At 34.8% G+C, this 144,179-nt stretch overlaps 3 protein-coding genes across 6 annotated transcripts; 2 read left to right on the top strand and 1 right to left on the bottom strand.

Moving 5' to 3' along the window:
- Positions 1 to 34,332: 34,332 nt before the first annotated feature.
- On the top strand, positions 34,333 to 107,886 carry LOC131157124 (alpha,alpha-trehalose-phosphate synthase [UDP-forming] 1). 2 transcript variants are annotated; one of them, XM_058111034.1, is made up of 19 exons: positions 34,333 to 34,550; positions 34,680 to 34,913; positions 41,525 to 41,918; positions 42,129 to 42,226; positions 42,385 to 42,773; positions 52,725 to 52,839; positions 52,974 to 53,075; positions 63,640 to 63,790; positions 67,263 to 67,351; positions 71,519 to 71,567; positions 82,724 to 82,824; positions 84,089 to 84,276; positions 93,082 to 93,199; positions 97,372 to 97,551; positions 97,627 to 97,746; positions 97,824 to 97,911; positions 98,012 to 98,142; positions 98,245 to 98,343; positions 107,222 to 107,886. In XM_058111034.1, the coding sequence occupies exons 2-19, from the start codon at positions 34,911 to 34,913 to the stop codon at positions 107,639 to 107,641; spliced, it is 2,835 nt and encodes a 944-aa protein (XP_057967017.1). In that variant the 5' UTR covers positions 34,333 to 34,550; positions 34,680 to 34,910; the 3' UTR covers positions 107,642 to 107,886. The 2 variants fall into 2 exon arrangements, with proteins under 2 accessions (XP_057967017.1, XP_057967009.1); XM_058111026.1 differs by having other exon boundaries at positions 34,333 to 34,913.
- A 4,512-nt stretch (positions 107,887 to 112,398) lies between these two features.
- Positions 112,399 to 115,965, bottom strand: LOC131157107 (trifunctional UDP-glucose 4,6-dehydratase/UDP-4-keto-6-deoxy-D-glucose 3,5-epimerase/UDP-4-keto-L-rhamnose-reductase RHM1). 3 transcript variants are annotated; one of them, XM_058111014.1, is made up of 4 exons: positions 115,715 to 115,898; positions 115,475 to 115,513; positions 113,281 to 114,868; positions 112,399 to 113,164 (listed from the first exon to the last, which is right to left on the bottom strand). In XM_058111014.1, the coding sequence occupies exons 3-4, from the start codon at positions 114,853 to 114,855 to the stop codon at positions 112,712 to 112,714; spliced, it is 2,028 nt and encodes a 675-aa protein (XP_057966997.1). In that variant the 5' UTR covers positions 114,856 to 114,868; positions 115,475 to 115,513; positions 115,715 to 115,898; the 3' UTR covers positions 112,399 to 112,711. The 3 variants fall into 3 exon arrangements, with proteins under 3 accessions (XP_057966997.1, XP_057966991.1, XP_057966983.1); XM_058111008.1 differs by having other exon boundaries at positions 115,623 to 115,872; XM_058111000.1 differs by lacking the exon at positions 115,475 to 115,513 and having other exon boundaries at positions 115,715 to 115,965.
- Positions 115,966 to 116,318: 353 nt separating this feature from the next.
- Positions 116,319 to 125,878, top strand: LOC131148857 (uncharacterized). The gene is made up of 3 exons (XM_058098796.1): positions 116,319 to 116,322; positions 118,087 to 118,811; positions 125,566 to 125,878. The coding sequence occupies exons 1-3, from the start codon at positions 116,319 to 116,321 to the stop codon at positions 125,752 to 125,754; spliced, it is 918 nt and encodes a 305-aa protein (XP_057954779.1). The 3' UTR covers positions 125,755 to 125,878.
- The last annotated feature ends 18,301 nt before the right edge of the window (positions 125,879 to 144,179 follow it).

Below are 144,179 nucleotides of genomic sequence, written 5' to 3'. Positions count from 1 at the left end.
AAATGCATGCTTGTGGTTGAGGCAACAACATGCATACATGCAGGCTAAACCCTAGCTCTAGCTCTAGCTAGCAGGATATATAGAGGAATTGATTATCCAATATCCATCCATACACTTTCTCCCCAAATCCCAAAAGATATATTTCAAAGATATTCAATTTCTACCCAGTATAAGTATATATCAAAGACCCTTTTGAATTTTTGATAAAGTACAAATTATCAAAATAACCTTTTCAGATTATAATCTCATTCATAAAAACAACCCATGTTCGCTTACCCTGCATATGAAAGTATGGTTTCCCAATTCTCGATTGAATTTAAGTCGGCGCCTCTCCTAGGGTTTCCTCATCTGAGAACACTGGGGAAGAGGGTGGCTGCTTCTAGGCAAACCTCCTGACTGGTTTTGTACCCCTGCCTCGATCCACACAAATTTAAATTCAAAACCTTAAATCTATACTTTCAAATACTATCTTATTTTTTTTAACAAATTAGTGTACCATACATATAAAATTATAAATTTCAGAATTTGCATTTTGATTCGTGGGGATGCTAATCATATAAATTGTATTTAGTTACTCTTATTTTTTAAAATTTATATAAACTTAAACTCAAACGTCATCGAAATCAATGCAGCAAGACACTGACTTAGAAATCTTTTTTTGTAATTATTTAAAATTTAAGCAATACAAAATTAAGGGTTTAAAAAGACAAAATTAATATTATTTTACACCCAAATCCAAATTGAAAAGAATTCAGAGGATACAATGATGAATGGATGGATGGTGTTGTTGGTAGGGTGTATGGTGGTCCACTAATTAGGGTTCTTTAATTTCTTTTGACTCCCTATTGCGACACATGGCATCAAATCTCCGTCCCTCTCTATCCCATCATCACCCCACACAATCATTCTCAGATTTGACTCCATGCATGCAGCATATCCTATATTAATCATTCTTAATCAAGGAAAACACCCTTTCTTAATTATTTAATTCTTAGTTCTTAGCTAGGTTAAGAATTTAGAAATCAGTACTTAATCAAATCAAGATTCATGAATCTAAGACAAGTTGGTTCCCCGAGGCTTAAACATTGTTTTTAAATTTCTACAAGGACTAGGACAGAGGAGGATATGTTAGGATACTTGGTAGGGATGGATAGGGTTCCTTATTTATTTTATTTTATTTTTAAAAAAATTTCAACCCAAAATCCTAATTGGTTTGCTCAAACTTTGATAAGTTATCTATGAAAAATTATGTGAGTTTATAACTTAAAGTGATTACTATTTTCATACCATTATATTTTTAGTTTCTATCAACAAGTTGAGAAAATGTTAAAAAGTGTAAGACATAGAATTGAAAATTTTCTAGATTTCATTTTTTTATTCACACACATATATAAGGGATCCAGCATTGAACGGATTAGAAATGAAATTTACATCGGACTCTATTTTCTAATCGGATCTTAACTTTACTTAGTAATCAATAGGGTAAATCTAAGTAGTCAAAGTTAAATTCTTTAAAATCCCATTAAATATTTGTATCTTTTAGAACCATTTAAAAATATAATGTGATAATATAATAGAATTATATGTATACATGCATCTTGAGCTATTTAGAAAATATGATGCTTTTTAGTTTATAGCCCAATAATGGGTTTTAGATTTTATTTTATTTTTTCATAATCAGGGGACTCCATGTTGAGGTTTGTCCCACATTGGTTGTGGAAGGGGTTTGGTGGTCATATATTAAGTGTGAGGGAAAGTCTCACCCCATGAGCTAACTTTTGGGGTTGAGAAGACCCAAAACCACCCAACACTGGTATCAGAGCCCATGGTTTCTCCTTGGGATCCTGGGCATGTGGTGTTGTCAATTTGGTGAGCCCAATTCGTGCGGAGTTTGGAGCCCGATCCCAATTCGTGAGGAGTTTGGAGCCTAATGTGTGAGGGGGGAGATTGTTGGGGTTTGTTCCACATCGATTGTGAAAAGGGCTTGGTGGTCAGTTATTAAGTGTGAGAGAAATGCTCACCCCATAAACTAGCTTTTGGGGTTGAGAATGTCCAATACCACTCAACACTCCAACCACTATCGCGTCACTTTGGACACCATAGTGCGATACCAAATTCTGGGGGTGAAAGTCGTCTGCCCATTGACGCACCCCTAATAATTCACCAGGGTAAACTCTCAAGTAGGAATAAAATGGGTGACCTTGGTATTACCAAAGTCACGAATGGGTTTTAGATGTAATCTCTATGGAAAATGAATTCTATTAGTTAACTTTTGGAACTGTAGTGGTACAAGTTTTAAACCCAAAGTTTAGGCCTACCGAGTATAAAATAGGATTTTACCTCTATATGTTGGGGTAGCTCAAGTCCACATTTTCTCCATATCCTATATTCAAGACAACAAATTAACTTAAAGAAGGAATTTATTTTAGATCGCCAATTTTAACACCCAGCTTACTTATAGTTTTTGAACCCTCATCGCATATTTATTGTGAAAATTTTTTTTCATAAATCCTAAAAAATTTTAAAATTAAAACTAAAAATTGGCAGTATGTTTGATTAATATTTTTAAAATTAAAATAAGTTGAAAATTCATTGAAAATCATATTTATTTTTGTCCTTAAATATGATAATAGTTGAGAAATATAATTAAGATAATAAAACATAAAATATTACAAAACTTAACAATCTTACGGTAAAAGGAAATCAATTATAATTATTTTATTTAATTATTATATTTCTTAAAACTCACTTTAAGTGTTGGAAAGGCATGACAATTGAAAAATGCTAAAATTAGTTTTTGAATAAATTTTATTATATTTTTTAATATTTTCATTATATTTTAAAATTTTCAGTAATTTTATTTCAAATTGAACTATTTTTTAATATAAACTAAATAATTTAATAATATTAAAGTATTATATCATAATGCCTCTAACGATTAGACAACCTTGAATCTCTGCATGCATTTGAAACAAAGATGGGATAAATAATTACTCTTCGATTTGTTGTTGCGTAGAAAGACTTGAGTCACTCGAGAGAGTCATCCGAAGATCGAATATTATACTGATAGATCAACACAAATATTAAAAATTATAATTTTTTTTAAAAAAAATTAATAATAAAAAAATAAATTAATAATATAAACAAAGAAAATATCATAATTTACGCTTCTAAATCAAATGGGAAAATCCATTATTAAGAAAAAGAAATTCTGCCAATCAGGAAAGCCTGAGCCTGGCTGGAATGGAAGCATGAGGCTGGCATTTCACAAGACTGTAGTTCGCATTTTTTCTTTACTTTTCTTTTCTTTCGGTTTGTTCTTGCCGTTCTTTTATCGCTTACGCAGAATGAAACATACCCAAGGCCCTTGGGGTTTGAGGGACAGACACGTAGGGACAGGGGAGCCCCTAGCTTTGAAGGGCTAGTTTAATTTAGGTGACGTCCAACTCATCCCCCTCTCCTTCCCAAAAGTCATCATGCCCTTTGTGACTTTGTCCTCTCCCCTAACTTTGTGCCACCTCAACACTCACTCCAGTCCTCACTAGTCACTATCTTGTCCTTAACAAAAATTTTTGTTATGCAAGCCCTGATGAGAGGTGTTGATTCGTGATTCGTTCGTTTAAATTAATTTTGAATTTGATGTAAGTTGATCTGTTGATAAATAAGTCAATCTGAACTTTACCCATTTAATAAATAAATTAAATAAATTCAGACTAATGTGCATATAATGAATCAATAACGTAAGATCTATACTCTTTTTATCACGAACTTGATGTCACAAATTGATAACTCATAAATCTGAACACTTTATAATCCCCAAATTCGTTTTATTAAATAATACATACACCAATTAAGTTTTAATTAAATATCTATGACAATTGGTTAATAATTGTGAGGAATTGTATTAATATCCAATAATTTAACAATTATTTTTTTGAAAACGACTTATGTAAAAGAGAAAAATTGAATTAAAAAAAATGTCGGTAATCTCTGCTTTGACTAACTTGGCCGCTCGCACGTGCGGGCCTAATTTCTATCACAAAAATGTTATATAATATATGTGTTTTGGAAGTGGATGGATCTTTGCTTTATGCTTTTGGTTAAAGTAGTATAGAGTAATCAACTAGACATCATCATGTCATTATTTACTCGTGAATATGACAATGATTTCATCATACACCACCATACCCCGTGATCTTATTTTTTATTTTTATTTTTATTTTTTGAAATTCTATCTAGTCATTGTTTATTTGTATGCAGTCAGGAGTGACAAAACGGGTTAATAGATCGAGTTCGGACTGGTCATAAACAGATCGGAATTAAACAGATTCGGGTTTGGGTTGACCCATTTATTAACGGATGATTATTATGTAAATTCAAACCCACCCATTTAAAAAATATAATTTATTTATTTTAAAAAATTTAAACATTTCATATAAAATAACATATATTTTTTTTTTAAAAAAATTCCTTCATTTTATTTTTAAATGGGTCAGGTCACCTGACCCAAACTACCTAACCCGTTTAATAAATGGGTCGGGTTTAGGTTGACTCGTTTATAAACGGGTGAGTTTGTATTAAACTCGAATCTAATTTATATGGGCAAGTCACGGGTCACCCGTCAAGATTTAACTCGTTTTGCCACCCCTATATATGCAGTATTTGGAAGTATTGTTTTTGTATTTGAATTTAAATTTGGGATAATTTAAAAGGAATTAATATAAAATTATATTATATTTTAAAAAAAATTAAATAAATTTAAATTAAATCTTGAAACCTATGTTCTCAAATACTAGTTGGAGGAAATTAAATTATGAGAAATTGGAAGTGAAGGAATATATTGAATGGATTGATTGGGGTTTTATGTTGAAGAATATATTAGAGTCCCCACCAATTTTAATTGGTCACTTAATTATTATATTTGAATTCTAACCTATAGAAAAGGTTAGGTATTTGTTTTCGGTTTTGGGTTAGGTTGAGAAGAAAGATCTTGCTTAGGTAAGGCATTATTTGATTGGTGCACAAAAATGGGATTGAATTCATCTTTATAATTTTACAAACTCGTTATATAATTTTTCATTCTATTTATTCTCATTCTATTTCATTCTAGTGAAACATTTAAAACGCTCATTTCATGAACAATATTAATTTGCTTGCATATTATCACTTAACATTCGTTGTATAGTTCATGAAACAACTATATTCCAATCTATTTAATTGTTTGTGTCATCTTTATGTCCTTCAAATAAAAAATGTAATAAATGAAATACTCGACAACATAGATACATGATTGAGTAATTTCAGCAAAAAAAATGATAAATGAAAGACTCGACAACATAGATACATAATAATGATAAATGAAAGACTCGACAACATAGATACATGATTGAGTAATTTCAGCAAAAAATGATAAATCAAATATTCGACAACATAGATACATGATAATGATAAATGAAAGACTCGACAACATAGATACATAATTGAGTAATTTCAGCAAAAAATAATAAATGAAAGACTCGACAACATAGATACATGATTGAGTAATTTCAGCACAAAATGAAGACTTGACAACACAAACATTCCTAAAAGGGGAGAATGGTCGGCTTAGATAGGAAACAAGTCAGAAAGATTAAATGCAATAAATGGTAGAATCCATATGATCCAATAATTTAAAGGAAAATAAAAGAAGTAATGTTAGCATCCACACATTGATTAATTAGGCAAGGGTGATCAATTAGGGCAATGTTATTATAATCTCTAGAATTGGTTTCAAAGTTGACTTTGTGTGGATATACATAACTCTATGACAAGCTGGAGAAGTGTCTTTGACACACATTTCAACCTACAGCTAATAGACTTCAACTTGGCCTCAATAGTCCCCCTCTCCTAACTCTATTGTCTTAAACTCATTCTTGAGACTCTCTCCTTCTTCTTCTTTCCTTTCTAATATGAGTCTTTACATCTCCTCCCTTTCTTCCTCTTTCTACGGTTTCTATTTTTCTAAGACTCCATACTTATAATAACCTTTATCATGTAAGGCACCCCTTGTTAGACAAGGCATCTACCATATTTCTCTAAAGGGACATGCATAACATTCCAATTCTACCTCTCTATATTGTTCGTATTCACTACAACTTGCATTGTTATCATTTAAGATTTTTTCTTCAATTGCCAAATCATCATCCCATCTCAAAAGGCATTTGAAAAATAATGAAAATTTTTTTGGCATGTGTGGTGGGACCAACTATGTCGCTAGTTACTAGAGGAACTAGAAAGGGTGTCAATGTTGAGCACCACTTTCAAAGGCAGCAACAACTCATAGAAGTTAATGATTGTGGCAACATCCTAAAGGAGAGTTCAAATGGCGAGAAATAATAATAATAATAATAATAAAAGTTCGATGGAGTCGCGTTACTAAGTTGTTATTTACCTAGGTGATTGTTACTCATTGATTGGTCTTACTAATTTTAAGGCCAAGAAACTAGTAGTCTCGGTCTACATTTACTAAAGTTGGGATCGAGAATTTAATTTTACGAGAGAAAGGTACTAACATTTCCTACACACTCTCTACGAACGGTACCTAATAAATTATGAATTATTCCTAAATTGAATATAATGGTCTTTAATTAACTCTTTTTAAAAAATATATAAATTTTAAAATTTTAAAAAAAATGTAAAATAAGGTGCGATTTAAGAATGTCTAATAAGACCTCCAAATGAGGGGATCTTATTAGATTAAAAAAAAAAATTTCTCAGAACTAATATAGGTGAGGTCTGAAATACCTTTTTACCCTTTGTTTAATCAATAGGACGCATATGCATAAAGATAGAATATATACAAATAATCAAACAAATTCATCGACTTTGAGTAAAAAGAATCTTTAAAACATTCCCAAGTTTTAAATTTTTTTAAAATAAATTTTCTAAAAATTTTCCAACTATTATGAAAAGTGTGAATGTCACCACAACTTCCACCCCTTCGTTTTTCACCCCAACAAATGCTTAACTATCCTTATTGCCCTATAAAATGGCACTCTCACCTTTACTTTTGGAACACACATACATTGTATGCTTTCATGTAAGTAGATATATAGTAAGGATAAAAGAAGATGAGAGATAAAGAAAAAGAGATATTTTGTATAAGGGATAAAGAGAGAGGAGATATTTTGTATAAGGTCGGTTCCAAATCATCTTATAATTCCTTCCAAGACAGTAAAGTTTTTTATCCCATCCGCCCATGGAGTAGGCATATCCGAACCACGTAAAATTTTTGTCTCATCTCTATTTATTTTATTGCATATTTTATAACACGTTATCAACACAAAACTCTAACCAACTTAGATATTTTTTTTATTCCTATTTAATTTATTTATTTCTTGTAACTTTTAATCCACAAAAGCTTAATATTTTCCAGAAAACAATATATCTTTTAAAATTTAAAGAGTACCAATCTTCAAAAGATATTGTAAGATAGTCCTCCTCAAGAGGCTATATATTTAGATCTCCTGAAGAGATAGCCCTCTTGAAGAGGCAATATATTTAAATATCTCGTTTAATTTTTCGAAGAGATAGACCTCCTAAAAAGACTATATATCTAATTTCCAAAAGAGATAGTAAATATTTACATCCTCAAGAGAGTATATTTTTAACCTCCCGAAGAGATGTTAAATTCGACCTCCTAAAGAGGTGAAACGTTTATTCTCGAGATGAGGTAGTACATTTAAACTCTAAAAGAGGTGGTAAATTATTACCCAATTTAATATTGTAAATTTGAATCATACTCCTGAAGAGTACAAATTGAAAAAAATAATATAATGTTCATTAAAAAACATATTTAAGCATCCCGGAAGGATGAAAATAATATAATTATCTCAGTTTTATTTCAATTTTTATATTTTATTTTCTAAATTGCCTTACTGTTGTTAATTTATTCAGATGTCGAACCTAAGCAAAGTTGAATTTGTTCTATTGATATCAAAGATAACAATTATTTATCATGGATTCTTGATGTTGATATCCATCTAAATGTAATGAACTTGAGAAATACTATTTTAGATGGAAATACCGCATCCCTAAAAGATTGCGCAAAAGCTATTATCTTCTTCTGTCATCATTTAGATGAAGAATTAAAGATTGAATACCTCACTGTTAAAGACCCACTTATCCTATGAAAAAATTTAAAGGATAGATTTGACCACCAAAAAACTGTAGTTTTACCAAAAGCTTGATATGAATGGTTACACCTGAGATTGCATGACTTTAAAACAGTCATCGAATACAACTTAGCTCTACATAAGAGTAGCTCGAAACTAAAATTATGTAATAAAAATATTACTGATAAAGACATGTTAGAAAAAAACTTTTACTACTTTCCATCCTACTATTGTGCTCCTGCAACAGCAATACAAGGAGAGGAATTTTACTAAATTTTCAAAACTTATATCATGTCTTCTTATCGTTGAGCAAAATAACGAGCTTTTGATGAAAAATTACTAAACTTGTCCAACTGGTTCGACCCCATTCCCTGAAACGAATATGAATACATCTCGTGATCGAAGACGAGACCTCAAGCATGGTCGTGGCCATGGTTGAAATACACTAGCATCAACGTGAGGCTACAATCCCCCCAGAAGAGGGATGACCCCTAGTAGCGGGTTAATGATCAAAATTAGCAACTCATACAGCATGAAACTGAATGTTACAAATTCGGAGTTATATGTCATTGGTCGCGTACCTGTCATACGCCCAAACACTAGGTAGATCTATACCAAGCCTCTATAAAAAAAAAAAAAAAAAAGGAAAAGAGTAAAGAAGTTGAAACAAATTTTGCTAATAATGTTGTTCCAATAGATCTTAATGTTGGACCATCCAACTTTGTTTATCTTGATGTTGTTGATTTTCTTGTAAATCAAGATCAAAACAATGGTGCAATATTTTAAGATATAAAGTAAACAATATTGTATTTTGATTTTAATAAATAATCTATTGTATTTATTATTATTATGATCAATTATGATAATGAGTTTTTAAAATATGTGTTGTAATGTGAATTATCTTAAAGCTTTGATCAATTCTAAGATGTCTCTGGAAGAAATTTGTTTAGTTGACAATGCTACATTAACACACTCAATTCTTCGAGATAGGAAATATTTTCATTGCTTGAATATATCTTCAACAAATGTTAATACAATATCTGGTTCTACAAATTTGATTGAAGACTCCGAAAGAACTAATATAAAGTTTCCCAATGTTACTTTATTACAAATTGTTGAAACTTTATATTCCAGCAGATCCAGAAGAAATCTGTTAAGTTTTAAATATTTAAGACTCAATGGATATCACATTGAAATAACAAATGAAGACAGTAAAGAATTCCTTTATATTACTTCTATTGTTTCTAGGAAGAAACAAATTTTAGAGAAACTGCCAACTTTATATTTTGGATTGTATTATACAAAGATTAAAACAGTTGAATCATATAATGTCTTGCATTAGAAGTGCAATGATCCAAAGTTATTTACACTATGGCATGATCGTCTTGGACATCCTAGAAATGTAATGATGCAAAGAATCTTTAAGAATTCACGTGGTCATCCACTAAAGAACCAAAAATTTTTTTTTATCAAATGATTTCATGTGTACTATTTGCTCTCAAGGGAAATTAATCGTCAAATCATCTGTTTCAAAAGTAAGTTTTGAATCTCTCAGTTTCTTACAAAGAATTCATGGTGATTTATGTGAACCAGTCCATCCACCATCTGGACCATTTAGATATTTTATGGTCTTAATTGATGCATCTACTAGATGGTCACATGTTTCTCTACTTTTTACTCATAATATTGCATTCACTAGACTTCTATCTCAACTGATTAGATTACGAGCTCATTTTACTGATTATCCAATTAAATTAATTCGTTTGGATAATGCTGGTGAATTTACAACCCAAACTTTTAATAACTATTGCATGTCACTTGGAATAGATGTTGAACATCCCATTGCTCATACTCATACACAAAATAGTTTAACTGAATCTTTTATTGAGAGACTTCAACTCATTGCTAGACCTATGATTATGAGAACCAAATCACCTTTATCTGTTTGGGGAAATGTTATTCTTCATGTTGCACGTTTAGTTCGTATAAGGCCAATTTCTTACATTAATCTTTCACTCATGCAATTAGTTTCTGGGCAACAACCTGATATTCCTTATTTAAGAACTTTTGGTTGTGCAATTTATGTTCCTATTGCCCCTCCTCAAAGAACTAAAATGGTTCCTCAACGTAAACTTGGTATCTATGTTGTTTTGATTTCCCTTATATTATTAGATATCTTGAACCTTTAATATGTGATTTTTTAAAGTACGGTTTCAAGATTGTCATTTTTATGAAGCAGTATTCTCTACACTAAGGGGAGCAAAATTAGTGCCTCAAGCACAACATGAAATCACATGGAATGCCATGAGTTTATCTTATCTAGATTCTCGCACAATCAAAGTAAACTTGAAGTTTAAAAAATTATACATTTACAAGGGGTTGCAAATCAATTACCAGATTCTTTTATTGATAGCATGGCCATATTAAAATCTCATATACTTGCTGCAAATATTCCAGCACGTATTGATATTCCTGAAGGACAACAGCCGACTAATGAACCTAAACCGCAATTTAAGTGTGGAAGACCTATTGGTGCAAAAGATAAAACTCCCATAAGGAGAAAATTGAAATTTGTAAACACTCCAGAAGAGGTTATAAAGGTGGATAATTCATTTGACGTTCACAAACTCGTTTCTCCTGAAAATGAAATCCTTATTATGGAACCTCCTAAAGAGGAATCTCTTGAAGAGAAAACTCCTGAAGAGACATCCCTTGAAAATGGACACATACTTGGAAATAATAATGAGATCTCAATTCATTACTGTTGGAATTGGTGTATTCCCAAGAGGAGGGGTCAATTCATTAAAAAAATATACTTGTGATTCGTCCCGAGATAGTGAAGTTTTTTATCTCATCCGCCCATGGAGTAGGCAAAGCCGAACCACGTAAAATTTTTGTCTCATCTCTATTTATTTTTCTGCATATTTTATAACACCAACATTTTTCTACAATTCCCTGAGATTTTTAAAAACTTTTCTTTATTTATAGTATTTTTATTTTTCTATTTTTTTTTCTTCTTATGAGTCAAAATAATTCAAATAATTTTTATTTATTTTTTAAAATTTTTAAATATTTTTATGATTACTTTTTAATTTTATATATTTTTTAATTTTAAAAAAATTAATTAAAAATAAATTTTTAAATAAATAAATAAACTGGCAGTTCGAACGGGTCAAATCGGTTTAACTAGTCTGAACCGGGTTAATGAGTCAACTCAAGTTGACTCGGGTCAAACCAGTTTGATCTGGTTGGGACAAAGGTGGTTGCCCATGTGTCAGCTAATAGTGGGGACATGTGGTTGATTTTGGGAATTTGCCATGGATTGCTGGCATGGCAACTATTCGGTTGTCTAGAGAAAACATAGATTGGACGGCCAGAATTGCTCCACATCACTTCCCAAACTCGCAATCTTGAGCGTGCCACGTGTCATCATCCGCTCGGTGAGATGTGTCCCACTAATACATATAAAAACTAATCTTTCCTCTCTCTTTTTTTTCTCCGCTTTTGTTCTCTCTCCTTCTTTCTTTTCTCTCTCTCTCTCTCTCTCTCGCATGAATCCCTCTCTTTGTCTCTTACTCTTTTTTTCTCTCCTCCCCTTTCTCTCAAATAAATCTCACTCTTTGTCTCTTTCTTTTTTGATCTCTCTAACTCTCGCACGAATTTGTATCTCTATCTCTATTTCTTTTTTGCTTTCTCTCTTTTGATCTTTGTAACTCTCTTCTTAATTTTCTTCTTTTGCAAGCCTCGATTCAAAAACAAGAGCATAGAGTAATAGATCCAAACCCATAAAGATGAGTACCCACTCCTTTTCTTTTTTTCTTTTTATGTAAAATACAACTTTGAGATGATTGCCTAGTATGAGGGATTTTTTATAATTGTAACATTGATGCTACAAATATCACCTAGATATTTTGCTAGCTCTACATTTGACCCCAATTACGGTCTAACAAAAAAGATTTGAGATAGCTAAAAATGTAAAAGTTTGATTGTAATATGATAGAAAATGGTTATAATGAGCTTTCCTATGTGGCATTGCTCTAAATATTCTATTGGAGCAAACTATATTTAAGCCAACATTCAAGAGGATATGTATCCTCATGACCTTTGTTTTTTTTTTTTTTTTTCTTTTTTGGTTTTTAAAACAAGAGGGCAATTTTGAACAATCTGAATATTTTTAGGCTTTGCTTAATCATATTTTAGGTGCATGCATTGATGATTAGTTAGTGGTAACTATAAAAGAAGGAATGAGATTTACCAATTTGAATTTTATTAAAAGCAAACAAAAATTTGGAGTAATAGAATGGGATGTGAAGTATAATATATATATATATATATATATATATATATATATATATATATTTTTAGTAACGCCGGGTGTCCTTCATCGGCATCTACTAGAGCAAGCCCTGGGATGCACCACAACGAAGACTAATCTCACGCCCCATAGTTCCCACCCCAAGGTCCTGTAGGAAGGTAAACTAGGATTTGCTCAGTGAAGCAGGAATCGAACCCGGGATGCCTACCTGGGTCACAGGCACGTCCAGGTCCGCCCTTGCCACCTGAGCCAGCACTCGGGGGTAATGTGAAGTATAATATTGACCTTATCACTAGGTGCTCATCGTAGGTCAATTGCAAGTGCTTCAAGTAATCTTGTGCTTTAAGAATTCTTTTTCAATAATCAAATAAAACAACTATTTATTCTATTTGAGCAAACATTTTGCATGCTCAAGGATTAGTTTACTCTGACTTCGCAAAAACATTGATACTAGTTGTATGTGATGGACTTTCATCTTCCGTCTCTTAAAAAAAGTTAGAAAATTCCTGAAGTCACAACAATAGTTTGTCCCTTATGCTTTATTTTTGGGAGAAAGTGTATAGGTTATAAAACTAATGCTTCAAATCATAGAGTTGACTTCATAATTTATAGGTGATGAAGTTGCGACTTTTTTTGTGTTACACTTAATGATCTGTTAAAATCCGTGTCTATGTTTTCAACCCATTAAATATTTCATATTAGATTTAGTTTTTTCAAAGATTTTTTAGCAACTTGGATTTATTTTTTCCAGCGATAAGTATTGTTCACGCTAATGATATTTTTAATAACTTGAATTGATCTTTTCTTGCAATACATACATTGTATTGGCCTACAATTTTATTTATGTTTCTAGTTGATTAGCAAGAATACTGTATACTCTTTGATTCCTTAAAAAACATAGGAAATTAATGAAAGCTAAATTTTTGGGCTAAAACTAATGGCATGTATTTATCCATATGAAAGAATCCACCAGCCAAGCACCTATAAATGAAGTCTCACCAATTTGGACTTGGATTCACATGGGAGTGTAAAGTTTATTGGAAGCCTTTTTACTATAAAAAATAGAAAAATAACATGTTATACATCTTTTATGTTATGAATATAATGTTGTTGCATCTTTTTTTTAGGAAAAAAATCATTCTTGCCTTGGAAATGGTATAGGATCCAACATAATTTTTTTTTCTTTTGAGAATCAAGTAACCTATATATATAGGAGTGCTCCTCTTTAACGCTTTGGAGAAGCATTAATTGTAAAATTATTCTTTAATTAACACAAAAAGATTATACTATTAAATTTATGACTTTTTTTATGACGTTAAATGTTAAAGATTTGCTACTATAACGAATTGTCAAATGAAGGCAAAAGTTCCAACAATAAAGTTCATGCTACCAGAAGTTATTTATTGTGACATAAAGAAAACGACATTGTCTCAATACTTTTTAACAAAATCTACAAATGTTATTGTAACTTATAAGGTCTTCTTTTGTCGTGAACTGTGATGACGTTGGCAATAATGTTCGTACATATATTAATTTGATGTTTTGAAAAAAAGCATTCGATATATTTAATGCTTACAATAATATGAAAAATTGATGACATCAAGGTAGACACCAAAGTTTTCAATGATTTGATTTTAATATTTTGGCAATATCTTCCAAATTAAACTTTTTGTTTTCTTAATAGTGGCATGAGCGAGACATGCGGTAGATATGTAAAGGAAATATGAGTCATGAATAGTTAGTTAAGTCCAAATTTGTTGTAGTATGTGGCTCATATTGAGTGGAACACATGTACAGAGAAAACATGCTCACGAAAATAAGGAAGTTGGTCTGAAGAAAATCATCAACAATTTGCGCAATGAGTCGATGGTTACATCAAGGGTTTCAGGTAGAAGCCAAGTCAGGAAGAAAACCATTGACGGTTTTGCATATTCAATCGACAGTTACATCGATGGTTTCAAACAAAAGCTAATTTAGAAGGAAACCGTTGACGGTTTGATGAAACCATCGATAATTTTGTTCGGCGCTGTTTTTGAAATTTGAATTTGGAAGATCAATAGGTTGGGGATACTGACGCAAATCCTCCAAGGATTGATACATGCGTATTTAGGGAACTTTCTAATCCATCTGTACGTGTAGGGTTAGCATAAATACAATAAACCTGGTTTTGATAGATAGTGAATTTCGGTCGTTGCTTGCTCTTGTGGACATAGGCATTTTGCCGAACCATGTTACTTCTTGTGTCGTGTGTTTATTGCTCTTATTATCTGTGTGATTGTGTTTCATTAGTCGCTATTTTGCATGATCACAATTCTGCACACATTAATTTCCACAATAAATTGGTGTTAGAGCTATTGGTAGTTACAATGATTGAGATTTTTTCTGCAAAGTTCGATATTTTCAAGTTCAACAGATCGAGAAATTTCGGACTATGGTGGAGGAGGGTTAAGGATTTGTTAATATAATAGGGTATGGTGAAGGCGTTATACGAAAGGTAGCCGAAAGGCATGGATGACATTAGTTGGAAGGAATTGGAAGCGAAGGTTGTGGCGACTATCAAGCTTTTTCTAATTGATAATGTGATGTATCATGTCATGGATGAGGAATCACCGATGGCAGTTTGGCTAAAACTAGAAACTCGGTATATGTCAAAGTCGTTGATGAACAAGTTTATCTTAAGAAAAAACTATATGAGCTTAAGATGTCAGAGGGTTTGGATCTGGACTAACATATCAACGTGTTCAACGATCATCAGTTGATGTGAATTTCGAAGATGAAGACAAGGCGTTGATGTTGTTGAATTCCCTACAACGTCTCTTATATATGAAAATTTGGTTACAACTCTAATGTGAGGAAAGGAAACTCTCAAATTGGAGGAGATCACAAGTGCTTTTTAGGTTTTCATCAGAGGAAGAAAGCCAACGATGAGAATCTACAAGGTAAAGGACTTGTGGTGAAGGGCAACCAGGAACGTGGGAGAAGCAAGTTCCGGAGCGGGCTGAGTAATAATAAATCTTGGTCAAATTTCAAGAAGAGGAAAGACATACAGTGTTTTAAGTGCGGGAAAAAGCGATATATAAAACTAGATTGTCGAGAGAAAAAGGAAAGGAATGCAAAAAATAAAGAAGGTTCATCAAAATATGTGAATGTAGTGGAATAAAGAGGCTCGGAGAGCGATGATGGTGATATATTTTCGGTTTCATCCGGTCCAGATCGTCTCAAAAATTCTTGGATCCTGGATTCGGCGTGCTCCAATCACATGACACACAACAAAGATTGGTTTGACACTTACAGGTTAGTAAATTCTGGTTCGATTCTGATGAGAAATGATGTTTCATGCAAAATTGTTGGAATAGGAAATATCAGAATTAAAATGTTTGGTGTTGTCGTTAGAACATTGTGTGATGTTAGGCGTATTCCAAAGTTAAGGAAGAATCTGATTTCATTGGACACTTTAGATTATAATGGGTTTAATTACAACTCTGCAAGTGGAGTACTGAAGGTGCTTAAAGGTGTATTAACCATGATGAAGGGGCAGAAATTATCAAGAAATATCTATACACTGCTAGGTACCACAATTGTAGGTGGAGCTGCAGCTGTAGAGTCTGAGTCAGATAGTACTATCTTGTGGCATATGTGGTTAGGGCATATGGGTGAGTGTGGGATGATGAAGCTTTATAAGAGAAATCATTTGAAGGGTGTCAAAACATGCAAGCTGAATTTCTACATGTATTGTGTGCTTGAGAAATAAAATAGGGAGCAATTCAAGACATCCATACACAAGATGGAGGGAATTCTTGATTATATTCATTCAGATGTTTAAGGGCCAGTAAGGGTAACATCACGGGGAGGACATATGTATTTCATGAGTTTTATTGATGATTAGTCACGAAAGATCAGGGTATACTTCACGCGGCACAAGTTAGAGACGTTTGCCAAATTCAAGTTGTGGAAAGCTGAAGTGGGAAACTAGATCAGGAGGAAGATCAAATGCCTCAAGTCTGACAATAGTACTGAGTACACAAATTCAAAGTTCATGGAGTTGTATAAGCAACATGGCATTAGGAGACACTTCACAGTATGCAAGATACTACAATAGAATGGTGTGGTGGAAAGGATGAATAGAACAATAGCTAAAAGAGCTTGGTGTCTCAGGTTGAATACAGGGCTTGCAAAAAACTTCTAGGCAGAGGTAGTGAATATGGTGTGTTTCTTGATTAAAAAATCACCAAGGGCAGCTCTAGATGGGAAAGTAGCAGAGGATGTGTGGACAGGAAGCGCAGTAGACTACTATGGTTTGAGAGTATTTGGATGTCTTACCTATGTGCATGTTTCTAATGAGGAGAGATCGAAACTTGATGCAAAGTCTAGACAATTTGTCTTTTTGGGGTATTAGAAAGGGGTGAAAGGGTTGAAGCTATGGGATTCGAAGGCAAACAAGGTGGTGATCAGTATAAATGTGAATTTTGATGAAAAAGTCATGTTGTAACGTACTCACGAAGAAGAGAAACAAGTGATAAAAAAATTGCAACAACAATAAGCATATGGTGCAGGTGGAGTTAGAGACTCAAGGTAGATGTGACAATATTGAGAATGCAGGGAGTTCTAGCTCAGGAGACTAGTAACATCAAATTATAGCTATAGACAAGTCCAGACGCACTATCAAGCCACCCCCAGGTATGAATTTGATGATCTGGTTTCTTATGCACTCATTACTAGTAGCGAGGATCCTACTACTTTTCAAGAGGTGGTGCACAACTAAGAAAAAGTACATAGATGGGTGCTATGGTGGAGGAGATGGAGTCTTTGCATAAGAACCAAATATGGGAGTTGGTGGAGCTTCCAAAGGGGAAGAGAGCGATAGGATGCAAATGGGTGTATAGGAAGAAAGAAGCAGTATCAGAAAAATAAGAAGAAAAATTAAAGGCTCATCTAGTAACAAAGGGTTACCCATAGAGGAAAGGGGATGATTATGATGAGATCTTTTCCCTTGTGGTCAGACACACTTCCATTAGGGCAGTGTTGGGATTGGTGGCTCATTTCAATTTGCATTCGAAGCACATGGATGTAAAGACAACGTTTCTTCATGATGATTTGGAGGAGCTAATTTACATGGTACAACCATGAGGGTTTAATCAGCTTGGATAGGAACACTTGGTCTGTAAATTGCGGAAACTACTTTAAGGGCTGAAGCAATCTCCGAGGCAGTGGTACAAGCGATTTGACTCTTACATAATCTGGATTGGCTACAGGAGATGTGAGTATGATTGTTGTGTTTATGTGAAGATCCTTGATGATGGTTCACTTATTTTTCTGCTGCTTTATGTGGATGACATGTTGATTGTTAAGAAGAGTATGAGTGAGGTCAAGAGTTTGAAAACCTTGTTGGGAAAAAAAATTAACATAAAGGATTTGTGTGTATCTAGGAAGATTCTTGGGATGGAGATTCGCAGGGATAGAGGTTCTAAGAGATCACGGTTATCTCAGTAGCTATGTTGAGAGGATGTTCGAGAGGTTCAACATGGATAATGCAAAACCAGTAAGCACACTATTGGAAAATCATTTTAGATTGTCTACCGCCTAGTGCCCGAAGATAGATAATGACATTTATGACATGTCAAAGGTCCTATATGCTAGTGCAGTGGGGTGTTTGATGTATGCTATTGTTTGTACAAGACCGGATCTGACACAAGTTGTCAGTGTGGTGAGCAAGTTTCCTTCAAATTTGGGACGACGACATTGAGATGCAATCAAGTGGATATTCAGATACTGGATGGGTACTATTGACTATGACATCATGTTTGGCAGACAACATGGTGATCCTTCAGTTATGGGAGATGTGGATGCAGACTATGCAGGGGATTTGGATAAAAGGAGGTCTACCATATAATATGTATTCACCCTTGTGGGAAGGCCCATATTTTGGAGGTCTATGGTTCAATATTTAGTTGCACTATCTATTACTGAATCAGAGTATATAGTTGTGGCTGAGGCTGTCAAGTAAGCTCTGTGGCTTACAAGATTGGTCAAGTAGTTGGGTATTCTTCAAGGTGGAGTTTAGTTGCATTATGATAGTCAGAGTACCATTTATTTGGCGAAGAATTAGGTGTATCATGCGAGGACCAAGCACATAGATGTGAGATTTTACAGGATCAATAAATTGGTTTCTTCTAGTGAGTACCTAATTCTTGATAAAGTTCACACTTCTGAGAATGTAGCAAATATGTTGACAAAACCTATTGCCACGGATGAGTTCAAGCATTGCTTGGACTTTATTAACGTCTCCAGATGTTAGATGGGAGGCGTCCCAACCTATTATCTCAAGTGGAGCTATGAGTTATATTTTCATTTTATCCTAAGGGGTGAATATTCACCAAGGTAAATATTATTGTAGTATGTGACTCATATCAAGTGGAACACATATACAGAGGAAGCATGCTAACGAAAACAAGGAAGCGGGTCTGAAGAAAACCGTCGACGGTTTGCATAGTGAGTTGATTGTTACATCCACGGATTTAGGCAGAAGCCAAGTTAGGAAGAAAACCATCGACAATTTTGCATAGTCCATCGATAATTACATTGATGGTTTCAGATAGAAGTTAATTTAGAAGGAAACCGTTGACGGTATTGTTTGGTGCTTTTTTGAATTTTGAATTAGCTAGATCAATAGGTTGGGGATACGGAGGAAAATCCTCCTGGGATTGATACAGGGGTATTTAGGGAAGTTTCTAATCCCTTAGTACATGTAGGGTTAGCATAAATACAATGTTGTAACCCTCGTTTTGATAGATAGTGAATTTCATCCGCCATTTGCTCCTGTGGACGTAGACATTCTGTCGAACCACGTTAATTCTTGTGTCATGTGTTTATTACTCTTATTATCTATATGATTGTGCTTTCTGTATTGTTCATCATTAGTTGCTACATTGCACAATCACGGTTCCGCACGCATTAATTTGCACAACAAAATTTTTGTTGACATGAATTATAAGAGTTAAGTGACAATTGCAAAAATGTTGTATTAACCTCTTTTTTTTTTCTTTATAATAACATATGATTTTTAGCATATATATTATATATACCAATATTTATGTATTTATTTATTTATTTAATCCTTTTCATTGCTAAAGAGAATAAGGATCATTTATAATCACTTGTCAATAAATGCTTAACTGGAATTTTTTTTTTGTTAAATTCAATAAGTATTGAAATCGTAAACAATATTTAACTATACCAAAAAAATAAGTACTAATTATAAGTATTTTTAAAATAATTAGTATTTAGTTATCCAAATTTGTAATAAATAATGCATTTTTAATTATACTAACACATATTTCATCAATAAATAAATCAAAGTATAGTATCTTACATGCATAAAAATAAATAGAATAAATTATACTAGAATAAAATTAATTCAAATGTTCATTTTTTATAAATTCAGTTATAATAATATGGCATTGATTTGATAAAAAAAAAAATATGAATTATATAAAAACTGTTAAAATTAATTTTTTTTTCTTACAATTTGATAATTTTTTAAAATAATATTTTTAAAAAATGGGATATAAAATTATATGTTTAAGTATAAAAATTATACATTTATTACACTAAATTTTTTAAATTTTTTCAAAATAATAAATATATAGAATATGAATCAAAAAAGTAAATTGTATAAAATAAAAAATAACATCTAAAATACTTCTATAACATAAAAATCTTATAATATAATAAACCATTTATCTAAAAATTTAACTATATCAATTGACTATATCTAATAACTATATATAATAATAAAATATAAATAAATTAAGGTTTTGCCAAAATTAATTAAACTTCGCTAGCTAAAATTATGAGTTTTCCATCATGTGATACCAATAAGACTTACAAAAAATGTCATAAACCATTCCAAGTTATTTACACAAACCCACTTCAATTTTTTTTTTTTAGGCAATTTATATGACAATTACCCTTTTAACCTGTCAACAACTTGTCATACAATAGCTTTAAAATTTGTAGATGAATTATGCATGTTTAAAATTATCATTGAGCATGGTCACTATCGTAAAATTGACATTTTACTAACTGTAAAAATTTAAATGAGTGAGTAGTTTTTGTACTTCAAATGTATAAATTTTTTAGTAGTTAAATATAAATCAAATAAATATTATAACCCGTGCATCGCACCATGCAGTGTAAAATAAATTTAGAAACAAAAGAATATTTCTTTCTTCATTTTTTTGTTTAGGGCAGTGGCTGTGCAGAGGGAATAGGGATCATAGTAAGATTCACGGATCAAACGCAATCTCTTGGTAGAGAACAAGAGAGAGAGAGAGAGAGAGAGAGAGAGAGAGAGAGAGAGAGAGAAGAAGAAGAAGAGAAAAAAAAGACACCATGGGAGAAGCTTTTTGCATGAGAGAGAGAGAGAGAGAAGAAAAAAAGACACCATGGGAGAAGCTTTTTGCATAGTAATTTTGTATTCCTTCTTTTAAAATGGATTGGAATCCCAAGCCTTTGCAAGTTGGTCTTGAAAAAGTGAAAAGGCAAGCTTTTTGCAAAGGAGAGGAGAAGGGAATCCTAGCTACTGCGTTACAACTTTGTATGGAACAATCCAGAAAAAAAAAAATTTAAGTAGATTGCAGATATATTCTAGTACTTGTCCAAAAATTATTGTGTTAAGTTGTTTAATAGAGCCATTTTATTGGACAATTATCCAAATTTTTAATTTTTTGTGACTCTGCATGGCACAATTTGATTAGTTTAAATAGATATCGTCATGAGTTTGAGAACACCGAAAAGTTTAAATTTTGATTTGGTTACTTATAATTTGTGGTGTTAGAAAGTTTAGAGATACACGAAGAAGGGTATGTAGTTCAACCATAATTCGAAATCTCTTCCCAATAATAAAATCTAAAACCTTTAATGTGAAAGTTCTAAACTTTTGCTATTAAGATGTCTTGCAAAAATTTATTATTAAGTTTTCTTTACTGAGTATAAATTAATTAGCGGCCAGCTTCGACACTTGATGCTCTTTATTGTTGAAGACATGTGGGTGCGTTTTCAGTTTTAATTTATGCATGTGTCATCTTTATCAGTGTAGGGGTTCTAAACATACTTTCGATTTTTTACGAGGATAAAATAAAAATTGAGTTTAGATCATTATAATAGTACAATAGTTTTGAAACTAAATTGTTTTGGAATTTCCAACCTATTGAGCATTAGAACCAACTAAGGTCAGATAAAACCAAATAGCTAGGTTGGCCTATCAAATGGGGACATGCCAATTGTAAGCAACTAGTCCGTTTCTTTAAATGAAAGAGAATAACTATTTTCTCAATTTTTGTAAGATCATAATTGACTATGCTAGTTGTGTCCAAGATTGAGCTTGTAGGAGGATACAAGGCAAGCATAAAGGTGAGAGAATTCTCTTATGTCCATGTTTGCAAGGGATGGACTATTTATAACTCATGCTTATTCTACTTTAATCTCATCTCGACTTGGGCATTAGAAATTCAATGTTAGAGCATGCTTTGGCTAGTTTTGTTTACAAGGTACATCTAAATGCTTATAAAAGAACTTAGAGACAATAAATCAAAGAATTGAGTCACTCAATTTTTGCAACATAAACTAGTGTTACCTCTGTAAAACTTTTGAATAAGTCATAGCTACTTTGCAAAACAATATGCCAATCAGGTGAAGGGGCTCCTTACAACGTAAGAGCAGTTAAATTATATGACATTGCAAAATCAAGTCACCTAACCACATGCATAGGTCAACATCCAAAAATTTAAGCCTTTAGCAAACATTAATTAGCATAACCCAAATTCGTCAAACCTTGCGTAGTAGAGGATCTGAGTCTACTAATTGGATGGCAATTCTATCACTCATTAAGATTTAAGCCACGTTGTGGTTTATTTCCCAAGCAACTAAGTCTATTACTTGGAAGGAAATTCTACCACTCCTTATGATTCAAGCCACATACGATATATTCGTCAAGCAACACATGGGATATAAGCATGTAAATGAGTAATGAGATGCTGCCCATTTTTCATGGGGTTGAGTAGAATGAGTGGCATGCTCTGAATGCAACATCATACTGGTCATTTTGTAAATGACAAGGATGCATATGATCATTTTACATGGGGGGAAAAAACTAGAAGAAATAGGATGGAAGTGGAAAACACAACTTAATTGCAAAAATAGGATGAAAACATTAGCTCAGGTATTCTTGATGAGCCCCCATGCACGAAAGATGTTTATAATAATCATAAATCAATAATTATGACAACAAACCAAAAATCCGATACACCATATATGTTAATGTGTATTAGGCTTTGGGCTGAAGCTTACTTGTACTACACTCTTATTACTTGTACTGCACTTGTATTGCTTGTACTACACTCTTATTACTTGTACTGCACTCCTATGTAAAGAGGTACCAATGTATACTCTTAGATATAAGAAATACAATAATACTTGTTCAATATTTCTAACATGGTATTAGAGTCATTGCTCTGACCTTTACTTAGCAGTCTTGTTTTCTTCGTGTTGCTCTTTCCCTATCACGCTTCCGCCACCATCAAGGAACCACACCACAAACCACTGCATCCTCTGTCACCGCTATGTTCATCACTCCAATCAAGCTTCTACAGGTACCATCAAGATCGTCGTTCGCCGATCTACTCACAGGTGGAAACCAGGACATTATCAGAGCTCACATGCGCCGCCGCTGTGTTTTGCTTCAGAGTCCACATACCTCACGCACAAATCGCCTGCTACCTACATGCAATCCACGCGCTTGTTTCATCCTGCCACTTCAGACCTAGATGACGTCATCACGCCACGTTAGCCTGCCACGTCAGCACGCCATGTCAGCACTATAGACCGTTGATCATTGACTTTTCTAGGGTTGAGTTTTTCAAGCCAGTTTCTTCTTACCTTGTTCTTCACGTAGATTTCATTTTTGCAATATATTTTTGCATATTGTGTCTCTAAATGGATAAAAAGGACATTTTTCTTCTTCGCCCCATCAATACTACATTGGAGGGGATTAGGAATTATTTATCTTGGTCTCAAGCTATGCACAGTTTTATTAAGGGTCACATGCTTTGGAAATATTGTGCTAGTGCAATCACTATTCCTATCAAGGGGGTAGCTGAAGAAGCTACTGCATTCACTGCTCGCATAGTTGAATGGTATAGTCATAACCATATGATCCTTACTTGGCTCTGAAACACTTCCATTCCTTCCATCTCCAATCTGTTGGGCAACTTTGATGTTGCAAAATTTGCATGGGATATGTTGGCCAAACAATATTACACTTCTCATGGATCCATGAAATATCAATTAGTGGTTGAGTTGCATCAACTCCAGAAAAAACCAGGGCAATCTATCAATGACTACTATGATCAACTTCACTTCCTTTGGGACCAAATTGACCTTTCTGATCCAACTTGGGCATGCTCAAAAGATGCTCAACAATATGTTGCTATTCGAGATTAATTCCGTCGCTATGAGTTCTTGATGTCAATTGACAAAGCCTATGATACCATTCGAGGTCAACTTCTTAATCGCAGTCCTCCTCCCTCTCTTGATACTGCTGTAAATGAGTTGGTTGGAGAAGAAGCTTGTCTTGCAACCCTTCAAGCCCAAAATATGCTGAATGTTCTGGTTATTGCTCCTTCTACTCCCACAGAGCAACCTTCGCAATCAGGGTTTGATGCCTCTAGCTCTGGCAATCGTCGCAAGCAGTCTAACAAAAAGTTCTGCAACTATTGCAAGCATCTTAAACACACTATTGAGACTTGTTACCATCGCAACAAATCTACTACAGTTGTTGCCAATTCTGAGTCTACTTCGCCAATGCCTTTCGTCTCTATTGAGTCTCAGTCTTCTGGATCCTCTATCCACCTCTCCTTAACTGAACTACAGGTCATAATAACTCAAGTTATTCGTATAACTGGTAATGCATCTCTTTCCACTGCTCACTCAGTCTTACTTGGTAAGTCTCAATCTTGGCTCTTTGATTTTGCCTATTACAACCACATGACACCTCACTCATCCTTATTTTCTAAACTTGATCCTGCACCACACCCTCAAAATATTCATATAGCTGATGGTTCTACTTTACATGGCAATAGTCTAGGGTCTATTTTGACCTCCAACATTTTAGTTTCTAGGGTCTTCCATGTACCTGACTTATCCTATAATTTATTATCTGTGGGACAATTAGCTGAACTAGGTTATTGCCTTACCTTTGACTATTCTGGATGTATTGTGCAGGATCCAAGGACGGGGCAGGAGCTTGGGACCGGTCCTAGAGTTGGGCGCGTGTTTCCCGTGGACAACCTTCATCTTCCACATGTTGCTCCTATTTCTATTGCTACTGTAGCTGCTACGGTTTCTTCTTTACCTTCTCTTGCACTTTGGCATTCTCATCTTGGTCATGCACCCTCTTCTCGGGTACAACAATTAGCTTCTAGGGGTCTGTTAGGTTCTGTGTTCAAAGACCATTTTGATTGTACTTCATGCCAGTTAGGGAAACAACCAGATTTACCTTTCAATAGTAGTGAATATGTCACTACTAGCATTTTTGAGTTAATTCATTCTGATGTTTGGGACCATTCTCCTGTTACTAGTATTGGTGGATTTCGATATTTTGTTATCTTTATTGATGATTATTCTCGTTATAGTTGAATTTTTCACTTGAAATCTCATTTTGAATTACTACCAATCTATAGTAACTTTGAAAAAATGATTGAAACACAATTTTCCAAGCGTATCAAGATTTTTCGATCTGATAATGCTCTTAAATATATTCAATATACTTTTCAAGTCATTTTGTATTCCTATGACACTGTACATCACCTAACTTGTCCAGGTACCTCTCAGCAAAATGGTAAAGCTGAACGAAAACTTCGTCATTTTCTGGACACTGATCGTGCTCTCCTTCTCTTTGCCAAAGTTCTTGTTCCTTTTTGGGGTGAAGCTGCTCTTCATGCTGTTTATACTATCAATCACATTCCCAGTCCTATCATCCAAAATCAAACTCCATATGAGCATCTTTTTGGGTCACCTCCAGACTATCATCACCTTCACTCCTTCGATTCTACTTGTTTTGTTTTTATTCAGCCACATGAGCACAACAAACTTGAGCCTCAATCTAGACTTTGTTGTTTCCTTGGTTATGACGAAACTCAAAAGGGGTATCGGTGCTATGATCCTGTTTCTCATCATCTTCGTGTCTCTCGTAATGTTGTCTTTTGGGAACATCGATCCTTTGTTGAGCTTTCTCACTTTCGTTCTTCCCTGTTTACCTCCTCTGTGTTAGAAATCTTTCCAGATGAGTCACCTATTTCCTCTATAGATTCTTATGATCCTCCTATAAACTTCTCTGTCCAACCACCAGATACTTATGATTTCCTTCCCAATTCACCCTTTCATGAATATGTGGAAGATGAACAAGTCGGCAATGGGCTACCTAATCGTGAGCTTGGGTCTCTTGCTCCTGCTCCACCTGAAGATCTTGTAGAAGACATTCCACCATGTCACTCAGCTCAGTTAAGATCCATTCCTACTCACTTACTTGACTATCATTGTTACACTGCCCTTGCTACACTGCACGAGCCTCACACATATCGTAAGGCCTCCACTAACCCTTTATGGTAGATTGCAATGAAAGAGGAACTTAATGCATTATTCTAATAGAAACTTAGTTGGCAGCCTTTTTTATCCCACTGTCACTAGTCCATACATATCCTATGCTGTTCACCAGGTGAGCCAGTATCTGATTGCTCCACGTTTGACTCACTATGCTGCTATTCTGCGCATTTTTCCATATCTAAAGAGCACTTTCTTCCATGGTCTTTTCTACTCTGGTGAGTCTCCACTTGTTCTTCGTACATTCTCTAACGCTAATTAGGCAGGAGATCCCACTGATCGCAAGTCCACTACTAGTTATTGTTTTCTTCTTGACACTTCTTTAATTTCTTTGCAAAGTAAGAAACAAACCCTTGTGGCCTGCTCTAGTATTGAAGCAAAATATTGTGCCCTTACTGATATCACATCTGAGCTCCTTGGCTACGATGGCTTCTCAAGGACTTAGGTTTGTCTACATCCTCTACTACTCCTCTTTATTGTGACAATCAAAGTGTCATTCACATTGCTCACAATGATGTCTTCTATGAACGGACTACACACATGGAGATTTATTGTCATTTTATCTGTTATCATCTTGTCCATGGTGCTCTCAAGCTCTTCTCAATTTCTTCTAAAGATCAGTTTGCAGATATCTTCACCAAGTCACATCCTAAGAGATGTCATCGTGTTTGGTTGACAACCTTAAGTTGCTCTCCCACCCACCTTGAGTTTGAGGGGGTCTATTAACGTGTATTGGGATTTCGGTTGAAGCCCAACCCTTATTTACTTGTACTACACTCTTATTACTTATACTACACTTGTACTGCTTGTACTATACTCTTATTACTTGTACTACACTCCTATTTACATGTACATCATTCCGTGCCTCCTATATAAATAGGCACACATGTATACTCTTAGATACAAGAAATACAATAATACTTGTTTAGTATTTCTAATAATATAAAAGTGGACCTAGCTAGGGGAGAAAGCTTAGTCTTCTAACAAAAAAAGGTGGGGGTGAACAAGCATGGATAGAAAATGCTAGGTTATCTAATTAGATTAGGTGTTTTCTCTTTTAAATATCAATATAAATAATGCGTCATATCCATACATAATGATGCACTAAGCATCACAACAATGAATCACCCCCCATATGCATGAAGCAAATACTCATGGATGTTAATGATAGTTCTAGTGATGATTTTTTTATTGTACTAGATTGAAAAAGCTTAATGAAGACCATCCCAAAACTTATAAGAACTTCACTTACAAGGTTTATAGGGTCTATATTAAAGCCCAACTATATTTCCAATAATCATAGGTTTAAGTCCAAGGTGAATCATTGGTATGGTAAATATTTTCTTGTTAGGAAAGGAATCTCAACATACATCATGTTAGAAAGACCTAGTTAATTTGAACCAGATGAGGGTTGTCGCTTCTACCTATCTGCTACTAATGAAGTCTGTTGGCCTAAACAGGGCTTATGACTCTTGATTTTTATGATAACAAAGTAAGATTATTTAATCTTCTTGAAAGTTGTGATTTTTCAGATATTGAAACAAAAGCATACTTCATGGAGACAACAACTTCAATTCTGAAAGCTTAAGAGACCAACATGGAAAGACTCAAAAATCAAGATCAACATGGAAAGACTCAAAGATCACAAGAACATTGAAAGCTTATATCAACTCAATTGATCAATATTGAATATTCAGGAACTCAAAGCAACAACTTGATGAAGTTTTTCAAAGAGTTCAAAAGAAATGAAGAGAATCTAATAGGACACACTTTGTAAGTACTTCAAGTGTATCTCATATATGAAATTTCATTTTGAAGCTCATTAGGAATGAAGAGACCTAGACACCTTATTTTAAAAACCTTGGAACATATTTTTCAAAGAGACAAATTAACATTCCAAGAATAGATAAGAAAATAGAGAGACAATAATCATATTTCAAAACTAAGGATTTTTAGTTGACAGTCGCTTGACTGGACATGGTCAGTAGGCTGCCACTTTAAAGGCTTTTAAAATATATAGACAGAAGGTCGTGAGGCTACTGTCTGGGTCTTGACAGGCGCCTGACGGTGTAAAATGAGAAGCCTGACAAGGTTTCATTAGGTTACTGTCACCCTTCTACCCATTTTTTAAAATAGGGAATTTCAGTGACAGGCGCCTAACCCCAAGGTGACAGGCGACTGCCACCCTACTGCTTGTGTATTTTATCTGTGTAATTCATGGACATGCGATTGACTAGAAGCCCTCAGGCTACTGCCACGCGGTAGAACTTAAAATTTATAACAAACATATTTTTGAAAAATCAATTACTTGGATCTCAAACTTGTTCAAAACTTAGAAACAAGTCCAAGTAAACTTGGGGATCAAGTTAAATACTTTTCTAACTCTATAAATACACCCAAGATCAATTAATTCAATAACCAAGAATCAAATTCAACATTCAATCTCTCTCAATTGTTCTCAAACTCTCAAGGGCACTTTCACTCTCATCTTGCACGAAATGTGCTGAGGTTTTTCTGATTCTAAATTACCAATCTTGTGCTACAATTCTGAATTCTTTCATCTATTGAAATAACGATTCGGTGATACAATCCTTGAGCTTTAATCTGAATTTCATATTTGATTTACTTTGAAGTATATAACTCTGAATTTGTACTAATTTGCTCTTTAAAAGAGTGTTCTTGTTCGCAGCTATCATTTTGTATTCTTGTATTGTTTTTGACGATTCCAAGATTGTTGGATCATTGGCTAAGCGTGGGGGATTGCTTAGAAAGGTGCTGCTCTAGCCTAATTGAAGGAGTGACTGAGTGAGAGGATATTACTTGGAGAGGTGGGCTCTAGCCTACTGAAGGAGTGTGTAACAGTGTTGTTTCGCCCGACAAAGGAACTTATTTAGTGGAATCCTTTGGTGGTTTGCCAAAAGCGAGGACGTAGGTTGGGGATAAGCCGAACCTCGTAAAAACTGTGCTCTTACTCTCTCTTTCCCTTGCTCTTTATTTTCAACACATATAAACTGCGTGGATGATTTAATTTCTTAATCATATATATTACGTAAATTTGGAAATTAAGTAAACTTAAAGTTTAATTTTGATTTGGAATTGCAGAAACTGAAAGGGAGTTTGTTAGTTGATCAATACTTTGTGAAAACCTCAAAAGACGTTGATTGGTTAACACCCAAAGATAAATTAATTAAGAGTTTATTAGAATTCTGAATTTTGGGAAGAGTGTAGATGTTTTGTTGAATATTAAATTGAGAAATAAATTTCACAAATACAGGAGTTGATTCAAACTTTTATTCACTACAGGGTTGCAAACAAATTAAACATCTTGAATTCTTGAAAAAGTTAAAAGAATTGCATAGCATATTTTGATTGAATATTTTGTGGATTTGATTGATTGGTTTTAAAGTTTGGTTGATTGATTGTTTAATTATGTTGTGGATTGTATAAAAAGAAATAAGTTTTTGTGTGATTGTTAAATCAAACAAAGAAGTCAAGAATTAATTAAAAAGATTTAAAAGAAAAATTTTAATAACCCAATTCATCCCCCCTCTTGGGATTACACCTTAGTTTTCATTTATAAGGAATGGGATAGGAAGCACACAGAGAGTAACCTGATAGTGTTTATGGAATAATGATGATGAATAAGACCAAGGCAAATTGGTGATTGACAATTTAGATGCCCCAAAGGAAAAGCCAACTTAGACCTATTCTTAACCTTGCACTAGTTTTAAAAGGGTTAATGAACGTTAAGAAGTCCTTTTCTCAGTCCTTACTCCCACTTCAAAGGGCATGCATAAAAATGTCTAAATATTAGATTGAAAGAGAAAAAAAACATTTTCTTATTCTATACTGATCCAAAATGGTTAAAGGTCCTTTAGAAGACCTATTTTTAAGCCTTCTCTCATTTTAAAAAGGAATTCAAAAAAATTACTTTTGTATAACAATATAGACAGAGGGTTTGGTGAAGGCCTATTGTCACTCCAACTTGGGAAAAAGAACTTTGAGGACATATATCTATTCGTAGAGCCTGTTTTCAGATAGAGAGCATCCTTATGAGGAAATAGGCCAAGCTGTAGATTGATATAAAAGTAAGTAAAAGTCAATTGACATGCACAACATTATACTTGCCCTATCATAAGTAAAAAAGGAATTAGAGAAATTCTACTCTCAAACCTTGCTTTCACTTAGAAGGCATTTTATTAGTCATAGATCAACAAATTAACAAAGGCCTCGTTTAGGCTATTCAAGTCCCCTACCATAAGATAAGGGATCTCGAGAGTAGTGGAGGGACCTTTGTGCTTTCTTAGACTTACTTAACTACGAGGGACTCGCTTTGGGCTTCTAGGATTGGAGGAATCTTAGATGTGTGGGTCTTCACAACAATTCCATCATATGTAGGGGCGATCCTAGGGAATAGAAAGGGAGTAAAAGAAGAAGATTACTTTGACATGATTATAGAAAGAAACAAATATGAAAAACTCCTAATGGAGAAATACTCAAATTAAATACTTGGTGGATGAAAATTATATCTTTATAAACCTATTTAGGGCATGCTGAACCCAAAGGAGGGAAGGACAAAAAGACACACCTTAGCCACCATTTTTGGGAGGGGGGGGGGGGATCAAAATATAGGGAAGAGGGCAATAGTGAGGGCAAGCAGTTGTAGAGGAGGAACTTTGAAAGTAAAAGTGAAAGTGAAAAAGAGAAAGGGAAAGATAAAGAGAAAGTCATGTTAATGAAGAAGGGAAAAATTGGAGGAGAAAAACTATAAGAATAACACATTAAACTCTTTAAATTCATTTTTCTTAGAAAAAGTAAACAAAATGTTTCAATACATGCCACCAAGTAATCCTCCATGTGTCACACTAGCTAGCAACGTCAAATAATGATGCAACACTTCAAAAAGCATACAGGGGGATGACACATGCATGTGCACAATGATTTGGTTGCTCCTCAATAAATTGTAAGATGTTTGGCCTAAAATATGGAAGAAAAATGAGAAAGAGAAAGGATTTACATAAAGGAGACATGACTAGAAACTCGAAGGATTATGCGACTTTACAATGAGGAGGAATATATGATTGGACACCTAGAGGATCATAAGGCCTAGGGAGATTCCACTCCCTCAAGGCCTTGGCCTAAGACTCAAAAGAAAATGAAGAGTATAAAAAACTTCACAATAAACTAAAATATTGTGGACATCATCAAACACCTGAAGAACAATAGGCGTCCAAAGTAACTCCACTAGCTCCTTTAGGCTACACAAAAAGTTCGTATCAAAGAGTAGGGCATCATGTGACGTGGTATATTTAAATTGCGCCACGTAAATTTAAGGAGAAGCCCATTTGGAACCTAAAACATGACACTATGACCAACCACCCATGCTAGAAAACCCACTTCTAGCAGGCAAGATCCACTTCACCCGATCACTCCAAAAGTCCAAATGTATGATATGATAAAAGAAGTCACCAATTACTTTTGCACCTACCTCTATGAAAAAAGAAAAAACTTTTCCTTTTATCTTCATTCTTAACCGTTCTTTTAGCTCCTTATACTTTTTCATAACTTAAACTCAAATCAACATATCCCCTTTATTTATTTACAATACACACCATATGTATTGTAGTCGCACCAATAACAAATCACATTAACATAACTATTTTTAAAATAAATTATGTGCCACAATTACATGTGAACATGGATTTTTTAAAAGGAAAAAAATCTTGAAAGCCTATTTATTTATTTATTTTTAAGAAGTTGAAGCATCATGTGAAGCAATTAAAGGAAAAGATAGAAGGGAATGTTAAGGTGCAATGAACAATAAAAATTTAAGGGTGGAAAGGAGGACGCTGGGCCCCAAACAGAGCCCAACAGAATAATAATCCTGCAAAAATGCTAAAAATGAAATCCGCAGGCCGTCAGAACTCGGAATAAGCAACGGGAAATCATTCAGTGCGGGCGACCACACCATGCTCCTAAGGTGATTACCAACCTTCCCTCCAATTAAAAAATAAATAAATAAATAAATGTCTTTTGTGGGATCCACATATGCATCCATTGTGAGCTAACAGCTGGTTGGAGGATTGTTTTCAGTCTCTGTTTTATTTTTTATTTTTTTCTCTGTCCCTTTTGTTTTAAAATTATTATAAATATTTAATAAAAATAAGAATTTTACTTAATGTATAATTTAATAAATACAAATTATATCAATGCCACTAATTACCACAACTTTTTAAAATTTCTGTATATACATACTGTCCATTTTAATTATTATTCATGACTGTCAAAAGCTCATGCATTAAGCATTCTAGTGACTTGATTAAAAGCAAAGAAGGCAGTTTCCAATTGACATTTTTTTTATCATTATTCTTAAAATACTTTTATTCGTCAAGTTTAATTTTTTTTTTTTTTTTTTAAATCATCAGCTAATAGGTATTAGTAAATTTTATATCTTGAAAAGTATGTAGCTCGAAACTCTATCAATATCTTAAATTTTAGGATTTTAGATAACAAATGTACTGTGTTCCCACAAGAAGATATTAGAGACAAGGTCAGACCACCACATGTACCGTTGGTACTATTTCTTTTTTTGGATACACAGGGTGTCCTAGGCTTACGCGTTAGACTAATCTCACACCTACGCCAGCCATGCCCTCAACCAACACGTAGGAGGTGTACCGTTGGTACTATTGTTCCGTGTATGTTTGGTTTTCTTTAATTTGAGAAATATTTGGTACTACTGTCTTTTTAATTGCTATTTGTTAGATGTTACTAGCTAGGACAATGACATAGTACCTTATCGCAAAATGTAAGGGCTTGTTCATGAGGTTTGGAAAATCGTTTTTATTTTTCAATTTTAATTTTTTAATTTTTTTAAAAAAATAGTTTTTATTTTTATAACATTTGTATGAAATAAATAGACAACAATATATACTTTTGATACTAGCTATTTTCTTTTTATTCCCATTTCTAATTTTTCAAATAATTAAATAGTGCCACCTTGTATTTCAATTTTTTAAATTTGTGTAAGAAAGTTAGAAAAAATCTTATTATTATTATTATTATTATTATTAAAGATTTATAACTCTCACTTTACATATGGGAGCATAGAATTTCATTATTAGACTTTAATTTGTGCATAAAAATTTTTCTAAATCCGCACAAGTTCAAATTTGTGTCTCAATATCCATAACTCTAGATTTGAAAAGTTAGAAATCAAGTTTTTGTGATTATTTTAAAATCTAAAAATAAAAAATAAAAGTCATTTTGCACGTTTAAACAAAACTCTTTGTTTTCTACTTTTTAAAATGAATCTTAGAAATTAATAAATAAATAAATAAAATTTTATAATTCTTTGAAAAACTAAAAATTTGAAAATAAAAAAAAATATGTTCCACAACTAAGTGACACTGAAATTTGCGATGAACTATTTTTTAAATTATATTTTTAATTTCAAGAAGAATAAAATGTCTCCTAAACAAGCCTAAAATGAGTTGTGGAATTCAAATTGTATTGTATTGCCACCATTAATTAGTATGTACTTAATCAACTAATGACTTAGTCAATTAGATAATTAAATTGTGTGACATAAACTCGTCACAAAATTAAAATTAAATGGTCCTTCATTTATTGAATTCCTCATTGTAATTTTTAATTGAACAATCAAGCTACAAATTTAGGGAATTCATTAATTATTTTTAATTTTAAGAAACTTTAATTTTTAGTATTGATTTGACACAAAATTGAAGAACAAACTGGCATTTTTTTTTTTTTTTTCCCTTGTAATGTTAATAATTTTTTTAAATAAAGGAGTGATGACATATATAGAAGCTGGGGGACCCCTGGAGGAGCGGACCCCACGAAAATGGTGGGTACCCAAAACCCCAAACCCCGAACCCATGGATTAGGGCTGTACACGATACACCCCCCTTCCCCTTTATTTTTATTTTTGTCCTCTCTCTCTCTCCATCCCCTTCCCTTCTCATCAAGGGCTGTATACCCTTCAAAAGGACACATGCATGCACATACATACATACATATATATATATATATATGTATGTATGTATGTATGTATGTGTGTGTGTGTATGTGTGTGGATGCATCATGTATGTATGTGGGTGATGGGTGTGAACAAATTAACGAGGGGGGAAGAGGGGCGTGGTTGAGGCCAGTAGTGCAGTGCTAATTATTGCATGGGATCAAAGCTAAGCTAAGCTTTGATTTCCTCTAGCTATCTTCTCTATTTGATCCTCTGTATTCTACTATATATATATATATATAGTAGCCGGCCGGCCACTACTGCCACATACTTTTAATTTCTAGCCGGCGTTTATTATCATTACGATTCCACCTCCCACTCCCTCCTTGTCCATTTATTCATCATCACCCGCATCAATCATCATATCCTCCCTCCGTTCACATTTTTGGTACAGCCCTCTCATCCATATAAATACATCTGCGGTAGCCGCTGCGGATCCTGCTTGTTCTTCTTCTGATTCTTTCTCCGTCTCTCTCTCTGTCTGTCTTTGTCTGATCTCTCTCATATTGATCTACAGAAAAGGCAAAAGGGCAGGGGCGGGTGGAGGCCAGCGGGGCTGGGTTTCTGTGCCTGCGCTTTTCTTCTTCGTTGGGCGGCTGCACAGAGATCGTCCAAGTAATAGTGAATATTAATAGTGGTGGAGGCTAGCCAGGTAGCCCACTTGCCCTCTCCATCACTGATATCTCCGTCTCCATCATCGACCGCCTGCCGCTGCTCAAATATTTCCGACCACCAGTACTCTCCAATAATGGTAAGCATTCCATATTATCCTCTCTCTCTCTCTCTCTCTCTCTCTCACACACACACACACACACACACAATTAAAAGACACATGCATACACATATAATAGCATTTTAATTAATGCCAACAAATTAACATGCATGCACATGTATGAACGGTGCTGTCTGGCTGTCTTCATCACCATAAGCATATATCTTTTCCCCTCACATTCTGCTGTCTCGATCATGATCCATCTGTGTCAAGATTAATGCTTAAATTTGCTATATAATTAATTCCATCTATTTACATATATATAGAGAGAGAATGAATTGGATTGTGCAGAATTCCATACGTATATAGCTAGATTGATATGAATTAATTAATGAATTCACTAATTTAATTATATTTTTTAGCGGTTTCCAATATCCTGAATTATTATTCAAGGATGTCATGAATTTATTATATATTAGTAATATAAAAATGAATTAATTAATGGTCAATTTCATTACATTTAATTATTTAAATTCAAACTAATTATTGAAGATATTGAACACACACTACTACCATACAAAAAGTCGCCATAATAACTAAAAATCAACAACATAAACACACTCACTGTACCCACATGTCTTGCTTCGATTCCGCACCAAAAAATAAAGAAAAGAATTCTAAAAATCATGCCGAACAGTCCTATAAAAAAAAAAAAAATCGAATCAGCTAGACACAATTTTTTAACTCCATAAACTATTTTTATATATATATATATATAATGGAACAATTCAATTTACACACGAGGTGGGTAGCTTCAACATATTTTGCGAACCAGAATAGTAATTAATTAAAGGGAAACCATGGGTGACCCACTTTGAAGAAATGTATATATAGATAGCTTAATTAATTAATGTTTGGGGGATTCGGTCTATGTGCTGTCATATACAGATAAATTAGGCCACACCAGCATTTCCCCTTTTCTCCTTTTCTCATGTCTGCTCTAGCCTACTTTGACTCGCACCTTTTGTCTGTAGAAGAAAATTACATGTAATTAATTAGTTCATTTTTGACCAAATATGTGTTTAAAATGTTTCAGTTGATTAATTTTTGTGAGGCCTTGAATTTGTATATTAATTACATGCATTTCGTGCTAAATCCCTTTTGCTAGGTCGGGTATAAATGATTTTTTATTTTTTTATCAATTGAAAAGTTTATTAAGTTAAAACTATACAATGTGAGATTGTAAGGTATCTAATCGATTTAGTTAGCTTCTCAAACTTCATCTTTCTTCTAAAATTAATTGTTTTAAATATATAAGTGTGTGTAATCTTTTTTTTTACAATATATTTAAAGCATGAGTGTGTGTTTTGACTAAATTAATTATCTTTAACATAATTAAATTTCTAAAGAAATATATTTAAGCTTTAATTTGTACTAAAAATGACTACTTAATTGATAGGCTGATTAATTCATCAATGATTTTGAAATAATATTGTGTTTGGACATACTATTGGCACTACAAAAAATCAGGTTATTAGTGACGAATTTATAAGTATTAGTAATGATTTTAAATTAGTTGCTATATCTACCGTTACTACTAACTATTAGTGACAAATTTTAAATTCGTTACTAATAATACAATATTAGTGACAGATTATAACCGTCACTAAAACCCTTATACTATCACTATAAATTTCTACATCAGTTGTGGAAGAAGCTAGTGGTAAGTTATTAAGTATGAGGGAAAGTCTCATTCATTGAGTTAGATTTTAGGGTTGAGAAGACCTTAGACCACCCAACAATATTCCCCTCACACATCGGGATCTCTCTTCGGCAAGGCATCGAGGTCTCCCTTGGCACGACATATATACAAGGGAGAATGTTAAATCAAGGCTTTGATACCAGTGTTTGGTGGTTTAAAGTCTTCTTAACCCCAAAAGTTAGTTTAAAGGGCGAGACTTTTCCTCACACTTAATAATTAACCACCAGCCCCTTCCACAATCGATATGGGATAACCCAACACACACACACACACACACACACACACACATGAATTTGGCCTATAGTTGAGTGTTCAAGTTTGGAGCATATGTTGTTTCCAAAATTAACTTTTAATCTCTATTTTATGCAATTTATTTGTAACATTAATTACTTTGAGATTTTGAATAAGATGACGTAATTTGATGACTCGTTATAACTTGCAGCTTCCATTGATCAGTTAAAGATTTGTTGTGTTTTTCAATAAAGAAAGTAATCAATCTTTAAATGTAATATGAATTTTACAAAATTAATTAGCTTGTCTCAAATGAAGTCTAAATGAATTTCTATTTATTGCGAGAATACCTAATTTAGGTTATCCTTTGCTTAGCCCAAAGGATCCAAGAAAATTTAGGCATCGGGCGCCTATTAGTGTGCCTTAATCTTGAAGTTAATAACTTAAATGCAATAAATCAACACTTTCTTCATGCATGCAAACGCCTTCGTGACAACATAGTCTATTTAACTTCCTTGTTCACAGACAAAGTGGATTCGAAACTTATGTAGAAATCATCACCAAATTAAATATTGTGTCCCAACGGCAAATTATGCTCTAAGAAGGGTAAGTTGTGTTGGTTTCTAAGGATTCAAGGCACTTCATATGACAATAATATATAGAAGGTAAATGCTAAGTATTTTGTTTAGCTTCGGGTGGGCCAAAGCCCATTAGGTTTTGGGTTGTAGATATCCATTAATTGACAATTTTAATATAAGATGGAACTAAAAATTTGTCGAAATTAGATGTATTTACAATAAAGTGTAAAGATAACTGACGTATATAATAAGTTTCCCTAAATGATCCAACTTTGACCTAATTGACAATCCTAACAAACCACTTGACCTTATATAAACACATCGTTGAATATGAGGGAACTACGCCGTTGTATTTTATTTCGCTTCCTACATTATTGAATTTCCCTCTAACTAATTAAGCATTAGAGAGAGGTCTGCTATAGGCAACTTGAGGCCTCTTAAGTTATTTTTCTTGATGATGGCTAGCATACATGGTGTAATCATGAGAGCACATATGATTTGTTCGAAAAAAAATTATGAATATGATTAGATTTACTTGTAGTTATAGGATAATTTTTAGGTAGTAAACCTTTAATACAAAGTCTCTTTTTTGATTTAATGATAATATTATCATGATTATTTTTTTGAGGATCTTTTAGCAAAAACTTTCCTCATTTTTATCGGGAATTGTAAAGAAAAGACTTTACAGATATCTTTATCAAAGTAATATTCGCTCTTTAGAATTTTTGTCGGAATAATGTCTCCCAAGATTTGAAAAACCCATTAAAATTATACTTCACCCATGTGTTTGAATTGACAAATTACCTATAAATAAAAAAAATATATATTTAAATAACCAAATCACTATTCCAAATCAACTAATCCCAAAACACCCATCTTTTAATTAGGTTCACCTAGCAGCAAAGTAATTCCCAAAACCCTATTTCGTTTTTCAACACAAGAAAATCTAAACTGCATAGGCAAATTAAGCTTGGGGAGGGGGGGGGGGGTCTCATGCATGTGTCTTAATTTCCTCCTAAACCCTAAACTTTAATAAGACGAGATTCATTCATATACACATTATATGTATGTGTTTGGGATATTTAGATAGTGTGGGGGGCAGATTCACGCCAGCATTGCAATGATTTAGTAAACAGTGATTGAAGCCAACCGGCTCAGAACAGCCATGATTGGCTGCAGCTCCACCAAATGGACAACTTGCAATATACCTGCAGACCCCTTCTTTATCTCTTTAGAGAGAGAGAGAAAGAGAGAGGCCTCTCAGAGTCTCAGGAATTAAGGATGGTCTGTGTTGGAGTCAGACTAGTCAGTAACCTTTTCTGTGCCTCCCCACCTCTCTCTCTCTCTCTCTCTCTTTCCATATCCACCACAAAAATGAGATGCTAATATATATATATATATATATATATATATATATATATATATATATATGAGGTTTGAGTTGCATGTGTAATAATTAACGAGGCTTCTCTGGGCATGCACACCATAATTGGTAAGGGGATAAAGAGATGTCCCTTAGTCAATCTCCTCTCTTTTTTTTTATTTTTATTGAAAGATATTTTTATTGAGAAGTTCATGTCTTATTTTTATTTCTAGTAGTACATTAGCAAACTAATTAAAAAAAATAAAAATAGTGAATAGCTCGAGTATTTGATGATATTCTTGGAATAAATTTGCATGCAGTTCTTTTTTTTCCCGTTTTAATTTCTCATTTGATTTGCCGTTCTTATATAATTACTACACGAGATCATTAATTGTTGTTTAACATTTTGTTTGAACTAAAATATTGTTTGAAGATGGTTGTGAAGTTTTATCTTTTGTTCAAGTAATTGTAATTTTATAAAATATTCATGTTTTTACAGTTAAAACGTTAAAGAAGAAAAAAATTATCCGAGACATTGTTAAATTTCTTAAAACATAATAGGGCTGATATATTAACTTTTGATAGGTTATAAAAATACAAGTAAAGGTTTTTTTTTTTCAAAACCTAGCCATTGTTATGATATTGTAGAGTTCGAGATCAAACCCACTAGATCAAGAATTTTTAAGTTAATTATTATTGCAAAATAATTGAGTAATAATATTTAATACATAGAAAATTTAGCCATCAATGGTTAGTTCTTGTATGACTTTTTGTAATAGGAGGTCTTAAATTTGATTTTACACGAAAATTAATACTTGACTTATCATGAGAGAAACGTGGAATTGATCTCAACCTCTTTAAATTTTTATATGTCGCTTACAATGTATAATTTGGATTTTAAATTCGTATAAATGTAGATAAAATGTAATATAAAATTATACTAAATTTGTTCAAAATCATATAAATGTAAATCAAAGGTCAAAAAATTCGGTACTCTTAAACACAATTGTATTTTTAGACTTTTAAATACAAAATGCAAATTAAATAAAATTACATTCATCATGTTCTCTCACTTAACATTTGATGCACAAAAATAAATAAATAAAATATATTATCTTATTTTTAAAAGTAATATTTTTATTTCCCAACCTTTCCTTTTACGTGTGTGTGTGTGTGTGTGACTGTTTTCTTAATATTAGACATGTGATAAATTAGTTCATTAATATAAAAAAAAGAATTCATTTTCAGTAAATGTATAATTAAGAAAATAAACAGATGGGGACACGTGGAAGGAGAGATGCAATATAATTTTTCCAAACCAAGCCCATTACTAAATTCCTAGAATTAAACAAAACCTTTTTGCATTTTCATTTTTTTACCTCAAAAAATAAAAATAGAACTTGAAAATGTTTCAATTCATTTAACACTCTAATCCTCAGGAGTCCCCGCGAGTTAACTGCGGCAACAACTACAAATCCAGTGCGCTTGGGTCTCCTCTGGCTCTGTGAGGGCTGGTGTGTCTTCTCTTCTGAAATTAAACAGCGGGGGGAAAATCAACCCTCGCTGGTTGAGAAGTTGCCGACACCAGAAACACCAGGAACCACCCCTTCTGCGTCATTAAATCCTAATCTCACTCCACAAACACTTAAACATCACCATATTTAGTTCCTAAGATTACGGGGATACTAAGGTATTGCGTAGGCAATGGTTGTCGAATTCTGTAAGCTGCCTTTTGATGGTACTTGGCTACTTGCATGGCCGAAGGCCTTCTGTACCCTATAAAGCTTACACGGGGATGCTGTTGCTCCCCACTCTCCCTTTATTCCCCTTCCCCTGTCTCCGATTTCACTCCATCTTCCCCAACTCCCACCTTTCTCGCTTGCTTTCTCGGCTTTTAGGTTCTTCCCCAACTCCGTGGCCACGTTTTAATCGAAACCCATCTCAGGAAATCGCATTTTGGATCAAGAATTTAGGTGAGACCATGTGGGTGGCGTTTTTTTTTGACATTTTTCTTGTACGGGTCTCTGTTTTTTTTTGGTTTTATTTGGTTGTTTTTTTATTTATAAATATTATCTTGTTTTCAGAAATTTGTGCTAGTTTTTGTGTTTTTGAAGATGATGGAACTACTAAATTGTGCCTTAATAAGGTTCTTAGCTTGGCTTGCTGAAACTTTCTGGATACTCGTTCGTGCAATGTGTTTGCTGTTTGTTTCATCTGGGTCGTCTGCTTTTCAGATTTCTAGACTGAAAAAAACCGCAGGCTTGGTTTTGTTTTGGTTCAGACACGCCTGGGTTATGTATTTTTCAGATTTCATTCGATTCGTGTTCTTTCTTTGGTTTGCATTTCTGGGGATTGTGGTGCTTTTTTATTTTTAGGATTGTGCATTTGGGTTTTGTAAAGGTTTGGTTTTGGTGTCCTAGGCTCAAATAGCAATGACTTCGTGGTAGACCCCAGTTTCTTGCCTTATAATATTCTGTGGATCCCATTCTCTCTGTTATCCTTTTCTCTCTGCTCTTCTGTCAAGCTTTCCCTTTGTACTGCATTCAGTGTATGGAGATTTTTTCCCGCTGCAGTAGAAATGTTAATTAACTCCCTAAATAAAATCATATTGTTATTTTTGGGGCTTGGTTGGGTTGGGGATTGCTTAATATGATTTGAACACAATGTAGGACAATTGTCCTGAAAAATTCTGAAGCTCATAAATTTCTTATTGAAGGTTGGGTTGCAGACTGAGCGCATGCCTGGGAACAACTATAACGGTAGTTCTGCCATCCCCACAAGTCGACTAGAAAGACTTTTGAGAGATAGAGAGCTGAGGAGAAACAGTAAGGTTGCTCATCCAAGTGAAGTGACTGATAATAACAGGGGGAGTGAGCTCTTTGAGCAAGAACTGCATTTAAGAGAAGTTGGTAACTCAAGGGTTTCCCATGTGGCGGAAGGGGATGTGGCAGCAAGGGCTTGTGGTGAGCGATGTGAACGATCAGATGGCAAGCTTTTCAGGCAACGGCTGCTGGTGGTGGCTAACCGGCTTCCTGTCTCTGCTGTTAGGAGAGGCGAGGAGTCATGGTCATTGGAGATTAGTGCTGGGGGTTTAGTCAGTGCTCTTCTTGGTAAGTGGTGGCTCGACCCTTGTCTGTTAATGTGTTTCTCCATTTCATATGCCTTGCCATTTCAATTGGACTTCTTGTCTACTTGTTTTATTTGTTTACGGTGTTCTGTCTTTTCTATGGGGTAATTTTATTTTCGTATTTCTGCCTTTTGCATTTATTATAGTTACCAGCAAAGAGGAAAACGGCTTAATTTTGATACTTGTTTCACAGGTGTGAATGACTTTGAGGCTAGATGGATTGGATGGGCTGGTGTGAATGTGCCAGATGAGCCTGGCCAGAGGGCACTGACTAAAGCTTTGGCTGAAAATGTATGATTGATTTGATAAACATTTATCTTTGAACTTGTTAATTATATGTTGCTGATTGCAGGCTTCCAGCTCCTTGACATTCATACGTTAAATCTATGATTTATCTCATAAGCTCTGCTTTTGAACTTCTTAATCGTGCTGTAGTTTTTTCATTGCAGAGGTGTATCCCAGTATTCCTTGATGAGGACGTTGTTCATCAGTATTATAATGGATACTGCAACAATATCTTATGGCCTCTTTTCCATTATCTTGGACTTCCACAAGAAGATCGCCTGGCCACAACTCGCAGTTTTCAGTCTCAGTTTGCTGCTTATAAGAGGGCAAACCAGATGTTTGCTGATGTGGTAAACAAGCATTATCAAGATGGAGATGTTGTTTGGTGCCATGATTACCATCTCATGTTTCTTCCGAAATGCCTCAAGGAATACAACAAAAAAATGAAAGTTGGCTGGTTTCTTCACACCCCATTTCCTTCTTCTGAAATCCATAGGACATTGCCATCTCGATCAGAGCTGCTGCGTTCGGTTCTTTGTGCTGATTTAGTTGGGTGAGTTATTTATTCCCCGTCTCAATATTTTTTGACTGTCCTCCTATTTTAACTTGTGTACTGAAAGTATCATTAAAATTACGGGAACTCAGTTTTTCTATTCAATCTTTCTGAAATTTGAAACTATTGGCTATAATCCATCACAAGAAACTGTCTACCATTGGTTCCATATAATCTGATTAGAAGCTTTCATTCACAACTAATTAAATTATCAACCATTAGAATGGAAAATCTGAGAAACTTTCTATCGGTTTACAGTAAGGCAAACTGGCAGAGTGCTAATTTTATCCTGTTGCACCATGTACACTGCCTAATACACACACACACACACACGCACATTTTCTGGCTATTCATCTTTAAGTAGCACATAGTGATGTCCAGTATTAATGATTGGCGTTGCACCAATAATGTATGGCACTCTAACTTTACTGGATGTTAAAATCCTATTAATTTTCAATAATTTTTTGCCAATGCAGATTTAGCTACGCATATTCTGTACTGGTTTACTCTTGTTTTTTATATAGTTATATGGTCTGTGGAGTTCCCTTGATCAGAATATTGTGGTTTTGGCTTCTAAGTAACTGCTTAAGATTTTTTGGGGAAGTTTTTCGTTCTATATGCTGGTTGATTAGAACTTTGCTAGATTCTGATCAAGGGTATGTTAATATCTTTGTACATGCACTTTACATTTACAATCTTGGCCTTATGAAGAGACTTCAAAGCTCTGTGGGACAGAACCATTGCCTCTTTTCTTGTTAGTTAATCTCTGGATGTAGAGTTGACAAGATTAACTTCCTGTTTGTTTTTGTTCATGTCTGATCAACCTAATTATTTTGGTTTTGACTGAGCTATAACATCTATATACCGTATTTAAACTGAGTTAGTTGACTAGCTCGACATGTGGTGGGTCCAAATGAGGGTCTGGGCAGGTTTGGGTTGACCAGTTCGGTTGGGCAGGTTGGTCTCCTGGGTGTTTGGATCAGACAGGGTGAGGATCCAGGTTTGGATTGATTGGTTTGGTTGAGCAGGTTGGTCTTTCTGATTGTTATGCCTCTCCTCCTCTCCCTTAATTTGTTTCCTTTCCTCCAATCTGGGGTTCATATTAGTTTCAAAATATTGAAGAGGACACCATGCTATCAACTATGTTTTTATAACTTTTTGGCCTAAAATGGTCCACTGCGGAGTGTTGTGCTCCTTCTGGTATTGTATAAAGACGGATAGTGTATGTATACTTATTTGGGGCATATGAGTTTTGGTGAGTGGTTGACACTTCAGTCTAAAAGCTCAAGTTTCACTTAATCTGAGTCATGCTCATGTTCTATGTTTAACATTATATATATGCTATATGTTTTTTTGTATCTTTATTCTTGATCTTGATCTTTGAGATATAATGAGGTTATGATCAGACGTAAGAAATGTTTGGCTGTTTTTAAAACTCGACTTCTATTCCATTAGTTGAGCATTTATTGTAAACCTAAAAATATGACAGAGCTGGCCAATGTAAGACAGCATTTGGTTTGTTGCATCTTACAACATTCTTGAGAGTGTGATGTTCATAGCGTCCGATTCCCATGTTTGTCTTGAGGTTAGAACCTGATGTCACAAGAATCTCACATTCCTTGCGAAGGAAGGATTCCTACAAAACGTGGGAATCCCGCTCCCGTGTGTTTCTTATTGGACTTAATTGCCCCCACTATTTTGGCTGGTTTGGCATTAATACCCCCATATTTTAGTATTATTACACGTCATCATCATATTTAGAATAATAAATTATTGTAATAACAAAAATAGAAATCAAGAAAAAATAAAATTAATATTATTATGCCATAATAATATAACATAATAGTTGAAATTTTGAAACCATGTTGGCTTCCATTATTTTGGTTAATTTTATTATTATGTGTTTACTTTTTTTTTTTTTTAAATCTATGGTTTGAATTTTCAGGACATGGATTTAATTTGTACCAATGATTAGTAGTTTGTGTTGAAAATATGATTATTCATAATTTCATATATTGTTAAAGTCATGTTTATAAGGGTAATCTTTTTGAAGTGCATTCCCATGTTGGACCAAATGTGCATCTTTTGTACTTTCCAGGGAATCTTATAATGCTGTTAATATGAACCAAATAAAAATATTCCCTTGAAGCTGGACTTGACATTCCTAGCCATTCCTAGGAATGTCATTCCATGGGAATGTTTTTGATTTTGTGAACCAAAATGCCCCCAAGATAACTCTTTGTTGATATGCCATGGTGGAAAAAAGAAAATTCTCCTATTGATTCTTTATCCATGTGGTAAGTGGTGTTATGGAACTCAAGAAGAGGACAAAGCTAATTGAACTACAGAGAGTACTTGTGGTGATGCTACTATGTCGATTTGTAATGATGGCCTTGAATAGTGTTGTCCTGGGAACGATTTGAGTTTGAGTAATCACCTATCTATCAACATCAGATTGTTAATGGTGATTAGACATTTTGTAGATTTTCGTTAGCATGGTTTTAGAGAAACTATTGATGTGGATTGAATTAATTTATTCCGATCCAGGTGCTTGTTAGAGAACCTAGGGAAGTTCTTTGGTGGATCTTAGAAAATAAGGGGGTATGTGATAGATATACTGAGGTCATTAAGGATATGTATGATAGAGTAGTGATTAGCGTTAGGACTGTAGGATGGGGGATCTAGAGATTTTCAAATCACAATAGGTGTGCATCAAGATTCTACTTTGAGTCCTTATCGTTTTACTTATAGTGATTGATGAACTTACTAGGAATACCCAAAATTAGATCCCTTGGTGTATGTTGTTTGTAGATGATATCGTGTTGGTTGATGATAATGGGAGCGGAGTGGAATCTAAGTTAGGAACTTTGCTGAGCCACATTATAGTATAAAGGGTTTAGGATAAGTAGGAATAAGACAAAATATATGATATGTAATTTCAGTAATGTAAGGAGTAGCAGCAGAGAGAAGATTAAACTTGATAATCAAGAGATTAATAGCACTAATAGATTTAGGTATCTTGGCTCTATTATGTAAGCGGAAGGAGAAATTGAAGAAGATGTAGTACATAGAATTAAAACAGGTTGGGTAAAATGGAGGAGTATGTTAGATGTGTTGTGTGATTGTAGAATACCGTTAAAATTAAAAGGAATATTTTATAAGACGGCTATAAGTCCGGCTATGCTTTATGATTCAGAATGTTGGAGAACTAAGAAACAACATGCACAAAAAGTAAAAGTTGCTGCAACGTGAATGTTAAGGTGGATGAGTGGTATAAAATTAGAATGTAAAGTAAGAAACGAGCATATATGTAATAATTTAGGCATAACATCGGTTCAAAACAAGATAAAGGGGGGCAGTGCAGGCCTAGTAGAGCACCTGTGAGGATGAGTGAATTAGTTATTGTTTTTGGCATGAAAAGGGGTAGGGGGAGGCCTAAAATAGCTTGGAATGAGGTAGTGATGAAGGATTTAATAGCCCTTAATCTAATGGAGGAAAACACTCTCTATTGGGTGAATTGGCGGAAAATGATTCATATAGCCAACCCCACCTAGTGGGACTTGAGGCTTGTTGTTGTTGTAGTCTAGGTGTTTGCTGGCTTGTTATCTATTAGTTTAAGCTTTTTAAATAATTGGTCATCTAACATGGTTTTAGAGCTTACCCTAGTGATGGGTTCTCTACATGGGTTAATCATAACAAAATAAAAAATTTCTCAAATATAAGAATTAATATTTCTTGATTTCTTATGTGTGATGCCAATGACATTGATATTTGTATACATTTAACCAACATTTCAACAAGTATGTGCCTGATGGGGGTATACTATCAAAGAAAGAGTAATAAATTTTGAGCTTGCTCAAAATTTATTGCTATATTTTTATGTTTCTGCACAAGTAGATTGCATATATTGAACTGTGTTTTTCTCATATACTTCATTTTCCCCAAAGTAGAAAGCAGCAAGTTGGATTTGTTGCTTCGATTGTGTCCGTGTTTCCTACAATCACACTACACACCAATTCAAACTTCACGCCCTATTTTGTGTAGCTTAGGGAACTATTATTTTCCCTTTTTTGATTAGTAACATAGGCAACTATCTTCTAAGGGGTTGTTTGGTTTGCGGCTTCTTTCAAAATTTCTCGAAGTGTGATGCCCATGGCATTTTATTTCTTTGTTTGTTTGAGCATGGGAATTGGACACAAAACATGAGCATCCCATTCTCCCCCTCCCCTTCCCATGCGAGTCCTACTTTTATTCTAGTGGGTTGGATAACAATGCCCTCATAATATAGCATTATCAGACTCTATTATTATGCATAAAACAGTATATTGTTGATAAATAATATTATTATTGTGTCATAATACTATAATATAAAAAAAAAAAAGGGCAGCCTGGTGCACAAAGCTCCTGCTTATTCGGGGTCCGAGGAAGGATAATGGTTAAATATTAGACACCATATTGCCATCAACTATTTTGGTTAATTGATTATTTAAGTGTTTAATTGATTATTTAAGTGTTCAACATTTTTAAATTTATGATTGTTGAAAATTTTAGGTCATGGATTTAATTAAGTACGCATTCTTAGAAGACTAGTTAATATGTGACTTGAATTGCATGTTATTACATAACTAATATTAAGTAAAATACTTTTATAATTTTTAATAAAGTAAAAAGTAAATAATATATTATCATAATTTAGTTTAGAAATATTAAAGTATGAATATTCAAAGCTATTTATAAAAAAATTATACTTTGTCTGTAAAATATAAAAATATAAACATAGATATTAGATACTATTATGACATCATTTAGATACAAGGAGAAATAAAATGGTAAAAATATATGATATCATCTGATAAGAATGCTTTAATGAAAATTATGCAAAGTATTAGATTTTAGTATTTGCATATTTGAGAAATATCCCATTATTATTATTTTTTTATTTTGCATAAAATTCTAATATATGACTTCCACTAATGAAAATAGTAATAAATTTATTGTGATTTCCTACCTAAAATTTTTATAAATATTATTTTGTTTACTTAATGATCAATTAAGGAGTATTTAAATTTCAAATAAATTTAGAATTTATTATTTGGGATACTTCTAGGTCTATAATTTTAATTCTAAAATGTTTTTTTCAAAATTTATATTATAAGTAATTTATTTTTCAAAAGTTATATTATTAGTTATCTAAATAATGTAAGACACTTCACAATAATTTTAGAATATGTTAGATGAATTTACCTATTTTATTTGGAGATATACCTATGTTATTTAGTATTTATATTACTATTATATTTATTTTATTTTTAATAAATTTATTTTTAGGTCAAATATTAATTTATTTATAATAAAAAATTTTAAATGTAAATTTATCTAATTTTCCTGAATTTAATTTTGTTTTATAAATTATGAATACTTTGTCTTAATTTTAAAAGAAAATATATTTTTTATCCACAACATAATTTATACAATTTGTAATTTTATATAGGATGTTTATATACACCGCTAGTTTATTTTATTTTTTTAACCAAATAAAGTTTCTATTTTCAGGTTTAAACATTTAATTTATCCAAAATATATTTTATAAATATATTTTATCTAATTTTGATTGAATATACTTTATTTTAGAAATATTTTGCCTTACCTTTAAAATATAAGGATATTTTAAATAAAAAATTTATCCTATTTGTACTTTACTAATTTATAATATAGATATTGATATTATCGTATTGATATGTATGTATACTGTTAGTTTATTTTATTTTTTAACAAAATATAAGTTTTTCTTCTATCTTCAAACAATAACTTATAGAAATTTTAAATAATTTTATCTAATTTTATCAACCATCTGTGGTGCTCAAAAGCTTGGCACACAATCACTCAATGCACTTGTTAAAAAAAAAAGTACATTTTACATGTACAAATTTTAATAGCATGAGAAGATATTGTGATAATTAAATATTTTTACTTTTGGTTTACAATATTTCTATAGCTGTGAATTTTTTTTTTTCTTTTTTTCCTATTTCTCCAATCAGGCTTTAAAATTTTTTTAAAAATATATATATATATATATATATAAGATGATACACAATGTCATTGTGCGACTTGTATAATTTGCTAATACTAAAACTGTATTTGATTAGTGTGGGTATGTCCTATTTGAATGTCATTGTGCAACTTGTATAATTTGCAAACAGTTATCATGATATATTTAAATATAAAGAATGTGTATACATGTAGTGAATAAGTTTTAATTCATTTAGTAAATTTATTAATTATAATAGTTGCAAGTGAGTTTTATATTGTAAACTAACAAAGTTAAAACGTATTTACTAAGTGTTGATGCTCACATTTTCTTTCTTTTAATAATTTGCTCAATTTATATATCTGCATATGGTTAAAAAAAATATTTCTTTAGGAATGTTAGTGTTACTTTTAAAAGATTAAGATACTTTTGCCCACAATAATAATTAAACAATCCGTACTTCTAGAGATCTTATTTTTAAAAGACAAGGATAATTTTGTTGACAAAATGATTTATATTGTTTATAGTTTTATATATAATATAGGTTTTTGTGCTGAAAATATAATTATTCTTCATATATTGGTTACACACATGTCAAGGGTACAATAGTCATCTACTTAAAATCCCACGTTGAACCAAACATTAACATAAGAATCAATTGTGCATTCTTTGAAATCTTACAATGTAAACCAAACAAAAATATTCCCTCTAGGTGGGTTCCTACGTTTTATGGGAATATTTGGATGTCACAAATCAAATGGTCCCTAGTGTTCGAATTTGTAGTTTTTTATGTTTCTATAGTCTCTCTAAATTTGTTTGTTGCCAATCAAACCTGAATTTTGAGTTGAATCTGTGTGGCCAATGGCCATGGTTCTGTATATGGGTAAACAGATATAGCAAAAAGCCAAATCTAATTTGTGATGGGTTTGTTTTCTATCTTAGTCTATACTCGATTACTAACTTCTGGGGTTCTTTGATATGCCGTTTTAAGCTTCATATGGAAATAGATTATGTAGCTCCATTTGAAATTTCCTAAGCAGTGTTGGTCCAATAAGAAGAGGGGAGGGGGGTAGAACAATGTTGTCAGCAGCTTAAGTGTAGTTGCTAGTGGTATACTCAACAGCTCATAAATCACATGCTTTTTCACTCCACAAAGAATGTGAGACTGGTGCTGCTACTAGTTATTTTTTGGATAAGGAATTTATTAAGAAAGATGGAAAGGTACAAGAGCTAGAAGACATGATGTCCAACAAGTATGAAGAAATAAACTACAATAGAGCTGTCTCCCCAATCTCTTTTGAGTTGGGCTATTACTTATTAAGGTGTTCCATTGGTGGTAAGCCTAGTGCTTTGAGACCCAGTTCTTTGAGAGAGTTTTTGGTGGTTGAATGGGTGAAAAGGAGCTTTTTTCACCTTTTTTTTTTTTGGGTGGGGGGGGGGGGGGGGGGGGAGACGGTGGGGCGCTTTAATGTTCTATTATTCATGCTCATCTTTCTTCTGTCCCTGTATTACTTGTCCCTTTTTTAATATCCTTGTGAGTGTGGCTCAGAGATTAGAGAAATTGGTGAGGGGCTTTGTGTGATCATGATGAGGGACTTTCCGTGGCCAAGAGTAGGTGACTGTGAACTGTGCGATAGAAATATGATAGGTGATTGTGAGTAGGTCCATAAGGGATGGAGATTTGGGTTTAGGTAATTTGTGTCCAAAAACATTTTCTTGGTGCGAAAGTGGTTATGGCATTTCAATTTAGAACCTCTCTTTTTTTGGTGCATCTGTTGATTTGGACTTATGGGAGGGATGCTAAAGTTAGGATTATTTTCACTAAGTCCGTTGAAAGTTTTGTCTCAGATTTATCACTTTGTTTTTCCCCTCATGTTTGGTATAGAATTAGTAATGGGGAGAGAATCCACCTTTGAGGCGACCGTTGGATTGGTGAGGCTCCTTTGGCTATTATGTATTGTCATCTCCTTTGTTATCTTCTTTTCACGATAACCCCTATTTCCGCTTTCTTCCTATTGCAAAAGATTGGATATTATTGGGTTTCTCATTATGTGAGGAATCGAGAGACCAACGAGCTTTCCCCTTTGATTAATGTGCTTCATTCTTTTTGGTTCCAGTCAGGGAGTGACAAAAGAGTTGGGAGTTTAGACTCTTCTTGTAAATCTTTCTATTCTCATATGACTCATGATCCTAATGCTATTCCTTTTTCCCTTTACTTTTTCATTTTGGTCAGGCAGAGTTCCTTTAAAGATTCAACCATTTATGTGGACAGTGATCGTGGAAAAATTAATACTAATGACCTGCTTTTGAAATGAAGACTAGACAACTCTTTGTTGCTTGGTGTGTGCGTCCTTTGTTTTCAGAGTGGAGAGACATGTTTGCATTTGTTCTTATGCTATCATTTCTCTTGGACCCTCTGGAGTAAATTTTTTGGTATTTTTTGAGAGAATTGGGTGTACCCTTCCTCTTTGGAGGTCTTTTATGCTACGATATTTAGTGGGTTTGGGATTGGGAAGGAGAGAGGCTTTGTGGTGGTGCTCAATTATGTCTATCTTTTGGTGTATTTAGATGGAGGGAAATGCCAGAATTTTTAAGAACATGGGCTACTTATCTTAACTTGCTTTGGATTATAGTGATGTTTCTTGCATCGTTGTGGGTTTGAGGGAATGGCTTCTTTCGGCATTTGCCCATGCCAGATTTACAGAGGGATTGGAGTGCTTTGCTCCAGTAGAGCTGTTTTGCAATTATTGTCTTTTGGTTTTTGGTCTTGATCTTTTTCTTATATTTTGGGAGGATATTGTATTCTCCCTGTAGTATTTTTTTTTTCCTTTTTTTACTGTATCTTTCTTCTCTCTAATAAATTTATTTGTTTATTAGAAAAAAAAAAAAAAACACTTCTTGAACAAACACTTGAACCTAACCAGAACGCAAGCAGAACAATACAGTTGGCCCCGATCTCCTGTACAGCTGTTTCGTATTTGTGATTGATTCAAGATAAAACACTGTAGGGATTCAGACTACAACTCCAAACGAATTCAATCAGTGGAAGAGTTGCAGAAAAAAAGCTTTGGATTGTTTCATATTTGAATTAGATGAAAACTTGATGGTGAAGTCCTAGCCCACAATAACTCCAAATTGACAGCCCTAGACAGTTAGAATTCCTAAATTTTTTGAAGGATTTTGGTTTCCCAGGATAGGAGCACCTATCTGTGTCGTTGATGCAACTAGCTGAAAAGCTGAAGACTGAAGTTATGAGGAAAACATGAGGTAATCAATATGGTTGCCTTGTAAATATGTGCAGTAGACAAAATGACCTTAAGACAGCAATGCCCTTTGACTTGCACTTTTCAACACTTTTGCTTTGTCCTGCTATGATTTATTGTTGACGGATTTGGGGATTCTAAATTGTTAGATTACCACGTTACCTAAAAGCTTAAGCTGTTAGGTTGTGAGCCAACAATGTATATCAAGGCTTAATACTCCCCCACACGTGCAGCTCGACAGCACGTGGAGAGATAAACAAACAATAAACAACATTTATTATAGGGAATAAGGTAATTCTTAACAAACTAACAACAAATGCAGGCAACAAGACTAGAACCCAGGACCTCCTGTCAACCTGCTTTGATACCATGTTGGATTACAACTTTACCTAAATGCTTAAGCTGTTAGGTTGTGGGCCAACAATGTACGTTAAGCCCTAGCATAAATTATCAAATGTTCGTTGAAATTCTGTTATTATAATGATTCTTATTATTATGCAGTTATTATACGCAGTTCTTGCACTGATCTTTGTATTACTATTAGTAATTTCTGACTCTATTTTCTTGCTTCTCGTATCTTGTTTCTGCAATTGTTCCATCTTGCTAAAATTGCCACTTCTGAAACTTGTGAACGGCAATAATTTTCTTTTTGTTTGCCAGTTTCCATACATATGATTATGCAAGGCATTTTGTTAGTGCTTGTACTCGTATTCTTGGGCTTGAGGGTACTCCTGAAGGTGTAGAAGACCAAGGGAGGCTGACTCGTGTGGCTGCAGTATGTACAATTCCAACTATCCATTTGATCTTTTGTCTGCATATTAAGTGTTGACCATGTTAAGCATTGCAGTACTGTACTAATTCAAACTTTTATGGTTATTTTATCTTTTTTTTAATATGCTTGAACTTCAGTTTCCTATTGGGATAGATTCAGAAAGGTTCATTCGAGCACTTGATGCTCCTGAAGTTCAGCGTCACATTAAAGAATTAAAGGAAAGATTTGCTGACCGGAAGGTATCTGGCATCGCCTTTTCTATGAGATGTTCCATTTTATGAAATTGTCAGGGCTGCATTTAATCGTATGAGTTGGGGCATTGGAAAAGCAATGGAAATTCTGAGGCAATTTCATATTTATAGTTTGTCTTTTCTCTGTTCATCCTAGTGGATTTTGATTTGAAGTTAAATTCCAACAAACCCCAGGGCTGCAAATGAGTTTTGCCACTTGTGGCTCAGTACGGGCTCGCTTATGCTTGTATATTAAGGTTAATGAGCCAAGCTTGATCTTATTTATAAAGCTTGTTTATTATATCTAAATAAATAAATAAAAAAATCAACCACACAAGCTCGAGCTAGATTAAGCTCATCTTGCTGAGGTTTTCTGGCTATCTTGCTTGTATGCTTGTGCATAAGCTTATATAGGAGCTTATTGGCAGGCTAATACATTAGCCTGTATGAGCTCATTTATATGTTTATCAATAGCTTAAATTAGCTGTTCTTGGGTGAGAGAAACTTACCCACTCTGTCTCTCACTCTTATATTTACATGAAAGAGAACTGTTAGACTGCCACTTCACCTAAAAGGTTAAGCTGTTAGATTGCGGGCCAACAATGTATATCAAGCTTTAACACTCCCCCGTACGTGCAGCCTGACAACACATGGAGAGATCAACAAATGGTAGATAACATCCATTATAAGGAATACAGTAATTTTTAAACCCCACACAATAAATGCAGGCAAGAAGACTAAAACCCAGGAGCTCCTGGTAACCAGCTCTAATACCATGTTAGATTACCTCATCAACTAGAAGCTTAAGCTGTTAGGTTGTTGGCCAACAATGTATATCAAGCTTTAACAAGAACTACCCCTTAAAGCCCAAACACTTCCTGGTAGTATTCTCCAGAAACTGGACTGTGAATATCAAAATAGTCCAAATGCCCAAACCTGTCACATGAAAACTCAACACTGCCTGCAACTAATGCCTTAGTAAATAAATCTACAAGCTGCATCTTAGATGAGGAGAATACAAATTCTCCACTCATGTGAAGAGACGGAAGAGAAAAAAAAAAAAGAGGGAGGTGGATAAAGCAACATTCCCCAATCAAAGATCTTTCCAAAAACAAATCCGAGAACCCTTTCCCTCCACAAACTCTGAGAGATAGATCTCCAGGGACTCTCCAAAGAACATCTAAAACTAACATTGGTATCCACCCTTTCTCACTCAACCCGAACTTGCTTCTAATGATTCTATGCCAAAGGGAAGAATCCTCTAGGGAAAAATGCCAAAGCCATTAGCTAAGAGAGCAGTGTTTCTAGGCATCAACTTTCCAAGACCCAACCAATCCTCCAATTTAAACCCGCACACCACATCCCAACTCACCAAATGCCCCCTATGACGACTCCAGCCTACAAGAAATCTCTCATAATTTTTTCAGTCTTACTAGCAATTCCCACAGGACTTTTGCTGCTCTGATGCTGACTGAACATGCTCCAACACTGATGATCTTAAACACACTACTCTTGCAATTATTCTCTTCTTCAACTTCTTTGTTCCCACAATTCGCTCCTCCATCAATGCGCTGGCAACTCCAAAGGAGATTTTCCTTGAACGACTTTGCTCCACAAAATCTTCCCCTTTTTTTTTTGCCTCTTTTATATCAACCCTCTTGCTTAGAATCAATCAATACAATTCTCCCTGCCAAATCCTGTAGCCCTTCCACAAAGCGTCTCAAATTACCTCCTTTCAACCCTTCGGGAACAAAAATCAAACATTTCTGGACTCCTAACTCGAGAAATCTGCCAAGCCAGGTTGGCATTATTGCCACTACACAATCGAAGCGTCCAAATCTCTTTCTTTCAATAAATCTACTCAACTGAGACTAGACTGAAGTCACATTCTGCAAATCCATTGTATTGCTGACATAATCCATCAATTTATTTTCTCGTTCCTCTCAATCAAGACCACAAAATCTCCTACCCTCAACCTATCTGTTCTCAAATAGAAAGATTTACCTCCGATTTTGTACCAATTGCTGGAGATTCTTCTCAATCATGGCTTTCCAACAATTTTATGGTCGATGAAAAGAGGGAGGGAGGAGGGGGGAGGGGGGGGGGGAGCCTTTCTATTCTTAATTTACCTTTGATTTTATACTAATTGTTGGAGATTCTTCTCCATCATGGCTATTGAACAATTTCATGGTCGATGAAAAGAGAGGGAGGGAGGGAATTTCTCTATTCTTAAATAGAAGGATTATCTACGATTTGTACTAGTCGCTATAGATTCTTCTCCATTATGGCTGTTGAACAATTTCATGGTTGGTGAAGAGAGAGAGAGAGAGAGATTTACTGCTCCTATCACCTTAACTATAATAGTGGACCCTTAGCAATGGTAACTTGAAGTAGATTTTAAGGATCTTAGAGGGCAGGATAAAAGTTGGGTACACCTGTCATATGGTCAGTAGCAACTGATAACCCAAGGATTAGTGGGAGAGGTAGCAGATGACATACAGATTGTTCGATTACCTTTGTGAGAAAAATACGCAATTTGATTAGATGCTTGTTGAGATGATTGATGCTGCAGAAATCTTGTATACTCCTCCTCTGAGATAGTTATAATACATGGTTCACTCAAACAAGTGATGAACGAGAGAAACATACTTTTGGGATTTGAGGACTCCATCCCAACACTCACAAACTTAGACTAATGATAACAAGATTAGTAGCTGGAAGTTTGGAACAATCAGAACATCCACGAACAAGGTGACCCATCATGAATGAGTCATAGATCAACCTGCACAACCATAGCACCAAGAAGCTTAGACATAGCCTGAAGAAACTGACACACAGCAGTGGAACAATTGGAGCAACCATGGGCAAGGTGACCCACCGCGTAGGAGTGACGACTAAATCAGCATAAGGCTTCCACAGCACCAAAAAGCTTACACACAGCCCCTAGAAACCAACACAGAGCTCTAACATACCAAACAACCATTTACAGAGTTCTTTGAGTGAACAATAAAAAAATGTTGAATTTTTTGAACAAAATACATGATGAACAACTTGGTATTATGATGTAAGGAGGTATTTTGAACGTTTTGGAGCATATGGAAGCAGAAATATGCTTAAAACGCTCTAATGAGCCAGAAAGTGGAGTCAGAGCTGCCAGCTTCCGGCCCTGCTTGGTGATGCGTGGGACACTCTAGCTGTGAAATTTCACAGGGCAGCAGATTGTCAGGTTCTGAGAGTGGCTATGCGGTTATTTTTGTTTAATATAAAGTGTTTCTTTGAGTTTCTGAGAGGACAGAAGCATCCAGGATTTTTCTGGTGACTACAGTATTTTTCGGCAGCTCCTGAACTTTGCCTCTGGTCTTTGGTGGTGCGGATTATCCTTCTACAGCAGCCGGTTTGAGGTTTAGGGTTTGGTTTTTGTTTGAGGTTTAGAGTTTAGTTTTGACATGATAAATTAAGGAATGAATATAATCGCAGTAAGTTAGGTGTAGCTCCTATAGAGGATAAGATAAGGGAGGGACGACTCAGATGGTATGGACACTTGCAACGTAGGCCACATAGTGCACCAGTGAGGAAGAGTGAGGTAGTTACTGTGGAGGGTAGTAGAAGGGGTAGGTGTAGACCTAAAATAACTTGGGAGGAGATAGTGAGGATTTAATATCCTTGAATCTGTCAAAAGAAATGGTCCATTATCGCATAAATTGGCGGAAAATGATTCCTATAGCCGACCCCACCTAGTGGGACTTAAGGCTTGGTTTTGTTGTTGTTGTTGTATAATAAAAGAGAGTATATAAGATGGCGAAAAAAGAAGGTACAATGTGCGGGGACAAGGAGTCTGCCAAAAAAACAGGACAAAAGAAAAAAAATTTAAAATAAAAACAAAAAAACCGAAGATCACACCATGAAACTAGATAAAATTAACCCAGAAAACCCTTTTTTAGACCCTTTCCATCACAATTTACCGAACCCTTCAAACTTGCTAATTCTCTTTGACCCTTCAATTTAGGACTTTTGCCACCATCCAAGCGAACCTTATTTCCTTCAATATCACTCAACTTTAAATTTGCTTATCCAAAAGATCTCGGGCTTCTAAATCATTGGGAATTTTTTCAACAGAAGTAGGCATTATTCCATCCATATACTATGAATTATTGACTAAACCATCATTTTCAAAAATACACTCCCTCCAAACCTTCCAACAGGGCTGTTGGGGGGTAAATCTATGAGCAACAATCACACACAAGCAAAATAAACAACCCAAAAATGGAACACCTGATTTACGTGGTTTGGTCCAATCGACCTACGTCCACGAAGTACACACCAATTCACTATAACCAGGAGAATTACAAGGAGGAGGAGGAGGCTATTGCCCTCAACTCTAAGTCTCGTTCTCTTTCTCTCTCTCTCTCTCTCACACACAACACACTCTCTGCCTCACACACTACGCATGCAGCTTCTGCACACCTCACAACTCTGCACTTCCCTCTGTTATGCACACACCACACCACACCACACCACACCACACCACACAATGCGCCGATTACACACACATACACATCACATGTATTTATTCATGGATGGGGGGTAAAAGTCAAGCAGAGGGGGCTGAATTTTCGGCCATGGTAGGCAAGGTAGGTGGAGGGCTGCCAGTCTCCATTTAGTGCATAGGTCTCCATTAGCTGCTGGGTGGTGCGGCTACCTACTTTACGAGCCACACCCTAACAATCTCCACCTTGGCGAGTATCAACTCCCAAGTCCGCAGCTCCACCTTGATACGAACTCGATTGAGGCAAATCTTCATAGCTTGGTTCAAATGTCTAAACCATGCAAAGAGCACCACCTTCTCCATTGGCAAACCAAACTCGTCTGTCCATTCTTGACAATGTGCAGCTGTCATCATCCAAGGTCAAACCATCAACCACTGTGGTTCCCATCAAATGATACAGCCCACGAGACTTCTTCCCAGTAAAAACTATTGAGTCACGTTGAGCACCTTCATAGCTCCACCTGCGATAAAGATTTGACAACCCTTAGAATCCAACTGACTAAGGGAGATCAAATTTCTTCGCATCTTTGGAACGATGTTTACACCATCCAAAATATGGACCGCTCCAACAGGCATCTTCTGCTTCACAGATCCAATCCCTCTGACATTGCATGAAGACCCATCACTGAGTGATACCGTACTGCGAACTTCTTTGAAAGAATGGAAAAATTCTTTTTTAAAACAAACATGAACTGAACTCTCAGAGTCCAAAACCCATCCATCATTGTTTGGACTGCTATGAGCATTCATATTTGTTCTCATCAATTTTCGGCACTCACTCTTCATATGGCTGTACTTCTTGCAGTATCGACACCGCACATTATTTTGATTGTTTTGTTGATGCATGCTGCTTGCCATTGCAAGGACCTCATCATTATCATGCCATGTGGCATGCTCCGATACATTGACACCATCCTGTCATGAACTGAACTCTCAGAGTCCAAAACCCATCCATCATTGTTTGGACTGCTATGAGCATTCATGTTTGTTCTCATCAATTTTTGGCACTCACTCTTCATATGGCTGTACTTCTTGCAGTATCGACACCGCACATTATTTTGATTGTTTTGTCGATGCATGCTGCTTGCCATTACAAGGACCTCATCATTATCATGCCATGTGGCATGCTCCGATACATTGACACCATCTCGTGTCTTCTTTTCTTCTTCATATCGTTTTCGATCTTCACAGTCCCTTTGGAAGTGACCCTTTTTATCACACCAATAGCATACAACCTCGCTCGTATCTCGTCTTCTTGATTTTGAATGCCATTGTTTATCTCTGAGCTTTCGATCTTTGCTTCTTCCTTGTCTCTCACTATTAGCCACCAAAGTCTGATCATGAGAAGTCAAAACCGGCCTTTTTAGTGTCTCTGAATCTTGAAGTGATGCCATCACATCGTCCAACTTCATGGTATCCTTCCCCACGAGCAATGCAGTTACCAGACCATCAAATGAAGCTGGTAGAGACGACAAAAGTAGAAGTGCCTTATCTTCTTCATCAATTTTCATGCCAAGGCTCAATAACTAGGTCAAAATCTTGTTGAAATCATTTGTGTGATAAAAAAACTACTTCCTTCATTCATTCGGAGTTAATAAAGTTTCTTCTTTAGAAACAACTTATCAGTAAGGGACTTCGACATATACCTCTGCTCCAATTTCTTCCAGAGCTCCATCGGCGAGGTTTCGTTTGACACAAAATATTTGACTTCATTTGCTAGACACAATCGGTTTGTGCTAACCGTCTTCATCTCCAAATTGGTCCAAACATCATCTTTGATATCATCTGGCTTCTTCCCGATCAACAGCTTGATCAAGCGTTGTTGAACCAAAATATCCTTCACTGTGCTCTACCACAAGCTGAAGTTGTTCTGCTCATCAAACTTCTGCACCTCAAATTTTAAAATGCCACCACCTACCATTCTGCTCCAAATCTCACAAAATGGACACCGCCAATGGCTTCAGAACAACTGAAAACCTTAGAAATGGTTCAATTCGTTCGAAAAACCGACCTGAAATGGTTCCGCAAGCCTGGTCAAACTTTTGGTCAAAACAAACTCCAGTTAACTCTCCGTTAAACTTAACGGAATATTCCCTTCATTAACAAAATATACCTGACGCCATTAACGATCACCGACGTCAGTACTTGACACGGAGTGCTGACGTGGCATTGTGGGGCTCACCGTGGGTCTCGCTACTGACGTGGTAGCTGACGTTAGTCGTCCTCTTCCTTCAGACGCTCTCCGGGCGTTTGTTGGCGCGTGGGAGCGCATGAGGCCTCCTACTGGCGCTTGAGGGCGCGTCATCTAAATGTCGGTGGCGCGTGCGGCGTCTTTTGAGCTTTGTTTGAGCTCCTATTTCCACTATTGGCTTCGTGTGAACGAGAGGAACACAATGGTGGCCTCAAACTCGGTTTTGAGGTACTCGACAGAGGCTCCAATTTGGCAATTTTGCTCCGATCTGGCGATTTTGCTCCAACCTTGCTCTGATACCAATTGCTGGGGGTGGACCTATGAGCAACAATCACATACGAGCAAAATAAACAACCCAAAAATGGAACACCGGATTTACGTGGTTCGGTCCAATCGACCTACGTCCACAAAGCACACACCAATTCACTATAACCGGGAGAATTACAAGGAGGAGGAGGAGGCTACTACCCTCAAGTCTAACTCTCTCTCTCTCTCTCTCTTTCTCACAACACACTCTTTGCCTCACACTACGCACGCAGCTTCTGCACACCTCACAACTCTGCACTTCCCTCTGTTATGCACACACCACATCACACAACACAATGCGCCGATTACACACACATACACATCACATGTATTTATACATGGATGGGGGGTAAAAGTCAAGCAGGGGGGGCTGAATTTTCAGCCATGGTAGGCAAGGTAGGTGGAGGGCTGCCAGTCTCCATTTACTGCAGGTCTCCATTAGTTGTTGGGTGGTGTGGCTGCCTACTCTACGAGCCACACCCTAACAAGGGCAGGATTAACATAAGATAAATTCCCTACTTCGTTGCAATAATCATAAGCATACCCATATTGTTTCTGAATCCCATCCAACAATAACCCCACCACAGTCAAATTCACTCAAATCTTCACTTTCTGAATCCGAAATATCCCCCCATTTTCTTAACCTCCTTTTCTTTCCTTTTCGTATTGTTGCACCCAACCTTCTTTGTAAGAGAGTCTTCCACTATGCTAAATTCTCATCTAGAGTCTCTCCTTAAAAGCTTTGTCCACCTTACACCAAAATTTTCTCTCTTCTCATCAAATACCTTCCTTTTCTTGGCGCTCATATGAACTAACTTCCGGTGTGCATACACCTTACTACTCTCAAATCTATCAAGATTCAGGCACAAGATACCATCAATCTCCCCCATAATTGCTCCTGGATTTTACATCTTACCTCCCTATTTTCTAAACACGCGTCCGGCTTTGTTACATTTTTAATCTCAATAGTCTAATTTTAGCTTAGAACTGTCAGTAGTCTGGGTATGTACCAGAGTTTGATCATCCCGACTTGAAGTTTGGAGTGATGGACTCTAAAAGGTGAATTTTAACCTCCTTCCTATTGCTCGTTTCCTAAGCTCTAAGGACTGAAATCTGGTCCTTCACATTGTTGAACCCTGGCTCTGACTTGTCTGATTCCGGCTATCCCTATCCAGCATCATGACCTTCGCCATTTACCTTCAGAATAGAACCCAAGGAATGAGAACCTGCCCTAGACTCTTCATTAGAGTCCAATTTGGATAAACCTAAGTCTCGGGCTTGCTCAAGTAAATGGCGCAATTTATATAAAAAAGAAATACCCTTCTTATCAATAAGTCAGGCCAGGTCCAAAACAAGAATCATGCCTTGCGGCCCATATCTCTTTGCTTCCTCCCCCCCTGAATGCAGCCCTAGAAGCCTCTGAAACAAACGACTCCTCTGTCGGAACCCTAGCTACCTTCTCAGGTAATTCTGATTGGTTGACAAAGATTGCAGCCTTTGGAGGTTGCTGACTGTTTGACAACTGGTTTTCTATGGTTAGTTCCAGCAGATTAACGACATTTGCTGCTGATTTTGGAAGCTCAACCTTGTTCATCTGAACTGCACTGCCACACCTACAACACCTGTCCTCCTAAACGGCTTCCATAACTTGATCTTTAGAGAAAGCTTGACCATGAGCAATGATGATCTCCCCTCGTCCTTATGCAGATGCAGATTGAAGGATTTCCTTCGATCTGAATCCCTTGGCTCATCAAAACCTAATCCAATCTTCATAGCAGCAAATGCACAAGGGGGAGGGAGGAGTAGTATCACAAGGGGGAAAGTGTGGCGGGGGAGGGAGAGAGACAAATAGGGCCATCAATTGCATACAGGCATCAGTGTCGGAACACTGCTGGGACAGTGTCGGAGCAATGCCGGCAAGAGCATGCGAAAGAGGGTTCCATTAGGTTCAAAAAATTAATCGCCATTCCATTCTTATTCCCATGTTTAGCATGAGACTTACTAACTTAGGGTTTAGGTAGGATCTTGCTTTGATACCACATTGAATAATTGGGTAGAATGGAAGACCTAACACAATGATAGGTCTCTCCTTTGTTAATAATATATGTCAAGTACATCCAATAATCATAATACCCTCACTAACGCTCGCTAATTAACACAACACTAACACACTAATAATGATAAATAGCTAAAATAACCATTAACAGTTATATAAAATAGAATTTTATGAAAGAGAAAAAAATGGTACATGAAGGACAAATTCCTCCGGCCCAACAAATTAGCTACAAGATTAGAAGAAGAAATTGGTGGTACAAAGCTAATGAAGCCAAATTATCCTGTCTCACTACAATTAGTTAGAGATGCCCCTAAGGAAGCCATGCATAGAGCACTAAAGTGATGCACAAAAAGCAATCTTACTTCAAAGTTCAAACCGACATAAGTGAAGTAACAATGCCTTTGAAGATTCTAGCATTCCTTTCAAACTATGTGCACAAATAATTGCAAAAACCATATACCTCCAAAGAGCTTTTATCTCCCTCCTATGAGGTCTTGAGTTCTAGTTTTGTTTTCTCTGGTTATTGTATTGTTCACAAAAAGTATCTTATTCCCTATAATGATTGTTATTCATTGTCGCTTCTCTTCACATGCGTCTAGACCGCCCCTGTGAGTTTTAAGGCTTGATATACGTTGTTAAACCAGAACTTAAACAGCTTAAACTTTTTGTTAACGAGGTCATTTAATATAACATATTCTTTTTTCTTTTCTCTTTTTGGTGGAATGTTCTCGTTATTGAGCACTTGCATTTCTATGCAGAGTGACTGAATGGTCTTTTTCTCAACAAGGTCTTAAATTTCGATTTCGAGTAAAATTTTAGGGCTACAACATTATGGAAATTTTCATGTCGATGTCAATGTCGATTTTGATATAAGGTGCAATAATGTAATATAATAATCATATTTAGTACATACAATTAATATACATTAAATTCATAAAGTAATTTAATATTCTTTATTTTATACAGATATAGAAAATTTGAACATAAATAGTCAAATAAAATGTTCTATCTAATATCTAAGTTTAATTTTCATAGAATTTCAAAAGTTTGAATGCGATAATTCATATCCTTGCTGTATTAATCTTTGTTTCAACTGTCAAAAGAAAAAAAAAAAAAAAAAGATTAATTAAGAGTGAAATTTTAGTTCGGTTTTGAATCTCATATTTTAAATTAAAGGAAAATTTGTTTTGTTTTAAGTTTTGACAAATTTTGCTAAAATTTAGAGATTTTGATGAATTTCAAATGATTAGTAGAAATTTCAATGAAAATTTTGTAAGACAGAAATCAACTACCATGTCAATTTCTAAGGTGGTGGAAACTGGAAATTTCAACAATTTCATGGAAATTTAGGACCATGGTTCTCATCATCCTTTGCTTTGTTAAGTTGATATGTCAAACAATTGACTTCATCCATAATAAATATATAATGACTTTACTTTGATTTATTTTGCTTATTATTATTTTCACTTGACAGGTAATGCTAGGTGTTGATCGTCTTGATATGATTAAAGGGATTCCCCAAAAAATACTTGCATTTGAAAAATTTCTTGAGGAGAACCCAAATTGGCGCGACAAAGTAGTTTTGCTGCAAATTGCTGTCCCAACAAGAACAGATGTTCCCGAGTGTATGTCTTTCTTAACATCCTTTCTTGACTTTTAAATTGTTGCCTATTTTGTTGATGTGTCTTTCGTTTTGTTATTGTTGAATAAGTTATTTGTTGTTTTGGTAATTGTTGAATAATTGGGTAAAATGGGAGGCCTTACATCAATGATAGATCTCTTCCTCTATTTATAATATATGTTAAGTACAATTCTAATGACCATAATACCCTTACTAACTCACACTTATTAACATAACAACACATAAATATAATGGTAAATGACTAAATAATCACTAACACTCCCCCTCAAGTTGGAGCATATATATTATATGCTCCTAGCTTGTTACAAATGAATTTCACATGAGCACCTCCCAAGGCTTTAGCGAATAAATCAGCAAGCTGAAACTCAGACTTCACATAAGTGGTTGTAATGAGCTTCTATACAAGTTTCTCTTGAATAAAGTGGCAGTCAACTTCAATGTGCTTTGCCTGCTCATGGAAGACTCGGTTGGAGGCTATATGAATAGCAACTCGATTATCACACATTAACTCCATGGGTTGAGAATGTGGAAAACCTAATTCTTTTATCATGTTCTTCAATAAAACAAGTTCACATGTAGTGTACGCCATAGCCCTATACTTTGACTTAGCACTTGACCTGGGCACCACAATTCATTTCCAAGACACCAAATTACCACCGACAAAGATGCAGTAGCTAGTTGTGGATCTTCGGTCAGAATGTGATCCAGCCCAATTTACTTTTGTATATCCTTGAATATGAGTGTGACCTCGATCCTGATATAAGAGGCCTCTCCCTGGTGCACCTTTGAGATATCTGAAAATGTGAATTACTGTATCCTACTGACTTGTTCTTGGGGGGATTGAGAATCTGACTCACAACACTTGTTGCGAAGGATATATCTAGTCAAATGACTGTAAGATAATTCAATTTTCCAAAAAGTCTTCTGTACCGTTTTCATAAGAAGACCACCTTTCTGATTGGAAATCTGATAAGCAGTTGGGCCTGCCCTTTTGGTTGGCCTAGCTGCGTATCACCCAACTGAATTTTCTCCTCCCTAGACTGGCCCAATATAGAATACAAATTCTGCTATTGAGCCTTCTTAACCACCTGCCCCATCAGGGTGCTAAGTTATGAAATGGGGCTCTAGAGTACTACTTGATGTGGTCTTCAAAGAATTCAAGTGTCTAAAGCTATCTATCAAGAGTTAAATGGCGGCTTCCTTTGCATATTATTGTAGTCAAACCATGCCATTCCGAAACAATTGCCATCTGCAGTACAGTTCTGATGTGCACCTCATTTGTACACTAGTAATATTTTTTTGAAAAACAAAAAATTATATTAAAGGAAAAAAGGAGTACAACAAGAAAGTTAAAAAAAAAAAAAAAATTTGGAGAACAAGATATCGTCCCAATACCAAAGGGGAGCAGCTAAACAAAAAGAAAGTAATTATGGGACAATTCTAACAGAGTAGTGCCAACCAATTCTGATGCAATTCTTCAAAAGAAAAATGACAAATGAATCCATTTGTCTAGCACCAAAGAGATGCAAGGAATGGCAGTCCACTCTAGAGCATGCTACTGGAAGTGGCTATGAAAACTCTATAAACCAAATGTTAGCTAGAACATCACAATGCTACAAGGCCTTCCTCCCTTTGCTTTTGCCAAAACCTGTAAACATAATAGTATGAAACTCTGTAAAGAGGAGCGGCACACCCAATTTTCACCAAAAATCCCAAATTTATTACTTAGAAGAGTCCAAGTGAAGGGACAATATAGAAAAACGAGTGAGAGCAGTTTTACCCACTCATAAAGCAGAGGACACAAACATCAGGCGACTAGTCTTAGGTATTTGCTTCTAAAGCAAATCATTAGTATTGATTTTCTCAAGGTTCTAAGTCAAAGAACAGGCCTTGATCTTTGAAGGAGCTTTAGATTTCCAAAATAAAGAATAAATGGCAAAAGGACAAACATAAGGGTCATGTATCAAATGAGAAAAGAAAAAATAGCCCAAGAATTTAATAGAATCTAAACCCCAAACACTTTTTTTTCACTCCTCAACCTGGACACAAAAAAAATCAAGCACAATAGTCCAAGAAGCAAGCTCATTAGTTTCTCACTTATGAAGATTCCTCCCAAAATGAAAATCACATGAATGGCTGTCCTCTTGCATAATGAGGAAGGCAGAAATAGAAGACTTGTGAAAAGTAGATAATTGATAAAGATGAGGGAATCCAGGAGCCAAAGGCATAGTCCCAATCCAATGACCCTTTGAAGTGAAAAAAGCTCATTTCCATCCATCCAACCTCCTAGCAGTTCTTACGAAGACTAGATCCCAAAAAGAGTGGGCAGTTGGATTGCCCTTTGAAGTGACAACTAAGTAGCTAATAGGACAAATTAGATCACCACACCCTCCTAGCCTAGAAAAATAACTCGAAACTATCCCTATGCCTACAATCACTGCACTGTTCTCAGAGAAATTAATTTTTAACCCCAACAATTGTGACGTGGGAAACTAATTTTATTTTAAAATATTTTATTGAGCAATATTTTGTGATTCTAGGGTATTAGTTTTCAGGAAAGTAAAATAATTATAATAATTTTATTTTTATTATATTATTTTTTAACGTGTATTATTCTGCAATTTTATTATTTTTATCATATTATTTGATTTAAAGATGAAAATGAGCATTTTTTAATTTAAATTTTTTTAGTTTTATAAATATTAACCAAACAGGTTGCTGGTTTTTGGTTTTTAGTTTTTGTTTCTCATTTTTGGTTTTGGTTTTTGGTTTTCCTTTCTATAGTTTTTGACAGTGACACCAAATGACCCCTAAGCTATTGGGTTGTGGACCAATAATTATATCAAGATTTAACATAATATATGTATTTATTTTAGGTGTCTAACAGTCCAGGATGTAGGTAAGCAAATGATGTTGGTGAAATGCTTACTTAAGCATTGGTGGCGCTAAATTTTCAAATTTCTTGAATTTAGAAATTTGTAAAGACCATTGAGGGTCAGTGGAAAGAGTGCTTACAGTGTCTTGCTGTGCAAGCATTAACTTATAGCACTGCATGCAATGATCTAACCAGTGAAGGTTTATGATATTTAAAAAGAAGTAGCTTGCTGGTACCTTTTGCCCAAAGAAATTTCAACTTTTGGCCAGAAAGAAATTTCTGAAACTGAGGAGTAACACATTGTACTTTTTGTCTTGAAATGATTAAATATCTATTGTAGACAGCCTTTTCCATATGATTTCATTTTGTCATGGATAACAGCTTCTGCATCAAAGCCTAAATATTTTTCTGCATCCATTTCATAGCAACCATGAATTTCAGCAAGTTTTCAATGCTATAACTCTTCTTCTGTACCGGCGTAGATACTTGACTCAGTCTTCTGTCTATGATTGGTCTCTTTGTTGGATTTTTTTTGCCTAGACATTGATGCATCGCTTTATTTTGCTACATGTTTTCACAGATAAAAAACTTTCAAGCCAAGTTCATGAAATTGTTGGACGCATTAATGGCAGATTTGGATCCTATAGTGCTGTTCCAATTCATCATCTGGTCTGTTTTTTGCTTCCTCATTTGATACTTGATCCATGAAATATGAAACTATATGTAAGAGTGTATTGATTTGTTTTGTTATTGGTTTGATTTGGAATGGTCTTGCTTATATAGTGTCCCTCCTTAATAAATAATTTTCTGTAATGTAATAATTCCTTAATATTATTTTCAGGAATAAAGTTTGTTCCGCTGATTATAATTAATAAAATACATAATATGTACTAATTAATGATTTTGGTTATATTCTCTTTATAACATTAATTATTGGCATGTCTAGTTTCATTAAACAAATGTAATACATTTTGTATATTAATATAGTTTTTTAGCCTGTAAAAATCAAAATGGAAACACATAGAAAGAGACATAAGACATAAAGTCACTAGAGAAATTTAGGAGGCAAATTTTTTAGCCAAAATTGAAAATCAATTGTCAAGTCATGGTCTTACTGTTCAATTACTTTAGAAGCTTTACGACTTAAAGAAACTGAACAAATTTTTTTTGGTTGAAAAAAAAAAGCACTGAACAATTTTATTTATTAAGGTCATTGGTTGTGGATATATTGATAGCCTATGTGAAAAATGTGATCCTAGAGTATGAAAGTTATAGCTAGAAAATTCCTTTGTATTACCATTATTTATTATTGTTGTTGTTGTTATTTTTATTATAGAACAATGTAAAACTAAAAAAAAAAAAAAAAAAAAACAACAACTCTATGAAGTAGGTTTCTTATAGATAATATTTGCTGTTAATTTTATTTTTTTTTCTTGTTCTGAATTATAATGTTCAAGGGGGTCAACATGTTTATGTGTCATCTTGTTTCCAGTGGGGGCATTCCTTATCTTTAACACATGAAAATATTTCTTAATCTATGTTTTCTTGTAGTGCTACTTGTTTCAACATCCTCATTTTTTGCTGCAATTCTTTGGATATGTTTTGTGTTTGTGGAGTCCACATGCATTTCTACATTTTAACAATCTTTTTATGTACAATATCCCCATCAATAATTTATTTTGGCATATGATTGATCTTGATCTTAAGAAGTCCCTTAAATCATTTTTAGGCATTGTTTGACCACCATAGCAACAACTCTGTCATTTTCTCTGTTCCTCAGTTTACATTCCCTATTATGTCTTAGTTTGCTACTTCAAAACAATCCTTTTCAATAGAACGTATATTCGTGCAAAATTCAAGAAGCGGCTAAGCTTCAATATCACATGTGGGAGGACAATTGGCAATTGATAAGAGATAAATCTGTCAAGGTAAAAGATTTTTAGCCTATTAGTCTATAAGACGCTAACAAAGTCGTCGGTAAATAGTGTGAGTGGGCTTTTATCTAATGAAACTGCTGATTCTCAGGGCGCTTATATATGAGGCCATTAGATTTTGGATGTTTGATTAGTGCCAAATGAGGTTGTTGATTATGCTAAGCTCATAGGTATGGCCATATGGGGTCTGTCTTAAATTTGGATTTGTTGGAGATTTCATGATAGGGTGTTAAGGTGAAACAATTTAGGTGTGAATGGAGAAAATGGATATGTGATTGTCTTTGATTAGTTTTCTTCGCAGTTATGGTCAATGGTGAGTCAAAGTCATGGTTTGGAGCGTCGATATCTTATTTTTATTTTTTAAATAATAAAAGGAAGCATATTAGATAGGGACAAAAGAAGGTACAATGTGCGAGGACAAGGAGTCCACAAAAAAAAAAAAATAAAGAAAAGAGAAAAAAAAAACAAAAAAACTGGAGACTACACTCTGAAACTATATAAAATTAACCAAGAAAACCCCTTTTCAGACTCTATCCATCATAGTTGACCAAGTTCTTCAAATTTTCTAATTCGCTTTAACCCTTGAATTTATGACTTTTGCCACCATCCAAGCGAACCTCATTTCCTCCAATGTCACTCAACTTTAAATCCAACTTATCCAGAAGATCTTGAGCTTCTAAGTGGTCATTGGGAATTTCCTCCATGGGAGTAGGCAAATATTCCATCCCTATGCTGTAAATTGTTGATCAAACTATCATTTTAAAAAATAAATACTCCCTCCAAACCTTCCAACAGGGTAGGATGAACATAAGATAAATCCCCTACTTTGTCACAAGAATTAGAAACGTAGCTATATTGTTTTCAAATCTCATCCAACAACAACCCCCCACCACAGTCAAATTCACTCAAATCATCAATTTCTAAACCTGAAAAATCCCTCCATTTCTTTACCTCCTTTTCTTTTCTTTCCCCATAGCTACACCCAACCTCCTTAATAAGAGAGTCTTCCACCATGCTAAGTTCTTTAGAGTCTCTCCTTAAAACTTTGTCCCTGCCACACCAGAATTTTCTCTCTTCTCATCAAACACCTTTGTCATCTCAGTACCCACGAGCTGCCTTCTGATGAGCGTACACCTTACTTCCCTTAGATCTGTTAAAATTCGGACAACAAGATGTCATCAATTTTCCCCATGACTGCTCCTGGTTTTTTCTTTTTTTGCATCTGACCTCCCTATTTTTTCGAACTCTCGTTATGCTAATTACATTTTTAATACCACTGTCTAACTCCGAGCTATTAATATTCTGGGAATGTTCCAGAGTTTGATCAGCCCGATTCGAAGTTTAGAGTGCTGGAATCTCCTTTTCACTGCTCGTTTCCTGGTCCTTCCCATTCTTGAAAATCCGGCACTGACTTATTTGATTCCCCATTTCCCCGTCCAGCATCCTAACTTTTTCTACTTATCTTCTATATAGAGACCGAGGAATGAGGACCCCTCTTAGACTCCTTGTTAAGGCCCAACTCAAGTATACCTTAGCCTTGGCCTTGCTCAAGTAAATGGCCCAGTTTATACCCCAAAAAAAAAAAAAAAATCCTTCTTTTCAATTAGTTGGGCCAGGTTCGTAACTAAAAACACACATTTAACAGGAATTTGATTGAGAGAAATGGTTTGTGTCGTTTTCAACTATCAAGGATGTTTGATTATTTTTGTTTGTTTTCCAGACGTGGTTGTAGGATTCTAGATGCATCAAGGGAATTTTCTTGTAAATCTTTCTTTGAGCGTCGTACTTGTTGTCTAATATTTTTTATGCCTGTTGCTATCTCTTATTTGGAAAGCTAAGTGTCTGTTTAGTATAATTTATTTTCTATTTTCTATTTTCGTTTCTATACAGAAACAAATTATGAGTGTATTTTTGTTTATTGCCAATTTTCTTTTTCTAGTTGGCTTTTAGTTTTCAAAAAAATTGAAAACCAAATATTATAGTTTTCACTTATTTTGGTAATTTGTTGCCAAAATACATTAATATGTAGAATCAACTTTTGTAAATTAAATCATTCATTTTGTACGTAATTTAATTAAAACTAAAATGATATGAGGATGAATTTAAAGCATAATCAAAATAACAATATATTCATAAAATTTCTTAAAATTTAAATAAAAATAATAAGTCATTTAAAAAATATTTTTTCTATTTTTTTTTAATTTTCATATACTATAAATTGTTCTTGCAACACTAAAAAGTTTTAAAAAATACTTTTTCTATTTTTTGAATTTTCATATACTATAAGATCGTTCTTGCAACACTAAAAAGTCAGTTTTGAAATATAATAATTTAGTAAAATAATTATAATAATATGTATTTCATTATATTATTTTTATTTATATATTTATTTTTATCAATTAAATCATATATTTAATTGGTATTTCATTCAAGGAAATAAAATGAGCATTTGTTCAATCAAGTTTTAATTTTGATTAGTTTTATAAATATTGACCAAACACGTTGCTGGTTTTTGGTTTTTGTTTATAGTTTTTATTTTTTTGTTTTCGTTTCCATAATTTTTGATAGTGATACCAGATGGCCCCTAAAATTCCTTCCGAAGCTGAGTCTTTCATTCATGTAAATTGATAGGATTCATACAAATGATATGCTCAGAGTCATGTGTTATGACTATTTTGGTGTTATTGCTTTTGAGTGGTTAGGCTTTATATTGGAAGAGCAAACATCAAGTGTCATTTAGTTGTGTGCTATGGTTGCCATTTAAGGATTTATTCTGTAATTCTCACACATCATATGAGCAATCATCCAATTTGCGTTTTATGATATATTTTGTTTTAAATGTTGTTATTTACCATAAATGGAACGCTTTTTTATGTCATCTCTTTTTCCTTTTTATGTACAGGATCGTTCTCTTGACTTCCATGGACTATGCGCACTTTATGCTGTCACCGGTACTAATTTTGTGTTCATATATATAATTTTATTTAATCACTATTATACAAGGGATATAATGTTTATAGGTGCAGAAAGCGTTAAAAGGCAACATTAGGAAGATATAGATGATATTATAAAAGGGGTATTAGGTAGCCAAAAAAAATATGTATATTTAGGAGATTAGGAGCAAGATTTGAAGGGTCATGTGGGAATGGATAATAAAAGTTATGATAGAATACATGGGGGGCATGGATATGACAACACAAATGAGTAGTGATATGCCATTGCTATGTCATATGATCTTCTAACAATGGGTACATCCTTTAAAAGGATGAAAACACTTAATAACCTTTAGGATTGGACAAAACAAAAATCAAATAGATTTTTTCTTAACTAGAGAGTAAATCGTATATCATGCAAGGACTATATAGTTCAACTACACCATATAGAGTATAGAGTTATGTATATGCATTAAAAAAATAGAAGAGAATGAGTAGCATAGATCAATGTGAAAGAACTAGGTGGTGGAACTAAAAGGCATAAAAAATATAATAAAATTAATGATAAAACGATACAAGAAGGCAACTGGACAATGGGAGATACTGCAGACAAAAAACACTTTGGAATAGGATGGGTAGTTCTATACTTCTTTAGACATTATTGAAAGAATTTTTGGTGATTTAGAAGATGATGCATGACTAGTGTGGAGAGTTAGTGGTGGGTTCAAAAAAATAAAATGAATATGGTTTGACATGTCAACAATGCAAAAATATGGAAAAGTTTAAAAAGCATTGTTAAGCAACAACTTAACCTAAAAGCTTAAGTTGTTGGGCTATGGCCCAACAATGTTCAATCCTTAACAGTTCCCTGCATGTGCAGCCCAATTACCCGTGGAGAGATAAGGACATTATAAAAAATTCCTGTTAAAAATGGTATAGGATAATTTAAATAATACCTAGAACCATGGCTTTGGTACCATGTTAAGCAGCCACTTTACCTAAGAACTTAAGCTGTTAGATTGTTGGCCAACAATCTACATCAAGTTGTATAAAGGGACCAAAAAAGATACCAAAAAAAAAAAAGTGAAGCTAAACTTAGAGCATATAATAATTTATATACTAGACTAGCTACTAAAAAAGCGAAAGAAGGAACACATACCAGGTAACATCAAATTTATAAAAAAGGAGGACGATAGTGTTATAGTTTAGAAGAAGATATGAAAGGATTATATAGACAACCACAAACCAAGCCTTAAACCCCACTTGGTGGAGTCAACTACATGAATTATTTTTTGCCAATTCACACAATTGAGGACACTTTCCTCGGATAGCTTAAGAACTATTAAATCCTTCCTCACTATCTCATTCCATGTTATTTGTCTACCTGTACCTCTTCTAATACTAGGAACAATAACTAGCTCACTCCTCACTATTTCACTGTTTGGCTTGCGCTTCAAATGCCCAAACCATCAAAGCCTACCCTTCCTTATCTTCTATCGTTGCTATGCCCAACTTATTGCTAATACTTTCATTCTTTAATTTATCCTTTAATGTTATACCACTTATCCACTTTAGCTTTCACATTTTGGCAGCTTCTATTTTTTGGATATGTTGTTTCTTAGTTGCTCAACATTCTGATCCATATAGCATGGCTTGTCTTAGGGCCATCCTATATAACTTTCATTTTAACTTTAGTGGTATTCTACAATCACATAGCATCTCCGATGCACTTTTTCATTTTACCCCACCTACTTTAACTCTATGTATTACATCCTCTTTGATTTCTCCTTCCGCTTGCGTAATAGATCCAAAGTATCGAAATATGCTAGTACTATTAATTTCTCCTTCCGCTTGATTTTTGGTGTTTGCTTGGGGATTGTGAAAGAGATTTTTAGATCCAAATAAACTCCTTGAGGACTTTAGTGTACAATTAGCTAGTCCTATTGGGGGTTGAGGTGAGATTGGCTTTGAGTTCTAGAACATATTAGCAGAAAAAGGTTCAGAATGGACTAAAGAACTTCGTCTCTTCTATCTGTTGTGGGGCAGGGAAGGGAGTTGGGAAGCGAGAGAAATGAGTGAAATTATGAAGATTCTTACTTGGAATGCTAGAGGCTTTGGGGATTTTAGAAATAGTGGGTTAATCAAAGAGCTTTTACTTAGATATTCTTTTGATATTAATTTGATAAGCTTGAGATTGGAGATATGGAAGTTGTCAAAGGGATATGGGGACGTTGTAAAGATTGGGCTTTCAGACCTTCCTAGGGGTTAGCGGGTGGTATTCTAGTGTTGTGGGACACTTACTCTATTCTAGATTGGATAGTTTGGTTGGCTTCTTTTCTTTCTGTGTCTTTGTAGAAGTGAAAGGCTAGGGTCAATGGTCGGTGTTATTGGTGCATGGTCCTTCTAGAGCCCTTAAGAGTTATGTTTGGGATGAGCTTTACTATGTTTTTTTTGGATTTTGCACTCCTTATTGGATAGTGGGAGGTGATTTTAATGGTATGAGGTTTCCTCAAGATAAGAAGGGGAGAGATAGGGTTACTGCTACTATGCAGAATTTTAATCGATTTATTAGGGATTGTGGTTTGAGAGATCTTCCTCTAGATAATGCTAATTTCACAAGGTTGGTGGGAGGAGCTAGAGTGGTGGTAAGTAGGCTTGTCAGGTTCTTGTTTTGCACAAAGTGGGAGGATGAGTTCTTTCTCTCCCATTTTGTCTGACCTAGGCCTACTTTTGACCACTTTCCTATTATGATGAAATTGAGGAAGGTTTCATAGGGTCCCGCTTCTTTTAGGTTTGAAAAATGTGGTTGGATCATATGATTCTTCCTAACCACTGGTGAGGAATTCTTGGAGTGAGGATGTGGAGAGGGGTTGGAAAGGGTTTAGATTCTTGAAGAAATTGAAGAAGGTAAAAGTGAGGTTGAAAGAATGGAATAGGTGAGTGTTAGGATATTTAAGGTTTTTAGAAATGCTAGTATTTTAGGAGAGTTGGATGAACTAGATAGGAAGGAAGAAAATGTTACTCTCAGGGAGGGAGATAAAAAGGATATCTTTGAAGAATGAATTGGAGGAGTTCATTTTCAAAGAAATGAGAAGTTGGAGGTAGAAGACGGAAGATGGTGATTGTAATTCGAGATTTTTTCATAGGATAACTATTGGGAAAATGAGGAAGGATTTGATTGGGGAGTAGAAGAATGAATTGGAGGAGTTCATTTCCAAAGAAATGAGAAGTTGGAGGTAGAAGACGGAAGATGGTGATTGTAATTCGAGATTTTTTCATAGGATAACTATTGGGAAAATGAGGAAGAATTTGATTGGGGAGTAGGGCATGGGTAGGGAGGAGATTATCTTCGACCAAAGTCGAATTGCTTTTGAGATCACTGAGTTTTTTTTTTTTTTTTAATTTGTATTCTAAGGATGATAGTAGACCAACAATTGAAGGTTTTGATTGGGACCCTTTATTTGGTGCTAAGGTAGCTTGGTGGGAGAGACCTTAAGAGGAAGAGAATGTGAAGCCATGGTCTTTGGAATGGAGAGGGATAAAACTCCAAGGTCGAACATGTTCAATATGGCTTTCTTTCAAGATTGTTGGGAGGTGGTTAAGGGGGACTTGCTTAAGGTTTTTAATGTATTTAAAGATTTTAAATTAGAATATTAATTCCACTTCTATAACTCTAGTGCCAAAAAGATTAGATCCGTGAAGAATTCGGACTAGGGACCTAATTACTTTAGTTTCTTGTGTTTATAAAATCATCACCAAAGTTTTAGCTAATAGGTTGAGCAGTGCTTGGTAGGACTATCTCTAAGGCTCAGAGTGCATTTGTGGGTGCTAGACAAATTATGGATGCCATTTTGGTTTCTAGTGAGGTTGTGGGGGATGTATGGAGAAGGAAGAAGGGGCTCATTTTTATGTTAGAGTTTGAGTAAGGATATGGTGGTGGAGTGAGCTGGAATTTCTTGGATAAGATTTTTTCCGTAAGGGGCTTGGAGAGATATGGTGTCAATGAATAAGAGGATGCTTGCGTAATGTGAGCTACTCCCTTTTAGTGAATGGTCAACCTAAATCTTGGTTTAAGGCTATGGGAGGAATCAGGTAAGGTGACCCTCTCTCCCTGTTTTTGTTTGTTTAAGGGGCTGACATTTTGAGTATGTTGGCGGATAGGGCTGTGATAGAGGCTTATTGAAAGGGTTGGAGGTTGGGAGGGAGGGGGTGACGGTTTCACTCCTTCAGTTTGCTCTACTTCATTTTTTTAAAGGACCATAGACCCTCCTTTTTGAATATTTTGGGTGTTCTCCATATTTTTGAGAAGGTTTTTGGGCTTAAGATCAATATGGGGTAGAGTGGTATTGCGACTATTAATGTGCCTAACGAGAGGTTTAGGGAGTTTTCTTTGGAGTTGGGTTGTAGTGTTTTGGATTGACTGCTGATTTAGGAGTTCCTTTGGAGGGTAACCTAGATCTATTAGTTTTTGGGATCGTATTTTTGAAAGGGTTTCTAAGCACTTAAACTTTTGGAAGGGTGCTCATTTTTCCTTCGGTGGTGGATTGCTCTCGTGCAGGCTAGTTTTTCTAGTATTCCATTATGCTTTCTCTCTATTTTTAAGATTCATGTGGAGGTTGCTAGCAAAATTGAGAAAATAATGATGAATTTCTTGTTTAAGGGATTATTTGGTAAGTTGGGGAAGTGGTGTGCAAGTCAAAACAGGAGGGTGATTTAGGTCTTGGAAATTTGGTGTCTAAAAACATAGCTCTCTTAGCTAAGTGGATTTGGCGATTTCCACTAGAGAATTCTTCCTTGTGGCATAGAGTTGTAAAAAGTAAGTATGGATTGGAGGAGACTGGGTGGGATACTAATTTGTTATTTAGATGTTCTTCAGAGAGTCCATGAAAAGCTATCTTTCAGATTTATCCCCTTTTCATTTCCCATACTAAATTCCGGATGGATAGGGGTTGTAATATCTGTTTTTGGAAATACCCTTGGTTAGGGAATGTAGTTTTGTCCACCTCTTTTCCTCGCCTCTTTCGCTTGAGTTCAGGGCAGGATGACTCTATTTCTCTTCTTTTGTTGTTGATTTAGGTGGTCCTTTACCTTCTTGGGATTTTTATTTTGGAAGGTCGTTGAATGATAGGGAGTTGGTAGAGTTATTTTTTGCCGGTCTTGTTGAATAACTGCGCTTTTCTTTGGAGGAGGATCAGGTTTTGGTCTTTGGATCCTTTGGGGGTTTATTGTTGCAAATCTTTGTGAATTTCTGACTAGATCTAATTCTTCTTTTCCTCTTTATAAATCCATATGGAAGGCCAAAGTCCCCTCTAAAATCAAGGCTTTTATTTGGTTGGTTGCACTTGATAGAATTAATATCAATAAATTGTATCAGATCAAGAGACCTTTCAAGGCTCCTTGTCCAGATGTTTTTTTACTTTGTTTGAACTGTTCAGAATCTGCATTGCATCTTTTTGTGCATTGTGATTATGCTTGGAGGGTATGGAATAAGTTATTTGGTTTGTGCAGCAAATGTTTGGTGAGTTTTGGTAGCAAAAAGGAAAGAGCAACGCTTTGGAAATGTGATTTCTTTGCAATATTTTGGGGGCTGTGGATTGATTGTAATGCATGCATTTTTTCAGGAAAGAAATCATATTTTCTGGTTTGGGAGAAAATACATGATTTGACATCTCTTTGGTGTGCGGGTCATGGGAATTTTAAGGGGGTGTGCTTTTTTTTATATTTATTGCAGGCGGCGTTATTTGTTGAATTGTTAAATGTCGCTGGTTTTATTTGTTCTTTTTAGTTTTCGGCTTTTTCTCTGCCTTTTGTTTGGATTTTCTTCAGCCTTTGCTAAAGGAATGCCTTATTCTCCTGGTTGTTCATTCTTTATCTTTGGATAACATTCTTCTTGTACCATAAAAAAAAATTGACCATCAAATTTAATCTTTTCTCCAATATTCCTCTTACCACGATTGAAATTAACCTAGAACCACGCCGGATCATTTTCCTATGTTATTGGAATCTAGGAAAGTGTCTTGGGGACCCACCCCTTTTAGGCTTGAGGAGATGTGGTCATGGTCTTAAATTTTCACAAAATTGTTGAAATTTTTGTTGCAATTTCTGGTTTCCGTCACCCTTGAAATTGAAATGGCAATCAGTTTCCGTCTTGCATAATTTCCATCAAAATCTAACCAAATCATCTGAAATTTATTGAAACCTCAAAATTTTAGTGAAACTTGATGAAATTTTAACTATGCAATGAAATTTCCTCGAAAGTCAAATGAGTGTTTTAAGATTGGAGTGAAATTTCTCTCTTAATTTATTTTGTTTATTTTTATCGAAATAAACGATTATTACAGGTGCTTTCAAAATTATATGAAAAAATAAACTTACAACAACATTTTATTTAACCATTCATGTCTAAATTATCACTATTGTATAATAAATTATATTTATATGATTTATAAATTTCATTTGTATTAACTAAATATGTTTAATGCACATTATCTTACAAATATGTTTGATACACATACTATATTATAACTTTCCCACCTCATAGACAACATTGATGTATTTAACTTGTAATATATTTGTCCTAAAACTTACACCATTATGTCTATTAACCATTTCTAAAGTTTCATAGAGAATTCCTTACTTTACTATTGATTTCTGTTATTCTTTCAAATCAAAATCAAAATTGACATTGAAATAGGAATTTCTGCCGAAATTTCCATACTTTTGGAGCTTCAAAATTTGAGTCGAAATTGAAACTTAAGACCTTGGATGTTAGACAATGGCTCCTTTCAATCCTTGGTTAGTGATTCATGAAGCGAGGATGTGGAAAGGGGTTGGGAGGGGTTTAGATTTATGAATCAGTTGAAGAGGTTGGGATTAAAGGGTCTACTGTTCTAGGAGATTCAAGAGAGTTAGAAAGGAAGGAGTGACCCTTTTGAGGGAGGAAGAGGCGGAAAATATTTTTCTAAAAAATGAAGTGGAAGAGCTTATCTTTAAGGAAATGAGAAGGTGGAGGCAAAACAGTGGGTTAGAGATGGAGATTATAATTCTAAATTTTTCCATAGGATGGCTAATGGAAAAATGAGAAAGACTTTGATAAGAGAGATGGAGGTGGATGGTGGGGTTATTGTCATGGACTCTAGTAGAATTGCTTTGGAGATAACTGATTTTTATTTTAATCTTTATTTTGAGGAGGATAAGAGTAGATCAATGGTGGAAGATTAGAGTGTTATCCTTTCTTTGTTGATAAGATAGTCTGGTTAGAGTGACCTTTTGAGGAATTGGAAGTTAGGGCTATAGTTTTTGGAATGGAGAGGGATAAAGCTCCTGGGCCAGATGGTTTTAATTTAGCTTTTTGAAGAATGACCTTATGAAGGTTTTTAATGATTTCTATTGGAATGGGGTCCTCAGTAAGAGTATTAATTCTACTTTTCTCACTTTGGTGCCAAAGAAAAATAGATCCTTCAAGATTTCTGATTATAGATCGACTAGCTTAGTTTCTAGTGTTTATAAAGTAATCACTAAAGTGCTAGCTAACAGGTTAAGTGTGGTGCTTGATGGGACTATTTCCAAGGGTCAGAGTGCTTTTGTGTGGGGAATACAGATGATTGCGAATGAAATTGTTGAGGATATTAGGAGGAGGAAGGAGAAGGGGCTTGTTTTGAAGTTGGATTTTGAAAAATTTTATGATAGAGTGAGCTAGAATTTTTTGGATAAGATTTTAGTAAGGGAGGGGTTTGGAGAAAGATGGCGTAAATGGAAGAAAGGTTGTATGTCTAATGTAAATTTTGCGGTGATAGTAAATGGTGAGCCTAAATCTTGGTTTAAGGCCAGGAGGGGGATTGGACAAGGGGATCCTCTTTCTCCATTTTTTGTTTGTGTTAGTGGCAGATGTTTTGAGTAGGTTGGTTGATAGGCCCGTGGATAGAGGTTTAGTGAAAGGTCTTAAAGTGGGCAGGGAGGATATTATGGTGTCAGACCTTCAATTTGCAGATGATACTATCTTTTTTCTAGATGACCATTTGCCTTTTGTTCTAAATATAGTGGGACTTCTTCAAATTTTTGGAAGGGTCTTGTGGTTGAAGATTAAAATGGGAAAGAGTGGAATCGTGACTATTAAGTTGTTGACATGCCTGTAGAAAGTGCTAGGGAATTAGCCTTGGAAGTTGGTTGTGCTGAGTTAGGGTGGCCAATGTCCTATTTAGGGGTTCCATTGGGGGCAATGCTAGAGTAGCTAGTTTTTGGGATCCAGTGGTGGTGATAGTGTCCAAGAATTTAGACATGTGGAAGGGAGCCCTTTTTCTTTCAAAGGGAAGATTACTCTAATTCAGGCTTGTCTTTCTAGTATTTCATTGTATTTTCTCTTTTTTCTTAAAAAAATTCCAATGGGAGTGGCTTGTAAGATTGAGAGAATTACGAGAGATTTCTTTATGATTAGGGGTAGGGTGTTTTAAGGATCATTTAGTGAATTGGGAAGTGGTGTTTAGGTTTAAGAGAGAGGGTGGTTTGGGTCTTGGAGATTTGGTGTCTAAAAACAAGACCCTTGTGGCTTATTGGCTTTGGCGGTTCCCATTAGAGGTTTCCTCCTTGTGGGATAGAGTTATCAAAAGTAAATTTGGACTAGATGGGAATGGGTGGGATATTAATTTGGGTTCTAGATGTTCTTCGGAAAACCCATGGAAAACTATTTTACCAGATTTACCCTTTTTTAATTCCCTGTACCAAAACTGTATGGGTAAGGGTTGCAACATTCATTTTTGGAAAGATATTTGGTTGGGGAATGTTGTTTTGGCCACCCCTTTTCCTGGTTTATTTCATTTGAACTTAGTTCAAAATGATCCCATTTCTTCTTTTATTGTAGATTCAGCTGGTCCTTTACCTTCTTAGGATTTTCGCTTTTGGAAATCCTTTGAATGATAGGGAAGCTATTGAGTTATCTTCTTTGTTGGTTATGTTGAATAATTGTAGGGTATCTTCCGAAGATGATAGCCAATCTTGGTTGTTGGATTCTTCAGGTGTTTATTCTTGTAAATCTTTCCATGAATTCTTGTTTGGTACCAATTTCTCCTTTTCACTCTACAAAGTTATCTGGAAGGTCAAAATCCCCACTAAAAGCAAAGCATTTCGTCTGTTGGCTGTGCTTAATAGGGTAAATACGAATGACTTGTTGCAGATTAGGAGACCTTTAAAGGCTCTCTCTACTGATATATCTATGCTTTGTTTTGATTGTTCAGGATCTGTTTCACATCTTTTCTTGCATTTTTGATTTTGCATGGAAGGTTTGGAACAAGCTATTCAATTATTTTGGAGCAAGCTGTGTTTGTTGAAGGACGGTAGAGGAGTTCTTGGCAATATCTTTTATGGGGTTTGGTAAGAAGAAAGAAGGAATTGCATTATGGAATTATGCTTTATTTGCAGTCTTTTGGGGTTTGTGGAAGGAACGTAACTTGCACATATTGTCCGGGGAAGAAGTTATATATTTGCTGGGTTGGGAAAAGGTTCATCTTATGGCTTCTTTATGGTGTGTGGGCGATGGAAATTTCAGTCAGATGTGTTTTCCAGATGTTCAGCATGATTTACAGTCCCTTCTTAGGGTGTGCTGATTTTCTTTCACTGCCTTTGACATTTCGTGATTTTTTTTTTTCCTGGGGATTCTCAGATTTCATTTCAATGAACATGCTAGATCATAACAGAAGGGCCTCCATTATGTAGTTTTTCTCTGAATAAATGAGAGAGAGAGAGAGAGAGAGAGAGAGAGGGCAGGTGGTCTCTTCTCAAGGGCCATTGAAAGTCACGCTCCTCTTGTGGAGGTACTAATGTCAGAATCCAGTTCGTTGTCATATGGACTGTAGTTAGTGAATCCGCCCGGAGAAACAAGGTGAGGATTCTAAACCTTGTGCTTGCTGGCTCTTTCTTAGCCTTTAAACCCATCGCCTATAGAGAATAGAAGAATGGCTTACCTAGATCTCTCGTATTCTATCTGCCTGCAGCACCACGCATGGGAGTTCCATTTCTTGTAGTTGAGGAGCCTACCCTCCCAAGGGTCGGGGATGAGGATACTTCTGATGGATCAAGGAGATGTCTTCTGTCCGGATTGTACATTTTTTCTCTATCTAATGAGTTTCCTTTTCTATCAAAAAAAATTATGGATAAATTGGATTTAAAATGTGTGATGATGGTGGAATTGAAGTGTGCTTTGCTGGGAGTAAGTACAAAGCAAAGAAGGGTCAGAGGGAGCTTGCAAATTTAAAGTGCTTGGTGAATTATGACATTAATGGGAAGGGATTGAAAAGGGGTTTTCTTGGTAAGGAGTACTTTTTGTTTTTTGTTTTTTTTTTTTTTCGTTTTGTTTCTGTTTTTAATTTTTTTCAGGTGTACCTGTTGTCCCTTTACGTTGTAACTTCTCTTTCTCAATCCAATATACTTTTTTTTTTTTTAATGTTTTTTTAAAAAAAAATAGAGTTTAGAGCTCAAAACATGGAAATATGCCAATATATATAAAGATTGTGTGCACTTGGAAAAATTTCACAGCCATTACACCCACTTCCTGTTATGCAACATCCTCTACTCCCACTTCCTGCTACACTCATTACCGTTACATTATGCTATCCACTACTGCTATTAAAAACCATGAGTAGAACTCTAAAAGACAAAGTGAGGAATGAACACATCCGTGGGAATGTAGGTGTAGCTCCTGTACAAGAAAAGATGAGAAAGGCAGTTAAGATGGTGTTGGCACTTGCGATATAGACCAAGTAACTTTTGTAGCTGTAGTAAGGATTTGGTAGCACTCTGGAGGATATTACCCTAGATTCTGCAAAAAAGCGGAAGAGGATTCTTGTAGCCAATCCCACTTAGTGAGACATAAGATTTGGTCGATGTACTATTACTCCCAGAATTTACCTGCTATTGCCCTTTTCTAGATGAATACTTTTGGAATTTAAAACAGTGCATTATAAATCTGCAACTTGGAGAAGATAATAATGTTGGGAAAGATTTCATAGATGCAGTTAGTATACATTACTTGTACCTCTAATAGGCGGCCTTATGTTTTAATCTTATGTTGTACTTTTAGTGGTTTGAACATGGAACTAATTCCTAAAAAATTGTCATTTTTTAAAAGCTCAAAATGATGCAAATTCTAGTCACTTGAGCCTGTTTCCCATTCTTTTGTTCAGATGTAGCACTTGTCACATCTCTAAGGGATGGAATGAATCTCGTCAGCTATGAGTTTGTGGCATGCCAAGATTCAAAGAAGGGTGTTCTCATTCTTAGCGAGGTAATTATCAATGCCGTGAAATCAAGTTCATGCTTTTAATTGTTTTTTGCAAATTTATTTATTTATTATTTATTATTTTTTATTTTTATTTTTTCTGTTTCTAATGGCTTCTATGCTAGTTGATAAAGAAGAGGGAGGAGAGGGATTGTCAGGGGATTATAAGAGATAGTTTACACAGAGTTTTATAGATGATTTTCCCCCTAGTTGTCCTTAGCTTTGGAAATAATTCTCTTTCCTTTCATTTTCTTTTCTTTTATTTATTTTTATTTGTTTATTTTTTAGGCACGGGGGGAGGGGAGGTTTCATTCGAAGATGCAGTTTATTACCTAATATCATGAATCCATGATCTTATGAAAATACTATTATAGTTTAATAGTTAAAAAATGATATTCCACAACTGAACATAATTATGTCTGATGTATAGACCCAAATTTCTGTTAGCAAGCTCTAGATGAATGTATATATGTCTGAGTTCAAAAAAAATAATTCTGGCTAATAAATTTATGCACTATGATGATTGTTATTTTCCATGCAATTTATGCACAAAATTTTTTAGCCGAAGTAGGTCTTGTGATTTTTTCCCTTAGTTTTGTTTTTTTGCTACAGATTATTTTTCTTTGTGGGGCGGCTTGCTTGTGTTGTCCATGGCTGTTTGGAAACATTTGAATTTTTTCTTAATATTTTACTTTTTTTATGAGAAAATAAAATTCGGATCTCTTCTATTAATATATATATTTATTGAATCTCATAACTTCTAAATGCTAATGATAAACATAAGGTTTGGCTATATGTTCTTGTTTATTTACCATAAGATATTGTAATATTCATTCTTCTCTCTTAACAAGGATGCAAAAAATTGCTAATACTTCCCTTCTTTGCTCCAAGAACCTAACAGTTTTCCATTTTAGATAATCCTTCCCATTGTTTTTCTAGTTAATCTGTTAATTTATGTTCTGACTGCATTTTTCTGTGATTAAATAGGGATCAGAATGACCATAAAATTGTTCCCCTCTTTTAGTTTCATAAGGAAAAGTTGTGGGTGTTTGGTTAGACCACCATTGATTATGGATTGATGTTATCATTTGTTTTGCCTTTTGATATTCTCTCATGGTTAAAAATGTTCTGCAGTTATTTGTTGCAATGGTTTTCCTCATCTTCATGCAATGTTGTTGTCTTTAATCTTTATCAACTTCAGGACAATTCTTCAAAGTATTTATCTTTTTTTTTTTTTTTAATGAACTTCTCCTTTCTTTTTCACATGCAGTTTGCAGGTGCTGCACAGTCTCTGGGTGCCGGAGCGATCCTAGTAAACCCCTGGAACATCACTGAAGTTGCTGCCTCAATTGGCCAAGCTTTAGATATGTCAGATGAGGAAAGAGAGAAGAGACACCGGCTCAACTTTGCGCATGTGAAAACCCATACTGCTCAAGAATGGGCCGAAACTTTTGTAAGGTACATATTAGTTACTGTTGAAGAATTTGGTAAGGAAGACCTCACAATGACAGGTCTCTCCCGCTATTTATAATATACGTCAACTACATTACAATGACCACATTACCTTTACTAACTCATGCTTACTAGCATAGTAATAACACAACAATAACACTAAATAACTAGAGTAACTAGCAGCACTCCCCCCTAAGCTGAAGCATAGATATGATGTACTCGGTGCTCCTAGCTTGTTACGATCTAACCTGAGCACCTCACAAGGCTTTTGTGCATAAGCAAGTTGGAATTTGTACTTCATGATTCGTTGTAATGAACTTATGTCCAAGTTTTTGTCAAACAAAGTGACAATTTTTTGTTCGCTCGTGGAAGATTGGGATGGAGGCAGTGAGTAGCAGCTTTATTATTACACATCAACTCCATAGGCCGAGAATATGAAAAACCAAGCTCTTCTAACATGTTTTTTTAGCCAAATAAGCTCACATGTAGTGTGGGCCATGGCCCAATACTTGTAACTCGATACTCAGTCAAGCCACCCAAGTTTGTTTCTTACTTTTCTAAGATACTAAGTTACCACCAACAAAAATACAATACCCAGTTGTGGATTGGTGATGCAGCTCAATTTGCATCTATATATCCCTGAGCTTAAGTGTGACCCCACAATATTGATATAAGAGACCTCCCTTAGTTGCACCTTTGAGGTATCTCAAGAGATAAATAATTGCATCTGTGTGACTTGTTCTGGAAGAATCAAGAAATTGGCTCCCGCCACTTGTTGCGAAATATTGATCAAGTCAAGTGATGGTGAAATAGTTCAACTTTTTAGCGAGCTTCTAATATCTTTCGGGTCAGCCAACAAATCACCCACATGTGGCACTAACTTTCTTATGGGATCCATGGGTGCACTAATAGGTTTGGATCCCAACAACCTCATCTAAAAGTTCTAAAAGAAAAATATTAGATCTGGATACTTCTATACCTAAGAAGTATTTCAATGGCATTAAATCCATGGTTTGAAATTAGGCTGTACAAAATGCTCCAAATGCTGGATGAAAATAAGCAGAATCCTACCATCCATATACATAATGAGCAAAATCCTACTAGAAGTAGTATGGCAATAAAATATAGAGTGATCTACTACTGAAGACCAAACTCAAGTACTGTGGCACTCAATTGGTCAAATCATATTGTATAAGGATTTCTCAAGTTGACACACTAATTGTGACACTCCTTGAGCAACAAACCCAAGTAGTTGCTCCATGTAGAGTGTTGAATAATTGGGTAAAATGGAAGACCTTATCACATTGATAGGCCTCTCCCTCTATTTATAATATCTCAAGCACAAACCAATGACTGCAATACCCTTCCTAACTCTCACCTTTTAACATAACACTAACACACTAATAATGATAAAATGAAAAAAATAATCGTCAACACTCCCCCTCAAGCTGGAGCATATGATATGTAGTTTGTTACAAATGAATTTAACACAAGCACCCCTGCAAAAGCTTTACTTAAATCAGCAAATTGCAGATCAAACTTCACTTGAGTGGTGGTAATGAGCTTCTGCACAAGTTTTTCCCTAAAAAAGTGGCAATCAACTTTAATATGTTTTGTCCACTCATAGAAGACCCTTGTTGGAGGCAATATAAATGGCAGCTTGATTATCACACATCACTTCCATAAACTATGAATGTGGAATACCCAGTTCTTACAACATGTTCTTCAGCCAAACAAGTTCACGTATAGCGTGAATCATAGCCCTATACTTTGGCTCAACATTTAATCTGGTCACCATAGTTTATTTCTTATTTCTTCAAGAAACCAAATTACCACCAACAAAGATACAGTACCCAGTCATGGATCTTCTATTAGAAGGTGATCGAGCCTGATCTGCATTAGTATATCCTTGATTATGAGTAATCTCGATCCTGATATAAGAGACATCACTTGGGTGCACCTTTGAGATATCTCAAGATGCGAATTACTGCATCCCAATGACTTGTTCTTAAAGAATCAAGAAACTGATTCACAGTACTTGTTGCAAAAGATATATCTGGTCGAGTGACCATGAGATCATTAATCTTTCTGACAAGTCTTCGGTGCTGTCTTGGGTTAGCCAACAAATCAACCATATCTAGCACTAACTATTAGGATATAGTGTATCAACGGGTTTGGATCCCAAAATCCTAGTCTCATCTAAAAGATCAAGAACATCTTCCTCTCTGGAAAAACGGTTCCCATGCGAGATCTTGATACTTCTATACCCAAGAAGTACTTAAATGGTCCCAAATCCTTGGTTTGAAATTTAGTTTGCGAAAAAATGCTTTAGGCTCTGTATACCTTGGTCACCATCATTAGTAATCACAATATTATCCACATACACAATAAGCAGAATCCTTTCGGATGGAGCATAATGATAAAATATAGAATGATCTACTACACCGTTGAAAGTCAAACTCAACTACTACAACACTAAATCCACCAAGCCATGCCTTGGGAGATTGTTTTAAATGGTATAATGACTTCTTGATCCGACATGCTAAGCCTTACTCCCTTTGAGCAACAAATCTAGGTGGTTGTTCCATATAGACCTCCTACTAAAAATCACCGTAGGAAAGTATTCTTCACATCTAACTAATGTAGAGGCTAATGATAGGTGGTGCCTAAGGAGATGAACAAATGTATTGAGACAAGTTTGGTGACAGGGGAGAATGTGTCTAAATGGTCCAAACCATACACTTGAGTATCCCTTAGCAACAAGGCAGGCCTTCAATGAAGCCATGGAACCATCAAGATTGACCTTCACGGTATACACGCAATGGCAACCATATGCTTATTAGGAGAAAGAGATATCAACCCCCAAGTATCATTATCTTGTAGTGCATGCATCTCCATTATCATTGCATTCTTCCACCTAAATGGGGATAGGGCTTCAAATCTCTGAAGATAAAGAACTAACGAAATAATAGTATGAAGTGATAGGAAATCATAACAAACAAAACTAGAGATTGGATGTTAGGTACAAGTTCGTTTACCTTTTCAAACAGCAATAGGAGGATCAACCCCTTGGAAAGTAGGATTATCTGATGAGGGAACTAGTGGCGTAGAAGTGGAAGTTGGAAGAGGCTATCCTCCCTTGAGTCGCCATGTGTACACTCACAAATTTGGATGATCAAAGCGATGAGGACTCAAACTGGATGAAGATGTAGGAGGATTGGGTGGAGAAAATACGTTAGGATCAAGAAGGCTAAGCAGAGTAAGGGACTTGTCAAGGTCAACAAAACTCAAAGAATCAAAATGGTATGTTGTAGACTGAAAAAAAAAGGTGACATCAGCAGAGACAAAGAATCAATGTAAAGCAGGGCCATAACATCGATATCCTTTTTAAGTGTAGGAAAGCCAAAAAAATAAGTTTGATAGCACAAGGATCCAACTTCTCCTTTCCTGAATTTAATTGATGAATAAAGGACACACAATCGAATATAAGACGAGGAAGAGAGAACAAAAAGGCCTTAGGGAATATTATTGAATGTGGGATTTTACCACCACTTAGGAAGGCATTCTTCACATCTAACTGATGCAAAGGCCAACAGCACATGGTGGCTAAGGAGGCAAACAAATGAACTAAGGTAAGTTTAGCAACTAGGGAATATGTGTCAAAAGAACCCAAACCGTCCGTTGAAGCATATCCGTTAGCAGCAAAATGGCCCTTAAAATGAGTCAGGGAACCATCTGGATTAACTTTCATGATATACCCCCAGCGACAACCAACCATAGACTTATCATGAAGAAGAAGTACTAGTTTTTAAGTGTCATTTTTTTTATATTGCATGCATCTATTCAACACCATTGCAGTCCTCCACCTAGAGGACTTCAAAAATAATTTTTGGAAGAGCGATAGAAGATAGAGTACTAACAAAACAACAATATGAAAATAACAAAAGAGCGTAGCAAACAAAATTAGAAATTGAATGTTGGGTACAAGTACATTTACCTTTCCAAACAGCAATAGGAAGATCAACATTTTGGGGAATAAGATCATCAAACGAGGGAACTAGAGGCTTAGAAGTAGAAGCTAGGGGAGGCTTTCGTCCCTTGGGTTACAATCGTGTGTAAACCTGAAAATTAGGATGATCCAAGCCATGAGAAGGACTCAAATTGGAAAGGGAACTAGAGGCTTAGTAGCAGAAGTTGGAGGAGGCTATCGTCCCTTGGGTCGCTGCTACGTAGAAACCTGCAAAATAGGATGATCCAAGCCACAAGAAGGACTCAAATTGGATGGAGGACAATGTAGTGATAATAGGTTAGGATCTAGAAGGCTATGCAAAGGGAGGGATTCATCAAAGTCAACTAGACTCAAGGAATCAAAATAGTGGTGTTAACTCAAATAAGGTGACATAAGGTGAGAACGAAAAAACAATGTAAAGTAGGGCTATAACATCAATATATCTTTTGAGTACAAGAGAAACTTAAAAAAATACATTTGATAGCACAAAGGTCTAATTTATCCTTTCTTGGGCGTAAGTAACAAAAAAAAATGGGACAAAACCAGATATACAAAGTGGAAGTGAGAATAAAGGAGCCTTTGGGAAGAATAATTGGATGTGGGATTTTATCACCAAGGATAGAGGATTGCATTTATTGATGACAGAGCAAGCAATGAGCATGACCATGGTCTTAAATTTCCTCGAAATTGTCGAAATTTCCGTCATAATTTCCAACTTCCATCACCCTTGAAATCGAAATGGCAGTTGATTTCTGTCTTGCATAATTTCCATCAAAATCTCAACAAATCATTCAAAAATTATCGAAATCTCGAAATTTTAACTATACGTTGAAATTTTGTCAGAATTCAAATGAGAAATTAAGGAGTGAATGGAAATTTCTATCCTAATTTATTTTATCTTTACAAAAGATTATTACAAGTACTTTTGAAATTATATGAAAAAATAAACTTACAGTAACATTTTATTTAACCCTTTATGTCTAAATTATCATTATTTGTATAATAAATAATATTTAAATGATTTATGAATTTCATTTGTATTAATTGAATATGTTTAATGTACATTGTCTTATAAATATGTTTGATACACATACTATTTTACAACTTTTCCACCTTATACAAAACATAGATGTATTTAATTTGCAATATATTAGTCCTAAAACTTATATTATTATGTTTGTTAACCATTTCTAAAGTTTCACAAAGAATTCCATGTTTTACTACTAATTTCTTTTTTTATTTCAAATTGAAATCGAAATTGACATCAAAATTGAAATTTAAGTCGAAATTTCTATACTTTTGGAGCTTCGAAATTTGAGTCGAAATTGAAATTTAAGACCTTGAGCATGGCATCACTCAAAAAATTTTGGGGACATTTGATATAATAGGGTATGAATGGCTTTTAGAATGTGTCAAATATTTAGTTTTGCAATTCCGTGGAGTGTGGGCAGAAGATGATTGATGGATGATTCTAGGTTTAGGTACTAAGGTTGTCCTTAGCATTATCATTACGAAGTATACTGGTACATGAAATTGAGTCTTTATTTGATAACAGAATGCACAAAAGATACTTAACAACTAAGAATGATCTTTCGTTAAATCATCCTAGAGTAGTCATCAATAAATGTCACAGAGTATCGAAACAGCAACTTTGATGTGACACAACTAGTACCCCTTGAAAGGTTGACTGCCCATCTATTGAATCAGAAGGCAAAGGAACACAATGGTGCTCTCCCAATTGACAAAACTCACACTCAAGATTAGACACAAAACTCAAAGTAAGAACTAACAGTTTCAACTTGTCGAATGGAGGATAACAAGGCCATAATTGATTTGAAGTGGTGTAGTAGTAGCACCACAAGCAATAGGAGGAGAGAGAGACTAATAGTAGTATAGTACTCAAGTCCACTAGCCTCATGTTCTGTGTCAATCGTCTTCCTCCCCATTTGATCCTAAATAACTATAGAATCAGGAAAGAAGCTTAAGGAACAAGTTAGTGACTTTGTAATTTTACTAACAAACATGAAATTAATGGGCAACTTAGGAATGTACAAAGTAGAGGAAAGAGAGTTTCAGAGAGTTAGGATTTCTTGTTCCTATCCCCCCAACCTTAGCAGTGGAACCAAGGGTAACTCATGGTAGATTTTTAGAATACTAAGCGGAAGAAAAGAACTTGGTTACACTTGTCATATGGTCACTAGCAGCAAAATTGATAACCCAAAGACTAGCTGGAGAGATACTAGACGACATACAGGCTGTAGGATTACCTTTCAAAGCAAAAGATGCAATGTGGTGAGATGCTTGTCACGCTCTCAGATACTATAGGAACCTTGGATACTCCTTCTTTGAGACAGTTATAACATGTTGTTCACCAATGCCTGAATTAGTGACTAACGTGGGAAACATACTTTTGGGATTTGGGGATTCTTTCCCAACACACAACCTCGATTATGGCATCAAATCTGAAACACAGCAAACAATAAACTTTTGGGATTCGTGGACTCCATCCCAACACACAATCTTTGACAACCAGAGCAAACCACAAATACATGATGAATGTTTAAGCTTGATATGCACGGTTGGCCCACAGCCTAACAGCTTAAGCTTTTAGGTAAAGTGGTAATATAACATGGTATAAGAGTTGGTTACAAGGAGGTCCTCGGTTCTAGTCTCGTTGCCTGTGTTTATTGTGTGGTGTTTAAAAAATTATTAGATTCCCTATAATGGATGATGTCTATCATATTTTATCTCTGCAAGTGCTACCAGGCTGCCTGTGCGGGTGAGTGTTAAAGCTTGATATGCATTGTTGGTCCACAACTTAGCAGCTTAAGTTTTTAGGTAAAGTAGTAATCTAACAATGAACAAGATAAACAAATGGAAAAATCACAAACACGGCACATACCATTGTTTTAGGCCGTATTGAACTCAGAAAACATTGACAAACAGCTTCGACTAGTGCCAAACAATCATTCCTGCAGTGCCACACATGAGCAACTAAAAGGTGAAATCTTTGGGAAAAAATCATCATTGAAAACTCAGTAATTGTTTATAGAGGGAGGGATTTAAACAGTATAGGATCAAATCAGGCCAAAAACATGCCTGTATGAAGCTTCACGTACTGGCGAGTGGGGTCTCAGCTCTGCCTGCCTTGACCTACACATGAGGTAGCATGGGCTCAGCTCTGGCAATGGGATTTCAGTGTTGGGCAGATCAGCAGTATCGCTGGGTGATAAGATGTTGTTTTGAAAAATATAAAGGGGTTTTGTGGTCCTAGTCCAGGGAATTTCCAGCAATTGTTGTGGCTTCTGGCAGCTGCTGGCTGGTTTTCAGGCCTACGGTGGGGCTGACAATTCTCCTGCAATGTTAGACATGCAGTGGATGTAGGGTTTTAGGCTACGGTTTGATGGTGGCTGTGACAATTAAGGTTTAGGTCTCAGATCCATGCTCTAATACCATGCTAAAGAAATTGTGTAAATTGGAAGATCTAATCACAATGACATGTCTCTCCTTTTATTTATAATGTATACCTAGTGGTCCTAATCACATGCTTCCACTTCCTCGCACAAAACTCTTCCAAGCCTCCTTAACTGTATCCACTTCTACTTCACCAAATAAAGAAAAAACAGAATGAATCATCTACACATCCTCAACCTAGAATGGGTAAGGTCCCACCTAACCAAAGTAAAATCAGGCACTAAAGGACAATGATCTAACTAACATCACTCAAGGGAGTACCTCCTGGATTAAAAACATTCTCCTGCTTTGTAGGGTAACAATGGAGGTGGCAAAACGGGTTGACAGGTCGAGTTTGGGCGGGTCGCAAACGAGTGGAGGTTAAACGGGTTCGGGTTCAAGTTTATCTGTTTATTAACGGGTGAATAATCTATAAACCAAAACCCATTTAATAAACGGATCATAAATGGGTACCCATTAAACACCTGTTTAAAAATATAATTTGTTTGTTTTAATTTTTTTCTTTAGTATTTTATCAAAACTGACTTAAATTTTTTTATTAAAAAAAATCACTTTAAAAGGGAAAAAAAAAGCCTAAAAGTGGACAGCCCAAAGGCCAAAGTGCCTAAAAGCGGAAAAAAAAAAATGTAAGTGGGCCACCCGACGAGTACTTGACCCAAACTTGTCCAACCCATTTATTAAACAGGTTGGGTTCAAGTTGACCCATTTATAAGCGGGTCACCTCCTCCCAAATCCAAATTCAGTCTAAACGGGCAGGTGACAAGTCACCCTTTGAGTTTTGACTCATTTTGCCAACCCTAGGTAACCAGAACCTATCAGTCCAAGGGCAATAGACACTCATCCTGCAACAAGCCAAGTAAATTCCACATTCAATATAGGGTAACACATAAAAGAATTCCTCCCACAAGAACCCCCTAAGCCTTATGTAATGAGGCCAATATATAGATGCAACCACAACTTTTCAGGCTACTATGATAGGGGAGGAACCTCTCCAATTCTCCAAAATGCTTATCCCCAAATTGGGGAGGAGATTTAGAGGGAAAGATAGCAGTATGTAGTTTTGCGTGTTCTTTTATCTGCCCTCCAAAGTCCCAAAAACAAAATAGTGCGACCACCAGTATTGTACTTTCTCTCCATGCCCCTTTCCTTCCCCTAAAAATTTTCATTAAAGGCTACTAGCTCCCATTGCATCCCAAATTTGTTTATTTGGGTCACAGTAAATTAAAGTAACTTTATTATTTTCCCAAGTAAAACAGAAAATGTTGTGTTTCTATTTTCTTGGTTTACATTTTCATGACTATAATTAGATATTGATTGTTTTTTTGTAGTGAATTGAATGATACTGTTGTTGAAGCTCAGCTAAGGATAAGCCGAGTTCCACCTGAACTTCCTGTTGAAGATGCAAAAGAGCGTTATTTGCAGTCAAATAACCGACTACTCATACTGGTATGCCTGTTTCCCTTGGAAACCTATGAAATTGGCCAAATGGCAGTTTCAGCTTGCTAAGAAATGTTGTTAAATTTTTTAATTGGACAAATCTATTTTTAGGGTAGACTATTGAATAAACTTGCATTATATAAAGAACCTGCGGGTAATAGTTGTTAATTTTTAGGTACCCACTTGATTTTGTAGCACAAGGTGTTGATCATAGCCAACTTGTTGAATGCATTATGTAATGATCAGAGAGATAGATCTGTACTTTGATTAGTTGAGCACTTAACCTCGCATATTTTCTTAATTTCTGGGATATCCTTACATAATTTATTCCATCCAAAAACCAAAACAATGGTATTTTCCTCTAAACTCCCAAAATGCCTAGACTGCTCAATTTTCATACAAGTACGATTTGCTGTACAAGGTGCAGAAACTGGATCTGATGTTTGGCATGCCCTAATTAGGAGCAACAACTGGTGCATATTGAGAACGTGAGAACATTGACTTGGCAAATTGCATAGTAGCTAGAACACCGCCAAAATTTCTGTTCATAGGCCAACATACTATATATTGGATCAATTATTCATTGTGAATAATTCACATGCAAAATAGTGCGATATTAGATTGATGGTTGCCTGGTATGCCTCTTAATTTCCTTACAGATTATCAAGGTCCAAGTTCGTTTCCTTCATCAGAATAATTTTAACCAGTTTTCTCAACTTTTAGGACATTCAAGTGGGAAGAGCTATCTAGTATGGCTGCATCTGCGAATTAGACACAATTTGTGCTGATATTTTCAAATTCAAAATTCTAATGCAAAGTGCTTCTTGCATACTTTGTCACTAATTTAAGCCCTAAGCGCAATCTGCGTTTGCCTTGTGAATTTTATCTTAGGGCATGTCACATACATGCTAGTTTAATGGTTTGATGGAGCATTGGATTGAGCCAATTTTAGAGTTTAAGTATACTAGTTGTCAAAGGGAAAAAGAAGTTTTCTTAAGGATGAGATTGCGTTTTAATGCTTTTCTATTTGTAAGGGATCTAGAAACAATAATCACACAAGCAAAATAAGCACACAAAATAAGAACACCAGATTTACGTGGTTCGGTCTAATCTAACCTACGTCCACGGAGCACACTGAATATACCATAACCTGGGAGAAAAACAAGAGGAGGAGACACACACTCAACTCAACTCTTCTCACACTTTTCTCTCTCTCACCTTCAGCACTCTCACACTCCTCGCTCACTCACTTTACTATATTCACATTCACGTACAATTGCTTCATTATATAGCTATATTGAATGGGTAGGAAAGAAAGGGAGTAATTGGGATATTTAATGGGTTATTTTAGCACACGGGCATTATCATTCCAGCGCATGAAAGCTGGTTCCTCCGCGGCTCATTTTCATCTACAACTCATCCTCTTCAAGGTCATTTAATTTTCCGTTTCCATTTAATCCGTTTCCATTTCAGCTCAACACTATTGACTTAATTAACCAAAGCATGTCATTGTTCTACAATTTTCTAAAGTTTCCTTTCTCTTGTTTTTCAAGGACCTCAACACGAGGAAGATGAATGGTTGCAGTTAAGGAACATGATGGTCACTATTATCTTAGTAGTCATTTGCCCACTGCTTTTGTGAATCTTGATTAGTGTTTATGTCTACAATAAATAATCGTTTTTTCCTTCTTTTGAGTTGGTTTATTGTTTGTGGATCTCTTATTTTGAGTTAGTTGATCGAGGATGACTTGACTATTCTTCACAAAAGATCATTCTAAAATTTTCTTTGTTCTTCACTTGTTCTATGAAGAGATTGAAGCACCATTTGGTTGCTCTATTTGTATCTTTTGACCTAAAAACATGCTACGATTGAAAGATACCCCATCTTTTTGTGCTTCACATAGGAATTATTCATCAAAAATCAATAACAACAACAACTAACAAACCTTAAGTCCTGCTATGTGTGGTCGGTTACGTGAATCCTTTTTTCGCTAATTCAAACGATCGATGGAATTTTCTTCACCTAACTTGAGAGCCATTAAATCCATCCTCGCTACATCATTCCAATATTTTAAGTCTACCCTTCCTCGTTTAATACCATTTACAATGACTAGCCGCCTCCTCCTTACTAGTGCACTAATTGGCATACGTTTTTAATGCCCAAACCATCTAAGCTGCTCCTCCCTTATCTTTTCTTCTATTGGGGCTATGCCGAACTCATTGTGAATATGTTCATTCATTAATTTATCCTTTAATGTTATACCACTCATCCACCTTAGCATGCACATTTTGGACGCTTTTACTTTTAGACAATGGTATTTGTTAGTTGTCCAACATTCTGATCCATAAAGCTTGACTGTTCTTATAGCTGTCTTATAAAACTTTTATCTTAATTTTAATGGTATTCTATGATCACATAACACACCCAATGCACTCCTCTATTTTACCCAACTTGCTTTTAACTCTATGTACTTCATCCTCTTCAATTTCTCCCTTTGCTTGCATAATAGATTCAAGATATAAAAATTTATTAGACAAAGTCGAGCATCAATTTGGTGAGGGTGGGGGAATGATTCTGAGAAAATTTCTATCTTACCAATCATGTGCTCTCAATTCCTGAAAGGCCAAATACATTTGTGTTTTAAGCATCCTAACTGTCATTTATTTGAATTACTTCTTCATGACCTTCTGTGTCTATGTTTGCAAAATCTAAACTCCGGGGTTTGACAAACTGTTGTCCATGCTAAGAGGCCTGTAGTCGATGATAACTCTTTCACACTCAAAAGGATATAATTAGAATCCTCAGATCCATCATTACTTGGTCTGTGTATATTGTTTAGGATTTGAATTCCTTTTAATAAAAAAAAATGCAACTCCATTCACACTGTTGATTGTCGTTTCTTTAGGGATTTTGTAATGATTAAACAAATAATTCAGACTTCAATAATCTGACCTGTTTTCTTAGGCTTTGGCTAAGGGTCTATTTTCTTGTTTATGTAATAATGTGGCCAGGTGGGCGTGATAAATACTTGTGCTTTTGCTTGATAGGGACTCTTGAGAGTTAAAAGGCAATATTTTTGCGCTTTCACTTCGTTATTATGAATATCTGCATGTGAGTGGCAGTTTTTGTGTTTGATCTCTCTCTCTGTTTAAAACTGTTGTGAACCTGCAAATTTGATAGGGGAGAGAGAGAGAGAGAGAAAGAGAGAGAGAGTAAAATTCATAGTAGAGAAAGATGAATGATAGCCAAACCCTGAAAAGAAACATACATCTCCGGATCAGCACTCCTTATATTGATAATAAAAAGATACAAAGGACATAATACCTGACACAACACCTAATTACTAACAGAATTTCATTCTGACAAAAACATTCAGAAAAAATGCAGAAGATGGAGAGGTCTTGGATGTGCCATGAAAATCAGAGCAGGCTAGTTTGCAGGGAATTATTAATGCTCAAGTTTCATTGTGCAACCACTTAAATATCCTTCTATTTGGATTTTTGGGGGAAAAAAAAAATTACCTCTCCACATGATTTAATTCTATTGATGAGAACTCATTTAAAAATGACCAAGATCAGCTTTGAATCTGCATCCTCTATGAAGTAAAGAAATATTCAATAGGCTATCTTGTATAATGTCATAAATTAAATTATGCATTTACACTGGCTCTTAATTATTTCTAGCTTTGTTTTTTGGCTTTAATATATACAATGAAGAAACAGAGACAAGAAAATTCATTTCCTGTATGCTTATTACCAACATTTTTTTCTTTTCTTTGCTTGAGTTTTTAGAAGAGTCAGTGTCAGTTTCTATCCAGAAAATGAGTTTTCATCAAGCTATGCTTAATCAGTATATTTAGATGGGTACAAAGGCTATTCGGTGGTTCGTATTCTTTGCCAATATAAGTTATCCAGTTTCCTTCTATAAGTATCTGTGCCAATTATTCTGAACTCTGATGCCTTTGATAACCATCACCTCTTAATTGTTCAACTCCAGTTTCTATATATGCTGACTTGTGCTTAAGTACTTGAAAGATGTTGGGCAACAACTTCCTGTCTATCATCATTCTAGTCTTACTTAGTAGGTCATACATCTGATTTAACATGGTTTCGTTCTTGTTCTGTGTGTTTTTTTTTTCCCCCCTTCTTTTTTCGGTCCTGCTTGTCTTCAAAAACCACAGGGATTCAATGCAACCTTAACTAAACCAGTGGACACTCCTGAGAGAAGAGGTGGAGATCAGATTAAAGAAATGGAACTAAAATTGCATCCAGAGTTGAAAGTGCCATTGACTGCACTCTGCAGTGATCCTAAGACAACCATTGTTGTCCTCAGTGGAAGTGACAGAGACATCTTAGATAATGTACCTCATTTGTTTTCATTTTTCTCTTTTCTTATCCTATCAATTTTGATTCTGATAAGAAAAAAAAATGGGCAGAACTTTAAGGAGTACAACATGTGGTTGGCAGCAGAGAATGGGATGTTTTTGCGCCATACAAAGGGAGAGTGGATGACAACAATGCCAGAGCATTTAAATATGGAGTGGGAGAGTGTAAAGGTGCTTAGTATTGACATTGTATGTGTTTACTCTATCTTTCTGCATCTTAACAGCTGATGCGCTTGACAACTTTACAGCATGTTTTTGAGTACTTTACTGAAAGAACACCTCGATCACATTTTGAACCCCGCGCAACCTCACTTGTATGGAATTACAAGTATGCAGGTACTTGATATGTTTAATTTTTGAGATTTTTTCTTTTTTCTAACTATTGCCTTTCTGAATCATTCTCTCTTTGCTCCATGTCTTTGTATTAAAATAATAGATGTTGAATTTGGAAGACTTCAAGCAAGGGATATGTTGCAGCATCTTTGGACAGGCCCAATTTCTAATGCATCTGTTGATGTAGTCCAAGGAAGTCGATCTGTTGAGGTGCGAGCAGTTGGTGTTACAAAGGTGACTAGGCTCAGCTAATATTATTCATTATTTCTGAATCTTGTGCAACTAATTGCCAGCATGCATGCTTTTTTCCTCGTTTGAGACTTTGGTTTCATATAGGGTGCAGCAATTGATCGTATATTGGGAGAGATAGTTCACAGTAAATCAATGAACTCACCTATCGACTATGTTTTGTGCATTGGACATTTCCTTCAAAAGGTATTATTTTCCTTCACCTATGCATCAAGCATATATTTGGAGCCCAGTTAGAAATATCTTGAAGTATTCTTTGTGGTTAAATGAATTTTATTGCCAACTGTTGCTTCAAAATGATTTTCTAGATATAAAATGAGTTATTAATCTTCATTTTTAGAATGGTGTTCTCCAAAGAAAAAACACGACAACAAGAAGAAGGTTATGTGAGTCACATCTTTGATGAGGTTATGGGCCTACACTCCAAATTTACTTGCTCACAAGTTCATAACATACTTTTACTGAAGTGAAGATTGCTGGTAGGACACAGCGGATGTGTAGTTCTCTAATGTCATGTCTACACATCTTTTCTAATAACATTACAGTTAGAAAAGTATTAGGTTTTTTGAGGAAAAATAATGGGTTATATCATCAATACAGTTGCAATGATTTTGTTCATGGTGAAACTAATTTAAAGATGAGTTCGTGGATACATGCCTGATTGAATTCTTGAGGATATATCTTCTAGGAAAAAGGATGTCCTATTATGTTGTGTTTCCACCCCCCCCCCCCTCTCTCTCTCTCTCTCTATGCATGTGTATGCGTGCACATGTGTGTGCATGTATGTTAGTTATGGCAAAGCTATTATAGGCTATAGAGAGCCCAAAGGATGAGAACCGTCAAAAATCAGCTGATGACTAGTGTAAAGGAATCTCCTGATTTTCTCTTGTGCATTGCCACGTCTCTCTGCCAATTGAAGGTCCCATGTCCAAGGACTGATTTAGTCAAAAGGAAAATGCCCACAGCCATTTAGGAATAATAATAAGTTTTTTTTTTTTCTTATATATTATGTTTGGATGTGTTTTATTTTGTTTCCAAAGTTGTTAGTTGCTCTAGTTGATTACGACCAGAATCCTATTCAAGAAGATGTACTGCATTATTTTTTTATTGGAATGGAATTTAAGAGAATTGTTTGTGCCTCATCGAGCTCCTATGCAAAGATTACCGAAATCCGTGGTCAACTGGTTATTTATTTTGTTTCTTTTCATCGGATGGTGGGTCTAAAAGAGGAAGAGTTCTTGACTACATGGATGAGTTGACTGGCAATAAGGCTTGGGGTCCTTATATTTTCCCAATGGCATTTTTCCTACACTGTGGTTAGCACTAAAATCCTATTCAAGCAGATATACTGCATTACCTTTCTATCAGAGTGGAATTTAAGAAAATTTTTTGTGCCTCATCGAGATCCCTTGCAAAGATTACCAAAATCCGTAGCCAACTTGTTATTTATTTTGTTTCCTTTCATCAAATGGTGGGTCTAAGATAAAAGAGTATTTCATGGGTTATTTGACTATTAATGGGGTCACTTGTTCGAGGGTGGAGGATATTCAGAATGGATTGTAATCTTTTGTCAGTCCTTGTATATTGAAACTAAAGATTAAAGATCAAAGATTTGATGGAATGCATTTTGACATTTTCATGGAGGAGGATAGGGCTTAGTTGGATAATTTATCTTTACTCCTTTTTTTTAAAAAAAAAAAAATTCAAGAAAAATAGTTCTTAACTGCATGAGTGAGTTGAATGGGGATATGGCTTGGGGTCCTTATAGTTTCCCAATGGCATTTTTCCAACACTATTGAGAGGTGGGATCAAGGAAGACCATTTATGAATTCCACAATATTTTTATCAGCGTCATTCTAAGAAGAGCCACAATGATTCTTGTGTTGCATTGGTTCTTAAGAAGAATATGGTTGAATATAGTAGGGCTTGGGCCAATTAGTTTAGGGCTACAATTTATAATTGTTGTAAAAAATGCTCACTCCAATATTGAATGGAGTTGTTGCCAAGGCGTTGTCTGATTCTAGAAGAGTTTTTGTTGGTGAGGGACAAATTTTAGATGTTGCTTTGATTCTTGGTGAATATGTGGGTTCTAGGTTATGCTTTGTTTTACAGGGAGTTGTCTATAAATTGGATGTGTAAATGTATATGATAGCATGATGTTGGATTGGCCTCTTTGTGATGTGTCAAATATGGTTTTTTAAAAGTTTTTAGGAGTCGCATAGAGATTGCAGGAACACGTTGACTAGATGATTTTTTCTTGGGCTTTTCTTGTGTTTGATGTTTTTGTTTAGTATTGGAGAGTCTTAGTTTGTCTTGGGAGATTTCTCATTCTCCTTTTGTAAATTCCCTTTCCATTAATGATATCTTCTTTTGTTATCCAAAAAAAAAAATGCTAGGGTGTGTCTAATATATTCTTTAAGGATTGGGCTTTGATACAAATAGTAGCAAGCGGATACATTGGATCGATGTTTTGATTCTCCATTTTGGCCAGCCGTAGTCTTAGTGGACTTTTTAGAAGTTCCAAAGGTCTTAGATAGGGTGATCCTATCTCTTCCATTTTATTTTTTTCGGTGGAACCATTGGATGGAACACTTAATATGGAGGTGGAGGGGCAATGTCTCTCAAGCATTCTTTTGGGTAGAGATGTAGATGAAGTCTCTATTTCTCAGTTATTATTTGTAGATGATACGATTTTTTTTTTCTACGATGCCTCTATAGATCTACATTTTTCATTTGGTTGTAGATTATTTTGGAGTGTGAGCATGCCCTTGTGTAGTGGTCCTGGGCCCAACTCCGATGAGTTATTGTCCGCTTTGGCTCACTTGCCTCATGGGTTTGTCCTATAAAAGGCACCTCACTTAGTTGGAGCCCAAACCCTCCTTATAAGCTCAAGATCTCCCTAGTACACATCTGATGTGGGACCATAACACGCTATGGATAGTGTGAAGAACATGGATGTTGTGACTTTAGGAACAGGGTGAAAGATTACCATCTTCATTCAATTGTTGGCTTTGCCTTTGGGTATTTTTTTTTTCAAGGTTATTTCTATCTAGGATGCTATTATTGAGGTTGTGTAAATTTCGACATCAACTAATATTTTGACTCTACAAAATTACAAAAAAAAATTAGTGGATATTTCTTATGTTGATTTCAATTTTAAAAAAATATTGAAAGTAGCATTGAAGCAAGTATGCCTTAGTGAAACCTTAGTGTTTGTTAATAAGTAGAATAATGCAAGACTTAGAACTAAAATATTACAAATAAAATACATCAATGGCATGTATATGGTGTATAAACAGAATAAATTATCGCAATTAGTATTAAAGCAACTATGCCTTAGTGAAACTTTAGTGATTGTTAATAAACAGAATAATGCAAGACTTAGAACTAAAAAATTACGAATAAAATACATCAATAACATGTATATGGTGTATAAGGTGCAATAACTCCAATATACAACAACAACAAACCAAGCCTTTAGTCCCAGTAGGTGGGGTCGACTACATGAATCCTCTTCCACCAATATATGCGTTCATTGATAATTTCCTTTGACAAATTCAGGGCTCCTTACTATCTCATTCCAAGTTACTTTAGATCTACTCCTAGCCCTTCTACTGCGCCTCACTGTAACTAAATCACTCTTCCACTAGTGCACTATGTAGCCAACGTTGCAAGTGCCCAAACCATCTAAGTCGTGTCTCCCTTATTTTATCTTGTAGGAGCTACCGTAACTTATCACAAATTTGTTCATTTCTTAATTTATCTTTTAGTGTTATACCACTCATCCATCTAAGCATTCTCATCTTGGCAACTTTTACTTTTTTTTGTAGATAAGTTATTTTTTAGTTGTCCAACATTCTGATCCATATAGCACAACTAGTTTTATAGTTGTCTATAAAAATTTCCTTTTAATTTTAAGGGTATTCTACGATCACAAAGCACACTCGAAACACTTCTCCATTTTACCCTACCTACTTTAACTCTATGTATTACATCTTCTTCAATTTTTCCTTCAGCTTGCATAATAAATCCAAGATACTGAAATTTGCTAGTGCTATTGATTTCTTCATCATCAAATTTAACTTTATATATTTCTCCTACTATTACTAAAATTATATTTCATATATTCTATCTTATTTCTACTTATTCTAAAGTCTCTAGATTCTAAAGCTTCTCTCCATAATTCTAACTTAGATTCTACTCCACCCCTAGTTTCATCAATCAAGACAATATTATCTGCAAACAACATGTCATGAAACCTCATTTTGGATACTTCTAGTTAATTCATCAATTACTTAAGTAAAAAGAAAAGGGTTCAAAACAGATCCTTGGTGCACACCTATTGTGTCTAGTCTCTTCACCTATACTCCTAATACTAGTTATTACTCCATCATACATATCCCTAATGACATTAGTATACCTACTACACACACCCTTTCTTTCTAAAACCCACCATGAAACTTTCTTAGGTACCCTATCATACGCTTTCTCCAAGTCCATAAATACCATATGAAAGTTCCTTTTATTTTTCCCAAAATTATCCATTAATATTCTTAAAAGATATATAGCTTCTTTAGTAAATCTCCTAGGCATAAAATCAAATTGATTTTAAAAGACCTTCGTTTTTGGCCTTAATCTTTGTTCAGCTACCCTTTCTCATAATGTCATTGTATGACTCATAAGTTTAATTCCACGATAGTTATTACAAGTTTGAATATCTCCTTTATTTTTGTATACAGGTATTGAATTTTCCTCTATTGGTCTGTAATTTTCTTAGTTTTTATAATTGTTTTAAATAAATTAGTTAACCGTATAATTTTGTTATCACTTAAGCATTTTCAAACTTCAACTGGGATGTTATCCAGTCGTATAGATTTTTCGTTTTTCATATTTTTAGTGCAAACTTAACTTCGCTAACTCTAATCTTGCGAATAAATCTCATACTTTTAGTCTTTTCCTCATTTGTCAATTTTAAGTTTAAGTTTTCTACTTGGTTTTCATTAAATAGCTTACTAAAGTAACTTCACCATCTTTATTTTATGTCTTCTTCCTTAACCAAGACAATATTATCCTCGCTTTTTATACATTTCACATTGCCTAAGTAAACTCTTTCTTTCTTTCGTTCTAGCAAGTTTAAATATGTCTCTTTCTCCTTATTTTGTATCTAAGATAGAATACAAATTATTAAATTATCTATGCTTAGCTTCACTAATGACCTTTTTTGCATTTTCGTCTCTTTATACTTTTCAAAGTTTTCCATGTTTATGCATTTTTACCATGTTTTATAACAAATTCTTTTTATCTTTATAGATTTTTGAAAATCTTGATCCCACCACCAACTTTTTTTGCTATTTGAAAATCTTCCTCTTGATTTACTTAAAATCTCTTTGCTATCTTTTTAATAGAGCTAGCTATCCTGCTCCAATGAGTGTTTGTGTCTACACCATCCTCTACAGTCCAAACGCCATCTTTGATCATTTTATCTTTAAATTTTATTATATTTTCTCCCTTTAGGTTCCACCACCTAGTTCTCTTACATTGGTTTATTTTACCCTTTCTCTTCCATTTTTTAATACATATATCTAACACTAAAACTCTATATTGTGGTTAATCTTTCACCTCGAGATAACTTTCTAATCCTTACACATAAACAATCTATCCTCTTAGTTAAGAAAAAATCTATTTGACTTTTATTTTGTCTACTTTTGAAGGTTATTAAGTGTTCTCTCTTCTTAAAGCAAATATTCATTGTAATAAAATCATATGACATGGCAGAATCTAAGATCATCTCTCCAGGCTCATTTTTGTTTCCATATACATGTCCTTTATGCATCCTCTCATAACCTTTATTATCCCTTTCAACGTATTCATTCAGATATGCTTCTATGAATATTTTCTCAACCCTTGATATGCCTTGTATAACAGTATCCATATCTTCCCAAAATTGTCTCTTAAGGTTTTCTTGTAAGCCTACTTGAGGAGCATAAACAATAATGACATTTATTATCTCTTGGCCTAAGACCATCTTGATTTTTATAATTCTATCCCCACCATCTTGATTTTTATAATTCTATCCCCTATACTTTTGACATCTACAATACTATTTTTTAAGTTTTTATCTACAATAATTCCTACCTCATTTTTTATGGTTTTTTTTTTTTCCCCAGTGTACCAAAGTTTAAATCTTTATCTTTCAATTTCTCTAGCTTTTTCCCCTCCCACTTAGTTTCTTGAAAGCAAATTAGATTAATTTTTCTTCTAATCATTGTGCCCACAATTTATAAATTAGTTAAATATTATTTATTATAAAAATACAGATAATTTAGACATATATGATAAAATAAAATACTGTCGTTAGTATCTGAATTTTATTTTTCATAATTTGAAAATATGAAATGCTAGCTTTTGTATCCTTCATTTAGCAGTCTTTAGTTTCAATTGAAAGGAAAGACCAATTAAGAGAGAAATTCCAATTTGGTTTTGAATCTCAAATTTTAATTTCAAAGAAATTTTATTTTATATTTAAAATTTTGACAGATTTTGTTGAAATTGCAAGATTTAATAAAATTTCTACAATTTCGTGGATAAGACTTTCTACTATCCAAAGGTTTGAGAATCAATTGGCAGGATAGAAGAGGGGGAGTGGGTGAATTGACTTTCTTGAAGTGTTAACGAATTTTCCAGAGAACTATCATGTATATATTTTTCCTGATACCTGCATTTGTTGTTGAAAAGTTTGAAGAATTTTGAGTTATCTGTGAAATGATTAGGGGAAGTTAATTATCACTTTGTTAAATGGCGTGCTGAGTGTCATCCCATTCAGTGTGGTGGCTTGGATCGTAGGAGTTCAGTTCATTTTAATATGAATATTTTGGGGAAGTGGTTGTGGAAGTTTGGTTTTGAAAGAACAGCCTTATGGAGGAGTGTGGTGACAGCTCAATCTTGTCATGGTGGTTGGTTTTCAAGAGTGGTGAAATCCTTCTCATGACATGGAGCCTTGGAAGTTCTTTAGTCAGGGGTGGATGTTCTCGCTCATTTCACTATGTTCAACGTGGTGATGGTTCACAGATTAGATTTTGGAATGATTGTTGGTGTACTGATGCCTCTTTGTGGCATTTATTTATTTTTACATCCATGTGCCGTTGCTTCTAAAGAAGATATGTTGTTGCAGATTATTCACAGTTATCAGGTCCTGAGGTTCTGTGGCATGTGATGGTCTTAAAGGACTGGGAGATTTTATGGAAGCCTTTTTCCATATACTTCATTCTGTAGTATATATGGTCAGGACTTGGGCAGAAGCATTGCAACAGAGGTTGGATGGCAAAGGTTTATTTTAGGTTAGAAGTTATTGTGAAGCCCTGTGCAGGAAGGGAGATTTTCAGTTCCTGTGGCAGTTTTTTCTTAAATTTTTGTCCCTTTTTTCCCCCAGATAGCTGCTCTGGATCTTATTTTGACACAAATAAATGGAGACACGTTTTCATTTACAGTTGACATGGTGCAAGGGTGATGGGTAGTATAGTTGTTAGAATCGTACAATTCTTGATTCGAATCGTACGATTCACATCGAGAAAGGCATAAATCGATTCAAATCACATGAGAGAATCGCAGATGGCAGTGAATTGAGGTGAATTGCATGATTCACCTGGTGAATCGGTGAATTGAATCGAATCGTGCGAATCATAAGATTTGGATGCAACTCCTCTAAAATCCAACTTAAAGATCTTAAGACCTTTTTCTTTTTTCATGGTCGCCTTCTATTTGCTATTTACATAAGTTTTGCCATCCAAGAAGGAAGAAAGTAGTCTGCTGGCCCTCTCATTCTGCACCTCTTATTTCTGCCATTAGGGAAGATTAGAAGAAAACCAGAGTTAGATAAGGAAACCTGTCTTGAGAAGAAAACCAAAGTCAACTAGGTGGATGAGCTTTTGGTTGGCAGGTTGCCCTTTCCACTCCTCTGGATTGAAATATTTGATTTTGCTTCATTTTTATATTTTAGTAGGTTTTGTTTATGTTTTTTATTTAGTTTCTCTTCTTGTTTTAATTTTTAGAGCAAGTCCATGCATTAAAAATGACTTTTCTTATTAAACACCATAAATTAAATTTTTTATTGTTTTTTATTGATTCATTCCTTTAAAAACCTTAAAATTCAATTTTTCGTGAAGTTTTTCTTGTTTTGTCTCCTTGTTAATTTTTGAAGAAAGTATGCATATGAATTTTTTGTTACACGTGTAAACTTAGATCAGCATGAATTTCAATTTTTTAAATTTTTTTGTCCCCTTAACTTTCTTCTGAATGTAGCTTTAGTTTTGAGTCACATAAAAAGTGTTACAGCTTAACTTGATACTTGATAGAGGTGGAATGGTTAGATGATGGTATATCTTGCTTATATGGCTAGTTTTCCTTTTATATCAATATATGTATGAGTTAAACAGATCATGGTAGGATTTAGACCTACAAGACTTGCTTCGAAGGCAAGCGCTATTCCAATTTTCTGCATGGATGATCCATATTTGTTGAAGCTTCATTGTATTTTACTATTTTACTCGTTTTACATTTATGCAAGTCATTAGGAATTGATTTTTCAAATTTTGCACTGAATCTTATGATTTGAATTGATTCTTGATTCTCGATTCATGAAATTGGGATTTCAATTCATGATTCGAATCTCGATTTGACAACTATGATGGGTAGAGTGTTGTTCATATTCCGTTTCATTGTGCTGGTGTTCTTGAGCCATGGGTGCTGGTTCTCTTTCCCTTTGGTGTTTCTTGGGTGCTGTCTCAGAGAGGTTTGGATTTGCTAAACAGTTGGGGAGAAGTATTATTTGGAGATTTAGTCTGTTTGCCTTGGGACATATTCTAAGGGTGTTTGGAGGGAGGGAGTTTCCTGTGGATGATTTGTAGCATGTTTTCCTATATAGTTTGTTTCAATCAGATCTCTATTTACCCTCCATATTCATCTTCCCGTGTTTCCTTATTCTTATATTTTTGTATTATTGGTTTTTTTCCTTCTCTTTTTTCTTATGCTCGATTAAACCGTTTTTTTTTTTTTTCGGTTGCTTTAGGATGAAGATGTGTACACATTTTTTGAGCCAGAGCTACCCTCTGACGGTGCGGGTATGGGAAGGACAAAGGTGACTGATGCACTGAAGGTGCCTGGGGATAGAAGGGCTCTGAAGCTTCCTGCCGGCAGAAGTGGGTCAAAATCATCACATGGCAGGCCACAGCGGCCACTGCCAAATGCAGAGAAGAAATCCATGAATCACGTTTGCGGTAGTGGACGGCGCCCCTCACCAGAAAAATTTTCGTGGAATGTTCTTGATCTCAAGGGGGATAATTATTTCTCTTGTGCTGTCGGGCGGACTCGAACCAGTGCCCGATACCTCCTTGGATCATCGGACAATGTCGTCCAATTTCTAAAGAATCTAGCCCGGGGCCTTGAAGCATCTCTGCCACCCGTGTCATCATCATCCTCATCAAGTTGAGGAAGCAATGCTCCCAGATTTCTATGATAATCTTATCAGCAAGTTAAAAGAGGTACCAAGCCATGTGATTTTGGAAATCATAATGATGCAATAGAAAGTCCCATCCAATGTGATATGAATATTTTGTGTTTTCAAATGCTTTCCTTGATGTCTTCTTTCCCATTTTTCTCCGTGTTATGGCAAACTATATGTAAGTGGTGCTTCCAGAGAGACAGAATAAATATAAACCACAGAAAATATATATATATTTGATATATATATATATATATATATATATATATATATATATATATATTTTGTCGATCCCTAGCAAATTCTATTTTAGAATATTTGACTATATAATTACCTGTCCAACATGGGGACCGAGACGAGAATGCGGGTTGGTTTGCTTCTCAAAATGATCCTAACTGATTGGAAAATAATATGCAATTACTTCTGTTTGGTTTATAAAATGAAATAAAAGTAACAACAATTTGATAGGGAGAAGTGTCATTATAAAAACCAAAAAAACAAAAATCATGTAATACTTGATGTTATTAACAAATACTAAATAGATTGGAATGACTTTAAATTTTATTGTGGAAATGTATGCTACCATGTAATTTTATATTTTACCTAACCTAAATTCAATACAAATTCAAAGTCAAGGTCTTTCCAAATATAGGGTAAATTTAAAATAAATAAAAAGAAGGCTCTTATAGTGTCTTGACGGCTTTAAGTGGTAAACTCAAAATTCTAGTTAAATAACTAAGTTTTGAGTCTCGAGAATTAAGGCTTTTCCCTTAAAATAATATCTTGATATTTAAGTGAAAAAGGACATTTGCTATAACAGGTGCTGCTGGAAGCAACCCGCTTTACATGCTGATTGAGGTCATGCAAAGAACACTGGCTTTCTCATCCCAAATTGTGTGAACTGAAAGTAGTTAATCAAATAGTTGGAGGGAAAACGTGAGCAACCCAATTGACATACCAGTCACATGGACGGCTACACCCCACACATCCCTTCTATGTTCAACCGCAGAACAGCAGAGACCAATGGCATTTTTGTATAAATTGACGGAAAAGAATTCATATAACCGATCTCATCACTTGGTGGGACTAAGGCTTAGTTTTGTTGTTATTGTTGTTGTTGTTGTGGGTTACCTCGTAGTCGACTGCAGATGTGTTTGGCGATACTTATTCAACAATCTGAATTTTACATCTGGTTCATGGAATGAAATAAGGTAAAAAAAAAAAAAAAATTAGTGTTTGGGGACATGATTATGCTGACCCCACCTAATGGGAATTAAGGTTTGGTTTTGTTGTTCTGTTGTTGTTGTTGTTTGGGAACATGATTATCATGGCTTAGAATTGAATTTGTGTAAATTGAGAAAAATTAATATAATTTTGTATGAAGTTTTACCCAATTCATACAAGTTCAAATTTAACATACCCATTTCAAGTTCCAAATTGGGTATTTCGATATTTCTATTGGGAATTTATATGAATATTTTATAGGACATTTCAATCATTCTATTGGGAATTTCTTCATGCAAGATGGCCTCATACGACAATTTTATGTTCCTACTTGGGCCAATGATCAACCAAGATATGTTTGGCATGTTTAGAAGCTGTGGCAAAATTGAGCAGGCAGATTTCTATGGGTGCCAGGCAGATTGGGAGCTTTGAAATGGCAAATTGCTGTCAAAATTGCCTGGCACCCATACAATTTTATATATCACAAATGACAAATACCTGGGACTTGCTAGAAACTTTGAAGTGGTGAAGGCTTTATTCAACCAACTGTCCCTGCGTGTTACGAATAAAATAAAATTGGGATGAAATGAAATTGAATTTTTTATTACTTGATATATTCAAAATTTCATTCCATTTCTACCCTAATTTCATTCCATTTTGCAAACCAAACATACCATTTTTTTATTTGTTTGATCGATAAAGAGGTGCGGCAGGGGGGGTGGGACCCTTATTCTGGGAAATCTCACAAATTGTGTTTGCACTATAATAGCCATTGCCCAAATTTTATGGGCATGGCATTTAAAAATAGAAATGAAGAGAAGGTGCCACATTGCTGCAGCTGTCAAGAGTTGAGTTTTTTCTCATTTTAACTTTTTTAAATATATATATATTAAATAATACCATATTTTAGGAAGTATTTCTCAGAATGACTCTGACGTAATCTCCCTACTCGGAGTAGCAAGTTTTTCTTTTGAGAGACGATGCTCGTGTGGACGAGATTTAAGCAAATCTTGCTACTTCGTGTAGCGAGTTTCGTATAGCAAGATTTAAATGCCAGACTCAATCTGGCACAAATGCGTGGCAGCCAAGAGATTTGTTTACGTGGAAAATTTCACTACTCCGAATAGCGAGATTTGTTTAAATCTCATTATTGTGGAACTTAAATTTGGAATAAAATTTTGAATTACAGTAGAAGTTATTTTTTTATCTCCACTGAAAAAATAAAAAAACAGGTGTATGTAGTAGGTATACTCAAGGTCTTAAATTTTGATTTCGACTCAAATTTCGAAGCTCCAAAAGTACGGCAATTTCAATTTCGATGTCACTTTCGATTTTGATTTGAAAAAATAACGAAAATTAGTAGGAAATCATGAAATTCTTTGTAAAATTTTAGAAATGATTAATAGACATAATAATGTAAGTTTTAGGATTAATATATTGCAAGATAAATAAATCTATGTTGTGTATGAGGTGGAAAAGTTGTATTATAGTATGTGTTACAAACATATTTGTAAAATAATATACATTAAACATATTCAGTTAAAACAAATGCAATTCATAAATCATTTAAATATTATTTATTATACAAATAATGATAATTTAGACATGAATGGAAAGTTTATTTTTTCATAAAATTTCAAAAGCACTTGTAATAATCTTTCGATTTGATAAAAATAAATTAAGAGAGAAATTTCACTCACTTCTAAATTTCTCATTTGAATTCTAAGTAAATTTCATTGTATAGTTAAAATATTGATAAATTTCGCTAAAATATCGAGCTTTAGATAAATTTCAGATGATTCGTTAAGATTTCGATGGAAATTATGCAAGACAGAAATCGACTGCCATTTCAATTTCGAGGGTGACTGAAATCGGAAATTTCGACGACAATTTCAACAATTTTGTGGAAATTTAAGACCATGAGTATGCTAATGTCATTAAAGATATGTATGATGGAGTAATGACTAGTGTAAGGACTATAGATGGAAAAACTATAAAATTTTCAATCACCATATGTGTACATAAGATCTGCTTTCAACCCTTATCTTTTTACTTTAGTAATTGATCAACTAACTAAGGGTATTCAAAATGAAGTTATATGGTATATGTTGTTTGCAGATGATATTGTATTAATTGATGAAACTAGAGATGGAGTAAAGGCTAAGTTAGAACTATGGAGAGAAACTTTGGAATCTAAAGCATTAGGATAAGTAGAAATAAGACAAAATATATGAAATATAATTTCAATAATGATAGGAGGATTATTGAAGACAAAGTTAAACTTGATGATGAAGAAATAAATAGCACTTATAGATTTCGATATCTTGGATCTATTATGCAAACTGAAAGAAAAATTAAAAATGATGTAATGCATAGAATAAAAGCAGGTTGGGTAAAATGGCGAAGTGCTTCAAGTGTGCTGTGTGATCGTAGAATACCCTGAAAATTAAAAGAGAAGTTTTACAGGACAGTTATAAGACATGTTATGCTATATGGATCAAAATATTGGGCAACAAAGAAACAAAATATCTAAAAAGTAAAAGTTTCTGAGATGCGAATGTTTAGATGAATGAGTGATATAACACAGAAGGATAAATTAAGGAATGAACATATTAGTGGTAAGTTAGGTGTAGCTCCTATAGAAGAAAAGATAAGGGAGAGACGATTCAGATGATATGGACACTTGAAACATAGGCCATATAGTGCTAGTGGGGAAGAGTGAGTTAATTACTGTGGAGGGCAGTAGAATAGGTAGGAATAGACCTAAAATAACTTATAAGGAGATAGTAAGAATTTAATAGACCTAAATCTATCAAAAGAAATGTTTTATGATCGCATAAATTAACAAAAAATATTCATATAACCAATCCAACCTAGTGGGATTTAAGGCTTGATTTTGTTGTTGTTGTCGGCTAATCTACCAAAGCTTTTGTTAAATTAAAAATTTTTTAGCTTTCCCTTCAGATGCTTTTACGAATGTGTGGGAAGGGGTAAACAAAAAAAAAAAGGCAAAAAAAGAAAAAGAGAGAAGAAAAACAGCAAACAAACAAAAGAACAAACAAAAACTGTAACAGAATGAAATTTCCAACAGTGACCAAGTTCTTAAATCATGTTAGTTTGACTCGCATCATTCTAGTTAACATTCACTTTGATTCATTTGCACCATGACAAATGTTAAGATTCAAACTGAAAAGCAGCAACTAAGTTCTTAATTCATGTATGTTTAAGTTGCATCTTTATAGTTGACATTCGCTTGATTCATTTGTGCATTCTAGCAAGTCATTGATACAAGTCAATGTAACATATGTGGCTTCAAATTGATAATAAAAGAGTAGAGTTGACTCAGGGTCAGGGATTTGTATTTGAGTCACCCTGCTCCAAGAGCTTTCTTGTAAGTGGGAAAAAATGGCAATGGACAGAAGTTCCATTTTGTTCCATTCAATGTATAATAATAATAATAATAATAATAATATAATGATGATGATGAAGCACATTAAACTCAGATGAGCAACACCACAACAGAGAATGAGAAACAAATTTATATAATAGAATCCAGACGTTACACAATTACAAGCTTTGTCAAAGACATCAAAATAAGGTCACAAGAAGAAAAAGGGACATCAAGTGAACCAAAATTTCACTGGAAAAAATGAAAAGAAGAATGCCTAGCAGAATTTTCCTAATCACAATCTAGAATAATGGAACTACTGAGATACATCTAAGAAAAATGACTGGAATTGGAATTGGAATTGGTAACAGTATAAAGTAATCCAAACCACATTACCTAATACAAATTGCAGGGGTCAGTCCCTCAGGTCAGATATTTTAAATTGCTTACACTGCAAAGTTTTTCTTGTTGGGTTCAAACACATACTTGATCAGTGATTCCTTGATCGGTAGCAACTCTGGGAACTCATTCTTCAACTTGGACGCATCCATCTCATTATTGCTTCTGGCGGCAACGATTACCTTGGCTTGCTCTTCCACTGTGAAGTTAGACCATTTAAAGCCTGGGTCGATGTAAGTCTTGTACATCTCCAAAATCTCATTATGACTCACAACCCCAGGGTTTGTGAAGTTCCATATGCCACGGCAGTTCCGCTTTGCCATCTCAATTGAAATGGGCAGAAGCTCATCCAATATGGTCATGCTATTTGGAATGTTCACCACTTTGTTATAACGAGAAATCTTGGTAATAAAGTTGCGTGGGTTGTTTAGATCAGATGAAATGGGCATTCTGACTCTGAGGGTGCAGACATTATCATATTCCTTCAATAGCTCTTCAACCTGATTGAAAACCAAAGCAAGTTTTATAAGTAACTTTATGATATGCAAAACTCAGTCAACTTTCTAGTTTCCAAATGAAAAAATAGTGTTAAAATCAGGAACATAAACTAAATTACCATGGCCTTGGTCTTTGAATAGAATGAACCAGCAAAATTGGGTGTGTCTCCCTCCTTGAACCCAATGCCAGATCCTTCCGGGTGTGCAGCATCATATTCAAAAATACACCCAGTAGCAAAGTTCATCATTAAGAGCCCATGCTCTCTGCAAACATCTGCTAAGGTTAGAGTCCCAGCAACATTGGTGCGAATAGTTTCTGGTTTATGAGATTCACACCAATCAACATTGGGTCTGCCAGTCACACCAGCAGCATTGAAAACATGTGTTGGTTTGATAGTCTGAACATCTGCCACAAGAAGCGATCGATCCTCCAATCGGCCTTTCCCATACTCAAAAGGAATCCCTTGTTTCTCACAAAGCTTCCCAAGTAGGCTGCCAATCCACCCAGTCCTACCATAAATCAAGAACTTCAATGGTGATCTTCGAGGAGAGGTAACACTTTTGGATACTGGAACCACCATTCGGGTCTGATTAGCACTACTTGAAACTTGAGAGGTTTCAGAACTGTTATTGTCAGAACCATCAAAATGCCTTTCAACCCCACCTGGCATCATCAGCATCCTAGGATGAGGAAGCAAAGCACCCGAGACATCACCCCACCAATCAGGATTGTTGGTGTACCATTCAATAGTCTTCTTCAATCCCTCTTCCCATGGGGTCCGTTCAGACCACCCTAAGTTCTTTAGCTTCTGATCATCTAGAAAGTATCTCTGGTCATTAAATGGCCGATTCTCAACAAACTTAATGCATGAGTTTGGGTCAACAGAGAACAGTTTACATATGTCTTTGGCCACATCAATCACTCTCCTTTCCTTCTTTGTCCCAATGTTGTAAACATGGCCAACTTCTCCTCTATGAAGAACAACTTCAAAAGCCTCAGCAACATCTTCACAATAAAGATAACTCCGCACATTTGCTCCATCCCCATGAATTGGTAAATCTTTCCCCCTCATTGCCAAAAGAATAAACTTTGGAATTAATTTTTCAGGAAATTGATTGGGCCCGTAAACATTGTTTCCTCGAGTAGTTATAACAGGGAGCCCATATGACCGACCATAAGCCATAACAAGCATTTCTGCTCCAGCTTTCGTAGCAGAGTATGGATTTGTTGGGAGGAGTTGAGAAGCCTCATGATTTCCTACTACAGCATCTTCATCAGTCTCTCCATAGACTTCATCTGTGCTTACATGGATGAACCTCCTGATCTGACCAGTAACCTTGCAGGCCTCTAAAAGGACATGGGTACCATAAATATTGTTCTTGGTAAACTCGAAGCTGTTACCAAAGGAGTTGTCCACATGGGTCTGCGCTGCAAAGTGCATTATTGTGTCAATGGACTCGGTGATCAGGAGGTAGTTAACAAGGTCAGCACTGCCAATATCCCCTTTAACAAACTTGAAATTGTGGGATGATTTCGAGGGAAGAAGGTTTTTGAGATTCGAACAGTAATCAAGCTTGTCTAGAACAACAATCTTGTAGTCAGGATAGTTCCGAATAAGCCGGTTTGCAACATGAGATGCAATGAATCCGGCAGCACCGGTAATCAGGATGTTCTTAGGCGAATAAGTAGCCATATCTATGCAGTCGCTACACAAGACAAGCACAAAACTAAATTCAGAATTACACATTAATTAAAATGATTTTCAACCAACAACATAATATTTAAAATCATATCAGAGAAATCAGGAAAACAAAAAACAAATCAAATTCGGTCTCCAGATCTTGAATCACATCCTTATCTAAACTCATATCATATAACCATCATTATAAACAAGATTCATTACAACATAATTCGTTTTCTTTATATACAAACAGTTTTTAAAAAAAATAGAAAAGATCAGATTAAAAGATAAGAAGTTTTCATACTGGAAAATAATTTGAAAAATGTCATCTTAGACAAGGATACATTGGATCTTAGACAACGATACATCGGACGAACATCAAATATCCGATAACAAGATTTGCTACCAAATGCAGAAAATAATTAAACCCCTCCCCCACCCTCCTCTACCACATAATCACAAACACACACACACACACACAAAGCAAGATCAAATGAGAATTCTGATGCGTCAGAGGTACACGTAATCAACAGATCTCACACAATTGAATATCACCTAAATCAAAACAAACTTTATTTTGCCGGGCAGATCACAAAACAACTTGAGTAAATGAAAATTACTCAGAACTAACCAGAAGGGATCAATAAATATCACTCAGATCTTGAACAAACTGAAATAAAAAACAATAATCCAGATCACAATCAACCCAAATCAATGCAAAAGTACAACAATTTTCTGCCATTGATGCAAAACTAGACTATAAAACGGATCTAACCCACATCGCAGAATGCTCCAAAAGGTTCAAAAATCCAAAGTTCTTCAATGATCGAGTAAATATCTTTGAGAAAACGTAAACGGGAAAAGAAAGTACCTCCGAAAATTCCACTGATCCTCACCAATCCGCCCAGGAAGAGAAATGACGAGGTCTACTGATTAAGAGGAGAGTAACTCCAACGAAGGGCAGAGCTTCAGACCACAACGATTTGCGAGAAGCGAGGGAAGCTGAGGCGCCCTTATTTATATGCCTCCGTCAAATCCCCCCCTTCACTGTTTTTAGAGAGAGAGAGCCACGGAAAGCGAGACGGTCACGGAGAGGCCGCGGAGGATATCAAAAGACCAAAATACCCCTCAATGGTTGAATTAATTATGTCTTCTCATTGCTCGGCGCAATTTAATTTTCAATTTGAAATGGGTTAAATTCGAATATTATGATATGAGAAATGGAATATTATGCTTTATTAATTTTATGTTATATAAATTAATTATTTTATATAAAATTAATTTAAATTAAATAAAACTTAAATTTTGTATTAAGTCAAGTTCAAATTTAACAATAAAATTGATACAAATTCTCATTATTTTGAATTCATTAACTTCAAATATATTGTTACCTTAAAAAATTATAGGATCCTTTTTATTGGAGCAAATTCATTGGCAAATCCTAATCAAAATATTAGGGGTGACAAAATTGGTTAATGGGTTGGATTTGAGTGAATCATAAACAAGTCGAAATTAAACGGGTTCGAGTTCAAGTTGACTTGTTTATTAGCGAATAACTATTATGTAAACCTAAATTTGTCCACTTAAGAAACGGATCATCCGTTTAAAAAATATAACTTATTTATTTTAAAAAATTTTAAACATTTCATATAAAATAACACATTTAAAAAAAAAAAAAAAAACACCCATTCATTTTTTTAAATGGGTGACCCAACCCGAACTCACCTAACCTGTTTAATAAACGAGTCAGGTCTGAGTTGACACATTTCATAAACGAGTTAATTTGTATTAAATTCAAACTCGATTTAAACAGACGGGTCACGGATCACCCGTCGAATTTCAACTCATTTTGTCACTCCTACAAAATATGAATGAGACTTTATCATATTGGAAATAATCTAGCGGAGAATAAAGTAAATTTGTTACATCCTATAAATTCTTCGAATTCTATAAAATATAAAGGTATTTTTTTCGAGTAGTTTTTTTTCTTTTTTATTTAATACGTCTTCTCTATAAGTCTATGAGGTGGGGCCATGTGTCTAAGAATGAGCTTGGGATCATTGGATCATTAATGGGGTGAACGGCGGGGATTGAATGAATGAGGAAATGGGGAGAATTTAAGAAGTGGGGCCAATAATTGGGTGGTGATGAGCTGCCCACAGCCCACATCACATCACATTGCATTCACAGAATCACATGTGATGTACTGTGAAATTCTACTCACCAAAATTCCACATTAGGGTCACTTACTTCCTAGTTTGAGCTTCCTTTTTTTAAGTGAATCATGTATATTCATTAAAAGGGGATGCTCCTCTTATTTAGGTTATTACTTCTTTTTCATTGTTTAAATTTAATATTTCTCCCTTTTTCTAGGAGAAGCAAAACCCCTTTTTTATCCTAACAAGATATTTTATTTTCATACTCTTGCTAAAAAAAATAAAGAAAAATAACAATTTGTCCAATAAGATTTCTCTTTATTTATATTTTATTTGAACCTTTTAAAGTAAGATCAAACATTTTAAAAGAAATAACAATAAATTATATGTAAGTATTAACAGTGTAAATCATTTTATATAGAAAAACATTCGTATTTTTGAAAGTAAGATCAAGTAAATTTTTATATTATATAGAAAATTTGAATTCAATCAAAATTAGATAAAGGTTGTATTTAGAATGTCAGATATTGTTTGAACGCTAAAAAAATTCATATGATTAAAAAATAAAGTAATAATATATATTTTTTATAAATTAAGAAAATTACGAATAGGGGAATAGTATCTCATGTCTATGTTTGAATTTTAAACTTTAATAAAATATTTTTTTTTCATAAATAACTTTGAAGATTTATAATTTAATATTTGTAAACTAATGTATGATGATTGTAGACACCCCATTTTTATCCAGACCCAATATTATTATTATTATTATTATTATTGTAATTATTATTATTTTAATATTATTCTTATTTTGCTATTATTATTATTTTTATTACTATTATTATTATTATTTTTATTATTATTTTTATTATTATTATTATTAGTAGTAGTATTTTTATTATATTTATTTTATTATTACTTTTATTATTATTATTATTATTAATTTTCATTATTATTATTATTATTATTATTATTATTATTATTATTACTTTTAAATACTATTGTTATTATTGCTTTGTTATTTTACTATTATTATTATTATTATTATTATTATTTTTTTTTATTTTTATTTTTATTTTTGACCTAGGGTTTTGGGGTTGGAGCCTATTTAAAGGCTCCTTCCCACAGCCAGGCCGGGGGCGCGCACAGCCAGAGCCAAAGCAGAAAAAAAAAATTAAAAAAAAAATTGCTTCTCCTTCGTCGTCTTCTTCTTCTTCTTGTTCCCCTGCTCCACCTTCTATCCCCGCCGGCGAACACCATACCCGCCTCAGCAGCAGAGCCGCGAGAGCCACCATCACTGTCGCCGTCTCCCGGTCACCTGTCCCTCCACGGCTCTCCCACAGCTCCATCACAGCTGCAGCCGAGGACCTCCAACCGCTGCAACACTCCGGCCACCACAACACCATCCTTCACCGGCGCTGTCAACACCAAGCACCCATAACAGCAGCGGCATCATACACAATCTCTCCCCCCTCTCCATCACTCTCCTCATATCTCCGTTCTTTAACTCTTTCCTTTGTACGCAGAACTCCACGACTATTGCCTCCGCAAGCATCAGCAACCGGCAACGACCCTCTAGCAGCGCCATTAATTCCTGCAACCATCACCGTCGTCTCTATCGCATCGTCGGACCTTTTCCAGCCCCGTTCTCCGGCATCCCTTGCGTCTCAGTCCCTTAGATTCCGGCGGCCCGTCCACCTCATCTCTCACGGCCCTCACGCCACAGCAGCAGCAGCAGCCCAGGCAGCATCATCTCCGGCCACCTGTTCCTCTCTGCCGCCAGCACCATCGACCCCGGTTGTACTCCTCTCTGTAAGCCTCTCTGCATAACACGCACACACTCACTTGCACACACACACTGACACACATACAATATACATATATATATATATGAGTGTGTGTGTGTGTTAGAATTATTTTAATCCTTAAAGTTTAAGTTTTTAAATTTTGTTTTTTTTTCTGTTCTTCTTTTATTTGCATGTGAGTATACTAATATAATATTTGTGATGGTATTTAGTGTGTGTATGTTAATATGATATTTTTTATAGTGTTTAATTAATATAAGTGCTATGTATCTACGTATATTAATATACTATTTGTTGTGATATTTAGTTAACATTTGTATATAGGCTATGTATATATGTAGTTTAATATATTATTTGTTGTAATATTTATATCCATGCTATTGATGTGTGTATATTAATACATTGTTTATTGTAGCATTTAATTAATATTTGCTATGTATACATGTATATTAATATATTATTTGTTGTAATATTTAGGTAATATTTATATCTATGCTATGTATGTGTGTATATTAGTACATTGTTTGTTGTAGCATTTAATTAATAATTGTATCTATGTTATTGTTGTATACTATCTTGTGGTATGTTATTTATTTTAGAATATATTGTGTATTTAGGGTTGAAATTATTACATGTTGTATCTAGAGTTCTAATGGTATATTTAGGATTTTGTTCATCATATGCTTTATTTAGGGTTCGTTGGTCTCTCATATTTTCATGATATATTAATGGTAAGATTTTAAAATTATTTTCATAATTATTGCCGCGTGTTTTATTTGTTAACTCTAGGGTTTAAATTGCTTCCCATAATATTACTTGTGTGATAGTTTCCATTATTATATATATTGCATGTGTATTATAGGATTTAATTTGTTTCCACATTGTTATTGTACATTAATTGTAAGGCTCTAATTATTTCCAAGCTATTATTATTATTATTATACATATTGCCTATTATATTTAGGGTTTTGATTGGTTTTCATGTTATTAATATTTTTAGAGTTTAATTGCCTTTATATAGATTGTTTATTAATGTTAGGATTATGAGTGTTTCCATATTGTTATCACATTTCAACTTTAGGGTTTCATATATTTCCAAATTATCAATACATATTTTTAGGGATTTTTGATTTATTTCCATATTATTGCACGTTTGATTATTTTCATATTATTGTATATTATTGCGGGTTGATTGACATTGTATATTTATTTTAGGGTTTGTCTAATTCCATAATTTCGTCTTATTTGTTTCCATGTCTGTTTATATTACCTTTAACTTTTAGGGTTTGATTTATTGTCATGTTTCCTTTATTATTAATATCAGGGTTTTGTCAGTGTTATGTCAAAGTTTTGATTATTTATAATTAGGGCTTTTGCCTGTATTTGTTAGGATATACTATTATCATATTGTATATTTATTAAAATTATGATATATGTGTATTATCAGTCTAGTAGTATTATTATGGTATAATATTAATATTTACATGTTATGATATATATATAAATATTAAAGTGGTATTATAATATTATATTGGTATTTATGTGTTATTAATATTATAAGATATATATGTGTTATTATTATAGTAGTATTATTATTACAGATAATGTATTATCATTGTAATATGTTAGGGCTATTATTATCACATATTTCTAGAATTTTCAACTATATCCTATTTTTATATTTTATATTGAGATATCCATTATTTCTAATATTTTGATATTATTTTAGTAAGTATTTTTGTGTGGGTATATCCCTATGATTTTAATGCGAGGGTATGAGCCTTCGGGCTTCACGTACCTTAAGCTCTGAGGGAATATATATGTATATATTACATTTATTTATTTATTTATTCTTCATGTGTATTTATAAACTCATAAAAGGAGTAACTCAAAGACTTTTTAAATTAACTTAGGGATAATTTTAAATTAATTAGGTACCGTTCGTAAGAACGGGAGCGTAGGGGGTGCTTGTACCTTCCCCTCGCGTAACCGAACTCCCGACCCCAGCTCTGGTAACGTAGGCCTATTCTACACCTAACGGGGTAGTAATCATGTGTTCTAACCACACTAAAAAGTTAGTGGCGACTCCGACATTCCCTATTTTTCCTTAAAAATTAAAATTGATTTTGATTTCGCCGCCTGGGGCCCACGCGCTTCCGAGACGTCGCGACAATGATAATATATTATTAATTTATTTTTAATATATATATATAATTTATTAAGAGTTGCAAAAATATTTTATTAAATATTATTCACACGCAATAACATTCAATACTTGTGACATTTACTAATTATTTGAAAAATAAAAATGATTGGTCACCAAGTTTGTAATCTTTACTTTGAAGGTCGATTATTTTAAGTGTCATTGCATCAATAATTTCAACATCCTATTTTTATTTTTACTTTTCACTTTTTCAAAGAGCTACACATGCATTGTATCTGCACCACATTACTTGCGGCAAAAAAACATGCCTAGTCATTATTTATAACATTATTTAAATAAATTTTACTTAACTATTTAGTTTGTAGTTTAAAGAAGTAACATTAGAGAGTGCACAAAAGTTTGGAGTTTTCTTGTGCAGTGCACAACTTTAAGGTCCGTAAAAAAAAAGGATGTATCCCGTTAACTTATTGTCTAAAACAATGTGATCAATTCCTTTATGAACTTTTGCGACTTAAATTGATTGATTGCAATCATAGAATGCCTCTCTAAAATTTCCTAGGACTTTTGAACTTGCCTTAATGATTAGTAATTTCACATTTTTACCTAATGTTATAATCAAGAGTACAAAGGCTACAACAGTGATTTAGGCAACCTTCAAACAAATGGATTATATTTCTTTAAACCCATGATATTAGTAAATGGAAAATACAACTAAGTTGATAATGGCCTCTTACTTCTCAACATAATGCGAATTAAATTAATATCATTTCTAAGAACTTTTTTCATGCATTACAATATTAGTATTTATCTTTATAACTAATACGACATAAAAACACCCCTATATGACTGACGTGGAACTTTAATACACATACATTCATGAGAGGGAACCATTACAAAACTACAATAAAAAAAAACCCCCATATAATTGCTCATAAAACTTTATAACCCCCATAAGCGCAATAATGCGCTCATTAATACCAGATCAATGAAGGGTCAACCTCCACCACTATAAAAAGGGACTTGAAGAAGAGGTAAGGCATCTCACTCATACTCACTCTTTCTATCATTGCAATTCATAGCCTCTCATTAATCTCTTACTTAGGCATCAAAGTGAACCCTCGGGATACACCTCGGGTCCTTCAAGTCATTCTTACTTGATTTTTTTAAGGTGGTCGTGCTCGAGGAATAATTCGTGAAAGTCGTTCGATTTTCAGTCAACAACAGTTGGTATCGTCTGTGGAAACTATTTTGATAGGTTTTTCCAATCCTTGATCATGACTACATCACACAATTCAATATCAGAACCGACAATGGGTGACCAATCACCCTAATCCATAAATTCTGCACCATGTGACAATTCCAAAATGACGAGAAGTGAATTCCTTACATTTAAAAAGAGAAGCAGAGCCTAGTGGAGAAGTATAAGATCAAGGAGAAGCAGAGTTTGAAGAAATTAGAGAAGAAATAGGAGGAAGCAACACGTGCAGTTTTCAAAAGAGAGTGAAAGGCCTAAGAGGCAAGTACCTTCCTCCCTTCCTTTATTGATGTCTTTTTTTAAAGGGTGCATAAATTATTTGGGTAGTGATAAAAAAAAGGGTTTTATAATTTGAAAATTGTGATCTGTCTAGAATTGCTTAGGTCTCAAAACTTAAAATCATAAGCCCAAATTTTACTTCAATGCTTAAAATAAGAACAAGGATACCCTCTCAAGATTCCTTACTATAGCCCCAAAATTTGAATCAAATAAGTTCCCAGCCAAAGTCCCAAGAACCTAAAATTATAACCCAAATTTCCATAGCCAAGTTCCTCAATTTCCCAAGATCCTCAATACCATACAAAATACCGTAAAACCAAACCTAACTTGAACCAAAACACCCTCACCAGTAGCCTGAAACACCCCAACAAAACCCTGAAATTCGAGTAAACCTTGTCTAAATACCTGTGTCAAAACCACCCATTGACCTGGATCCAAAGGCCCAAACCCAAGTCAGACCAACCTGTTGACCTAGGCCAACTGACTCAAATCAACTTTACCTGACAACCCTGACCCAAGTCAACCTGACCTAAGTCCACAAACCCAACTTTGGTCAATCTTCCCTAGCTTAACCTACCTTAACCCAACCTAGCCTAAAGCCTTGGACCTAGGCCCAACTTGGCTTGGTTTAACCCAACTAAACCCTAAAAACCTATACCCATTTAACCGAACCCAAACCTGATTAAGACCAGACCCAAAACCTAGACCTGACTCAAACCTAACCTCAACTCAACCCAAGCCTAACCTAACCTAACCTAACCCAAACCCTAGTTGGACCTAACCCTAACCTAACCTGGGTCAATACCCAAGTCAATCAACCTTAATCATCATATTGGGCTCGCAATAAAATGTGAGAAACACCCAGAAAATTTTACAAAAACAAAAAAGAAATGAAAAGAAAATAGCAAAGAGGTATACTTTAAGGGGGGCAAATATGAGCTCAACTATGGTAATGAGGGGAGAGGCAGAGAGCACAAAGCTCTATGCCTTTGTGCATTTCGTGTTCAACCTATATATATATATATATATATATAGAGAGAGAGAGAGAGAGAGAGAGAGGGAGGGAGAGAGAGAGAGAGAGAGAGAGAGTTTGGAGGAAGATCGAAGGATCAAATAGGAGAAAGAAGTGAGATCGAGAAGGAGAAAGGATAGAAATAAGGGTTCTAGGGGTGAGAGATACATAAGAGATAGAGAGGGTAGAGAAAGAGAGAGAAATCAAGGGTGAGAAAGGAGAGATTGAGAAATTGAAAGAGTGAGAGATGAGAGACAGAGAGGAGAGAGAAGGGAGGTCAAAGGTGAGGGTAAGAAAGGAGACATTGAGAGATCAAAGGGGTGAGAGATGAGAAAGTAGAGAGAGAGAGAGAGAGAGAGAGAGAGAGAGAGAGAGAGAGAGAGGAAGATTCAAGAGAGAGATAAAAAAGAAAAGAAAAGAGGAGAGAAAAAAATAGTTTATGTTTTTTTTAAAAAAAAAAATCTGCACATAGTAGGCCACGTGTCACCCATTGGAGGGTGAGACATGGCGCATTATAGGCCACATATGTTGGGTGACATCACTTCGTAATTTGGCACAATCCAGGCCACCCATTATGTGTTTTCTGTGGATAGTTGGATTGCTGCCACACTAGAAATCCCCTTGTTAAGCCACGAGCCCGTAGTACGTGCCATATGACGAGATTACATCATCATGACATCACCCTGCCATGTGCCATCCTCTTGTTTATATATTAAAAAAAAAATACAATTGATTCTATGTTGCCACGTATCATCACAGATGGGCGACATATTGCAAACCCAAACAATTTCCCAGTTCAACTATAGTAACCCGAACCAATAAATATAAGAAAGAAATAAAAGGAAAGAGAAAAGAGAAAGAAAATAGGGAAGACGGTTTGGAATAGGACCAAATCGTCGACAATTTTAGGGAGCCCAGAAAAACCGTCGACGAGTTTCCTGCAAACAAACTACCAAGAGTATTTTTGGTTTGGCAGATGGCCAAACCATTTATGGTTTTCCTGTGAGTTGAGTTACTTAAGCGCTAAGCAAGGTTTTATTTTTCATAACTTAACAATTCTCTCTCTCTCTAAATTAGGTTTTTGGGACTCTCTCTCTCTATCTCTCTCTCTCTCTCTCTCTCTCTCTCTCTCTCTCTCTCTCTCTCTCTCTCTCTCTCATGTGGCTCTCTCTCTTTAATATCACTTGGAGCCTGTCCTCACACTCCGATCGTCTCTCCCTTCTCTCTCGGCTTGCCGGCTCACTTTCGGTGGCGAGTTCAGAAAGCTAGGGTTTTCGAATCTGGAACATAATCGGCTTATTTTTTAGGAACATATAAGGGGATTAAGTTATGTCAGGTTTTTATTGAATCTGAACCAGTTAAACTGAAGTATTTTGTTATAGGAATAGTATATGTGACTTTTGGGTGAATCGGGTTTATGAAAATGCCGATTTTGATGGTTACGTATTTGGGAAAAATCAACAGGAGTAGGGTAATCATCTCCATTTTCTTAAAAATCATATATTTGAGTTGAACTAAAACCTAGAGATGATTATATCCTTGTTTTCAATAAATTATACTTTTCTGGACTATTTGTTATATTATGGTATATTACTTAAATATGTGTGGCATGAGATTGATGTTTGGTTTAGATGAAATTGTTGGTTTCTTATTGAAATGTGGAAAGCTATGGTTTTGAACTATTTTCAGGAAATGTGGAAAAAGGATATGCCGATTTAATACCGAGGGTTTGATATGTCGGTTTAATACCGAGGGTTTGATATGCCGGTTTAATACCGAGGGTTTTGATATGCCAGTTTAATACCGAGGGTTAGATATGCCGTTTAATACCGAGGGTTTTGATATGCTGGTTTAATATCGAGGGATTATGATATGTCGATTTTATACCGAGGAATGAATGAGTTTGTGAAAATATTGAATTGTTTTGAATGTCTTATGAAATGAAACCAGGTTACAGTTTTTATTACTTAAATTGCATGATATGGTTTATGAACCCTAAGGACCGGTTGTATTGTGCGCACTGTACCGTTGCCAGTGATTTATTTGGTCAGGTACAATCACACTGTAGTGGAAGTGTAGGGGGTTTCAACCAATTGGCCTGCGAAGAGTTGTTGTACCTTCCCTGGAGTCCAGACCAGCACGTGGTAAGGCGATTGGACCTGCAGTTGAGCTTGCAGATGCCTACAGACATACTTGCAGATGGTTACTTTGACTTTATTTGGACTGATCACCTATGCTAAGTCCATCCTTCGGGTCACACAACCCATCATAGGGGTTAATCATTTCGTTTATCCAAGGGGGTGTCTTCTATGCATATATGTGAATTTGTGTAAATAGTGTTATCTATTAATTGAACTAGTTTACACTGTGGGAATGAATGAGTATTTTCAATTGTATAGGTGTGAGTATAATTCTACGATTGCTATTTTTTATTAAAGGGAGAAATGAATATTTTCTGATTCTACTAAAACTCATGTTGGTCACACCCTGATATTAACTTAATCCGTATTACTGAGAGGTGTCTCACCCCAATGATCATATGACTTTTCAAGAGGTACCAGGGATCGTGCTTAGCAAGTCAAAGGGGTTGAGTTTAGTTTGTCTAGTTTATGTGTGTGGTTTGTATGGACGAAGTTGGTTTCTGTCTTAAATTTTTGGGTTGTACTAGTAAATGCTCGGAGACCCTTATGGATAATGGTAGTCTAGAACTCTGGAAATGTATTTGAGGATGTTTAAATTAATTTCATTGCTTTATATGATGATTATGGTATTAGAAATAAAGATATTACTAAAGTAGCACCCCGAGCCCCACGTGGCGGGTTCGGGGCGTTACAGGTGGTATCAGAGCCTAGGTTTGCTAGGTTCTGCAGACTTTGATGGTTGATGATTACCAAAGTATAGGTTGAGATAAGATAAGAATAAAAGTGGGTAGGTTAGGTTAGGTTTTGGTCTGGAAGCTTGGAGGCGGAGATCCTTTGACGGTCTTTCGTGTTTTTCTTGGGTTGAGAGACTGAAGCCTGGAATTTGAGTTGGAATGTTAGGTCGGTTGAGTATGTGTATAGTGCCGGTGTCTTGATTAGAGGCCGAAACTTTGAGATGTCTAAGGGTATTCAAGTAAATGGGTTGTATGATTTGCAGGAGGCAAACCATCGACAGTTTCCTGGGGCAAACACAAACCGTCGACGGTTTTCTCCAAAAGAGGCTCTCTGTATTTCAGTTTTTTCGTCGATGGTTTTGGGACCCTCTATAAAATCCGTTGACTGTTTTGTGGTAGGACTGTATGAATGAATCTTAAACTAAGAACTCATATGTTATATTAGTTTTTTTTTTGTTCAATACTCGCATCAACATGATAAATGTGGAATTTCTAATTCGGTTTCTATCCTATCTTCAGGAAGGATTCTGGGGGAAAGGACATTGATGCAAAAGGGGATAATCATGTGAAGACTTCCAGTGAGGAGGATGTCGATGCTTCGGTAGTGCTGTGGGGTATAACGCGACAAGTTAGCAAAGAGATTCGGAGGGACTCTAGAGAGCAAGATCAACCACTTATTGATTGGGGCTGCACGTTAGAGCAGTTTACCCAGACGAGTCCGACGACATTTTCAGAAGGAGTAGGCCCGATTGTAGCTGAGGACTGGGTTCAGGAGATAGAGGAATTGTTGGGTGTGCTGCATTGCATGGATGAGCAGAAGGTGCAGTACGCTACTTTCAAATTGGTTGGGGAGGCTAAACGATAGTGGAGAGCAGTAAAGCTGGTGGAAAAGCAGAAGCCAAGGATCATGGCGGAGGCTTGGTAATTTTGCAGGCCAATGACAGAAGATGGGACATCGAGCCCATAAGGGCGATTCATCACGTTCTACTTGTCTCAGATGCCATCAGAGGCATTGGGGCGAGTGCAAAGGTGGATCAATTAGTTGTTTCCTGTGCGGTAAGATATATGGCGTGGGGCTGCCGCACGATGTTGAATAATGCACTCCCACAACATCAGTATCGGGGAGGTAACTAAGCACCGCGCGAGAACTACCAAAGGGGCACCGCCCAGGCGCGGGTGTATTCCTTGACTCCAAGCGATGCCGAGAATGCGGAAATGTTCTAACAGGTAACCTTTATGTTCTTTCAATAAAACTATTGTGTTATTTAACTTAGGAGCGATGCGCTCTTTTGTATCTCAGGGATTTGTCAAATTGTACGGGGTACCCAGTTGTTAGATGCCGAGTTAGCGGTGGTCACACCTACAAGGTCAATTGTAGTGTGTAGTAAGGTGATCAGAGACTACCCAGTGGAGATTCAAGGGAGAATGCTACCTGCTAGTTTGATTGTTTGGCTTTGATGTCATTCTAGGGATGGACTAGTTAGCATCCAGTTATGCAAGTATTGATTGCCACAGGAAGGAGATAGTGTTCAAACCTCCTAGGGAGCAGGAGTTTAAATTTTTCAGGTCGTGTGTGCGCTCTGCATTATAGATTCTTTTAGCTATTGAGGCAAAGAGGCTACTTTTGGAGGGATGCCAAGGGGTACCTAGCGCTTGTGAAAGAAGCACTAATGTAGGAACTTAAGTTGGAGGATAGTCCTGTTGTAAGGGAGTTCTTGGATGTTTTTCCTGAAGACTTACCATAATTTCCTCCTAATCATGAAGTGGAGTTTGCCATTGATTTAATTCTAGGGATGACAGCTCCATACAGAATGGCTCCGACTGAACTGAAAGAGTTAAAGAAACAGCTACAAAAGCTACTTGATAAAGGGCTTATCAGACTAAGCGTATCACCTTGGGGAGCGCCAGTGTTGTTTGTAAAGAAGAAAGATGGGTTAATGAGAATGTGCATCAACTATAAGGAAATCAATAAAGTGACAGTAAAGGCCAACTACCCGTTACCCCATATTGATGACCTATTCGACCAACTACAGGGCACACAGGTTTTCTCCAAGATCGATCTGGGATCCGGGTACCATCAGGTGAAAGTTAAATCAGATGATGTACCAAAGATAGCTTTTCGCACTAGGTATAGTCCAAATTTGTCTAACACAAGCTTGACACTCCAGTACATATGTTAGATCAATAGGAAATGAAAAGTAAAGTTTGATCTACTACCAAAGTTAATGTTGCAGTCCGTAAGGAATGTAATTCTAGCTATTTCTAACCTAGTTTCATCCAACCTTAATGTTGAGTTTTGTGGCTCATACATTTGAGTGGATGACATACATAAGGTGAAAAATATAGTAAAATCAGCATGCTAGGGAAAAACCGTTGACGATTTGCTCTTATCGTTGATGGTTTGATTGAATTTCAAAATGATTTGGTCTTGAATTTTATTTGTTGAAGGAACCATCGACGGTTGTTTGAATGTTGCTAGGACGGTTTGCTCTTGGAACCGTCGACGGTTTCGTTCTAAACAGCGGCGCTGATTTTGAATTTTGAATATGAACGTTCAATTCGTTAGGTGTTTAGAGGGAAAGTCTCCATAGTGTCTATAAATATGTCCATTGTGATGTATTTGTAACATTGGAAATGTTTTGACACAAGATAGTATTATTTCTTTACCGATTGCTCCCATGAATGTAAGCATTGTCTAATCACATAATTCTTTGTGTTGTTCTTACTATCATTTGTTTGCTTTGGCTGTGTTCTGTATTTGCTATTTCATTGATTGTTGTGTTCGACTTCCGTTATGCAAATTCGAATTTTATACAACACTTGAAAACAAGTATAACAATTCAATTAATTAGGTTAAATCTTGAGATATGCAACATTTAGCCTTCTCTCCTTCTGTTCCATTGCTTTCTTTATAAAAAAAAATAAAAATAAATTTCATCATATTTAGACCGAACTAAGTCGGATGATCTGCACATTGAATCCATCATTTAATTTATATAAATTTTTAATTCAATACTTAATTCAAACACTTTTAATATCATTTTTGTGTGGTTTGGATTCATATAATTAAATTGGGTTTGAAGATCATGTGAATGCCCCTACCAAATCTTTGTACAACAGTCCCACATGGATATTAATTAATGAGCATTGCTGGCATGGCACTAAATTATGTCTATTAATTTTGCTCCCTTGGTTCATAGGCCTCTCCAACGAATTTAAAGCCCATGGGCCCATATATGGCATTGATGACTATTTTTTATTTTATTTTTATTTTTTTAGACACCATTGAGGACTGAATTTAAATATAATTTTGTGAACTAATTTTGAATTACATTTGAACTAGTTACTAAATTTAAAGTTTGAATTATTTTAATCATTTGATATCTAATGTATGAATATATGTTATTTTCCAATTTTAACTTTCTCAACACTGAAGAGTGTAATTATTTAATAAAATTAATGAGTGATTGCATAAGTTAAGTTTTTAAGTGCAACATAAATAATATTTTTCTCGTCATACTTAATTAATAATTATAAATAAAAATAATATAATTCATTATTATATGAAAGTAAAATTTAGTATTGTACAAAATAAAATTTATTATTTAAATTTTAATCACTTGGGTATTGGGGTTTTTATCATTTTTATTTTTTGTAAGGGATATAATTGGAAAAGAAACCTTTGAATACGAATTAAATGTATTAACCGATAAATTTTAAGAAAATTCGCAGTTTCCACTAAATTCTCTTATGTCTAACTAGTTCACTTATTTAGTAAATCAGTTTGAGTATATCCTCTACTCAAAGATCATTCAAATCAAATAAACAGCCCCTTAGACAAAATTTAGTATTAAATTATATTGAATTTTTATTGAAATCACACAAATTCACATTCAAGCCTAGAAATCGATACTCTCAAATATTACCTAAACGTCAGAGCTACTATATTATTTTTTTAATCTTCCTTTTAAACATGTCGGCCTAAAAATGGAGGAAAAAAAGAGTTACCCTTAGAAAAGGTTAGAACGACTAGTATAGCATTTAGAATCACTTATTAATGGGTACTTACCTTATTAAAATAAATTATTGAATTTGATAAGTGTTGATATTAAGTACTAAGATATATATTTTCTGAAAATTAAAAATATTGTTTGATTTTGTCAAAAAATAAGTATTGATTATAAGTACTTCTAATATAAGTGGCACATTTATAATTAGTATATTTTTAAATAGATTTACACATATCGTATTCTTTAATAAATTGTGATAGTAGTATAAATGGATTAAAATCAATAAATTAGGATTAAAGTTATATTTGATTTATAGAATACCTATTATTGAAAAATAGAATGTAATAAGTTTTAAAATGTAGTAAAAGTTGTTTAAAATTTGATAATGAGAGTTATGGTGTATTCCCAAGAAGGGGTGAATAGGGTATTTAAAAATTCTTTTTAGGTCAATTTATCCTTATTTTAATTCCACAATCAGTATAACACAACTTATGATTTTTCTAAACAAGCATGAATCCCACAAATAATAATGTATGCAAATATTTAAAATAATTATAACATTCAGTACAAATTGAACATAAGCATACAAGTGCGAAAAGTAAAGTACGGAAATTAAATAGAGTAGGAAAAAGGGAGCACAAACACAAAGTTTTTAACGAGGTTCGGCAACTCCCGCCTATATCCTTGCCTTGGGCAAACCACCCAAGGATTCCACTATCCGCTCCTTAAAATTGGGATGGAGCTTTTTGTTACAATCTGCTTCTTATCAGGACGAAACTTTCCTTTACAATTCATTGCTTACACGAGGTGTAACTACCTCTTTACAATCCGCTGCTTACACGAGACGTAACTATCTCTTTACAATTCGCTGCTTACACGAGGCATAACTACCTCTTTACAATCCGCTGCTTCCACACGAGGCGTAGCTACCTCATCACGATTCATAATCCGAACCATAAATACAAATGATATAAGGAATGAATTTTTCGTACAATGAAATACTTCTCAATAAGCTGAATTGTACAATGTAAAAACCTTAATGCACTCTCAAATGATTTATAAAATTTGAAGCTTGGTAAAGTAAGGATATTCCTCTCAAAAATACTTTTCAATTGAAAATGAGAGAGTGGAATGATTTGCTCAAAGCTACCTTGTAAAACTCAAAATATTTTTTTCAAAAGATTTTTCAAAATGAAGAGTAGGAGAAGAATATTTCTTCAATATTGACCTTTAAAAAAAAATAGCAAGAAGATTCTCAAGCAAAATATATGGAAAAGAATATATGCTCAAGTTTTACTTGTATAACCCAAAAAAATTTTCCCAAAAAGATTTTCAAAAAGGAGTAGGAGAAAATAAATTTTGATCCTCAAAAAGAGTATAAAGATGAATAAGAATGAGAGAACCAAGTGTCTTTATTGTCTTCTCCAAGTGTATAAACTTGGTATTTATAGGAAAATTAGAGATATAGCAGTTTTATGACCGTTGGGGTATTAAAATATGAATAAATTTGAAAACTAGTCATTCTTCGGCCGTTGGGGGCGCTTTCTGTGCGGACATCCTTCAGTTTTTCAGACATAACTTTTTCCATACAACTCCAAATTGGACGTTCTTGGAATCAACAAAAACTCTCACAACGTTGATGGTGAACACTTTTTAAGATAAGGAGTTTTTTATTGATAAAATCGCACATAAATGAGATGGAAGAAACATGAAGGGAATTTTTCTACTGCGGACATCTTTTAATATTTTGCACATAACTTTTACTATATAACTCCAAATTGAACATAATTAGTAACAAAATAAAATTAAGGGAAAATCCCACAATTTTTATGTTGGACACTTTTTAAGATAATGAGTAATTACTAGAGAAATGTACTCATCAATGCGATGGAAGAAACACAAAGGGGTCTTTTGAAAAAAAAACTTATTTTGGAAAAAAATGTTTTCATGAAAATTTTATGCCCCTAAGGTCAATCTAAGGTATTGGTCATTTTTTGGGAGCTTCATTTCCAATCATATGATTATGCATACACAAATTAAAACCTAATTACTATTACAACTTAAAAAATAAATAAAATCTCCATACTTCTACAGCTTAATACTCCATGGAATATGTCATAATTTGTGCTCGATTACGTACTCATTGACTTCCATTTTGCATCCCTCATTTGTGTTTTCTGTATCATAAATTTGTTCAAAGACTAAACGCATAAATGAGATGTCGTGGTTTGTTATAATCAAAATAGGGATCGGACTCAAAAAGTCAACAGATAATTTATAAGATTTTCACTAAAAGCTTATATAATTCCATCAAACATAAAATGAGATAAGAATAAACACTATCATAGTGAAATTTTAGAATAAATATTCTTTATTATGAATTTTAAAAAATTCTTGCATTTTAGTTTGTTTTATGACGACAATATATATCTTCTTTTATAATCTAAAGAAAATCTTTATATATCTATGTTTTATTTCTATGAATAGGTATTCCTTGAACCAAACATAATCTGAAATTATAATAAGTCACAACTAAATTTGAATTCTTTGAATTTACAAATTTTGTTGTAATAGCATACTAATTTTATTATAAACAATGAGAGATGTTTAAATTTTATTAAAATATAATTTGAAATTCATATGATTTAACAAGTATATTTATTTGGGTAAAAGACACAAACCTTCTGAGGTTTGACCAAAAGACACTGACCACCTTTGAGATTTCAAAAATTTTAAGGACTTCCCCTAAAATTTCAAGAATTTTAGGGACCTCCATTAAAATTTGCTAAAAAAAGGCACAAATCTCCCCTTATATTTTGTAAAAAGACAAATCTTTTAACGAGAGGTGTGTGTCTTTTTTGTAAACTTTAGGAAAGACTTATGACATTTTTGAAACTTTAGAAAAGGTCAATGAAATTTTTGAAACCTCTGGAGAGTTTCCTGTCTTTTTGCCAAACTTTAGAGGAGGTGAATATCTTTTACCCTTTTTATTTATAACTTTTATCATATAATTATTTACAATTATTATATAAATTATTTTTTGTAATGACCCAAAAATTCATACCATATTTTTTCTATATATAGACTGTAAAATTATATTACTCTGATACCCCTTATAAAATCTACTATAATGTCTCGGTCGCAAAGTGGACACCGAGAATTCCTGTTCATAAAAACAAAACACCTATGGAGCGAAAAACATAAATTACGTCACCATAATTACAATATCAGAGTTTCAGTAATTTCCAAACAAGACCCACAATGGGCTGCAGTAGGCCTAGCCCTAGGGTCAAGTGTTCAAGAAAAAAAATTAAAATCTAAAATGCATTCAAAATTTTAAAAAATAAAGTTAAGTTTTTTTCTATTCTCACCAGGTGTTTACAGAAGCGAGCGTCTCTTCTTTTAGAGATCAAATGATACTATTTGATCAGCGAAGATGAAGACTACTTAGAAACCAGCAAGGTTAAAGAAGTAGATATGTGTATTGAAGATTTTTTGGGAAAGACTCCAGAAATTTCAAAAGATAAGAGAAGACCGTTGGAAGGATTGTTAAAAGAACCAGTAAGTCTAGCAAACAATAAATTCTCTATCAGGTTCACGGAAGTAGTTGAAATAATTGAAGAATTTGAGGCAATTATTTCAGATAACTACAAAGTAATCAACAAGAAAAATATGACAGCACTCATTCATCAGCAAATTATCCTAAAAGTAGAAATGGATATACAACTTAAAAAATATAAGTTTACTATCAGAGCGATAATTCAAATTTTGGAGTACCTGGAATTAAAGCAGTATTGGATGAGAAGTGGATTGTGTATTCTAAAATTACACATTCCTAGAAGCTTTAACCCTGAGAATCTAATTGCAGTTCAGAAAGCCTTAAGGCTAGGAGATGTCCAATTCTTCAGTAAAACAAGATAGGGTTTTAATTTTCCACCAGCATTGGTAAAATATGTATTAAACTTCACTAATCCAGGAAGGTTATGGTGGACAACATACATTGAACCAATAGAATTAAAGACAAGGAAAGTACTATTTTGGAACCTTTTTCCAGAGGACTGGAAGGATGGACAGGTTTCAGATTTTCATGAAGAAGAACCAGATTGGGATGATTTCTATAAACATAAAAAGTTTTATGAGTTAGTTCAAAATATATGGGGAATCTATCTCCTTGAAGTAAGGTGTGCTTTGGATTGTGTGTTCTTTGCAAATTTTGAAACCCTTATTGCTATTAAAGGAAAATATCTCCAACGATTTGAAGAAGCCAGTTTAGCTGAATATGCAATTGAGGCGAGAAATGTGGTAAATCAAATCAGAGGCTAGGAGTATCATCTTCCGTCAACACAAGCAATGAAGAGTGATCTCCGGCTAGTCTTAGTAGAACTAGTAAGAAAGGACAAAGATGAAGAAATCATCGAAGCCCTAAAAGATCTTTGAAGATAGTTAGGATCTTTGCCAAATGTACAGTCCAGATGATAGTCCAGAATTTCATCATATCCAAGGCTAGACTGATCCGACTAATCGGTAAGGTCATATCAGACACTCATCCAGAATCGTGTCATATCCAAGCTTCGTCGAAAGGATGATCCGACAAGTCATTTCAGCTTTATTAAAAGAGATTCTATTTGCTTTGTCTTTTTGTAAAGTGCGTCAACAGACATAATGTGCTATCCCTTTACTTTTTATTTTCTTTATTAAAGTAGATTTAGCTTTTTTAAAGAAGGAATCTTTTCTTTTTCTTTAAGTCAAATCAAGGAGAAAGCGAGGTTGTGCTTATTCCTTGAGAGCAAGACTCAGTCTATATAAGGGAACTCTAACCCTATTGTTCGGAGAGGAAAAATTAATAGAAGTTTCAGTTTGTTCAAAGATATCTCTCTCTCTAAATATTTTCCTTTCTAGTAAACATTGTTGTGTGGGTTGAAGTCCTATCTAGCCTGAAAGAGTCTGACAGAGAGGCATAAAGGCACCACATAGGCACCAACATAATAGAGGGATTGGAAGATTACCTTGTACAGCTTCGTGGAGGTATAGAGAAGAGAAGAAAGAAGAACGTGTAATGACCCGAATTAAAAATGGAATTTAAATGATAAAGAAAGGGGAATGGAAACAAAAATAAAAAAGGAAGCTGCTAAGCTTCGTCGATGAACATAGGGTTTCGTCGACGAAGGCTTTAAGGATTTTGTTGATGAACACAGGGCCTCATCGACGAGAAAATACCGAGAGGGGGGTTTTGAGCCGACTGAATTTTGTCGATGAAGACTGGATTTCATCGACGAAATTTGTGAAGAACTCGTTGACGAAGGTCGGGCTTGTCGACAAATTCTGCTGTCTATAAATACTAAAAATCCGATTTTTCTTCACGATTAAGCTTCCTTTCCACTCTTTCTCTCTCTCCCCTTCGGCTCTCTCACTCTCTCTCTTCAATTTTGGGCTAGTTTTATGCCGAATCGAAGATTTGAGGCTACCACAACGCTCCTAGCGAAGTTCTCTGCGAGTTTGTCAGAGCGGATCGTTGGGAAAACGAAGTTGAAAATCATCCCTGGGTTGAGGTAAGGCTTTTTAAACCAAATTAGACTTTATGGTAGTTATAAAAATTGATGTACGCATGAAAATACTGATGTTTAATACTGGGAGTTTTGAGTTTCAGGGTATTAATCAGGAAGTCATACGGGGGGTCAGGTTAGGATATTTTAGGGGCTTTCTCAATAGCCAGGTAAGAGAATAAATTAAAACAGTTATTTTTCACGCAATTTATTATTAATTATGAGTAAATTTATTTTCAGAAAAGCAAATGTTATACCTGTATATTATAGATGAAATGTACGTTTGGGAAATACTGCTATTATGATGAAACATATATGTATGTATGAGATGCCAGAAAGTTACGATTTTAGAATAAGAAGTATGATTTTATACAGTGCACGTGTGGTATGAATATTATGTTATGTGAACATATTATGATATGAAAGATTTTATGAACAAAGTATGATTTCAGGTATTATGAAAAGATATGTTATGTTACGATCATTTTGACGAATGTATGATAAATGAATTATTTTCAGAATGTATATACCTGAAACGATGTTGGCACGAGGCTATGTATTTTATGTTATCAGCAAGAGGCCGTATTTATGTTTTGGCGCGAGACCATGTATTTATATTATCGGCACGAGGCCGTATTTATGTTTTGGAGCGAGGCCATGTATTTATATTATCGGCACGAGGCCGTATTTACGATTTTGGCCCAAGGTCATGTATTTATGATTTCGAAATGAGGCCGTGATGATGCATGTATTATATGTTATTACAACCAGAATGTTAGTTTAGTTCAGTTCAGGGCTCGGTACCGTAACTATATGTGTAGATCAGATATCTACGTCAGATTAGTGCTAACCATCCCACGAGGGGATGGGAGATGGATAGTCGATGTGGCTTTCAGTAGAGTGTGGACGTCCACCTAGCAGTCCGGACCAGGGTGTGGCGGGCCCATCGTACTTACAGACATATTTGATTCGGCAGTGGTCGGTCAGCCATTGTCGGGTCCCGCCTTCGGGTTACACAACTCGTCATGGGGGGTAATACATGACATTAGCTAGCTATTCATCCTAAGTATATTTTTAGTATTATAGTTATAACGGATGCTTATGTATGTTATGATTTATTAACAAATATGAAAGTATATGATTATCTAGTATGATATTATGATTATTTCCAGAGTTATGAAATATATAGTATATGTATAAGCACTTTAAATGTTCATGTTGCCACACGGCTATATTTAATTTATTTTCCCTTACTAAGAAGTGTCTCACCCCAAACATTAAATGATTTTCAGGAAACCCAGAGAGACCGGCAGGTCAAGGCCGTCGTTGAGTGATTGGTGCTTCCCTAATAGAAAGGTAAGCTATGTACTAGGATCAGTAGATTTTTGTTATATGGTCCTAGTGTCATTTTGATATTTTGAGGGTTGTATATATATACAGTATTGGGAGATGTAGTAAGCTGCTGCATAGATTTCCGTTGTATTTGACAGGTGTCCCCGTTACCCACGGGTTCGGGTTGACCATTTTATCTATTATGTGATATTTTATATTAAGACATTGAGGGACGTGACAGAACGGGTATTGATCTTTTATTAATTTAATTCTTCCTCCCCCTTTCATAACGATCTAATTAGTCGAGTTCTTTTAATTTAGTAAGAATTAAGAGCCTCAAGAGAAATTGGTATCAGAGCTAGAATGCTTAGTATGAGTGAGAAAATCGAGATTATTGTTGTGGTAATTTAGCTAGTTGCTTTATCACTCAAAAAATAGTTTAGTTTACAAAGAAATAAAAGATTTTTTATTTTTTGAATCCTTGTAAATCCAAATGTAGAAGAGTTTGCTTTCTGTGAAAGATATGCAACAAAAGGTTTCAACGAGATCAAAACCAACAACTTCATCGATGTTGCCACAACCTACCTTGGAAGTTGAGGTAGCAAATCAATAAGGAGGTTCAAAGAAGTGTGTGTGTGTGTGTGTGTGTGTGTGTGCTTGGAGCTATTATGCGTGCACCACAATTCGTCTAGGGTTCTCAACAACCTTGTTGACACTAGAGGAGTTCATGGGTGGACTTGATACACATGGGTGAGCACCAACTTGACCCAAAAGTTTAAGTCTATTCTTGGTCCTCTAACTGTTAGCGCGTTAGGAGAATTAGTTTCACGACTCGACTTTTTCAATAATGTCGCTCACCCAGAGTTACGAATCGTCAGTTCTGATACCACTTGTTAACACCAAAGGAGTTCATGGGTGGATTTGATACACATGGGTGAGCACCAACTTGACCGAAAAGTTTAAGCTTATTGAGTTTTGGATCCAACCATATATATAAGCACCCATCATCCATTCAATTTTTTCAATGTGGGACAGACTCACAAGTGGAATTCTCAACAAAACCTACATAAAGAATTATTTTTAAAAAAAATATTTGAGTGTAACCCGTACAACACTTGATAGATTTAGTTTTTTATTATTATTTTTTTCCGCTACTATATTTTTATTTATGAGCCCCTAATTTTTTGAGTTGCCTTTTTTTTTTTCTGCTACTTTTGTTTGCACTTTTGCTATGCCTTGTCACCTTTATTTTGTTTTATAATTACCTTTAATATTGTTACAAGTCAAAAGTATGATGGAAGAATTATGAGATGGAAAATAAGATAAGTAGACGGGGTAATTTTCGTATAAGTTGTTGATCTTTGTATCTATTAAAAATTGAATTTTTGTTCATGCATTGGACATAATATCTTTTAGTTAAACGGTTTTTTAAGTGTTAGTCTTTCAATCAACATAAAAACTTAGGATACATTGAGCTATGATATTTGCATAATTTTTTTTACTATATATCCTTTCTTAAGGCAAACTATTTGAGTTATCATCATAATGTTCAACAATCTAAAATCAAGAATTAAGAATTTATATTAAGAAAGCATTATATTATTTTCTAAATAATTTTATATTCCATCATCACTAAAATCTCCTTGGATGCAAAATTTTATATGAACAACAATTTCATTATACATGTAAAAGCAGCAATATTTTAGCTGCAAAATTTCTTAACAAAGTGATATTATTTTTGTTGTAAAATATTTGAAAGCATCATTATTTTTTACTTTAAAATTCCTTTTAACATGGCAGCTTGGGCAAAATTAAGTATACTTTGCTATAGAATTTACAAAATTGTAGTATTTTTTTTTTATGTAGATGCTCTAATAAAGTGAAACATTTTTTGCAAAATAGTAGCATTTTTGTCATAAAATTTTTTTTAATAAGGAATATTAAAACACTTGATGAATTTATGCGTATCTTTTTATCAAGTCCAAAAATCATTGAAGAAAATGAATTTTTTGTTGTGCAAAAATACCAATGCGCAGTGAAAACACAAATCGATCGAATCGTGCAATGCAGCAACCAACAATGAAAAATACGAGAATACAATCACACCCACGTAATTATCAAACTAATAAAACACACGACACAAGAATTTATGTGGTTTGCCAATGTGCCTATGTCCATGGAAGTAAGTGGCTAAATTTTACTATCAATCATCAAACCAAGGTTACAATATTAATATATGCTAACCTTACACGTATAGACGACTTAGGAAATTCCTAAAATACCCCTGTGGCAATCCCGAGAGGTTTTACCTCCTAATCCCCAACCCATTGATCTTCCCAATTCAAAACTCAAAATCAGTGTCGAACAAGACCGTCGACGATTTCAGCAAATAGTTGACGGATTAATACTGAGATTGAAATTGTTGACGGTTTAAACCGTCGAGGGTTTCTTCATGCAGCCCAGCTTCCTTGTTCTTGCTCACCATGCTTTGTTTGTGCATGTAACACCCCGACCCCGAGGGACCTGGGATATTAACTTTTTACTACTAATTTAGAGCGGAAGCAAATAAACTCAATTTTATTCAAACCAGAGCGCTAATTATTCATGTTACAATCACTTATTTCAAATGAAGAAAATTACACAAACGTAAATATCTGAAATCATACTAATGTTTCTAAATAAATCTTTATTTTTCTAATCCCCACCCGCATGCTTGCTAAGCCTGATTTCCGACATGTCCTTCAGAGTTATCTGAAATAAAATATGATTGGGGTGAGACGACGCTCAGTAAGTAAATAAGATTATTATTAGTGTGTGGCCAAAATGAGCTTTTAAAGAATTTCGTAAAATAATATTTAATACTATAACTTCAAGACTGCTTTTAGAATAAACATAAATTTAAAAATTCCTGCATAAAACTTTTGTCATCAATTTCAACAGTAAATTTTTATAATCATATACTATAACTGTTAAATTAAACTTTTAACTTTAAAACTGTAAAAATATTTAATGATAAACATACATATACTTTTCCTTATACGTTTTCCTTAGATCGTCATTTAAGCACCAAAATGATCCTTTTCACGTAAACTTACACTTTTCCTTCAAATCATCAGTAACTTTGTACACGTAATTAAATATGTATAAACATATATTATAAAAATCACCCTTAGGCCTGTTTGCCGTAAGTCATGTTTACCCCCATGACTGGGTTGTGCGGTCCGAAGACTGGACTTAGCTGGCTGGCCGACCAAACTAAATCAACGTACGTAAACTTTAAGTGAGATTTTCCTTATTAAGTCCTGGACTTAAACCAGGTGTGCACTCAGGAGAAATCCACTAACATAAATAACCACTCTGTAAACAGTGTGGGTGCACTCTGATCCGTATAAACTTTAAGCTGCGGTACCGAGCATCTGTAACTTTGAACTTTCGTTGCCATAAGGGGTTTTAAAATCATCTTATTATAATTTATGCAATTTAAAAATAATATCATGAAAATCTCATCTTTACTCATATTTTCATAAAAATGCAACGTAGAAATAAACTCATGCCACACAATTTTTGTGTTAAAAATATATATAATTTTATTTTTGAATAGAAAGAGATGCTGAAAATTTTCCCGAGAGGATTGGAACATTTCTTAACCCAAAAATAGATGCAAGTATATTAAAGATAGAACTGGTATAATTAAATATGCGTGAAAATAAACTCATGAAAATTTTGTGGAACTAATTGACATAATTAAAATTTACGTACAAAATAAACTCGGGTATGAATTTAAAATAAAAAGAAACTAACATAATCAAAATTTACTTACAAAATAAACTCGGGTATGAATTTTAAATAAAAAAGAAACTAACATAATCAAAATTTACTTACCTTCTTCTTTTACCGTGTGCTACGAACACAATAATTATCTTTAAGAAATGAGATCGGAAAAAGTGGGTGATTGAGAATTTATTCAAAAATTCTCTCTCCATCACAAATTATTTCACTCACTAATCCTTCTCTTCCTTGGAAAATTATTGTGAAAAATGAAGGTTGAGAGCTCCCTATTTATAGGAAAATTTTGGGGAAGAAATGGAATTTGTAAAAGTGTGGGGAGATGGGTGAAATTATAATTATTAAAAATTAAAGAATGGGCAAGGTATGGGTTGTGTATGGGATAGGGATGGAGGCCATGTGGGAGTGCTTGCCACCAATCCCACTAAATAATTTTTTAATTAATTACTTACCTAATTAATTAATCAATTACTTAATTAATTATTTTATTATTTTATTATTTTTTTTCCTAATCATTATTATCATTATTATTATCATTGTTATTAATTTTAAACTACTTTTAGTATTTATTTATTTTATTATTTATTTTTGAACAAGAATTAAATTTAAATTTTGAAAACTCATGTGGGCCCCACATGGTCTTGTGGGCCCCACACAACTTCGAGACCCGAATGGATCCTACGTAACTTGAATAACTCTTATACGATTTTATGCATCCTACATAACTTTGAGACTTGTGTAAACCTTCATACGGCTTCGGGACTCATGTGGGCCCCACACAGTCTTGTGGGCCCCGCATAGGATACCTATATTATTATTATTTTATCATATATTTCTTCAAATTATATCAGTTAAAACATTATTTTATGTACTTATTTACGTATATAAACAGTGTCTTGTGGCTCCGGGACTCATGTGGACCCCACATAGTCTTGTGGGCCCCACATATGATACCTATATTATTATCATCTTATTATGTATTTCTACAAATTATGTCTGTCAAAACACTATTTTATGTATATATACTTATTTACGTGTACAAATAGTGTCTATCCTGTTTATCCTATGAAATTCCATTTTGACCAGGCCGACCTCCAGGGAGCGACTGAGCCGTAATGGTCTCTGAGCACTCTCTAAGACAAGGTCTTTCTTAGGCATCAAACATGGAATCAAGGATCCTACAGAAAAACACTTCCGTATTGATATTAACTTAATGACTATTTTTATTATTTTATTATTATTGTACTTTAATCATATATATATATTTTTGGGTCATCACAATCTCCCCTCCTTATAAAAATTTCGTCCTCGAAATTTGCTAATTTATAATGAGTACTGTATAATTGGTTTGCGCTATTAGAAAGAGTAAATTGATTAATGATTTAATTAAGTCTTAGAATAGATTGAGGGTCAATTTGACTAAGTATTTTATTTTGGGAATTGAAGTGTGAATCGTCGATCTAATAGTGGTTGAAATGGAAAAGAAATTCAGAAGATGTGGAAAAGGATAATTATATATATGTATATATATTATACATGTCCTATAAATAAATAAAAAAATATACGAGATCTGGCCTTTAGAGCCTTAGATCAACGTCAACATCTATCGCAGTACTAGCGGTGTCACTGCTAACCGCTTGGGTTCTTTCTTGGCAGAGTTGACCTCTTATAATGTCGCCGGCTTGGGTCGGAAAAAGGGAGAGGACGCCCATTTGTTCGGCGAAGGAGGAAGAGCTACTCTCTTCCCGAGTTATTGGTGGCCCATATATGAGTCTTATTGCGAATCGGGTTTCCTTGAAATGGTGAAGTAGGCCAGCATTATCCGAAACCCTTAGTGTGGTGACTGCGATATTGCCATTGTAAGGGATATGGCTCATTGGTAAGATATTAGTTGTAAGTTTCACAGTCGGAATATTCTCGATAGGGAAGAGGGTTGGAAGAATGGCAGGGGCACTGCTCGGGTCGGTAGTGGCGGAGGAGGTAATATGGAGAATTGTTGGGGCAGTAGTTGAGATAGTGGCTTCTCCAACTGATCCCCGCCTACGCCTACAGTTCTCAAACCAAAAGCGTATATTTTTCGGCTCGATTGGACCATACCGTCGGAGTTGTGCTGCAAGCAAGATAGTCTGCTCCACTGAAGGGAGTTCCCCTTGACTGTTGTGGAAGACCTCCTCTAGAATCTCCAGCTGTGCCTTACCGGGTTTCCATCTTTGAATCGACGATCTAGTGCTGCTCTCAGCAACTTCGGGAGTTGGGTGATTTGGCAACATTTTCGAGTAATGAGACAACTAAGAGACAAGTTGGGAAGAGCTAATCACTACAAACCGAAATGTGATTGTTCAAGATGATAGAAAACTGTGATGCTTAGAGTTCGAGGAGGGCGTACCCTTTTTATAAGGGGATGACCTCGTGTTGTGGAAATCGAGAGAGAGCGACGTGTGTCACGGATATCGAGCAACGCATTTTGCACAAATCGAGAGAGAACGATATGTGTCACGAGAATCAAGAGAGGGCGACGCGTGTCATAGATATCAATCAACGCATTTTGCACAAATCGAGGGATAACGATGTGTGTCGTGAGAACCGAGAGGGGGTAACGCGTGTCACAGATATCAATTAACGCGTTTTGCACAAATCGAGGGAGAACGACGTGTGTCACAAGAATCGAGAGAGAGCGACGCGTGTCACAGATATTGAGCAACGCGTTTTGCACAAATCGAGAGATAGCGACATGTGTCGCGGAAATTGAGCGAGTGACACGTATTGCAAAATTTGCAAACTCTAGGTTCTTTTTATGTTTTTACATCTTTATTAATGCTTTAACTATAATTAATTTCATCCTTAGATCACCACTTGGGTGGGTGGCCTAGTGGTAAGGAACCGGCCATGCATCCATGTGATCGCGGGTTCGAGTCCCCACTACGCCCAAGTGGTCTCATGCCCTGACCTTGCTTCGGGGGTAAGTGAGCTATAGCCGATGATTTCCACCCATGAGGCCCCCTTTTTTTTTTTTTTTTTATAACTACAAGAGTACCCCTTATATATATATATATATATTCCATTAACATTAGTATTATTATTATTATTATTATTAGATCAAATAAATGTTGGGCATGTTT

This window comes from Malania oleifera, chromosome 1 (assembly GCF_029873635.1).
Source record: "Malania oleifera isolate guangnan ecotype guangnan chromosome 1, ASM2987363v1, whole genome shotgun sequence".
Classification (NCBI taxonomy): domain Eukaryota; kingdom Viridiplantae; phylum Streptophyta; class Magnoliopsida; order Santalales; family Ximeniaceae; genus Malania; species Malania oleifera.
The sequence above is the reverse complement of the archived record's forward strand: the minus strand, read 5'-3'. Positions and strand labels throughout refer to the sequence as shown.

What these genes read in the sequence shown, in the direction of transcription:
- LOC131157124 (XM_058111034.1), top strand. An exon ending in ACAGAGACATCTTAGATAAT is followed by an intron (nt 97,552 to 97,626) that starts GTACCTCATTTG and finishes AAAAATGGGCAG; the next exon opens with AACTTTAAGGAGTACAACAT. An exon ending in ATGGAATTACAAGTATGCAG is followed by an intron (nt 97,912 to 98,011) that starts GTACTTGATATG and finishes TTAAAATAATAG; the next exon opens with ATGTTGAATTTGGAAGACTT.
- LOC131148857 (XM_058098796.1), top strand. An exon ending in CCCCGGTTGTACTCCTCTCT is followed by an intron (nt 118,812 to 125,565) that starts GTAAGCCTCTCT and finishes TTATTTGGTCAG; the next exon opens with GTACAATCACACTGTAGTGG.
- LOC131157107 (XM_058111000.1), bottom strand. Translation starts at nt 114,855, where the DNA reads ATGGCTACTTATTCGCCTAAGAACATCCTGATTACCGGTGCTGCCGGA. An exon ending in ATTCAAAGACCAAGGCCATG is followed by an intron (nt 113,165 to 113,280) that starts GTAATTTAGTTT and finishes GTTTTCAATCAG; the next exon opens with GTTGAAGAGCTATTGAAGGA.